The sequence below is a fragment of the Doryrhamphus excisus genome, chromosome 2, assembly GCF_030265055.1.
Source record: "Doryrhamphus excisus isolate RoL2022-K1 chromosome 2, RoL_Dexc_1.0, whole genome shotgun sequence".
Taxonomy (NCBI): domain Eukaryota; kingdom Metazoa; phylum Chordata; class Actinopteri; order Syngnathiformes; family Syngnathidae; genus Doryrhamphus; species Doryrhamphus excisus.
In genome coordinates, this window is record NC_080467.1 from 18796221 (window position 1) to 18918116 (window position 121896).

At 41.8% G+C, this 121896-nt stretch overlaps 2 protein-coding genes across 3 annotated transcripts; one reads left to right on the top strand and one right to left on the bottom strand.

The window, feature by feature from the left end:
- Positions 1 to 42424: 42424 nt before the first annotated feature.
- On the top strand, positions 42425 to 81147 carry grin3a (glutamate receptor, ionotropic, N-methyl-D-aspartate 3A). The gene is made up of 10 exons (XM_058064553.1): positions 42425 to 43620; positions 50461 to 51158; positions 62529 to 63198; positions 63373 to 63756; positions 64025 to 64170; positions 66343 to 66458; positions 67841 to 67992; positions 71817 to 71978; positions 72407 to 72474; positions 77864 to 81147. Exons 1-10 carry the CDS (start codon positions 42889 to 42891, stop codon positions 78444 to 78446), a joined length of 3711 nt encoding a protein of 1236 aa, XP_057920536.1. The 5' UTR covers positions 42425 to 42888; the 3' UTR covers positions 78447 to 81147.
- plppr1 (phospholipid phosphatase related 1) lies at positions 80579 to 120075 on the bottom strand. Of its 2 annotated transcripts, none has more exons than XM_058064559.1 (8): positions 119744 to 120070; positions 110108 to 110218; positions 101205 to 101393; positions 92958 to 93090; positions 88971 to 89221; positions 87934 to 88110; positions 84364 to 84495; positions 80579 to 83990 (listed from the first exon to the last, which is right to left on the bottom strand). In XM_058064559.1, exons 2-8 carry the CDS (start codon positions 110165 to 110167, stop codon positions 83958 to 83960), a joined length of 975 nt encoding a protein of 324 aa, XP_057920542.1. In that variant the 5' UTR covers positions 110168 to 110218; positions 119744 to 120070; the 3' UTR covers positions 80579 to 83957. The 2 variants fall into 2 exon arrangements, with proteins under 2 accessions (XP_057920542.1, XP_057920541.1); XM_058064558.1 differs by having other exon boundaries at positions 81123 to 81434; positions 119744 to 120075.
- Positions 120076 to 121896: the final 1821 nt, after the last annotated feature.

A 121896-nucleotide genomic window follows, 5' to 3' on the forward strand; every position in this document is an offset into this window, starting at 1 on the left:
GCACTCCTACCCAAGCTGAAAGCGACAGGCTGAAGCTGATTCCACTTTAGCGCTAAACTATTTAAATACATAACTTTATTGGTAATGGTAATGGTTTTATTTCATTTGAACATGCATCCGATTACAATTGAATGCATCACATAATCAGTTCCCAGTTCCACATGTCCAAAAGGAGTAGGAAGAAGCAAAGCTTATTAAATCCTACCCCTCCATCTGGTACTTTTACAATCAGTAACTGTTACATTTGTTCACTTCCTGCTTTACTAATATAGTTTAAGTTTTTTGAAATTATTATTATTTTTTTTTAATCACATACCGAAGTAGGAGGTGATATGAGCATCCAATGCCATAATGGGTACCATAGTGCGTGTCAATATAGTGATATATATAGCACATCATGACTGGTTCAAGACTCTTCATCCTTGTATTTAGCAAACATCAACTGCTTTCTTGAATTGGCTCATCGTTGTGCATTGTTTGATTTCCTTACTCAATCCATTCCATAGTTTGATTCCATATACTGAAATGCTATGGCTAGCATAACGTAGTCCTAGCATAGAAGTGTTTCAAATGTACTTCTTCCCTGAGATCATATTTCTCCTCTCTTGTAGACAAGTATTGGATGACATTTTTAGGTAGTTTGGTTGTTTTTAGCCTTATGCATTATTTTAGCTGTTTGAAGATGAACTATATCAGCAAGTTGAAGTATTTGTGATTTTAGAAATAAGGAGTTAGTATGTTCTCTGTCGGCGGCATTATGAATTATCCTTACTACCCTTTTTTGCAGTACATTTAGCGAGTGAAGATTGCTTTTATAGTTATTAGCCCATATATCCACACAATAAGTAATATATGGTAGAACCAGAGAGCAATAAAGAGTGTGGAGTGATTTCTGATTGAGAACAAATTTAGTTTTGTTCAATATTGAAATATTTCTGGCCACCTTATGTTGTATATTTGTAATATGAGTTTCCAGCTCATATTTTCATCTATTGTGATCCCCAGAAATGTACATATTTTCCTTCACTTTATTTTCCTTTATTAAGATATTTATTAAATGTCCGTTTAGATCCCGAGTGTGACATTTATTTGGCCAAATACCAACCGTTTACAATTTTGTTCCGACGAATTCGGCAAAATTTAAGCTAGCCAAAGTGAGCAACGCACTTATGGTTATTTTCACCTCCTAAGTTTTCTCATACAAAAAACCTAGTGATACGTAAATCACTGCCTTTACTTTGAAAACACGAAGCAAACCAACTCGCAATATAACCTGCTTGACACCGCCGTTTGGTCCATCCTGCTGCTCAGTGTTCAGCCGTTTTTTTTTTTTTTTACTACTCAACATTTCTGGCGAATGCAGTATGCATCCGGGAACTTCTGGCATACTTAAAAACCACATACTACCAGTGTAGACACACTGCATAATCAAAGAGTTAGTATGAGTAGTAGCTAAGTTTGCGGTTTCGAACACAGCCTGTATCTTTGATGAACAGCCTTAGAAGGCAGACGGTACCGCTAACTGCTCCTCATACACGAGTATTCATGCTTTGGTACTGTAACATCAGTGTCCGTGGGCAAGCGGCCGGCTGAAGCACCCGACAGATATGAGCAGCCGTGAGCGGTGAGCAGATAAGATGGCTGAGAGGCAGATCGAGAGACTGATGTGGAGCCGGACAGAAATGTAGTCAGTCAGTCAGAAGGGGAAGCAAACAGACAAGTGATGACTCTTTAGATTAGATGACATTCAAAGTGAACCTAGCGGAGGTCCAACCATCCTTAAAAGGACCCGTCTCAACTAGTGGTACTTCTGTACAGCAGAAGTGACAGGAAGTAAGCAGTAAAAATAGTGCAGAGACAATCAACGTAAGAAGGGGATGGAGGAAAAAAAGGATGTGTTTTGGGAATGTCAAGAGTTCTTTCTTTTTGTTATCTACTTCCATGACACAGTATGAGCAGTTGCCTGAGGTTCTATTAGGAATCCTGACCAAAAGCCAAGACGGACCATTGGGAATTAGGCTTCCTGGTATCTGTTACGCCTGAACAAATCAATTTATTTACATTAATTACGACAGACTGACGCGTAAATTCCTTTTTATAAGGTGACATTTCACTTCTATTCTCCATATGTTTTTCCCTAGGGGAAACTAAAACTAAATCCTACCCACAAAGTCTTTTTCTTGATATCTTTTGAAATGTATTAGCCAATGTAATTATGTCAGACTGCTTGATTTGTACTTTCCGTTCTTAATATCTTTAATATTCGTAATTTTCAACATAACAACTCAAGAGCCAGGATAATATTTGGCATGTGTGAGTCTTGAATGAGTCAAATCATACCTAAATTAGTTCATTTACTCAAAACTTAAAGCACAAAAAAAAGAGGACACTGTAGTGGTAGGTTACTCGGACATAATTCACCCTGGAACTATCGATAGGGGAGGTGTTGCCACCCGGAGGGGTGGGCGCGAGGGACTGGGGTTTTCCGTTTCCTGTTGTGGTTGAGAGACGGGGCTTTCATGTCTTTCATGTCTTACGTAGCAAAGAGTGCAAGTTAAAGCTGGGATAGGTTCCAGCACCCCCGCAACCCTCGTGAGGAAAAAGCGGTAGAAAATGAATGAATAAAGTTTTCTCCCAAATTCGACACTCCGCCTCAGAGTCCAGTTCTTCGGCGCTTCAACACTATTTTAAACACTGTCTTTCACCAGCCTGTTTGGCTGTAAAATTAACTTTATTGATAGCAACATTTGTAACATATGGTCATTAAATGACTTTCACTGACTCATTGAAGATATAAGCTTCACAGATTCGCTGGGGTTGAACAAGACCCAAATTATACTGACTCATGGCTACTCGACAACGACCCAAGTTTCATTGACTCACGGATTTCGATTGATGATTTGAGGTTCACTGACTCACCGGTGCGCGACAAAGACTTGACTTTCACTGACTCATGGCTGCTCTATGAAGGCTCGAGTTTCACTGAGACAAGAGTGCTCGACAAAGACCCAAGTTTCACTGACTCACAGGTTTTGATTGAAGATTTGACTCACCAGTGCTCAACAATGACTTGACTTGCACTGACTCATAGCTGCTTTATGAAGGCTCGAGTTTCACTGACACAAGGATTTCTGAGGCAGACTCATTCCTTGACTCACGGGTATTCAAGAAAGACTTGAGTTTCACCGATTCAAGGCTACTCTACGAATACGTGAGTTTTACTGACACATGGTAGAATTTCACTAACTCACAGGTATTTATTGAAGACTCTAGTTTCACTGACTCACAAGATCTTGGCTAAGACTCGAGCGCTGCTTGATGAAGACTTGAGTTTCACCGATTCACGGCTACTCTACAAATGTTCGAGTTTTACTGACACACAGTAAAATTTCACTAACTCACAGGTATTTATTGAAGACTCCAGTTTAACTGACTCACAAGTTCTTGGATAAGACTCGACCGGTACTCGATGAAGACTTGAGTTTCACTTTCATCATAATAGATGAAAATATGAGCTGGAAACCTCATATTACAAATATACAACATAAGGTGGCCAGAAATATTTCAGTATTGAACAAAGGGAAATTTGTTGTCAATCAGAAATCACTCCACACTCTTTATTGCTCTCTGGTTCTACCATATCTTACTTATTGTGTGGAAATATGGGCTAATAACTATAAAAGCAATCTTCACTCGCTAAATGTACTACAAAAAAGGTCAGTAAGGATAATTCATAATGCCGTCGACAGAGAACATACTAAGTCTTTATTTCTAAAATCAAAAATACTTCAACTTGCTGATATAGTTAATCTACAGCTAAAATAATGCATAAGGCTAAAAACAACCAATTACCTTAAAAATGTCATCCAATACTTAAGAGAGGAGAAATATGATCGCAGGGAAGAAGTACATTTGAAACACTTCTATGCTAGGGCTACGTTATGCTAGCCATAGCATTTCAGTATGTGGAATCAAACTATGGACTGGATTGAGTAAGGAAATCAAACAATGCACAACGATGAGCCAATTCAAGAAACAATACAAGCAGTTGATGTTTGCTAAATACAAGGATGAAGAGTCTTGAACCAGTCATGATGTGCTATATATATCACTATATTGACACGCACTATGGTACCCATTATGGCATTGGATGCTCATATCACCTCCTACTTTGGTATGAGGTGCATTATTTAAAAAAAAACACAAAAAAAAACATAAACTGTATAATGGAAAACAGGAAGTGAACAAATGTAACAGTTACTGATTGTAAAAGTACCAGATGGAGGGGTAGGATTTAATAAGCTTCGCTTCTTCCTACTCCTTTTGGACATGTGGAACTGTGAACTGATTATGGGATGCACTCAATTGTAATCTGATGCATGTCCAAATGAAATTAAACCATTACCATCAGGGCTCGACATTAAAAACAAAAATGACTTGCCCATGGGGAATCCTTAAGGTGAGAACTACTTGCCCGAACTTGCCCCATGTAAAATGAAAAGACTGCCATAATGATATCATATATCAATATATATAATAGATAATAGTACTGATGCATTGTATTTGGAGGAATGTCTGAAAATTTGTGGAGATGTATGTTAACATGGCAAGCCATGCTACCTTACACATGGTAGTAAGCAGTGATATTTATAAGTTGTGCACCACAATGAAACATTTGACACATTTGTGTACTAGTAAAGTGTTTTTAATCCAGAAAAAAATGCTCAATGGTCAAACAATAATTTGTGAAGCAAAGGTGAGAAAAATACACAGAGAAATTGAACCGCTAGATTTTGTAGCTTGTGCAAAATCAGCACTTGGTATTGGATCTAATGGGTGGTGTTTCATTGTGACCACTTCAAATTGTCACAGCAATGTGATTCACTCACCTGTGCCATCATTTGATTTGCTGCCGCTAATAAAATACTTGTTTAGGAGGCACTGGTTCATCACTTTTTGCTGTTTTCCTTCAGAAGTTGTTGAAGAATTAGACGATGTTTGCAGGGACACCATGATAGATGTTTTCCTAGTAAAACGATCGCTGATTGGTTGATCGCGAACAAGAACGGGTGTGGGTAAAACGCGGATTGTGGATTACGGACCGCGGTCTAAATACACGATTCTGATTGGTCCATTTCAAGATTTGCAAGGATTGCTTTGCAAATTACCACCAGAATTACGCAGTCGTGTTTTACCAACACCCAACAAGAACCGCTTTAAAAAAAAACTCTTGGTAGTATGACATGCCAAAGTGCACTTGCCCGACTGGAATATTAATGATTGGATTTACTTGCCCGAATTTTGTTTTAACTTGCCCCGGGCCATCGGTACAACGTTATTGTCGAGCCCTGACCATAACCATTACCATTACTCACTGGTACTGGACAAAGACTCAAGTTGAACTGACTCTCGGGTATTCAACAAATATTCGAGTTTCACTGATTCACAGGTACACAACAAAGATCCGAGTTTCACTGACAGATGCTCAACGAAAACAAACTTTTCACTGACTCACAGGTGCTCAATGATCGGGTACTGAACTTGTTGCGCATGGAAGATCGGGTTAAGACAAATTCCTGTCATTGGGTTTAAGGAGTAATGAGATTTTACCCATCAAAGAGTCTCAATATTTCCTTCATTCGCTCTTCCACACACACACACACACACACACACACACACACACACACACACACACACACAGACACACACTTTGAATGGACTATCTATATCAGCCAAGTAAAGCAAAACACGAACATGTTGAAAAGATTTCCAATGGATCCTCTAAGATAAAATTAATTAATTCATGAAATTAATTCATTTTGGAGTGCTGGTTAGTCCACCGATTGGTTCAGAATTTCAGCAACAATTTTTACCTCAGGAAGAATAAAATACAAATAATCCCCCAAAAAAGATTGGCTCGCAGACCTCACAGGGAGGAGACCCGAGGTCAATCCCACCCTTGGCCATCTCTGTGTGGAGTTTGCATGTTCTCCCCGTGCATGTGTGGGTTTTCTCCTCCCACATTCCAAAAACATGCTAGGTTAATTGGCGACTCCAAATTGTGAATGTGAGTGTGAATGGTTGTTTGTCTATATGTGCCTTGTGATTGGCTGGCCACCAGTCCAGGGTGTCCTCTCGCCCGAAGACAGCTAGGATAGGCTCCAGCACCCCAGCGACCCTCGTGAGGATAAACGGCAGAAAATGAATGAATGAATGAATAATCCAACAAAAAAAAGTAAACCATTGTTAACAGTGAATCATAAAATGATGCAATGAGACAAAGTTCCATCTCATTTTTAAATTCACAGGGTTCATAGTAATATGAGTGTAAAAAGGTAGACTTTGTTAAAAAGTGGCAGTGGGTATGACTGCTGTGTGCGTGAAGGTGTGTATTTACACAAACTCCTGCTATCTTAGACGTCGTGGTTTCAACCACAAACCCAAGCGGTGCGCTTTTGTGTTAATGTTGCTGCTGTTGTATATTTGTTTCACCGTGCCTTTTGGGGCAGAGGTCTGCTCAGAGGCCACAATGGCTTAAGTTACCCAGAAACTATGACCTCCTCAGTACAGTCTCAAAAGGCTCATTAAATCCACTGGCATTACATGCAGCTGGCAGAGCTGACAGGTTGGAAACTAATGAGGGGGGTCACGACCTTGTCGCAGCAATGTGAGAACTTCAGCTTCAGAATTGCAGCACCTGTGGGAACGCGATAGGGACTGCGGGGACCGTCTGTCATGTGTGTATCATATCCTCTCTGGTATGCTCAAGTCTGGCAGGTGAAAAGAAGGACTCAAACCTCCACGGAACATAACACAGGAGCTGGAAATGAAAGGAAGTGCGAGATAGAGGGCAATTATAAAGACATCACTTTGCTTTTGTACGCAATGTGCATGAAATAGCAGTGAGCGGAATCAGAATGCACGACAGTCGTACAGTAGAATGACTACCCTGGATCAGCCATTTCTCCCGTGAAGATATGAGGTCAGCTTTAGAAAACTGCTGCAGTCACATATTTTCATTCATTCATTTTCTACCGCTTATCCTCACGAGGGACGCGGGGGTGCTGGAGCCTATCCCAATTAATTCCATGGTTCCTTGCTTAGTGTCATTAATCCATTCCAGAAGTTCTGTACTATCATTGAATCAAAACAGTAGGAATCTAAGTAATCTGTCCCTGAAAGTAAAAATGCTAACACAAAACACATTGTATAGTTTTCCAATGATAGTTTTACATGCAGAACCATAACTACTTGTTTTGTGTCAACCACGGGTCATGTAATGTAGCCGACTTCCGGTTCCGGTTGCCATTTTGTTAGCTGGCTAATGGAATGCTAATAAAGAAGGATGTGATTAAAAAGTACATTAAGAACAGAGTTGTATTAACAAGAAGCCACATTTCAGGCTAATCGTAGAATACACGCAAACCGAGGCAAAATTGTGGCACACATTTTCAACATTTACCAAAAAACATGCTAACTCAGGTGGGACGCTAATGGAGGTTCTACTGTATTAGCAAGCTAATAGGCTGCTAAAGACGATTTGTATTAAAAATACATTCCAAATACAGCAGTGTGTTCATAATATGACTTGACACACACCCATATTTATTAATTTGTTCATTTTCTACCACTTATCTTCAAGATGGCGGGGATGCTGGAGCCAATCACAGGGCACATATAGACAAGCAACCATTCACACTCACATTCATACCTATGGACAATTTGGAGTCGCCAATTAACCTAGCATGTTTTTGGAATGTGGACCCGGAGAAAACCCACGCATGCACGGGGAGAACATGCAAACTCCAAACTCCAAGCTGTGTGCCTGCGCGCTAACCACTTTACTGCCGTGCAGCCGTCACATATTTTATTTTTTAAAAATGCAACCAATTTTGAAACCTTGTTTGTGTGAGATCACAGAAAACAAGTTCTATCAGCCTGTAAAAAATAATTACAAATAAAAATAATCCGACTGTAAGTTCCTTTGGGGAAACAAGTAGCCCAGACCATGTTGCCCCGTTGCTTCATCAGCAGAAATGTTCAAATTTGAAATGGCAAAAGTGACTTTTTGCTCCCCTCTTGAGCTTTTGCATTGCTGTCTTGGGCCGAGTGAGATGTCACTTTGATGACAACCACCATGTGACATTAGTACTGTGTCAAAAGACCGAAACCTCTCCCCACTTGCTGGAATAAGAAGATGACCTCCCCATCTACAGTCGGCATTTCCATTGATTGTAAAGACACAATTCAGCCTTACAATGGAATGGACATCTTGCCATTTATTCAGCATGTAGGAGGATTTAGTAGGGAAATAAATGTTCATGTTTTCCGACATAATAAGGTAGACTTAGTTGTTTTATCTTTGGTATCCTTGACCTCCTTCTTCAATTCTATTCCACTTTTCCTTACTTCCTAAGATCCTTATCACCCACAAGTCCTCTTCGGTAAGATATATCATTCATCCTCACTTTTAACCTCCTGGCTTTTCATTTTCTCACTTGTCCTAAATCCCATTTGGTGTTATCTAGAAAGTTTGAGTGTTGTTACCATCTTGTCCGAGCAGGGATTCTCATGTCCTAAAGGAGCATAAAACACTTACAGCCTTAGTGAGACAAAATATGGTATATGTCTCCATGCACTTATTGCACACACGTACAATAAATCATAGGATTTCACAGGTTTTGGAGTTTACATCAAATCAGCAAATGTTGCAGCAATCCTTACAAAGCAAACATGAGCAAAAACCGTGCCATAAAAGTTACACGCAAACACTTCATAGTTAACAGTGAATTTCTCTGCATCTTGATTTGTGTATTTGAACGACTGCCAAGTTGGCCCGCGCACTAAATTGGATTTCAAATTGTCACAGACGGTCCCAATCACATGGCCTTATCCATGACGGTGCAGATATTCTCTCTCAGCATTCCCGGGCTGAGTCACAATCTCCACTAATGGAATGGTTTAATCTGTTTCAAGAGCCACCTTAAAGATCCATTACGCATTTTCTTTCAGTATTAAAGTAAATCTAATGACATCCTGTATGGTGCTGATGGTAAACGCAGAGGAGTCACCTTGCACTCATCACCTCCATGTGGTTTCCAGCACCTGGACTGGTCGCCAGCCAATTGCAGGGCAATTTGGACTCACGGCCGGCTAGCAATATACCGTATTTTCCGGACTATAAGTTGCACTTTTTTTCATAGGTTGGCTGTTCCTGCGACTTATACTCCAGAGCGACTTATAAATGAAAAAAAAACTGTTTATGTTACATGAACACTGGACACCTTTTCTGTTCATTTCTGTTTATTTTTTGTGTAGCTGAATAACCATTGTGTTAGCATATCTTACATCTATTCAGCCTGTTCTCTATTATTTTATTGTTAGAACTTGCCTTCCTAGAGGACGTAATGTCTGTTTTGGTCAAGTAGTTTGTAAAATAAATTACCCGCAATAATTGCGACTTATGTATGTTTTTTTTTCTACCTAATTATGCATTTTTGGCCTGTGCGACTTGTACTCTGGAACGACTTATAGTCCAGAAGATACGGTATCTAAACAATGTGAGGAAGTGGGCGTTTTGGTAAATGTATCTATCTATAATTATTTATAATATAATATAATATAATATAAAATTCTATAATTTATCTACCTAAATAGATCTATAATTTAGCATTTCAAGTAAATTAGAAAAAAGGCTACCATGCTAACAGTTAGCATGCCAACACCGAGCAAGACAGCACTCTGTGCCAAACGCGCAAAGGCAGTTCTATAGTGTCCCTACATCATACCATGTCTTTTTTTAGATTTAGACATGATAAAATTAGCTAACATGCTAACAGTTAGCATGCCAGCACCTAGCAAGATAGCACCCTGTGCCAAATGTGCCAAGGCAGTTCTATAGTGATCATCATGCCATAGAACCAACACTCTTCGCTGTTGAGACAGATGGACAGCATAAACACGCTTGTCATCCAGTTTGTTTGGTAGACACGGAGGAAGAAAATAAACATGCATACACGTGTCAGTATATACAGACCGGCAAAATTAGAAAATATTTTTTTATCGTGCAGTTAATTTATTGATTGTCGCTGTTTGAACGTTATACGATATTCACATTACACACAAGCACTGTTACCATTTTCAATAATGCCAAAGTAGGGCACACATGCGGAATTTGAGCACACATCTCACAAGCCATAACTTGTATGAGTAGTTAATGTCTATGTAAACATAACTTAACTATAACTATAAACTTACGCACCAGGAAACAAGCGCTCTTATCTGTCTTATGTGTAATACTATATAAGTGGATAAAATGAATAGGTACAAGTGAATCATGCCTTCTGTAGAAAAGCCAAATCCCGAATTAAAAATCCCCCATTTGAGCTTTTAGTATGCCGAACACATTGTGGATCACTATCCAACTGCTTTGGCAGCCTCACTCCCTCCCTCACACCCAGCCTTTGATGCCAGCTGAGTGGGAGAAGGAGATGGGACATGAAGACATGGGGGGGGGGGATGGATCAATGCAGATGTTAAGTGTGAAGTACAGTCGACATGAGGTGTAGAAAGTATTTCATAAGTTTTCTTCCTGCTGGTCCACATGGATGAAAAAATAGTTGAAAGCTAGAATTGGTGCATTACTTTGCAGATGAGAGGTGCAAACAGTGATTCATTGCCGTGCAGCTTTTGGCCTTTGGAGGTGCTTTGGCTTTTATCTTATATCAACTTGAAAGTGCTATTGTTGCACAAGGGGAAGCGAATATTTCATGCTTGAACGAAGTGACAGAAATGTGACTTTTTTCACTTGATTTCAGGAAAGAATTAAATTTGGCTCCACTAGAATAAACAGGGATTATCTCCGTCATCTTCATGCTGTATGCTGTAATCAATTTGAAGCAATATTAAACAATAAAATAGGGATATTCCACTATTAGTGAGCAATGTTGGGATAAAAATACGATTTTGGAGGTTTCACCTTGGGATTGTAATAGAAGTACTGGTTATATGACTGAAGTCAATGCAACCCGGACTTCCTTATATGGGCATGCCCGGATTAGAGCAAACTGCAATTATCAATCAACTACAATTAATCAGTGTCCTAACTGTGTTTATTTTGTGTAGATAATTGGACCAAAAGAGCTCGGCAGATGTCCAGAAGTCATCTGGAGCGCCTGTGAGTGTGTACCCGGACGGAGGCTGGGGCTGCTGGAGTCAATTAAACAGAAATCCATAGAAACACTGCAGAAAGAGGTGCAGAATATGGAAGCTCTAGAAAGTTTTCTGTGTGGGTTATCGTGTGTAGCTACTCTACAGGAGTCCACGACTCACTAACAAAGGGCCGAAAATGGGCATAGTTGGTCCGCTTTAATGTTATATCACCTCGTACTTCAGTATGTGACAAAAAAAATAATAATAAAAATAATAATAATAATAATAATAATAATAAAATACAATGAAATAAAATAACAAATAAATAAAATCAAGTAAAAAATGTAAAAACTTAAATTAGGAAAGCAGGAAGTGAACAAATGTAACAGTTACTGATTGTAAAAGTACCAGATGGAGGGGTAGGATTTAATAAGCTTTGCTTCTTCCTACTCCTTTTGGACATGTGGAACTGGGAACTGATCATGTGATGCACTCAATTGTAACCTGATGCATGGTCAAATGAAATTAAACCATTACCATAAAACAGGATCGTTTTTCATGTATTCAAAAGCAGCGTGAAATTGATTCACAGATTACCCATCTGGATTACGACAGAGTAAATGACGAACTTGTTAAATGCACCGCGTAACATGGTGCGTGTCACAAAATGTCAGACGTAGTCTTTCACCATCTTATGTCGGCCTCAGGCTCTCCTACTTCCCACTCAGACTGTCCGCCACAGGATGGCAATTACAACTGTGTCGACATGCTCGCTCTGTAGTCTTTGCCAGGTTTTTTTCTGTTCTTGAGCATCTGTCTCTCACTCCCCCCTTGTCTCCCGCTATCAGTAGCGTTTCTGTCCTGCTCTATTTCCATCTACACCTCGACCTTCCTCTGTCTATCACCGCCGGATCCGTGCCTGAATCGACCTTCCTTTCAGGTTGGTCTGCCGTGTACTTTATCCTCAGTTGCTGTACACTTCCCCTCCTGTGAGTCCATTCTCAGACTGTAGAAGCCAAGCCGGGCTTGAAACCAGCTGCTCGGCTTCTACAGTCTGTGTGTGGTCTGTTTGGATTCCTTTTCACCATTTTTTCATCAAGAGCTGTGCTCTCGTCTCGCAGACACTCTCGGGAGGTCTGATTGCCAGGGCCAGCAGGATAGTCCAGTTGTACAGCTAGCTTTATGATGTGGAAACAGCCTAATTTCACACTATCATGTGAGGTTATGTTGGGATAATCCACAGATCCGTGCGGAATGTGTGCCACCGCTGTGTGTATGTGCTGTAATAAAGAGCCAAGTTAATTGGCAACATTCTGTTCATTGTCTGTCCTTATTGGGCAGTTCTATAAATGTGGTTGACAGTTAGATTTACAATAATTATTACAATAATTTAAGCCACAAATCATAGGCGAGGTGGCAGTAAGCCGTTGTGGCGAGCTCGAATGAGACAAGCCGAAAACATCATGTAACAAATACTACAGTTTTGCTAGTATTTGGACAATGTTTTTCTTATGTCGTCCCTTGTTATATTGTGCTTTGTATATTGCTCCCTCAGTATATCATGGTTTTACAAGAATAACTTTGTTATAATAACTTTGTGTTTGGTTGATTATGGGCTAGTATTAGTCAAAATATACTGAAAGACAAGTTATATCTACAAAGTAAAAAAAGGTTCTCCTCTCATTCTGTGTGGAAGTGGTAAGATTTTGCCTTATTTGTCCTTGTCCGTTTGAGATGCAAACAAAGAATAACAGGAGTGTAAAAGTAACTTTAGGGGTGTTATTTAATGTATACAGGGCTCTAATAATGTTAAATACCATATTTAGAACGTGATCGATATTGGGTATGAGTATTGGGTATTGAGTATGGAATTTATTAAAAACAGTGATTAAATGAACTTAATATAATACTAAATTATACCAACACTTTTGCAAAAGTCAATTGAGCATAGCAATAATTTAGCATCCATTAATTTTGTAATAATAAACGCACCAGTGGTTTTCCCAGTATCTCAACTCTGCGGGTCAGTCACCGACTGCGGCGACAGATTCCTGTATGCACGCTGCACAGTTACAATGCAGCATCCAGAAATGGAAGATTAACAGACCCCACTGGGCGCCTCTTCAATTTAAAATGTGTGGCTGTTTCCCGTCATGGAGGGATTAGGGCTGGACCTTGCTCAACGCTAGAGCGGGCACTGCTCATGCACACTGCATGTCAAAGGAGATGCCAGTTGCTGATCTGATTGGCTGCGAGCGATGTATGCAATCCTCTTCATTATATTACATGGATCATGTGATCATTTAGATCACAGCAAGGAGAAATTCACATAAGCACATCAAATACATGTTTAAGTCATCTCCATCTCTTGGGTTATGTCTATCATTAGAATTATTTATCGTTATAAATCATCATTAAATCATTTATGTTGCAGAGTTGACATTTTATTCAATTCTATCTTCTTCCTGTCCGTCATGTAATGACTTGGAAAATATTTACCCTAAGGCCAACCTTCATTTCCAACCTCTGGTACAGTCCAAACTGCTGACAGGGATCAGTGCACAGTGTTAGCTTTCAATGCTAAACTGACTTTAGGTAAGAGAAAGAGCCTTTTTGTTTATTTAATGCTGTTTGTGGCGTGAAGAAAGTCGAACACACACACAAAGGGTGCTGTTGAGAGACAAAAAACTAAAACAACAAACGACAAGATGTGTCGTCTTGCAGGGGAGAAAACACAAAGCAGTTTGGAGAACAAAGCGGCTGAAATGATGAGAACTACAAAACAAAACAAGGTAATGGGATACAATATGATTGCACACAGGTGGAAAGCAAAGCAGGAAGAAGGAAGCTGATTGGCTGGAAGTAACCTGACAGGAAAACAGATTGACTAAAGAATTAAAACAGGAAAACAATATGAGGAAAAAAACCTTCTCAGTTCCAGAACCTAAGCACTGTTATTTATCAGCACCTGCGCTGCCACTCCTGCTACAGAGTGAGCGATGTGCAGCTTGCCACTTGAAATGATGGCAAAATAAGGAGACGTCAATAGCGGGCAACTGCAGAGAAATGCTTTTTCATTGCTGGCTGTCGTAAGAGAAGTGTTCGCTCATGCATCTCGACTACCTCGCGGTGCGCCAGCGCCGTAAACACACACAATCAGATGGTGCATTCTCCGGTTAGCGTAGGGGTGGGCAAATATTTTGACTCGTGAGCCGCATTGAGTTAACTAAATTGTCCGGGGGGGGCCAGAACATATATTTAACACACACACACTATTTTATGCTTGTAATTTCCCTTGAATTATTTGTCTAATTTTATCTGTAAAAGTGTTATACTATCAGCTATATGCTCTCATGTCCCTTTTTTCAGGAGCACTTTAAGACCACATCAAACTATGGAATTTCATTTTACAGTTTTCTTGTTTTTTTTTTTTTTACTAAATAAGACATCGGACTCGCAAGTCATGTTGCCAGTTTGTATGTTAAAAGTTGAAGTGTCCCCGGGGCCATGGTTTGCCCACCCCTGGGTTAGCGTATGCATTAAATGCAGTTACAGTCATCCCACTGATAGACAGAATACGGAATACTGATGTTGTTCCACATTAGCATGACCAACAAAGCAACATTTCAGTGATAGAAATGTATCAGTGGCGGTCTTATTGTCTTATTTTGCAGTGATGACATTTTGGGGATTTTCCGTTTTGAGTCCCTTTGCTTTTGTCCTATTTTTGGTGATCACTGATATTCGCCAACTATAAAGGCATCGAAGGCATGGGAATATGAATTATTGAGAATTTAACTTGGAACCGGGCTTTTGTAAAGTTTATAAGATTTGAAATATGTCTGTTATAAAAACCGACATCATAAATGTCAAGATGAAATAAGTTTAGCTGTGAAAGTTCAATAATAAGATCGCTTTAATCAAATGAAGACTGTCTGAGACTATACCGTACGTACATCAACCCAACCTGTTCCGGCTGGATGCCTTCGTTCGCACTGAAGGTCGATTCCGATTTATTTTGTTCATGTGTGACCTGTCTTTGACTGTTGCCTTGTCAGCCTAAACCATGGGTGGCCGAACTTTTTGAATCCGAGGCCACATTGGGTAAAAGAAAAAAAAATCGTCCGTCTATATATAGGTGGTAAAAAATGACGCAGAAAGACCGCAGTGTCGTGGGCAGAGGCAGGTTCGAAAAGACCGAAAGCAAATTGGTGAGCCTTTTGGTTGCAGTGGAGATATCTACTCCAAGATATCTGCAAATAGCATGGTGTCATGCTACATGTGATAGCTTTGGACTTTGGGTTGTTTTTATCTGGGTTTCTCTCATTTTAGTTCCTGTTTGGCTCTTATTTTGGTGTTCCTATTTCCTGCTGTACACCTTATAGCAGTGGTGAGCAAACTACGGCCCGGGGCCACATCTGGCCCACCAAGTGTTTGAATACGGCCCGCCCGTTCTTTCCAAAGTATTTCATTTAAACTCAACATACAACCTAGCATCATGGCTTGAGCCAACCTTTTGATGGTTTTATCAATTTCGTTATATGATGTGGTCTGTTGTTTACAAAGCACTCCTGAAAAAAGGGACACGAGCATAATATTATTATTAATAATAATAATAATAATAATAATAATAATAATAATAATAATAATAATAATAATAATAATAATAATAATAATAATAATAATAATAATAAATATTTAAATATAAAATAATAAATAATAATCACAGATTGCATGACACTTTTACAGATACAATGGTAGACTGTTATGTGTAAAATATATAGTCAATTTTGTTAAATCAATGCGGCCTGCGAGTCAAAACGTTTGCTCACCCCTGCCTTATAGTGAGCACCTTTTCCTTCTGGAGCTCACCTGGTGCTGATGAGTAATTGTGGACTATTTAGTTCAGCTGGGCGCTGTTACCTGGTTCATGCTTGCTGCATGTTGGTTACCTTCTTTTGGATTTTACTCCACGGACCTGGGGCGGGCTTGCTTCCCTTTTTTTCTGCCCCGCTACATTCAGGAAATAATATTTTCTTTACTTGCAATTGGGTCCCATCTGATGCCACAACACCGCCATGCCACGCCGCGACGCATGGAAGCAGGGTCAAATTGGCAGCAAACGCCATATTGGAGAAGGACACACGGCGGAGGAGGTGAAAAAGAAATTGTTTGACCTCAAATCCAACACCCTCCGCCCCCTCCACAAATCTTTGTTTGGTCAAAATTTCCAAAATCCTTGCATTCTGACCTCGCCTTTCAATCCAGCCTAAAAGCAAAACGTGGCATTGATTTGATCTGAACCTTCAATTCTTTACCATGTCTTTAATAAGTATCTTAAAAGCCACTTCAGCTTTGACTGATGCTGTTTCTTTGTGTCTTTGACGATGTGCAAAGCAGGTCGTGTGGAAGTGATGCTGTCAAACTCATTTCTCAGTGGCAACTAACTGTACAGGAATCTCCACTGTTTTTTTTTAAGGATTCTTTTCAAAAAATGACAAACAGCGTTTCATTTATTTATACAGACATTTTTACAACAGCATCATTTTTATTTTTTTTTTAAACACAGTCGGTATAAATCCATCTCGGTGTGTATGCATGCGTTTTATTGTCGTAATAAAGTTTAGAGTGTTATTGATTTGGAGTCGGTCCTGACTCGCAGCTATCAGCTTCATCACCACGACGACTCGTATCGACCGCATTAATTCTGGCGGACAATAAAATTTAAACTGTTCAACTGATCACCACCACGCCAAGACTCAAAACTGATTGTTCTGCACTATTAGACTGGGGGGTGGCTGAGGTGGAGGGATGGGAGTGGGGCGCGCCATGGGGAACTGTGGGCCAATCAGATGTACTGTAACTACAACACAACAGAGAGTGGGCTTGAAGAAACTGGTAATAAAAGTGCATCCTTTGCACAGATGGGGGCGGGGGGTGACCCCTTATGGTAACCATACAATGCGTGTGCATGAAAGCAGACCAACATATGATGAGAGACACACAGGACATTAACTGTGATGCACGTCTTCATTAGCATTTAGATGAAGGTCATATTAACGGCAAGATAACAGTATCTGTTAGGAGGAACTTTGGAATAAAATTGGACATGTTATGGGGGGTAGAGGGGATTTGAACATATTATGTGCCTTCTTTTAATGGTTCAATTCATATGGAGACGGAGGGCAATGACAAAGGAATAAAAGACAAGGTTGAATTGCAGTTTTTATCCAGAATTCTGTTATGGTCATACGTCCATTTTAGATCACAGGGGAGATAAACTATTCTGTTTGGGACAAACAATTAGAGATTTGTAGTCCAAACGTTTGTCATACATCCAAAAAGTAAATGCCCAGATGTGACTTATTGTGAATAAAAAGAGAGATGTAACAGCTGGAATGAAATAAAATTGAGAACATTTTAAGACACCTGGCTCACCTCTCTATAATGAATCATAAACTTTTATTGGGATGGCCTCTTTAAACTTCTTCTGTGAAATTTATGAGGTAAGAAGATACTCATAGCTGCCGCCATTTGACATTCACCATTTTTTCTGAATGGGACTTTATGGGCATGTGTATTGTCAGCACACACTTTATGGTGCTATTTATTGTAAATGTTACAATGTTAAATGTGTGGATACTGCAAAACAATAAGGATTATCTTTGGATGCTCAGTCAGTCATGACTGAACGGTCCTGATCCTGCTCCCCCGGGGTTGGGTGGGTGATGTGGGGGTGGCTTTGGGTCCGCTGGGGTGTGGTGCCTTTTGCCTGGTTCAAGGGCTGGTTGTCTCCCAGTCCCCTGCTGCCTCTCCTTGATCTCTGCTGACGCAGTCCTGTGGTGGCTTTGTGGTAGCCCTAAGGGCATTTAGATGCAAAACACTACGTGCCCATTCACTTAGACTGGTTTAAATATATTAAATGCTATGATTATTAAAAACAATAGGGGAAAAATGGACAAGTGGTTAGCGTGCAGGCCTCACAGCTAGGAGACCCGAGTTCAATTCCACCCTCGGAAAAACCTGTTGTGCTCAGTGGTCATTGATCTTGGTAATATTTTGTAAAGAATCATTATTGGGGGCTGCACGGTGGTCGAGTGGTTAGCACGCAGGCCTCAGAGCTAGGACACCCAAGTTCAATCCCACCCTCGGCCATCTCTGTGTGGAGTTTGCATGTTATCCCCGTGCATGTGTGGGTTTTCTCCGGTTACTCCGGTTTCCTCCCACATTCCAAAAACATGCTAGGTTAATTGGCCACTCCAAATTGTCCATAGGTATGAATGTGAGTGTGAATGGTTGTTTGGCTGGCGAGCAGTCCAGGGTGTACCCCGCCTCTCGCTTGAAGACAGCTGGGATAGGCTCCAGCACCCCCCGCAACCCTCATGAGTACAAGCGGCAGAAAATGAATGAATGAATCGGGGTAAAAATGGTCCCGCCACAAGATTCATGCATGAATATAGCTTATTTGAGACGAGTCACAATCAGAGTGTTAATGAATGCATCCGATGTGCTGAGCAGATCGCATATGCCCTTGTCATCTCTCTCTGACTGAACATGATGAAGCTACAGGCAGCCCTAGACTGTGTGTGGGTGGGTGTGCATTGTGCATTACCGGAGGCTGACAATCACAAGGACTAAGATCACATTAGGCCCATAGTCATGCTGCCTGCTATGAGGGATGCACTGACAACTGACGGCAAATGACAAAAGTTGGAGCTGGTTTTTTTGCATTTTGTCAAAGTTTTCAGTGAGTTTGTAGTGAGGCATATTTAGCTAAATGGAAAAATGACAATGTCTATCAATTTGAAAGACGTCTGTTTCATTTATACAGTCATTACCCACAAACCCATGGACCCAAATATTCCAATTGCATTTGGTTTATTTGCTCAAACGAAAAGAATTGAACCTTTTGTATACACCTCATTCTGAAAGAAAAGTGCCAATCCGAATGAATATGAAATCGGATTCACGGGGGTGGAATATTCCTTTCCCCAATCTGATTAAGATATGTTTATCTTCTTCTGTTGTTTATTGGCGGTTGGCAAGCAGCTTTTGTGTGCATTACCGCCATCTGTGGAACAGAATCTAAACCCTTCTATACTTTATTCACAAGTCCAGGCTTATTAAAAAAGAAAATATATATCTATATAAAACATGTCCCGAGTTTAATTATAAAATATTAGCAAGATTGAATTTGATCTTTTCCTGTTTAAATTTATCCCGGGTGCGTTCTTTCAGGGCATGACGTAACACGCAGCTCCAGATGTTCTTCAGCTTTAAAAATGGAGGCCAGCAATCGGCACTGGACTGCTGCGGAAAGTTTGAAGTTTTTGATCCAAACTAAATTTCAAGACTGGACAAACGAAAAACTGGCCATACGGAGTTATTCCAACATGTGAAAGAAAAACTCTGAAATCAGTATCATGTGATGTTGATGTCTATGTTTTACTGGGCATGCCCCACTGACTATTCTGTTTAATTATAGTGCCGCATGTAGACAAGAGATTGGAATATTTCTTTCCATGTATACCATTGTTTTCGGAAAGGTCATTCGGAAAGAGAAAAACTCCTCATGTAAACGTGGCTAATGTTTACACTTGGGCTGGGAGCGAATTATGAAGCACCACTGACTAGATCCTCTGTCATCAGACGGACTTCATCTTTTCAAGTCCAATAACAATTTAACAACAAGTGACGCTAGAGTGGCACTCAAAGACCAACAGTGTTCCCATGTCTTTCATGAGTTCCCTGTTGCCATAACAACACATTGTCTCCACAAGGCCAGTCACATTTAGTGTATAACGGACTTATCCAGCAACTTGACATGTTTGTTAGACTGTTCAAAAGATGATAAAATACTTAACATATTAATAATAAAAATAATAATAAATTTTATTTGTATAGCGCTTTTCAAAATACTCAGACACTTTACAGAAAAATGGAGTTGAATAAAAACAAGTAAACAAAGTAAAAGATACGTTAAAACATGAGTGAAAGCGGGGCGGGGCACAGCAGTCAGATATAAAAAGTTAGACATTAAAAACAGATTTAAAAAGGTGGGTTTTTAGTTGTTTTTTGAAACTGGGAAGGTCAGGGCAAACACGGAGTGAGTGGGGCAAAGAGTTCCAGAGGGTGGGGGCAGCGATGGAGAAGGCTCTGTCACCCCAGGTTCGGAGCTTGGTCTTACAGGGGAGTGCCAGGAGGTTGGAGTCTGAGGAGCGAAGGGGACGCGGGGGATTGTGTGGATGGAGGAGGTCTGTGAGATATGGGGGGTCAGATTGTGGAGGGCTTTGTAAGTTATGAGAAGAACTTTGAAGTGAATGCTTTGGGGGACGGGAAGCCAGTGGAGGTTTTTAAGGACCGGGGTAATGTGTTCACGAGAGCGGGTGGAGGTGAGGAGGCGGGCAGCGGAGTTGTGAATATATTGTAGTTTGTTGAGGGTTTTGGAAGGTGTACCGTAGGGAATACTGTTGCAGTAGTCAATTCTGGTTGGGATGAATGCATGGATCAGGGATTCAGCGGCAGAGAATGTATGGACGAAGAAAGTGATGGACGGAGTCGGGCTATGTTCTTAAGATGGAAAATTGCAGTCCGGTTTAACTGTTTGATGTGGGGTTCAAATGAAAGGGTGGGGTCTAGGAGGATACCAAGGTTGTGGATGAGCGGGGATGCAGTGGGGTGGCACTGTCAAATTGAAGATGGAAGTTATGGGTGGGTGTTCTGATGTTTTTGGGACCGATGATGATAATATCTGTTTTGTCACTGTTAAGTTTAAGAAAATTTTGTTCCATCCAAGTTTTGATATCAGCTAAGTAGTTGGTGAGGGTGGAGTAGATGTTGGAGTTGATGGAGGTGGTGGAAATGTTGAATATCATCGGCATAGCTGTGGAAATTGAGGCCATGTCGATGGATGATTTTGCCAAGTTGATGGATATAGAGTATGAAGAGAAGAGGACCAAGCACCGAACCTTGGGGAACACCTTGAGGTAAAGGGGCTATGGAGGAGGAGCAGCTATTTATGTGCACAAACTGTTGACGGTTGGTGAGGTATGATTGGAGCCAGGACAGAGCAGAATCGGTGATATTGAGGCTGGTTTTGAGGCGGGACAGGAGGATAGAGTGGCTAATGGTGTCAAAGGCTGCGGTGAGGTCTAGGAGGATGAGGATGGTAAGATGGCCGGAGTCGGAGGAGAGAAGAAGATCATTGGTGATTTTAAGAAGAGCTGTTTCAGTGCTGTGTTTGGGACGAAAACCGGACTGGAAGGATTCAAACAGGCTGTTGGAGTTGGGGTGAGTTTGAAGTTGAGCAGCTATGACACGTTCAAGGATTTTGGATAGAAAGGGGAGGTTGGATATGGGATGGAAATTGGAGAGGTTATTGGGATCGAGACCAGACTTTTTGAGTGTCTTTTTAAAGATGGTGATGGAGTGGGAATCAGGTGTCAGGTGAACCCTGCCCTTCACCCAACTCACCTTTGACTGGGCATTAGCCAGATACCGATCTCAAGGTGTACCACGGTATGAAATGTTCCCAAGGTTATCATGGGTCAGAATCTCACACCATCAGTTCGACCCGTTGGTAGTATTTGATGTCATCCTACATAAACCAGAGCGTCGCCTAAGTCGGATGAACAAGCATCACTCTAATATTTTTTTCCACTTGTCATCAGATTGGCATTGGTAGAGCTCAGTGCTGAACTGAGTGCCATTGTAATTTCGTGGTTTTGTTTTGTCTGTGAGACACGAGTCTGCTTCTTCAATGAGACTCCCTACGGGGGAGGAAGTTCCAGCAAACTTTGGCTAAATATGAAAACAATGACTTGTGGTTTCTTGCTCGGAATACAAAATATTGGCATGCAAATCAAGTACTCGGTTGGTGCATGTTTATCAATTGTGGGCTCATGTTGTGTCATCAGCTAATTCTTCAACAGAAGATGATTCAGTGTGAACTAGTTGGTTGGCTAATGAAGTCAGTATTACAATGAAGTCCATTTGCATGCCGCTCACCATTACTGCCACAATGTTACGGAATTATGCAAATTCCTTGTAATTCTGACTTTCTGTTCCATTCTTATTGTGATTTGCTTCAACAGTATGGAGGTCAGCTCTATTGTTATGGTGCTGTATATAAATACACAGCCAATGCCTTGCAGTATTTTTGGAGAGTATAAGAGAGCATTGTTTAAAGGGGAACTATTATGCTTTTTCCATGTTTCTGACCTACAAATGTAATTACAGTGTTGTCTTTTGTGTTAAATGACGCCAAAGTTTCCGATTTTTTTGTACTTGTTTGATATGCCCACTACAGGTGTTACGTTGTAACATGGCATATTTAGTATACAAATGGTTTTCGACTTTTGATTTAATAGGTGCTTTTTTCCCCAGTGCTGAACAGTGTACGAAATCCAGCGAGTTAAACAGTAGTCGGCCATTAAAAGTCATTCATTGTCGTCTTCATCCTCCTCCTGGGAACTAAAACCTACTGAAGTTGCTTTCTTTCAGCGTCAACATTGAACAGCCTCATATTTTTTTATCACACACTTTGTCAGTCTCTCTCTTTCGTTTTCACTCTCTGTCACTTTCATCTTGGGGCAAATTAGCCCTTCAGCTTGAGCTGTCCTCTTCATCACGCAGTAGCAAAGCCTTTTGAAACCCTTTGATAGTGGCATTTGTGACACACTATAAACCTTGCAATCCTACCTATACTCATTAGCTCCAAAAATGAGATGTGAGATGCTATTTTTCATTTTTTTTCATTGGAATTCATCGTCTACGGTCCAAGCAGTCTAAACAGAAGCTGTAGTAATTGTACACTTGAACAAACCTCCTGAAGATTTGTCAGATTAAAACACAATCACTGCAAAATCCTTGCAATCCTACCTTCACTCATTAGCTCCAACAATGAGATGTGAGATGCTATTTTTTTTTTCCATCGGAATTCGTAGCCTACGGTCTAAGCAGTCTAAACAGAAGCTGTAGTAATTGTACACTTGAAGAAACCTACTTAAGATTTGTCAGATCAAAAGTCAATCACTGCAAAAATTCCGGTAAATGGCCCCTTTAATGTGAATATTTAGATCACAGAGAATGCCCCTCAACTCTCCAGCGTCACTCACTCAGGAAATCAAATTTCTGTACTAGAACACCAAACCTTCAAGCACAAATGTCAGCTAAGCACTTGAAAAATGAACCAAACAGCAGAAAATTAATTGTATTTACTCCCATTCTTGGCCTACCGGATGATGACCACAACCTGCAGAGTGTCCACGGAGTAGGTCTGTGCCTCTGTGAGATTATGTAGAGTGCAGATTACGTAAGCAAAGAAATAACATTAGCACCTGACCCATTGTGCAAATCCTGCTGAGGTTGCAGGTAAGATTGGGAAAGAGAGGGTGATGGAGACAGAAAGGGAAGCTTTTGCATGAAGACTTATTACAGGAAAGAAATGCAAAGACAACTAAGTTGAAGATGCAAAACCTTATCTTCGCAAATGTGTGCTCCAATATCAATAAAACTTTCTTACATGGATTTGAAGGTGGCTGGTCAAGAAAAGGCGGTTGAGTGGTTAGCGCGCAGGCCTCACGCTAGGAGACCCAAGTTCAATTCCACCCTCTGCCATCTCTGTGTGGAGTTTGCATGTTCTCCCGAAAAACATGCTAGGTTAATTAGCGACTCCAAATTGTCCATAGGTATGAATGTGAGTGTGAATGGTTGTTTGTCTATATGTGCCCTGTGATTGGCTGGCGACCAGTCCAGGGTGTACCCCGCCGCTCGCCCGAAGACAGCTGGGATAGGCTCCAGCACCCCCACGACCCTTGTGAGGATAAACGGTACAAAATGAATGAATAAATGAATGAATGGTCAAGAGAAATGCTGGATTAACACTCGAGGCGATGAGATGAACAGAAACACTTTCACGGCCCAATTCCTGAATCATTTACAGTGTGTAAACCATACAGGCGGCCCTGATTTCATGTGCGACTCGTGCACAACTACACCACTCTCAACGTTCAACTGCCGTGACCAATATGAAGGATAAAGACTGTGATCAACGATCTCTTTATGGCAGAAACAAAACCACTCGACAACAACCAACCTGTCCTCTCTGAATGTTCCTGCTGTACTTTTGCACCTGAGGCCACTTCCCTTTTCTCCACTAAACCACATACCCTTGCCGGCTGCATGCATGAGTGTATTTTCTCTTTAGTTGCAGGGAAATGACTAAAATCTCTGGTTTAAATTTGTCGTGTCCTTGCGGATCAGGCTAATGGCCACAAGCATGTGTGCATGCTTTGTGGGGGTTTTTTGTATGCCGTGTGTGTGTTGTTAAGCTCACCAGGGAAGCAGACAAAATGACACCTAAAATGATAAGCGGCAGTGACCTCCCTCCTCTCATCTTCCCCCCTCCAGCCTCTTTAACCTTCATGTCTGACCCGTGGGACACGTGCTTTGCTATGCCGTGCACTCCGCATATTGGTCGTGCACTTTCACATCTTCAGCTGCAGGGACAGCAGGTGGACAGGAGTGTGTTTAGACTCTGTGCTTGGGCTAGAGTTTTCACTCAAAGCCAAATATACTACTTTTTCCTTTTTTAAAGTTAAAATCAAACATTTACCAAGAATTACTTTGTCTTGAATGTGCCCTGTGATTGATTGGTGATCAGTCCATTATTGACCCTAACGAGGACAAGTGGTATAGAAAATCGATGACTAAACGACTGATGGCTTTGTCTTGGCGTATCTATTGTACATAGTATCTAAAGTTTATCTAGATACACTACATACAAAAATAGTATTTACTTTCACATGCCTTCTATTTCTCCTACTAATTTGAATTTTTACATACAGTGATATTTTCAATGCTAATCTTTACAATAATCCTATTTATTTGCATAATCCCCATAAAAGACATGAGTCATCTGTTTCAGTGTATTCCACTTTCAATATAACACAGCTTCTCATGAATCAAACAAAATATCAAAATATATGTGACTTTTATTCCTTCTGGTATCTCATATTGTCCAACACTTCATTGCCGATACCGATATCAACCACTCCCGATACATGAAGCAGCTTTTCCATTGAAGTGATTCTTCCTGAGGTGAGGTATTAGAAGTACTGAAGACACTCGCATAACCAGCACAAATCTCAACTCAAAACCTCCGACGTCACTTCCTGCCTTCCGCCCACTCACATTTATTGCAACACAGGCATGAGTCTTATTCAAATTTCTATCTGCTTCTGCCATCGCATTTTTGGTTCCCTCCACCCGTCAAGGCCTTTAACTTGTTGCGCTACGATCCAGCAGGAGGTGTCTGACTGTTCCGGCACCCCGAGAGTTCATCCCGATGGGTCCTTGAGCAGCAAACTGTACCCGCGAATTGTTTGCGCTGGTGGCAGTCTCTTGTTTGCATTTAGATGACATGGCAATATCACACTGCAATGAACTGTTTAAGATGTTTACAGCATATTTGCCACTGGGACTTCACTGCAGGCATAGCAATGAAAGCAGCCTCTCTGCTTTTGTGACCTTTTGGATGTTTTAGAAGAATATTAATTATCGCTGTCTTGACTGTTTAGGTCTGTATGTCGATACAGAGGAATCAATAAAGTTATACTGCTATGGGTGTAAATTTATAAAGGGTGACATAGACTTCACATTCTGGCAAAGATCTTGTATTTTTTACAGAATGATTGTTTTTTTTGGTTCTGGTTGTGACACTTTCTTGGTTTGGGTCTTTGGAGTAATTTTTTTCTTAATTCTACCAACTGGCATCTTTACTTCCCTGTCTACCCCAGCTGTCACTTATGTTCTAATCTAGCATCATCATCCATCCATCTTTTTCCGCTTATCGGAGGTCGTGTTGCGGAGGCTGCAGCCGACACACGGAAGCCAGACTCTGCCAGGCTATTTTATACAGCCACTCCCGGCGGATCCCAAGGTGCTCTTAGGCCAGTTGAGAGACATAATCTGTCTAAAGTGTCCTGGGTCTTTCCCAATGCCTCCTACCAGTCCTGAACATCTGCCCAGGGAAGCGTCCGGAAAGCATCCTGAACAGATACCCGAGTCACCTCATCCGGCTCCTCTCAATGTGAAGAAGCAGTGATTCTACTCAGTTTCTCCCGGATGACACCTTCTCTCACCTTATTTAAGCAACGCACCGGCCACCCTACGGAGAAAACTCTTTCGGCCGCTTGTATGCCCAATCTGGTCCTTTCCGTCACTACCCAAAGTTGGTGACCATAGGTCAGGGTAGGAACAAAGATTGACCAGTAATTGAGAGCTTTGCTTTGGGCTCAGCTCACTGTTCACCAACGGAACAGGATTAGCAGAGTCCGCATCACTGCATATGCGGCACCAATCCGACAGAATTGTAATCAGTTTCCTGGTTTTGAGTTGTCAGATCCTTGTGTTGGTGCCTCTGGGTCATTGTCACTTGAGGTACCTTATCCTGATACGTCTGGGCATTTCCATCATGGAAAATCTTTCTTTCTGGGGAATGTAAAACTGTACAAGCTATACCAAAGTCTTCTTTGTCACATCTATGTATTTTGTAATCAAAGGATGCATATTCCCACATTGTTATCCGACACTCCAGACGGGGATTTTTTTTTCCAAGCCAGGTAATACAGCATATGGGCATATCCATGGGCCAAGCAACACAATAAATATCCACTACAGACAGTTGGGTTGCTGATCCTATAGGCGAGGATCTTAAGGCTGTTGGGTATTTCAGATTCCTTCAGGACACAGGACACAGGATACGTTATAGACTTACCTAGGGTGCCTTGATTATCACCTGTGAAACAGGAGGACAGACATGTCTGGTTATCCTTGCTAAGACCAGAAGTACCCTGATCCACAGATACGATCCATCTCATGTGATAAATTCCAACATCGAAAGGGTTTTGTTCTGTGCATGAGGTACCTGAGGGTATCTTAGTATCTGCCTTCTATCTGCCGTAGCGCTATATTTGAAAATGCTAATCTGATGGATATGAACCCGTTTATACTAATCCTAGCAACCCAGCAAGAGAAAAGTCATTAGTAGGGCAAAGCCTTGCAAGCTCATCAAATGCGCCGTTTCCATGTCAGCCTCCACGTAATTGAAGTCCTCTGCCGTCACATGACAGACTTATGGCACCTCCTGGGAATGTGATGCCACTTATTAACTACACCCTGTGATTTGGTGCTGTGTAAACACCCTCTGGGGGGGGGGGGGGGAAGTGTGTGTACAAAGGAACATGGCAGATATTTCTTCACCTACATCCACAAAATAACATCAGAGAAGCAAAATGATGTATGTCTGGCACTCGCATGGTCTAACTTTTAAATGCCACATGATAGTCATCGCAGGCATGATTTTTTTGTGGGGGGAGGGAGAGGGTTGAAGCTGAAAGGTCACATAGTGGAAAAGGCTCAATAGGTCATCTAAGGTAACCCAACATAACTTCAACAGTTGGTCAAGCGTGAAGGTGAGATGCACTGTTTCGATCGCTGTTGGCTTGTTAGTCGGGTCATGGAAAAACTGTCCATATTGTCCCACAATAGCAAGAGCTAAAAATATGGTTGCCAACCATACAAATGGAGGAACGAGTTCGTCCATGTCCGGGTGAGACTGAAACAGTAACAATCTAGTTTTGGGATCAGGCATTCGGGATTATAAAATCATATACGTAACTCCGTATTTGGTATTAAATTAATTAATAACGGGCTGCAGGGCGGACGAGTGGTTAGCGCGCAGGCCTCACAGCTAGGAGACCCAAGTTCAATTCCACCCTCGGCCATCTCTGTGTGGAGTTTGCATGTTCTCCCCGTGCATGCGTGGGTTTTCTCCGGGTACTCCGATTTCCTCCCCCATTCCAAAAACATGCTAGGTTAATTGGTGACTCCAAATTGTCCATAGGTATGAATGTGAGTGTGAATGGTTGTTTGTCTATATGTGCCCTGTCATATGCTGGCGACCAGTCCGAAGACAGCTGGGATAGGCTCTAGCACCCCTCGTGAGAATAAGCGGTAGAAAATGAGTTAATAACATTTACTGATACAAAATGTATTTTACTGTTTTGTTCAAACGGTGTTAGTTGTGAAATGCATCCAGTGGCATCACTGATGTCACCTGACATTATTTTGAGACTACATGGATATCGGATGATATCGATATCTGAAATAAAAATGGGTGAATCAGATGTATCAACTTCAACACGATCTCTCCAATGGCAAGACACAGCAGTGCTGCTTCAAAGAAACCTGTGCAAATATATGACTTTACCTCGCTGTAACTGCCGATTTTTCCCCCAATAACTCATGTCACTTGGCCGCGTCCCAGGTGAGCGGTTCCGGCGTTCAGTCGGTGTCACATTTCACCACAAATGTCCTCTTGCATTTGTTGACATTGCGTGACAAAGACACAGAACGGAAACAAATGGCTTTTTTTGTTCCTATGGTGTTTACACTCGGATTATGCAAAAGTTGAATACCATTGAGGACAAAGTAAGAGAGGGGAAGCGGAATCTAAATGAGAGATGGGAGGAAAGAGAGCGAGGGGACGCAAAGATGAGAGACGCAAGAAAGCGGAGACGCTGAGAAAGAAGAACTAAGTGGAGAAGAGAGAAGGTTCTTGGCTGAGCTCGGCCCAAGACGACGTGCTGTCACCACGCATCACGGTGACAGACAGCAGACCTGCCACTTGGGGGGCGCGACAACAATGCATGCACATTCAGCACACACACGCACCAGCATACCATAAAAAGACACCTATGCAGCCATGTGGTCACAAAGACATGCAAATGACGAGTACCTGCGTTTTATCATAATTGGCCATACGCACCTTCACACACACACAAAACGCATCATTCACGTTTATGACCTCAACAGTAACAGGGACCAATGTCAACGGATTAAAGACATCCATTAAATAATGCACATATAAGATACAGCGTCTGATTACTCATGACAGACACTGCCTGTGCTCGGTCCTTTATGTGATGTGATCACATGACAGTCGAGTGTGTGTGTGTGTGTGTGTGTGTGTGTGCCATCTCTTTGTGTCTGATCATGATGACACGTCTGACGTGCATGTTCCAGTTTGCCCTCCAGGGACCCTGCAGCCAGTCAGACTTATCAAAGATCTGTGTGTGTGTTGGCCAATCCTGTTAGGACCCTAATCAAGTAATTAAAAAGCTTAATATAAAAAGATCCCTCGTTAAGGGGGATTGTCATCACTTCTTCACAGGACAAGCAGTAATTACTTGGAAAATTATCGGGACAACGTCATGATGTGAGAATTGAGGAAAAACTTAAATTAAATTTCTTAAACTAAAATATTGTCTGCGTGGTGGCTTCCATCATGGGTCATTGGACACTGTTTGCAACACCTTGTGTCGTTGTGTTTACCAGCCTGCAGTTCATCTTTATCTATTTGGCAAGAACATTATAATAATATAATAATAATACATTTTATTTGTATAGCGCTTTTCAAGATACTCAAAGACACTTTACAAAAGAATGAAGTTGAATAGAGCAAGTAAACAGAATAAAAGACACACCAGAATACAACATTCATTGGTTAGTACACAGTTAAAAAAGCGGGGCGGGGCACAGCAGTCAGATATAGAAGGTTAGACATTAAAAACAGATTTAAAGAGGTGGGTTTTGAGTTGTTTTTTGAAGGTGGGAAGGTCAGGGCAAGCACGGAGTGAGTGGGGCAAAGAGTTCCAGAGAGTGGGGGCAGCGATGGAGAAGGCTCTGTCTCCCCAGGTTCGGAGCTTGGTCTTACAGGGGAGTGCCAGGAGGTTTGAGTCTGAGGAGCGAAGGGGACGCGGGGAATTATGTGGATGGAGGAGGTCTGTGAGATATGGGGGGGTCAGATCGTGGAGGGCTTTGTAGGTGATGAGAAGAATTTTGAAGTGAATGCGTTGGGGGACGGGAAGCCAGTGGAGGTTTTGGAGGACAGGGGTAATGTGTTCATTAGTCAGCTTGTCAGTCACATATTTACTCATAACTGGAGTGTTCCCTTCCTGTTCAGCTTGGCGAAAAACTTTCCTTTACTAATGACGTCACATTTGCTCTTGCGTTGATGAGGTAGGCTAAACTTGAACAGCTTCAGTGGTAAGCAAACTATTTCTTACAAAGAATGGTGCATTTTGGAAATGTCAATTTCCAATTCAACCTCTCACCCAAAGACAGCTGGGATAGGCTCCAGCACCCCCGCGACCCTCGTATAAGTGGTAGAAAATGAATGAATGAATTTCCCATTCATTGGTCCGTTTTCACATGTCCTCTCCGCTACTCACCGCTCCTCGCCCTGCCTTCCTAACACCAATGGGACACAGCTGATGCTAAACAAGCCCAAACCCATCGGTGTCCACTTCAGGGTGTCACTGACCATTTTTCCACCCCCAACAACTCAAACAATTGAAGCCTGATGCGTGAAAACAGATTTTATAACAAACGTGACTCGCATGCAGAAGTGAGAGTAAATGAGCCGAGCCCGCTAGATGATTTTATGTGACCCATAAAAGCGTGGAAATAATGCATCTCAATAGGCACGTCATATTTCTTGCTAAATGTATCAGTTCTTTCAATTTTGACGGGGGTATTTGCGAACTTAAAGTGACCATTTTTACCCATCAAGTTGCCTTTTGAAATAAATTGCTGTATACATTACGGTAGTTGTATTCTTGGATACATGCTTATTATCTAGTCCATCAGTTTGATGGTAAACACAAATTGATTTACAAATAAGTGTGCTCCAACGACCAAACGCTTTCTCTCCATGCAATAGATTCTGTTTCCGAGTCTATAAAAGTAAAGTCCAGTGTTTCTGTGTGTCATAACATTGACAGGGTAAATGGAGACGGCTTCAGCACATCATAACAGATCAATAAAGAAATCACGCTCCTTTATGCATAATTATATGTCATCTGTGTGCATATTTCACAGATTACACCAGAAATTCCCAGTAGCATGCCAAATGCTGATGTTTTCAGCACATCATTTATGATATGATATGAATGTCCCGAATGTCTGTTTTTCATTCATCATCTGTATGTCGATGGATGGTTTTGTTCAGGTTAACAAAATGGTCACGGTCAAGGTTGGTGCTGTAAAAAACACTTTTGTCAAGGTTGCTTATGGACGGCTCACAGACCGGCCAAAGAGAAGCTCTTATTGATGTGAGAGGCTTTTGGAGGTGATTGACTCCCGAGTTGTTACTTATACATACGTCAGCGTCAGGCATGGAGGGGCCTTGACCAAGCTCAGCTGTGTTTGACGGCTCATGGTGCTGTGTCATTACTAGTCCTCAGATTTCAGTATATAATAGTCCTTCACATTTACAGGTTCCAAAACAATCCTTGAATGTGATGCCAAAGGTTGTGGTATAGTTAAGACATTCGGCAAGGAATTGTACCTTGTGTACGTGCTGAGGTGTCATTGTTGCCTTGTTAAGGGGAGAGTCAATTGTTGGTTCCATTATTCTTGACTTCTTGACATATCCCAGTGATGAAAATCCATGTCATAGATTCCATAGATTCTTTTGTATCTCCATTTAGACATCCGTCTGTTTGTCCGTCTGCATGCAAGGGGTACGACGGTTTCCTTCCATGTTCCAAAAATATGCATCCATGAATGGTTGTTTGTCTATATGCACCTGGAGATTGTGTACTGGGATAGGCTCCAGCATACCTCCTCAGGATCACATCACAAAATATTACTTGTAAATTTTCTATAGCAATTGGTTCGAAATCATTCATTCATTCATTTTCTGCCGCTTATCCTCACGAGGGTCGCAGGGGTGCTGGAGCCTATCCCAGCTGTCTTCCGGCAAGAGGCACGGTACACCCTGGACTGGTGGCCAGCCAATCACAGGGCACATATAGACAAACAACCGTTCACACTCACATTCATACCTATGGACAATTTGGAGTCGCCAATTAACCTAGCATGTTTTTGGAATGTGGGAGGAAACCGGAGTACCCGGAGAAAACCCACACAGAAATGGGATTGAACTCGGGTCTCCTAGCTGTGAGGTCTGCGCGCTAACCACTCGACCGCCGTGCAGCCCTGGTTCGAAATCATTAATAGCAATTCCACTGTATACAAACGGGTAACATCTGGAAGTAAAAAGAACACATATGTTAATTCGTCACTTGTTTTTTTTTTTAGTTTTAGCCTGACAGTCTGAAGTTTACCATACTTAAAAGTAAGCCTTACTATGCATTAATAGAAAATGGACGCAGTTTTGGGGTGACATGAAAAAGCTTTTTTAATGTTATTATTCATGAATGCCAGATACAAAAATAAGGTGCTCCCTCGCCTTTACAGACTAATAGCTTTGAAAAGATGGCAAAAGTAGTTTTCTGTGGAGCACATCCACCATCGCTTATCATATGATTTTATAACACTGTGGATGTTTACCTTTACAGAAATAAGTTTATAATGACCTTTACCCCATAGTGCATTGGGGGACACAACACATGTTTCTATCTTTAGTAAATAAATAAGACACAGGCTGTGCAAATATTGAACTATATTAAATAAAGCCGTAATGTTTCACCCTAGAGCCCATATGACTACAATATTACACTCAACAAAGTCTCTGCGAGCATATTTTTTCTGCAAGGAACATCTGCTCCACTGCAATTTGAAATTGTACCCACTCGAACCCCCATCACCCCTTAACAGTGTCTCCTGTGTGCGTGATAGAATTCCAGTGTCAGACAATCAACCTTGGTAGACCAGCACACTAGCAGGTGTCTGTGCCCTTCTCCTATTCCCTCCATTACTTAGCCAGGGTGCTGTTTCGTCTTATTCTTCCTTACCCGCAAAGGCAACAAGCGCCGTCCATCTTTATATTTAGCGTTCTCCGGCAGAATAATCTTAGCATCTGGAAACGAAGGAGAAGATGATTACCAGCACAGTGCTCCAATGATCAGTAAAATGATCCCACAGCAGCTCTCATAAACTTTTATTTCATTTCTTTCGCAAATTAGAAAATCTGGACTGCTAAAGTGTCCGTTGAGACTGCCTGACAAAACCCAACTGGGTATAGTACAGACTCCAAATGAGGACAGTGAATCAACTTTTTGTTTACTTTGTTTTGGACTTTGTACAACAATGCGTTACGTGAAGAACAATGGCAGGGAACCAAGCACAGATATGGTGCCACACTTGTACGTAGGCATTGTTACCTCATGTGCATACATCATATAATTTGGGGCTCTAATTTGGTGGCGCAGGGAGGCGCAGTGGTAATTTGGTCCAGCGCACCACTGTGGTAGACACCACAGGGAGGTGTCCACCTTTTCAGTTTGGCACAGTGACAATTCCTGACAAAACTGCACCAAAGGTGCGCTGAAAGCTCACCAGCTACGACCCGGTCTATGCTTGGCGCAGGCGAAGCGCACCCCACATAGTGGTAAATTGTCCGTTGGGAGCAACAAATGGTGGATAGCTTCATGAACAGATGGATAGGTTGGCTATTTTGTGGGTGTATCAATGAGTGGGTGGCTGATTGACGAGTAGGTAGTTCAATGAATGAATGGATGAGGACTAACGCCACAAGGAAAACACTCCACATCAAACAGAGCCAGGTAGAAGTTTCCCATCGTGAGATGCAAAGAATGAGATTCTTAAAGGGAAAGAACAATATCAGATGGTTATAGGTTATGCAGAAAACAGCCTGCATATTTTTGAAAAGGGCTGAGACAGCCAACTGGTGATCCAGAAATGCTGGAATGAGGATTCCAAAAAAAAAAGGAAACAGTGTATGTGATCATTTCAGGCCAGCTATCTCGACAGGGGAGCGTCCCTGCCGAGCCAGTAATCCTCTCCCTGTACAAAACAGAAAATAGAAATATCCTGAGAAATGAAGTATGTGCTGACTCCAGTGGCTCGTTGAAATCTAAGACTCTACATAGTCATCGGACAAGCCGACACTGCAGGTTTACAGTCCATTACTATTAGCTATTTTTATGTACACCTCTACAGAATCCTAGTAGTAAGTTGGTGTGTGTGATTGTGAGCTAATTGCATCCTAAGACAGGTTGTACTAATAGAGATCTTGGAGCAGCTTGATTATTCATTCATTCATTTTCTACCGCTTTTTCCTCACGAGGGTCGCGGGGGTGCTGGAGCCTATCCCAGCTGTCTTCGGGCGAGAGGCGGGGTACACCCTGGACTGGTCGCCAGCCAATCACAGGGCACATATAGACAAACAACCATTCCCACTCACATTCATACCTATGGACAATTTGGAGTCGTCAATTAACCTAGCATGTTTTTGGAATGTGGGAGGAAACCGGAGTACCCGGAGAAAACCCACGCATGCACGGGGAGAACATGCAAACTCCACACAGAGATGCCCGAGGGTGGAATTGAAGCCTGGTCTCCTAGCTGTGAGGTCTGCGCGCTAACCACTAGACCACCGTGCCGCCCCACCAGCTTGATTATATAACATTATATTTGGACATTTTGCCTCATCATTAGGAAGTCATATTAAATAGAGCCAGTATGTTAAGGTCATGTATTTCCATTTGCTGACCCGTCGAAGTGTTTTGTTTTGTGAATTGTCAGCCTTAGAGTTCAACCTCTCCATTGCATAGTATATTTGGAAGAAAGAAAAATCAAGAATATAAACTTTGGTGACCTGCAGGGATCTTCAACAGTGAATAAACAGCTTGCTGCTGCGTCACCAATATCTAATTCTGATGTGCAAGTGAAACCATAAATCAACAACATCCTGAAACGCCTTCTCTGCACTGAAATTCATCTTGGAATGGTGTGACACAAAATACAGGTATAAATGTATGCTGCACGGGGTGTGAGCGGGATACATTTTGTATTTAAATCATGGATATGATTTCCCTCAGGATCCACTTCACCCACCAATGCTATCCAAAGCAATGTAGGATTCAAACTCATGCTATGTAAACATTCATTCATTCATTTTCTACCGCTTATCCTCATGAGGGTCACGGGGGGTGCTGGAGCTTATTCCAGCTGTCTTGGGGCGAGAGGCAGGGTACACCCTGGACTGGTGGCCAGCCAATCCCAGGGCACATATAGACAAACAACCATTCACACTCACATTCATACCTATGGACAATTTGGAGTCGCCAATTAACCTAGCATGTTTTTGGAATGTGGGAGGAAACCGGAGAAAACCCACGCATGCACGGGGAGAACATGCAAACTCCACACAGAGATGGCTGAGAGTGGAATTGAACTGCGGTCTTGTGGCATTACAATGTTGTAATTTTATTTTAGTCGTTACATCGGGCACTCAAGCTCCTTGGCATCAGAGGGCTGCAAGAAAGAAGGGCCACCAAAAACATCAGCGAGGCGGCCGAAAAAGCCTCGAGGTGGCTGTGGATCAAGAGGAGAGACACATGGAGTAGCACGCTGCTTGGACACAAACCGGGGCCTGATCACCCCCGGTTGGGTCGCCTAGGTGAGGGTGTCTGAAGATCAAAGAACCGAAACACCCAATGACCCTAGGTCCTTCACTGAGGATGTGTCCAAGCCGCACCCTTGAGGTGTTTCATCAATCTTATAAAAAATAACATCATTTTAATAGCACAAAGTTGAAAAATTAAAGTCATTGTATTAAGAAAAAAACAACGAATACAGTTGTCATTTTTCGAGTATAACGTCAAAATAAAACGGGGATAAAGTCCTAATATCAAGACAAAAACATCAAAAAAGGTCTCTAATTTTACGAGAATTACGAGAACAAAAGTTGTAGTCTAACAACAAAAACAGTTGCAATTTTCTGAGAATAAAATTGTGAGACAAAATAATGTCGTTTTAAGTGCATATGGTGGTAATATTAAAGAACATGACTTTTATAAGTCATAATAATGTAAAAAACAAAAAAGTTGAGTTGGACGAATGGTTAACGAGCAGGCCTCACAGCTGGAAGACCTGAGTTCAGTTCCACCCTCGGCCAGCTCTGTAAAAGATAATCCACCACATTATTGTGCTGTACTGTCTGCCCTCCCTTGTGTAATGTGTACATTTACTTGTGTTTATCATATTTCTACAGACTATTTGTAAATATGCAAATATTGTTTTATGTTCTTTTTATTCCCTTTATCAGTTTTTTATTTTACAATATTTCATTCAAAATGCATTGCATTTTATTTATGAGTGTCATTATTAGCATTAGGGCAGTATGGCGTACCGAGTTGGTCTGTTGCCATCTCTGTGTACTGGTACTCTGGTTTCCTCCCACATTCCAAAAAACATGTGAGGTTAATTGGCGACTCCAAATTGTCCATAGGTATGAATGTGAGTGTGAATGGTTGTTTGTCTATATGTGCCCTGTTGGCTGGCCACCAGTCCAGGGTGTACCCCGCCTCTCGCCCGAAGACAGCTGGGATAGGCTCCAGCACCCCCTGCGACCCTACTTCTCCCTACTACTCCCAACCACTCTGCCATTTGCTAGATTCATCCAACACATCCTGCTGGTGTAAAAAGGGACTCGCTTTGTCAAATTTATTGATTATTTATTGCGGGTGTTTGCAAGGGGAAATGACCTTACACGGTGTTACACAAAGTGGCATTTTGAATGAGCCTGCAGTTGTTAAAAGTTAAATAAACAACTTTAAGTTATAGCAGAGGTACACTGACTTTTAAAGGGCACACAACAAACCACACATCATTGCTTGAAATGCTCCACTGTTGACATGCTCATTACCTCAAAACACACACACACACACACACACACACACACACAAAGTGTTAAAAATATCAAACATGTTGGTTGCTTTTACAGAGCTGCATTGCGTGAATAATCACCTCATTCAGGGCAAACTGCTCCCATCGATGACATTTTTAGATATGAGCTTTAATATTCTATATTGTACCTTCACCCATTCATCCATTGTCTGTACCTTTGTCCTCATTGGCGTCGAACTGGAGCCTATCTCAGTTGACTTTGTGCGACCGTGGACTAGTCACCAGCCAAGTACAGGGCACATGCTGTATAATGTATACTGTATGTAATGGTGGTTACTCTTTAAGGCGTCAGGGAGTGAGGTTTTTGCACCGCCGTACTAGCAGCCATTACATATAGACACACACTCGCATTCACAGGCTGCGGAAACAGGCTTGTATTGTAGGATTGTATTACTCTGAAGACCCAACATCACTTCCTGTCCCCTAGCAGGGACACATTGACAGCAACACACACGTATGAGTCTTATTCATGTCTTAAATGGCTTATTAACTTTTATTATGTCAACTATGTTGGGTAACACTAGTGTCAATGTGACTATAGGGATGCTATTTCATGTCTAAAGGGCTCTAATAATGCTAAAAAAACAGGTTTTCTATGCTCTAATTACAGTAATAGGCCATTTATAAATAAAAAATCCCAAAACTCCTTATGACGGTTCGGTCTGGAACCAATTAACCACTACAAACGAGCTATTGTCGTACAATGAAAATGTTATTCATTTTCACACCTGAAATAAAACAGCATCAAATCTAAACGTGTGATCAGAATGCAAAGTTTCCTAAACAAAGCAAACCAGTGAGGGGGATCAAGCAATTAAAAGTGAGTGTTTACTCATGGCTCAGCTGTTTCAAGGCTTCCATGCGGAGCAGAGTTAACCAAATAATAGACTTTGAAATGCTGCTAAATCTGCAACGACATGTATAACGCGTCATTTCATTCATGAGGCATGAAACTCAAATGTACCATTATTGAACTACCCAAGGGCAACACGGTGGAAATGTGGTAAGGCATGTCTGGGTTAGAATCTTGGCTAGGATCTCTGTGTGGCGTTTGCGTGTTTACAACCTGCAAGTTTGGTTAATTTGATGCTCTAGATGAGTGGGTCTTAATTGGTTTGTCTGCGGGACACACCATCACTATTTAATGAAAAATCGCGACCCAAATTAGGGAAAGTCAGCTCGACTAGCAAGCTCGACTAGCAAGCCTGCAGCTCACCCATCACTCAAAATGGATGAATGAGTGAACCACCCAAGAAATCAGTATTTGTTGGTTCATTTCTGTTGACCCATGCTGTTATGTCCAGACGTGCATCCCGTAAGCGCTCTGACCTTGAAGTTTATCATCATATGCACCTTCAAGTTTCATCTGGTCATGAGCCCTGACACCGGAGAGGGAAATGAGCCGTGGAAGAATTAGCGTGGCAGCTGTAAAGGTCAACAGAGTCACTATAAAGTAAAAGAGGACTCACGGGGAGACGGATGAGTGTTGGTGAGCAATCTGAGGCTTTGCTGGGACCAAAGTGAAAACTAATTCACTGTAACTCACTAAACATCTCATTTTCATGGCTGTTTGTACCTTTGAAACATTGCCTGTACAGTTAACAAAAGGTTGTATAACATTAGAAGTCATTATTTCTATAATAAATGTTTCCAAATTCAAACAAAGGTCTCCAGATGGCCTTTAGATTGCATTACAGGATGCAAGGAGAAGTTAAACACAATATACATAACCAAAAAAGGGATTGAGGACTAAACATGGGTTGTCATCTAGGGGTGCCAACTCAGTGCTAAATTAAAATGGGCGGTGATGGGATTAAAATGGGCTACGGCGAAGATAAAAAAAACAGGAAGTTTTAAAGGATTAACAAGGAAAACAAAGAGTTAAGCAGCAAAGAGATAACGCTGACACACTTTTTTGGCTTGAGGACAAAAAGGGCCGGCCCATATGAGAATGTTCCTGTGACTATTTCTGGTCATGTGATGGCGATGTGTTTGTGACGAGCCGGCGTTCTCAGATTTTCACTCTTGGGAAATCGTTTTCCTGAACGGATGATAAAATACCATGACCCAATAGATACAGGTGGCATAGATTAGGATTGTGCTGGGCCTGGTTGCATAACGTGTACGGCATTGTGGTTGTCATATACCATATGTAGCATTCCACTACAGCTTTTATCAACATTAGATCCCCTCAGACTTTGACTCGCCATTATTCTAGAACCGTCTCCGGAACTTTTCTGCTGCTCTACTGTCTAATTTCCAATTCCAGTTCTGCCCACCATAGTCCTGAAGCTGCCCGGTTGTCTCCAGATGGTCTTTATGTTGTCAGTGCCAACAATTTTTGGTTGCTTCCCTCTGCGGCCAAGAGAAACGTTGCCCTCGGGGCTGGCTTTGACAGGCTATGGTAAAAACATAAGCTCTTCCTCCAGCAACAACTGTCAAATCTGGACGGTTGCCAGCATTCCTGACACATCCCAGGTACCCGTTGACTCTTGACCTAGCTTAGCGTGGATACATCAGGGAGGGGAATTTGACTCCACTTCCTTGATCAACTTTAAGGCGACAGTACAGTATCCATTAATCATTCTTTTTCTGACAGGGTTAGAGGGGAACTGGACCATTTCCGAAGGTAGGGTCCACTCTGGACGGGTCACGAGTTGATCACATGACACATACAGACAAACAAGCATTCGTGGACAATTTGCAGGCATGTTTTTGAAACCGAACCTGCAGTAAAACCTCACAACCGCATTGAGGCAACTGATGGATGAAATGTTGGCTGCCTAACGTGCATTCCCTCCAATTACAGGACATTAGGGGTAACAACACAGACCCAAACGGACAGTGTGAAGAGTCAAAGTGTCATTCTTAGGGGGTTCTGGAAAGTTCAATTACATTTGTGTTGTGGTTCACCAACTTGACTGGCATCCATGCATCCAACACAGTTTCAGATCCTACTCTTTGGGTGTAATATTGCTTGCTGTCCCTAAATGTGGCCTGCAATTGACTGGCAGCTGGGATTGGCTCCAGCTTTGCGACCTTGAACATTCCTTTTTACTTGTTGTTTTATAAAAACATCCCCATCTTAAGATGGTCCTTTTTTTTGGATCACTTTCAGGACTGGTCATAAAAAATAAAGGTCTGCTGGAGCCCTGACATTGTATTAGATGTTGAGGTTATATGGTTTGAAAACCGCCTGCAGCGGGAACTTTATGCATGACATAACATGTCACTATCTCCACCAGATATGACAGACCATGTGACATTGGTGTCAAAATTGGGCTCTCCTTCTGCTTCACCTGATGATGTCCAAAAAGTCACCCTCAGCTCTGTTGTTCATTTGGGTTTGGATTTCTTCTTTTTTGAAATTCTCTAATTCATTTGTAAATAAATCATTCATTTCTTTACCCTTAGTCACCTCTTCCACACTCCAAGATACATCTTACTGTCGCTCCTTTCCCCTCCAGCCCCATCCTTTGAGGTCACACTGTATGAGATTGATCAGTCTCATTGATCCTTCAGCATCAACGCAGGCGTGCCTACCATTTCAAGTCAGAGCGTCCGTAATCATTAATTTAGATCAGGCCATTAACCAATCATTAATCTGGGTCGCTGTTTGAAATTCTGGGGCTCCTGATTAAGTCAAGGCTGACCTTTTTGACACGAGGGTTAGTGCTGGCGACATATTATCTGACTTTCTCATTTGGCAGCTTTATGATCTCATCGCCAGGCCACTGTCATGTTAATGACTTAGCAAAAATATCAGGCCGTTGTTTGCATTGTTTGTGTAATGGCGTTTTTACGAGTTTGCATGGTGTCTCCAAATTGTCCATAGGTATGAATGTGAGTGTGAATGGTTGTTTGTCTATATGTGTCCTGTGATTGGCTGGCGACCAGTCCAGGGTGTACCCCGCCTCTGACTCGAAGACAGCTGGGATAGGCTCCAGCATATCCCCTGATGTGGACAAACGGTGTAGAAAATGTTCTTGTTTTTTCTGTATTTATATACCAATGCCGGTGTTCGAGTGGTTAGCGTGCAGACCTCACAGCTAGGAGACCTGAGTTCAATTCCACCCTCGGCCATCATTGTGTGGAGTTTGCATAATTGGGGACTCCTCCCACATTCCAAAAACATGCTAGGTTAATTGGCGACTCCAAATTGAATGCATTTTTCTTGTAAACAAAAAATAAAAAAATTGTCCATAGGTATGAATGTGAGTGTGAATGGTTGTTTGTCTATATGTGCCCTGTGATTGGCTGCCCACCAGTCCAGCGTGTACCCCAAGACAGCTGCGATAGGCTCCAGCACCCCCCATGACCCTCGTGAGGATAAGCGGTAGAAAATGAATGAATGAATGAATGTATACCAACGCTTGGGAGCTGATTGGGGTTCAGACAAGGACGGACATCAGGGTTTAAGAGTTTATGGTCTAGGTTATGGCCGCAACAGGACATCGTCTACAGAGATGATTTATGACTTAATTAATTAATATGTTTTTGGAAAAAACGTGATCAAGTGAAGCTGCAAAACTCAAAACCCAAAGTGGTGATGAATTACTGTAAATCAAAGTGCAGCTAAGTGGCCCACAGTGTCGAGTTCAGGTATGGGCAGGCATACTGTACATTATGGATGACAGACACGGGTGCATTTTATAGATGACGAGGTCCCGAGGCCCATTGTTATGCCATTCAGCCCTCACCTCATGTTGCGCATCATAATGCACAGCATCATGTTGTAAGGATCCCTAGAAACCTGAAAGTTGAAAAGATCCCACTTCTTGCATTGCAAGCATACTGACAGGACATGTGACCCACTGAGCATTTACTGATTTCAGGCAAGACACTGACCGCTTTTTGGATGCCCCCCCCTATTATTATTACTATCATCATTATTCTTTTTCTGATTATTACTACTACTACTAGTAGTAGTAGTAGGCTAGTATTAGCCTGCTCATTGGCTTGCTTATTAGCCTACTTTGCCCTATTATATGAAATTTGTCAGAGATTTTTCTAGTAGGGGCTGCACGGCGGACGAGTGGTTAGCGCGCAGACCTCATAGCTTGGAGACCCGAGTTCAATCCCACCCTCGGCCATCTCTGTGTGGAGTTTGCATGTTCTCCCCGTGCATGTGTGGGTTTTCTCCAGGTACTCCGGTTTCCTTCCACATTCCAAAAACATGCTAGGTTAATTGGCGACTCCAAATTGAATGCATTTTTCTTGGAAACAAAAAATAAAAATCTATAAAAAAAAATTTTTAAATCAATAAAAAATATCAAATTATTTAGGCGGGCTTAAGAATATTTCAAGGGGGCTGAAACCTCCCTAAAATAGGCCTAATGACGCCATGGTGTGCATAGAAAAAGTTGTAAATATCTTAAGTTCATCTCATGAAAAATTGGAGCCAACAAAAAGTGTTGCGTTTGTATTTTATGGGGGGGGCATGATGGGGGGTAAAGCAAGTAGAGGGTTAAATCTTGCAAATACAGCCAACCCACTGCGCTCTTGTGCCGGCACCAGTGTCATACTTGTGTTGGACTCGAACCAGGCAACATGCACTGTGGAAAATTATCATTTGTTCATGTACATATTTTTAAATACCTGTTGAGGGTGCTGCTCCGTGGATGATAATTTTTCTTTTTCTTTCGACGCCACCGAGCCAAAAATGGGGTTTCCCTCTTTTTGGAATGTGTTTAATAATGCGCAGTGGACCCGTTGTGTCTTCTCCTCCTCCGGTGGAATATATGAATATGTCATCTGATCACACAACCTGTTCCAGGCTTGAATGATGTCCATCTTTTGAGATGAAAAACGGCACTTTGGGGGATATTTTCTTGCCTGTAAGCGGCTCCGGTCTGTTGTTAGAGTCTGCGAAGGAACGCACAAGTTTGTCCAAAACTGGACCAGGATCTGGACACAGAACCGGAGCTGGGTCCGGGGATGCAGCGGGTCTGAGCGGCTCACAAGGACCACACTCTGGGGGCCAAAGGAGGGGAGATGAGGATGAAGATGGGGCTGATGATGATGGTGAATGGCACCGGCTCTTCGCTGTGTTTACTTGTGTGCGCAATAGTCTTTCTCCCGCATGGCTCTTACTCGCACCCGCAGCCGTGTCAGGTTCTAAAACGGATCGGCCACACGGTTCGGGTCGGGGTTCTGCACGTGCAGCCTCGCTTGCTCCCGGACACCACCGGTCCGGATGTCTGGAATAACGCGGGGCGTCCAGCAGACACCAGAGATGGGCGAGTGCCGGTGGACAAACGGCTTCCAAAAAGTGTCGCTTCGGAGTTCGGCAGCCTCCGGAGCAGAGGTTCCGCTCACAGCCAGCGGGGTTCGAGCAGGGGCAAAATCAATGCAAGGCAAAGGGAAGAGAGCACGACGTGGGATACTCGTTTATTCTCACCCAGAGAATCCATCCTGCTCGCGTCGGAGGCTCTAAACCGAGCCGGGGTTCTTCCCTTCAATTTGTCCCTGGAGCTGGTCATGGCAGTTGGGTCGGGACTCGGCGAGCTCCCCGCCTTCTCCTTCTCCTCCCCGGGAAGCCCCGAGGACGAAGACCCGCTGTCTTTCGTGGAGAGCGTGTGTCACACCGTGGTCGTGCAGGGGGTGTCCGCCATGCTGTCGTTCCCACGGAACCGGGACGAGTTTGTTAAGTTGGAGTTCGTGTCTCAAGCGCTTCAGGTGCCGGTGGTCAGCGTTGTTCCGAGGGAGTTTAGGCGCCACAGTGAGGTAATAAAAGGTGTTGGTGTTTTGTTTTGTAACTATGTCTCCATCACATTTACACCACAAGGATAATACTTAAAAAAAACAGCAGTGCATCATACTGGGGAGAGGGGGGGCTGCATAAAATGTTGAACCATTCCATCAGGTCCTCACCACTTCAAGAGGAACTGAACTGTCCGTGGTTCTGAACCACACACACACATGTATCATGGGTTTCCTCTTCGCAGTTACACCAGCTTCACTTATCCTAGAAAGACTGAAAAGTCTCAGAAAACCTTGGCCCATTCACCCAGAAGATTATTTGAGAGTTCCTGATGTTAGTTTACAATCTCTGTGGCATTCAGTCCCAAAATGGGTTTCATGGGGTTGAGGTCAGAGCTCTCAGATTCTAATTCGTACTGTCTCTTGTATCAAACTCATCCAAGTTTGTCTTTATGTACCAGGGGACAGAAAAGCACCACCCCTGATTAATGTATTGATGTGGATGTGCTTGTATACACTCCTTATGGAGTACTGTATGTATAACCACACCACTTTCATGAAGCTATTCAGATGAAAACAGAAAATAAAAGCATACATGATAAAAATAGTAATTGTATAGAATTGACTGAATTAAATGTCTATAGGTTGTCATCAGACTTAAAAAATGATGTCATGCCATTAAAATACTTACTATCGCTCATTATTTAAGTCCTCCCAAAGAGGCAAACCTCTAGTGTGAAATATGGGGAATATTATCTCCCTACCAAGTGACTAATAAAGTCTTGCACATACGATTAGGTTATCTCTGCCTTATGGGGGAGTTGGGGAAAGACTGACTTTGAAACATCCTTCACTCTTGTATTAGAAGAGGGGGATAAGTACTATCATTTGCATTACACCAAGACTAGACTTCATGTCCAATGCATCGTGTGTAAATATGTAAACATGAGGTTTAGGACATTACACACACCATTACCATTTCCTAACTGAAGGCTTCTGGTGTGTGTGTGTTTGTGTCTGTTCCGCAAATTAGACAAGAAATGAAAAACTGGATGGATATACACTACCGCTCAAAAGTTTGGGATCACTTGGATTTTTTTTTGGCCAGATATGGCTTTTTCTTGGCAGACCTGCTATCAAGTCCAGCATCCTACTTATACGTACTCAAACTGACCCTGGTGTTTGACGGGTACCATTCCGTGCAGCTGCCAAGTGACGACCAGTGAGGGGTCTTTGTCTTAAACTACACACTCTCAGATATTTGTCTTCTTGCACAGTTGTGCATCGTTTTTCTGTCTTTGTTAGACCCAGTCTGTGCTGCTCTCTGAAGACATCATGGTAAGACATTTTTTTAGATGGGTCTTCTAATAATCTATTAGCCTTATAAAATGATGAAATTGGATAAGCAGCCATACCAGGAGATTGATGCAGAGGACTGACAGTTGTTGATATTTGGCCTCTATGCAAAAATGTAGATCATTCTTTGAAAATAATCTGATAAATTGTAATTGTTTGTGAAATTGATAAGACATTTTGTGAAATAGAAAAAAATTGTTTGTGAAATGCATGTTTTTCTTTGGAAAACAAAGAAATTGGCAAGTGATCCCAAACCTTTGAGCAGTAGTGTATGATCAGACGGTTGGTCAGTGAATTGATGTATGAAAGGATGGAGAGGTGGTGAATAGATGAATGATGGATGGGCACTGGATGGACGGATAGTGTACGTGCAGAGTGGGTGAATACAATGATAGATGGTAGGATTGATGACTTGAAGCACACAGAATAGGTGAATGGTGGTTTAATGCCCGGGGCTAGGTTTTGGTTGGCTAGTGGCGCAATATAGAAAGATGGGTAGAAGGACATTTGATGATACGGTAAACAGATGAATTGACTGATCCAGTTCAGAGACCGTTAATATGCTTGATATGTAAAATGCTGGACTGAGAAAAACAACTTGTGAAGTCAGTGAATAGCTAACAGAAGGACAATAGCTAAGGCTAAGCAACGTCCTAACCAAAAACCATGTCAGCCCTAAAAAGGCCTTAAAGATAGAACTAATACTGACTGTGACTACATTGGACAAGGAATACTCAGTGAACTGCACAAAGCAAGGAACAAACAGCAAAACGACTCAGCAGGAAATCCAATAGATAACTGAGGCTATATTCTCGGTAATACACATGACTTAAGGTCACACTAATTACCGTATTTTCTGTATAAGTATAAGTCGCACAAGGCCAAAAATGCATAATTTGGTAAGAAAAAAAAAAAAAAAAAAACATACATAAGTCGCACTGGAGTAGAAGTTGCATGTTTTGTGGGTAATTTATTTTACAAACTACTTGACCAAAACCGACATTACATCCTCTTGGAAGGCAAGTTCTAACAATAAAATAAAATAAAATAAAAGACTAGAGAACAGGCTGAATAGGTGTAAGATATGCTAACACAATGGTTATTTAGCTACACCAAAAATAAACATGAACAGAAAAGGTGTCCAGTGTTTATGTAACATAAACAGTTTTTTCATTTATAATTCGCTCTGGAGTATAAGTCGCAGGAACAGCCAACCTATGAAAAAAAGTGCGACTTATTGTCACACAAGTAACAGGTAAGACTCCTTGAGAAGGAAACACAAACAAAACCAGGAGCTAGAATAAGAAGTATTAAAATAAATAGCCGGGAACAATAATAATAAAATGAAAATGTGACTTTACAAACCCTCATTAACTTGAGGATTAAAAGGGAACCAATCAGGTCAGGCTTGTGTTTGTAGGATTGAGTTGTGTGTGTGTGTGTGTGTGTGTGTGTGTGTGTGGAGACTTGAGAGGAAAGGAAATAAATCCAGGGAAAAGTAGCTGGCACACAACATCTGGGTCAGACGGAAAGCCAGTCAGACATCAATTCTTTTGAGCTGTCAATATATCCGAAAATGACAGAGAGCCAGCTGACTCATAACTTTGAATAATGGTGGCCGGGTGGCATTCAAATTCAAAGGTTGATATGAAGCCAAACAACCGAGCCACGATTCTATATTATGCAATTGAGAAAGGATCAAGTGAGAGTAAAAAATAAACATGGAATGTTGTGATAGAAAGACACCAGTCTTAATCAATATTGACATGTTCAGCAACTAATCAGCAGATACGGAGACGATCAATCCAAATAATTCATAGCTTGATTTGCTGGCATCGGGTAACGACATTTTCTGCAGCGTGGTAAAACAGGCGGTGTTCCTCTCACGTCACTTCACGGCAGACGGATGTGTTGTGTGGAAACGGGTGGAAGAAAGCTCAGTGGCAACGCAGTGGGCATTTCTAGCTGAATCTCCAAATTAATATTTCTCTAAGAGGGCAGGTAGCTGCACTGAGGAGCCATCTTTTTTCCCCTGATTATATTCATGACATCAGCAGATTAATGCATGAGCAGAGAATATGTCGTCAAATCACCACATATTCTCTGACGTGGTCTAGTAGGTCCTGATATTTGTATCTTTATTCCAGTTAACTGTGCAGTCATCCGTTTCATACACACAGGAATGATTACACGCTTATGGAGTCACTAATGTGATTACAGCCTTTGGCATGGCAGCTCTGTGCTTTCCAGGTTGTCTCGAGTCGGTGAACTCTACATTAGCGTGGATCGGAATACAGTTGTCCCTCGTTTATAGCGCTTAGCTATCATCACCTTTAAACTCATATTGGAGGCTACTGGATTTCTGAAGTACTTTACACATAACAATCCACTGAGCTAACTAGTTAGCTTCCAATTCATTTATTCTAAATGTGAGAATGGGCTTGGATTGGGAAGGAAGAGAAAGTAAGAAGCTAAAAATGTACCACTTCCACACAGAATGAGAGGGCAACTTTTTTTTCACTTTGTCATGTCGGACTCTGTGTCCATGGCTGTATGTTAAGTAAGGCGATGTCTTTGACTAATAGGCTTTATTCAACTATGAATTAGCGAGGATCCTCATTAGAGTTGCAGAAGTATGCTGGAGCCTATCCCAGCTGTCCTTCGGTGAGAGGCGGGGTACACCCTGGCTGGTTCAGTGAGAATGTATGAATTAATATTAATTGTGATATATTGAGGTACGACTGTACTATATATTTCATATACAGTATATTTATTTGGAAATACAAATTGATAAATTAAACACCAATCCAAGATATTTACTGTACATCCATTAAATATACGTATATAAAAGAGCAAGTGTAAACAAAATATTGGGAAATATGCATCTGATAGATTACTATATATTTCTCAGCTGTGACAATGTTTTTTTTCCAATACAAAGACTGGAGATCTGTTTATTTCCCTTTTCAGTGTTGTGTTTATAAGCATGTGTGTGATGAGCAGCACGGCTGACACAACCAACTGGCGCCCTTGCACAATGTGCCAAATCGTCACTGGCTATGCTAAACAGCTTATTCATCTGTTGCTATGATGTCTTCTTTGGTGTTGTGGATGATGGGGCTCTTACGAGCAACAACAACACATTGTGGGAATTTTAGCATTTATGTTATTGATCTAACACATGGCATTGTGTGAAACGATGAAAAAAGCGACAACAGCCTGGCAACTGATTTTCATGCTGCTGTGGGATGGCCTTGACTTCTCCACAGAAAGTCTGGGTCTGCTCTCTGATAAATACCACTTGGTTTCAAAAGGCGTGGTAAAACGGCCCCTTTGTGGTGTCACAGAGGGGCGGACTTCCTTATATGGTTCATTGTTAGGAAGCACTTTGTGGGCATGCCTGGAGGTGGGCTGTGGGTGGAATAAATTAAAACAGACCGTTTTGGCAAGAAGCACAAATCCAAGGAAATACAGCGAGAATAATAAAATCATATAAAAAGTTTTCATTCATTCATTTTCTATCGTTTATCCTCACGAGGGTCATGGGGGTGCTGGAGCCTATCCCAGCTGTCAGGTGTACCAGCTGGTACACCCTGGACTGGTGGCCAGCCAATCACAGGGCACATATAGACAAACAACCATTCACACTCACATTCATACCTATGGACAATTTGGAGTCGCCAATTAACCTAGCATGTTTTGGGAATGTGGGAGAAAACCCACTCATGCATGGGGAGAACATGGCTGAGGGTGGAATTGAACTCGGGTCTCCTAGCTGTGGGCCTGCATGCTAACCACTCGACTCCCGTGAAGCCCTAAAAAGTTTTCTGTGCGGGTTATTGTGTGTAGCTGCTCTATAGGAGCCCACAGCTCAATACAAAGGGTCGTAAAATTGAGCATAATAGGTCCCCTTTAAGTGACATGGGCCAGCACTTCTTATTCTGAAGGCTCTGGGCGGATGACATCAACATGGCAACACATAGAAGCTGATTGGACATTAGTACAATTTATACAATTTCATGGATCAAATATTATTAAGGCTGCACGGCGGACGAGTGGTTAGCGTGCAGGCCACACAGCTAGGAGACCCGAGTTAGGTTGTACCCTCGGCCATCTCTGTGTGGCATTTGCATGTTCTCCCCGTGCATGCGTGGGTTTTCTCCGGGTACTCCGGTTTTCCTCCCACATTCCAAAAACATGCTAGGTTAATTGGCCACTCCAAATTGTCCATAGGTATGAATGTGAGTGTGAATGGTTGTTTGTCTATATGTGCCCTGTGATTGGCTGGCGACCAGTCCAGGGTGAACCCTGCCTCTCGCCAAAAGACAGCTGGGATAGGCTCCAGCACCCCCATGACCCTTGTGAAGATAAGCGATAGAAAATGAATGAATGAATGAATATTATTAATACATTTTTGTCATGAATGTAGGTCAGTGCTTGTGAGTGTTTAGGCCAGCAGAGAAGGCTTTGCTGGCCCTGACGACATGCTTTGTTTTCTCAGTGTTTGAGATGCCGCCCCACACGTCGACACCATCTCCACTCGTCGCAACAATCGTCATTATATTCCCATTGTCTTCTTCACATTCTGACCCCTACGATCCAACGTCTGCAAGCAACATCTGGACATATTGCTGAACAGAATGTTCTTCCACGTTTGTGTTTCATTGCAGACGTTACTGGAAGCTCCAAACAATAGTCAATAGCAACAGCAGAATAAGCTGTTTGGCGCAGCCTGTGAAGATTTGGCACATTTTAGCCACAGCAGACATATTCAGTTGTGCTGCACATCCCCGTGCAAATGGGAGTTTAATCGGAAAATAAACAGTATTTTTGGCCAAGAAGCATTGAAAATAATCTCCTCAACACACATTGCGATGATGACCATGGTTTCAGACGTATTTAGTATAAAGTGAGTGATAATTTAGTACTTTGTTTTTATGATTTGCCATAAATACATGGAGTGTAACTTGTGATGTGAATAATGATATTCATAGGAGCAGGTAAGTGGAGGTTGAAATCCATTCTTTTCACCACCGTGTCTGGTCTCAAAGAACAAATTGAATGTCGAGGGAGAAAGTAATTCCAATGCTCAATTCGTAAGCCATTTTTTATTTCCTCCTCCACTTCACCCCATCTGTTTTGGAAGCCCCATCTTCCACCCATCTTCCATCGTCCATACTGTAACGTCCCCCGTTTTACCATCCTATATTGCCTTCATCGACTGTAATTCAGTGTCATTTCTCCCCCAATATGTTTTTTCTCATCTCCTTGCCCCCTCGGAAATCCAAATGACCCCTTTGAACGTTTTATCTGCCTCATTACCATTTGTTTATCACTGCCATCGCCCTAATGTTACCATTTGCATTCATCACATCCAACCCTTATCTTTCCATCAATGTTCTTAATCCCGTAAAACTCACCTTTACCTCACCTGCCCCTCGCTGTTTGTATATCTTTTCCCTCCTCTTGCTAATTTATCTAAAAAGCGCACCCTTTCTTTTTCAACAGAATGCTCTTCATTTCCAAATGGCCATGCGGACGGTGGAGGCACCAGCGTCCCGTCTTCTCTACTCTTTGTTGATGATGAACGGATGGTGGGACATAAGTGTCCTTCTCTGCCAGGAATGGGACATAAGTGAATTTCTTTTCCTCATCAAGAATAACACCCGCTTCCACCTGGGTGCTCTCGTCAACCTGACAGCATCAACCTCAGCACTGCCTTCGTCGTCTTTACCAAACACAGGAGGAACGTTAACGTCGTCATCATTTTTCCACCATTTATCCTCATCTTCCGATTCAACCTCCTCCACTAAAATGGACCAGCAGCAGGCTCTCATGCGGCAGTTGGAGGCCCTGAGAGAACCTTCATCCACAATAGGAGTGGTGACGTTCGGGTGTGAGATTCGGGAGGTGCGGCGCTTGTGGACGCTGGTCACTCGGATGACTTTACCGGAATTCCACTGGATCTTGGGGGACAGCCAGAATGTGGCTGAGTTGAGAACAGAGGGGTTACCCCTTGGGCTGCTGGCTCACGGGGTCATGGCGTCTCCTTCCTTGGATCACTACGTCCATGACTCGTTGGAGCTGGTGGCACGGGCTGTGGGGAACGCAGCCCGAGAGAATCCAGGCCTGGCGCTTATTCCTGGAACTACCAATTGTATGGATATACAGCAGAGCAATGGAAGCTCAGGGGGATACTTGGCAAGGTAAGGAATTCCATCCATCCACATTGGGTTACTGCTTTGTTTACTCTGAAACATCAATGTGACGCTTCAGTCATGTCAGACAAGAATGGTTTCGCTCTTTTGTCGTTGGGATCCATTGGAGTAACGATGGCCGTTGAGTGTGATCCCCTTTGTTAACATTCCATTCAGATGGAATGATGGTCATGGACCCACCTGAAACCAAGATGCATGCGCTTGTTTTGTTCTTAGAGGCGAAGGGATGGAATCTTTTAGGAAGGAATGAAACTGACAGCATTTTTGGTGTGGCAGACCTCCCCGCCCATGTTCAGGGATGACTTCTCAACCTTAACATCTCTCACTGAATCATGTGAAAATGTCTTACTTATTGTCTTACTTACACTGCCGCTCAAAAGTTTGGGATCACTTGCAAATTTCTTGTCATGTTCATGCATTTCACAAACAATTTTTTCCATTTCACAAATTTTTTTTATCAGTTTTACAAACAATTAAAATTAATCAGATGATTTTCAAAGAACGATCTACATTTTTACATAGAGGCCAAATATCAACAACTGTCAGTCCTCTGTATCAATCTCCTGGTATGGCTGCGAATCCAAGTTCATCATTTTATGAGGCTAATAGATTATTAGAAAACCCATCTAAAAAAATCTCTTACCATGCTGTTAACTACTCCCTTCAGAGAGCAGCACAAACTGGGTCTAACAAGGACAGAAAAACGATGCACAACTGTGCAAGAAGACAAATATCTGAGAGTGTGTAGTTTAAGACAAAGACGCCTCACAGGTCGTCATCTGGAAGCTGTACTAAATAGTACCCGTTAAACACCATGGTCAGTATCAACAGTGAAGCGGCGACTTCAGGATGCTGGACTTCATGGCATGACTGCCAAGAAAAAGCCATATCTCAGACTGGCCAAAAAACTTACCAAGTGATCCCAAACATTTGAGCGGTCGTGTATATGAACAGAAAATTCTCACCAGAAAGAACAGATACCCCAGTTCTAAACTGGGCTAGTTGTTTAGTCAATGGTGACAATCACAATTTAAGTACCATTGATTGAACCCCCTGCTGTCGTTATCTTAGCTATTTTGCTTAACTAATTAGACTGGAGCACATTGCACTAAATCGCAGTATTTAGTGCCTGTCGGGGACATACTGTGGGCACACTAGGGCTGTTAAGACCTTTTTAAAAGCTCACTTTTGTTGAAGAAGACCCCGGTGAGTGCCAAGAGTACCCATTACACTCAGGGACAAGAGCTCTTCAATGGAGCCAAAAAAAGCCCGATACATTAGCTTTAGCTGTCACGGTGTCTGGTTTTAAAGCCAAGTGGAAGCAAATGCAGCAGCAACAAACTCGACTCTGCTGAGCTTGTTCCTGGGCAATGTTTCCATACTGATGTCTTGGTGGCTGTCACTCAATCGGGGCCAATTGCAAGTCTGCTCGGACCGTCTTCATTGGATCAATTTCTGGTCTGAATGTTCTGGTCCATCAACCAACCCAAATGTAACATGTAGTCACTTCAGTCGCTAGCTTTGGCTTTCCGTCACAGGCAATTAAACGGTACAACGTTAAACATAAAACATAACAATAAACAATAAACAATAAACAAACAAAACATAATTACACAGAATTTGATCAGCTTTAGCGTTTCCGTACTTGGCAGAGGTCGTCAGATGTTAATGGGTACATTTTAAATTGCTGGAAACGTGATTGGTCAAACAGGTCGAGGTGATGGCGAAACTAGTAATGGCACAGAAAAATGGTTGAACGCTTGGAACCATTAATCGAACTGAAGGAAGGTCAGGCCAAAGTCAATGAAAAGAGAGTGCAGAAGTACACATGGAACATTGTGGCAATGTGCTGATATACTCGTTGAATGATGATGTTTTTCTCACCATCTTCAAAGGCTCGTTCATTTCCACAGTCAAAGTACAGTAACTGCAGAAATATATTAAATCAGGCTTGTAATCTCCACCACTCCACTTGAAATCACTTTGATGAGAGGGTGAGTGTGATCACAAGCGTCTGCATTACAATAACCGTGTACCTTCCCTGCTGCGATTCCGCTTAAAACAACTGAATCAGCAGAGTGATCATCTCATGGAAGGAAGGTTGTAGTAAAATCACTCTGCTTGTACAAGCCTATGAATTATTGATTGCTCTCTGGATGATTTACATATCATTAGACAAAGAACAGGCAAACTCGAGAACTGTCCTCAATGACACCTGAGGACTTAATGTTGGAGTCAGAGCTCAGTTTAAACGGGAACAAAACGGGGATTTAGGTTGTAAGGGAATGAGCCAAACCGGAGTCCGGAGGCATGGTAGTTTGCTGAGACGTTGTTTATAGCCTGCACCTCAGCCTTATTTTCAATATTAATACAAACTTTTATCCTTACATTAAACATTTTTGCTCTTTCTTTATTTTTAAATTTATTTTTAAATTTTTTCATAGTATTATTAATTTTAAAATTATTATTAATTTTACTTTTTAAAAAATGGTTTGTTTCCCATATTTCACATTTTTTCCTTTTAAAGCTTTCAATTTCGATACTGCTTATCCTCACGAGGGCCGCGGGGGTGCTGGCGTGATTGCTGGACTGGTGGCCAGCCAATCACAGGGCACATATAGACAAACAACCATTCACACTCACATTCATACCTATGGACAATTTGGAGTCGCCAATTAACCTAGCATTATTATTATTATTATTATTTTGTTATTAGAAAGTGCTGAGGGACGATAAAAAACAGACAAAAAACAGCTGCTCTGCATGCGCTTTAAAATATTGTTTGTACTACTCGGGTGTTGGTGTGAAAGTCATGCATGTTACATTTGCCTTCCCGTTGATGACCATGAACTCATCAGCGGTATTAATGCTGGTTTAGCAGTTTCTTCTTGGCGGTATTACAACATTGGTTCAGTTTCGTTTGTGCTGTGCGATGCCGGATGGCCATGTCGTCAAAGTAAGTAGACTTGTGCTTAAATACCTTGAGGTACCCTTGTTTCATCAGTGAGAAGAGACGAGATTACTTCTTGTCTATCACTCTTGCAGTGTGGGGACCTTGTTTTCCTTCTGCATCACAGCGTCGAGGTATCAGGTGTTCCAGAGGGTGGATGAGCTGCCCTGAAGGGAACTGTTGGCATCACACCGGTGTTGAAAGGAAATACTATGTGACAGATGAGCAGCACAGATGCATTAGCTGCTCACAAAATGGAAAGAAAAAAAGCACGTAAGGATAAATATTCAGGTGTGTAACATCAGATAAGCAATGACGATTTGTTCCAGCGGCCAATTTGTTCTGATGCTAATAGTTGAACTAAGTCCGCAGTGTTGTTAAAATGCAGACATACCAATGAAGTAATGGTGGAAAGGATGGTGGAAACTCACAGTTGAAGTAAAGCAGGAGAAGAAGAACAAAATACAGGCTGATGTGCGTGGATTTAAAGTCGACAGTCATTAACAAACAAACTGATAGGCACTTGGATGTGGATGACTAAATCAAATAACGGGCTTGGCTCTGTAAGAGAGAGATAAAGGGAAAGATAAATCTCCGGATTAGGGTGATTTTCAGAATATTATACAGTCTCTAAAAAGTACATTTGCATGGAATACTGAAGAAGGGATGGCTTGGGGCTATTTTTTGACTCTTGGGGAATTTATCTGTTTTTTTACAGTATATAATCGCAGTAAAATAGCACGTCATGTGTCATTGATAGTAAAATCAGAAATAGGACAGGAATTACGTCCCCAATAGTCTGTGCCTTGTTGTGCTGTTTATTTGTTCAATAAAAAAAGTTTAAGATAAAATAATTAGGTAATGAAACATGCATATGGTATGTTTGACAATCAAAAATCGTATTGTATTGCATGTTACATAATAATCCGTTTGCTCTGTACTGTGGACCTGATGCCCAAAAAAAGAGTGACTGCTAAATAACCATCCATGGGGCCAAAGAAAGTTGTCAGTGCCAACAATTTGCTAAAGAAGTTGAGAAACACAATCAAATTAAAAAAAATAACTCATCACTTGGGGGGGGCTGCACGGAGTTTAATTCCACCCTCGCCCATCTCTGTGTGGAGTTTCCATGCAGGGTTAATTGGCGACTCCAAATTGTCCATAGGTATGAATGTGAGTGTGAATGGTTGTTTGTCTATATGTGCCCTGTGATTGGCTGGCGACCAGTCCAGGGTGTACCCCGCCTTACGCCCGAAGACAGCTGGGATAGGCTCCAGCACCCCCCGCGACCCTCGTGAGGAAAAGCGGTAGAAAATGAATGAATGAATGAAAATCTTAGGTTGGGCTAACATTCCAAATTTCATACTACTACTATTTATTTATTTTGAGTGCTATTTTTGATGCCCAACCAGAAGAAAACAGCCATTCTGGCCAGGTTCCAGGCACTATTTGCAGGCTGCTGGAAGTCCATATCTCCTGTAGCCTCTCTGGGCGTGCTCCAGGCGTCATAACTCACTGTTCAGGCTGAGCTCCACGCACCACGTCCAGGCTTTATGAAACCCCTTCCCCTGCTAAACTTGCCCACCTTCAATGCAGCCTCACTGGGCATGCTCCAGGCAGAACACCTCACTGCTCTGGCCTGCCTCCAGGCAACATTACCGACCTGCTGAAGGCTCCTTTTCCCACACTCCCCTACCTTTCATGGGCCCTCTCAGGGCGTGCATAATAGCCTCAAAACTCACACAGGGGGGTTGATTTCTGTGGGAAAAAGTGCTTATGTTTTATGAGCTTGAATGGGGACAGCCACAAAATCTCCAACAGGATAGTTGTGTTAAACTTCTTTCTATTTACCTCTCAGACCTTTTGGCTGAGCACCAAGTGCTGCGTCATTGGACGTTAATTCAGTTGGTCCTGTGGGAAGATTCATTCAAGGCACATCACTTAGCATTATGATGAAGAAATAGCCCGAAAGGGACACTGGAGTGTACGGCGAGCGAATACAGTAGCTGCAGCAGGAATGGCAACGAGTCTTTCATCTCGGCTCCAATTTGTGGACTTTACATTTATGACACAAAGATTTATCCGACAAAACATTCCATTTGAAGTCCAGAGGAGTATTAAGGCCACACTGGACAGAAATGAGAACAAAGGGTCTCATTCATGAACTGTTCTGAAGAACAAATTGGTTCTAAAGTCAGACAAAAGACAAGAATGTTGCATTCTGGGATGGAAAACTGCATCACAGCAGAGTAGAGTTGGAACGACAAACTACACAAACAGTCCCATCATAATGTGTTTGTGAGACACAGATAGTCCAGATTATTTTCTTTACTTTAAGTAGGACCAAATCTGTGGCGTTCTGAATTTATTTGTGGCAGGCCACCATAAATACATGACTATATGGGAAACGTTTGACGTATTTTGTCGTTTGGGAGCCCAAGACAGACCTAGTCTTTCATATTTATTTTGACAAAATCTGAGTATGTAGCCATGAAAAAATTCCTGAGCTAGAAAACGTCCTTAAAATCCTCCTGAGGGATTATTATTACCTAACAAGTTAATCGACACGGATGCACGGTGGTCGAGTGGTTAGCACAGATAACACAGCACAGCTAACACAGTCTCCTCACAGCTAGGAGACCTGAGTTCAATTCCGCCCTCGGCAATCTCTGTGTGGAGATTGCATGTCCTCCCTGTGCATGCGTGGGTTTTCTCCGGGTACTCCGGTTTCCTCCCACATTCCAAAAACATGCTAGGTTAATTGGCCACTCCAAATTATATATATATATATATATATATATATATATATATATATATATATATATATATATATATATATATATATATATATATATATATATATATATATATATATATATATATATATATATATATATATATATATATATATATATATATATATATATATATATATATATATATATATGTATATGTGCCCTGTGATTGGCTGGCCACCAGTCCAGTGTGTACCCCACCTCTTGCCCAAAGACAGCTGGGATAGGCTCCAGCACCCTCCGCGTGACCCTCGTGAGGATAAACGGTAGAAAATGAATGAATGATTCGAACACTAAGCGACATTGAATACTGCTTTCATACTCGTTTTGGTTTTGGTTTGTTATGACTGTGAAAAACGCCGACACCTTCGATCGGTAGGACATGGAATCGTCCATCGCATGAGAAAGGAGGGCAGCGGTTCAAATGCTTATGACAGATAATGCATTCTCACAGTAGTCTATATTGAAAAAAAAAATCAATGAAATCAGTTCTTATGAGACGTTTGGGGGCACCAGGAAAACAATTGCCTGTGTTTGTCAACACAATCATACTCTATATACATGCCACACATCACTGACAAATGACAGTTCATTGTTAAAATATTAATGAACAAGGTTTGTAAATGTATAGTCAGGTTGTCTGGTTAATAATAAATGAGTCCAGTCATAAATTCTATGTACTGCTGTTGTTGAATCATTTAGAAGCCTCCAACATGGAACTTCTTGTCCAAACATTAATGGTACTTATCAGCTATTGATGAAGTTTGTGTACTTTCAGTTTCCATGCATTCTGTCAAAGATGCAAAACTCCACATTATATTCTTATCATACGTCATACAGTACATCGATACATTGGTAGAGTTCCTTGTTGTTCCTTTATTATATCCGCTTTCTGTACAGTACTTCCAGAGATGTACATATATGTGACACATCACAATACTTTTGCATTTTTCCTTGTACTTAAAGGGGATGACGAGTGATAAATGAAACATGTATGTACTGTATATGATTGATTTATCCTTGGGTTTGCGGGAAGAAGCTGTAGCATATACATTATTCATACATGGTGCTGGAGCCTATCCCAGCTGTCTTCAGGTGACAGGCGGGGTACACCCTGGACTGGTTGCCAGCCAATCACAGGGCACATATGGACAACCATTCACACTCACATTCATACCTATGGACAATTTGGAGTCGCTAATTAACCTAGCATGTTTTTGGAATGTGGGAAGAAACCGGAGTACCCGGAGAAAACCCACGCATGCACGGGGGAGAACATGCAAACTCTACACAGAGATGGCCGAGGGTGGGGTTGGGGATTGAACTCCGGTCTCCTTGCTGTGAGGTCTGCATGCTAACCACTCGACCGCCGTGCAGCCCCATGTTGATAATATTTTTAAATATTATTGATTGAAGTCAACCACATGAAACCTTTAGTTCACTTCCAAGGGATGATAATGTAGTTTGTATTACAGTAAGGATATATCTTAGCTGGGTGACTCCGCTTTATTGATCACCACGATATCATTATAGTGGCATCATCATTTTTCCTGTGTTGTTTGCTAACCTTTCTAGCGGGTCTCTTTGTCACAGTTGCATCAGTCGAGGTTTGTGAGTGATAGGATGGTGCTTGTCGCTGCCATCTTTCTACACACAGGAAAGGCCAGCAACGCCAGCTTTTTTTTCTGTTCATATTTTCACATTATTCTTTAAACAACTGCTGATTTTTCAGATTTTTACTATTGTTGTTGTAGTATTCTTGTTAAAATAAATGTTTAGAATGTGCAACGTGCCAATCATTGCCAATAATGATACCCTTGTTATCAAAGAAAGTTGGGTAAGTGACAAACCAAACAGCTGCCGAGAGCAGGCGTTAATTAAAAATGATCAAGATCGGAGGATATAAAAGTAAAAGATCTCACAGAGGCGGTATTCCTGTGTGAGCACACAGATGTAGCGATAAAGTACAGCAGCAAACATCTGGATAAACAGATTAGGTATCGCTATGAGACGAATGTCAGCAGGTTATCTGTATTTGGTGTTTTACCTAACAGAGACAATCTCTTTTTTTTATAGCAATCCATTCACTGAGACATTTAGTACCCTCGGTGTGCCAGCTAGCTGAGTTACAAAGATAGAAAATCCTACATAATAAATGTTCCCTCTGCGGCTTGTATTGAACATGACTGTGTAAGTAAAACACTTCCCTGTTTGCTCTGGGGGTGTAAGATTGTTTTAAAGCCGCCATAAAAGCAGCTGCGCTTCCTTACTTGTGTATCTTCTGGCATCAGGAACACAGAGCTGACATGGCAGCCAATGAGGTCACACTGGTGTGAAATAGATTTGATTCACCCAGCTGTCACTCTCCAGCTTAAAATACCGGCTTCAGTTCATCGTTTTCAACGCCATCAGTCTTCCATTTATGAATCACATAGGAAATAATAAAAATGGCACTTTTATGTGGCGTGCAGGAGACGTTGACAGCAGCGACCCTGAAAAGAAAGTTACACTTTATTATTACTTGCAAACTTCTCTTGAGTTAAGTAGTATTTTTAGGACAACACATCCCCCAGCGATGGACATTAAAACCAGCGTCCATGCAAAGGGTGAAATGAAGTAGAAGAATATATTTGTACTAAAATTCCATGAGCGGGGGCATTTACACAAAAAAGAAATTGGGTTTACGACATGGAACATCACCAAATGTTTGGATTTCATGAACTGCTGTAATGTGAATTACCAGGAACAGATTGCGCCTCGGAATATTCTCAATATTCTCCGGTTCATTGTATTCTCAGGGCATGCCATCCATCACAACTGGACTGTTCCGGTTGTCTTAGAAGATGTTTCACCACTCATCCCAGTTGGCTTCATCACTCCATGCTCAAATAAGTGGGACACACACCAGTCAGACTAGATAGGACAGCTCTAGCCTAGTTGTAGGACAAAGACTAGGTGGGACACACACCAGTCAGACTAGATAGGGCAGCTCTAGTCTAGTTTAAGGTCAAAAACTAGGTGGGACACACACCAGTCAGACTCGATAGGACAGCTCTCGTCTGGTTCTGACACATAGACGAGGTGGGACACACAGCAGTCAAACTAGAAAGGACAGCTGTAGTCTAATTTAAGCAATTGGACTAGGTGGGACACACCAGTCGGACTAGATAGGGCAGCTGTAGTCTAGTTTAAGGTCAAATACGGGGTGGGACACACACCAGTCAGACTAGATAGGACAGGTCTAGTTTAGTTTAAGGTCAAAGACGAGGTGGGACACACACCAGTCACACTAGATAGGCCAGCTCTAGTCTAGTTTAAGATCAAAAACTAGGTGGGACACACACAGGTCAGACTAGATAGGACAGCTCTAGTCTAGTTTAAGGTCAAAAACCAGGTGGGACACACACCAGTCACACTAGATAGGGCAGCTCTAGTCTAGTTTAAGGTCAAAAACTAGGTGGGACACACACCGGTCAGACTAGATAGGACAGCTCTCGTCTGGTTCTGGCACATAGACAAGGTGGGACACACAGCAGTCAAACTAGAAAGGACAGCTGTAGTCTAATTTAAGCAATTGGACTAGGTGGGACACACCAGTCGGACTAGATAGGGCAGCTGTAGTCTAGTTTAAGGTCAGATACGGGGTGGGACACACACCAGTCAGACTAGATAGGACAGGTCTAGTCTAGTTTAAGGTCAAAGATGAGGTGGGACACACACCAGTCACACTAGATAGGACAGCTCTACTCTAGTTTAAGCTCAAAGACTAGATGGGACACACACCAGTCACACTAGATAGGCCAGCTCTAGTCTAGTTTAAGATCAAAGACTAGGTGGAACACATCAGTCAGACTAGATAGGACAGCTCTTGTCTGAACAGGAACAGCTTGCTAGCTCTACAATGACTTTGTGGACCCAACCCCCACTTGGTGGAGCCCAGGAAGAATCATGAGTATCTTTTAGAAAGTAAGTTTTTGAAAAATTTATTAAAATTTATTTTTCCATCATGGCCAAGTATCGCAGTCTCGTGGGAAACACCAATGCCCAGCATTCTCACTTTGTCTTCTCTCCAAACTTCAGTGTAGATGTTGACCTTCACGACTGACACTCTCCTCAAAGATTAAGCTAAATAAAAAGAATAAAGAAGCTGGTGGGGAGTGAAACATCATGGCAGATAATATAGAAAAAAGTTCCCATCCTTTCATCCTCAACTTCTGATGAGTGCATCTCGTAGGTGTGAACCAGCCTTTAGAGAATGGATGACTGCTTTTCTTCTCACCTCCATCACTGCGATCTTTCCACCCCAGTGGAGAAGGATGTGTTTGTGTATGCTGCCATTCTCATGCTAAGGTGAAATGTGAAATCATCGCATTTGAGTCCTTGTGTCGTCAAGTTATTGGCCAAGTGGCGATTCGACTCAGGAGACATCCTTGTTATGTCGGCTAATGTGATGGAAAACATGACTGAGAGGGGCTGCGTTTGTGTGCGTGTCTCCTCTGGTTCCTGACACTCTTGGACAGCCAGTAGCATGGATCACTGAGAGGCATGGCGTGAGCATGGACCCGTGCTCTGTCTGATGTTGTAACACTCACTCACTCTCACACACACACACACACACTAAGGTCACTGAGATCCCACACCTCTGCTCCGCGGCAGGAAAATGGTATTATACTCTATGAAAAATAATAATAAAATAACAGAAGTTATCCATTCACTTGTAGAAAAAAACAGTGAATTCTCCTCATTCGGTGTGGAAGTGGTAAGGTTCAAGAAGAAATTTGTTTTTCCACAATTCCATTTGTCACACTATTATTTCATAATTAACTGGAAATGGTGCCCATTGCTGAAACCTTTTTAATATGTTGCCTTGACTTCGGCTGCATTGAAATTTGCATAACCATTTTTATATCTTGTATATCTGTAATGTGTGATAGCGAAGGCTAACTGGATAACACGGCGTAGTTATTTTTTGGCTGATTCCGGTTATGTACACAACTATTGAGGAATTATGTGTAATGTTGCCATATTGAATTGAATTGTTCATTCATTCATTTTCAACCGCTTACGCTCACAAGGGTCGTGGGGGTGCTGGATCCTATCCCAGTTGTCTTGAGGCGAGAGGCGGGGTACACCCTGGACTAGTCGCCAGCCAATCACAGGGCACATATAGACAAACAACCATTCCCACTCACATTCATACCTATGGACAATTTGGAGTCACCAATTAACCTAGCATGTTTTTGGAATGTGGGAGGAAACCGGAGTACCCGGAGAAAACCCACGCATGCACGGGGAGAACATGCAAACTCCACACAGAGATGGCAGAGGGTGGGGTTGAACTCAGGTCTCCGAGCTGTGAGGTCTGAGCGCTAACCACTCGGCCGCCACTCAGCCCGGCAAATGGTATTATACTCTATGAAAAAAATAAATAAATAACAGAAGTTATCTATTCACTTGTAGAAAAATAAAGTCAATTCAAAGTTGACTTGTGCAAAACAATGTAGTGTACTAGATACTGTATAAGCAGAAAAGAAAATAAACATGTACTACGGGTTGTTTACTTGTATAATTTAAGTTAAAGCCCTAATCATATTTCCTTCTCCTGTATTTCAGATTTCTTTCCAATGCGTCTTTTGAGGGCCAAAGCGGCTTCATATCGAGAGATCGTCAGAGCCAGAATGTCCTCTCAGAGGCCCATCACTACATCTGGTCCCTCCAGCTGGACCCCCTTGGCCAGCCAACCTGGACGAGGCTTGGACGTTGGCGCAGGGGGAAGGTTCTGATGGACCAGGGGGCCTGGCCGAGCCACCAGGGCTCTGGAGGGGGAGGTGACTGGCGCCGACCCACAAGGCTCCATTTACGCGTGGTGACCCTGGTTGAGCACCCGTTTGTTTTCACCCGGGAGGTGGATGGGGACGGTCTGTGTCCTGCTGGCCAGCTGTGCCTCGACCCGCTCTCCAATGACTCATCGGTTTTAGAGGGACTTTTTCAGAACCTCGCCGGGCCAAACGGCTCCATACCCACCGACTCAAAGAAATGCTGCTATGGTTACTGTATTGACTTACTGGAGAAGCTGGCCGAGGATATGGGATTCACCTTTGACCTCTACATTGTTGGAGACGGGAAGTATGGAGGCTTTAAAAACGGTCGATGGACGGGATTGGTCGGCGACCTTCTCAGTGGTGCTGCTCACTTGGCCGTGACGTCCTTTAGCATTAATTCAGCAAGAAGCCAAGTCATTGACTTCACCTCACCCTTCTTCTCTACCAGCCTGGGAATTCTGGTGAGTTATCGTCTTTGGTTTTCCTTTTTTTTCGTTCTATCCCCTTTTGTCATTGACCTGACCTCATCTTTCGCTGGTCAGAAGTGGTCGATACGTTTTACTTTTACCTTTACAATAAAATTGCGCAGGCAGTTTATAAACAGAAAGAAAATTTGAACATGGTCCCGTTTTCAGGTCCGTACCCGTGACACCGCAGCTCCCATCGGTGCCTTCATGTGGCCTCTCCACTGGTCCATGTGGCTGGGCATCTTTGTCTCGCTCCACGTCACCGCCATCTTTCTCACGCTGTACGAGTGGCACAGTCCCTTCGGTATGACGCCACGCGGACGGAACCGAGATCGGGTCTTCTCCTTCTCCTCGGCTCTCAACGTGTGCTACGCTATTCTTTTTGGGAGAACCGTTGCCATCAAGCCTCCCAAGTGCTGGACAGGTCGTCTGCTGATGAACCTTTGGGCAATCTTCTGCCTCTTCTGCCTGTCAACCTACACTGCTAATCTGGCGGCTGTCATGGTTGGAGAGAAGACCTACGAGCAGCTGTCAGGGATCCATGACCCAAAGGTAGCAGCATCACGCAGAAAATAAATAACAGTACAACTTGATATTATCATAGTAGGCAGATATTTATTAGTTATGGTCAATTGTGCACACATTTATTAGTCTGTTGTATTGTGCCATGTGTTTACTCCTCACTGCTAAACAGCAGTACTTTAATAATCTAGAAAGCAATACATAACCATAGAAAATCAATAAGAGACGTAAGCTGGGAAATGAGTGATATTAAAGCTCTTGGATGATACTTTAAACGTCTACTCCGTCTTTCTTGCAGTTGCACCATCCCTCTCAGGGATTCCGATTTGCTACGGTGAGAGAAAGCAGCGCTGAGGACTACGTCAAAAAGAGTTTTCCTGAGATGCACGAGTACATGCGGCGATACAACGTCCCGGCGACGCCAGACGGCATACACAACCTCAAGTAATTCCATTTTATGCATCCTCCACAAATAGAAGCCACTTTCAGGTATGCAAACATGACTTTTTGTCATGACCATAAACCTTTGCTTTATTGTTTTTGGGAATAAAACATAATTGCCAAGGTGAGCACATGTGAAAGAAAAGAAGAATACTGCTGTCATTTCCTACCGTGAGTCTTCCTTCGCATTCAGCTCTCACACCGATCCCCCCCCAGTCTACCCCGCCATCGCTGTCAACCTAAGCTGCTTCGTCATTCCACCGGCGTCCTCACTGAGCAAAGCAAAAATAAAGTGAGAAATGGCAGCTGGGATACAAACAGACGTTGGAGAGAATACCATTTAAATGGATGAAACAAGATTTGATTTTTTTTTCAGCTGAGCCTCTAAAATGCTGATTAGAGGGTTCAAGGAAAATGTCAACCTTAGGAAATTACAGCTCAGGAACAAGAACTGTGCATCTTAAGGATTCACACCCCATAGGTCCACACATTCTTATCAGTCACGTAATATATTAATAACATTGCGGTGTTGCTATAGGGAATTCATTCTACAGACTCAATTCTACGCTGATAGAAGAAACCCGCCATGTTAATAATCATAGCTGCAGTGTTATAACTGCAGTAATGTATGGCTATTCTTACATTATCATCTCAATAATGACGCTAAAACAGAGCAGTTACATTTAGTTTTTAGTTAACCTGCCTGTGTGTCAAATGTAAAGATGTCACATTCCGATTATGTGTAAAGCGTAAAAAGAAGTGGCGCCTCCCCATTATGTAAATGTGTGGATGCAATCCGATCCGTCTGCTTCCTTGTTTGTCTTGTGTGTGTGTGTGTGTGTGTGTGTGTGTGCTGGGGGGTTAAAACACCCTGTTAACAAGAAGTAAACATGTCCTGAATATTTCCCCATCCCATCTCTTTTGGATTCCCAACACATCCCTCAACTTGCACGTCTCATTGTCAATGAGCAGCAGCTCCAATCGGAGTCCCTCCCTGATGACCGGGCATCTCACCGACCTCTCAGCGGGAGACAGACGCCCCGCGGAAGGAACTGAGCATTGCAAAGGGTTGGAACTTACATAACCACCAATGAATTGAAAGCTAAGCCTTTTGGCTGACGTTGCTCACCGATACCGGTTTGCACATGTGATAGCATGGCCGTGGACACGGGATGCCGTGATTGGACGGACAGGAATGGAGGAGAGCTGTACCAGATGGTTTTATATCAAGTCTGGTCATTAAAAGGCAGCAATGTGTGGCAAACAGTGAATAATTTGCATAGTGATCTTACTATGTGCTGTACCTTCTACAAGTATCGCATGTTATTATGAATGTACCTGTTACTACATGGTCACAGAATGTTTTTATAGATGTAGAATGCACAGAAAAGAGAAGGACGTGTTTGTCTCACATGAGCATTGTGGCTGATTGAATGAATGAATGAATTTTTAAAAGTCAAGTTTTCCTTGAAGAAAGTGAGTGAGGAAGAACCTTACCACTTCCACACTGAATGAGAGGAGAACCTTTATTTGATTCGATTTTGGCATGTCAGGCTGCACGGCCGTCGAGTGGTTAGCGCACAGATCTCACTGCAAGGAGACTCAAGTTCAAATCCACCCTCGGCCATCTCTGTGTGGAGTTCTCCCCGTGCATGCGCGGGTTTTCTCTGGGTACTCCGGTTTCTTCCCACATTCCAAAAAAATGCTAGGTTAATTGGCGACTCAATTGTCAAACAATTGTCCATAGGTATGAATGTGAGTGTGAATGGTTGTTTGTCTATACGTCCCCTGTGATTGGCTCGTGACCAGTCCAGGGTGTACCCCGTCTCTCACCTGAAGACAGCTGGGATAGGCTCCAGCAACCCCCGCGACCCTCGTGAGGATAAGCGGTAGAAAATGAATGAATGAATGAATTTTTGGCTCAATCTCCATGCAATGTGAATCACAAGATGCTAAAAATCTAAAACCTTTTAGGTAAAAGATTTTTCTTCAGTCAGTCATTGCGGGTGCAACTTATTTTGCAGAACCATTTTGCTCTGATCAACCAATCAGGACAGGTGGTCTGCCTATTTGCCAATGTTTTTGGCCATAACTGTATACGTAGATTAGGCTGATTTGGTTGTATTCCATACAGACTTGGCTTTAACACCGGAATTTGTTGCCTTATGTTTGAAGGGCCGATCCCCAGAAGCTGGATGCTTTCATCATGGACAAAGCTCTGCTAGACTATGAGGTCTCCATAGATGCAGACTGCAAGACACTAACGGTTGGAAAACCATTTGCTATAGAAGGTAAGGTAACACTATTAGCTTTCATTCAACATATTCATTAGAGAAATACAGTTACTGTGGACTTTTGAGGAATTTTTTTCAAGTCAGCAGTCTTATTCCGGCCCGAACAAATGTCTCTTTTTAAGTATCAATTTCAATTTTTCAAAGGTGTCACTGTATGAGTGTCCAGGCACCTCTGTGAATATCAATCAGTCAGAATTTAACAGTCTTAATCTTCTGTCTTTCAAAAGCTTACACTCCTCGCAGTGTCCTGTTAATCCCTGGCCCATTTAGAGAGCGTCATTCACCCACAGTGAAATTGTTCCCGTGATGGTTCACGTCCATTACGGGCCTCAGTAGTGCCACATACCTGCGCTGCTTTTAATTACTTAATGCAGCCTCAAGCTGTCAGACTTCAAAATCACATAGTTCCTTTTTTGAGCCAGACAGGATGTTTTTCTAATCTTTTCAAGGGAAAAAACATTGAGTTAACTGGACGTCCATCCATTTTCCTCCGCAGTCTCAGTCGGGAGGTCCATACTTCCCGGTCCCCAGCCCCTTCCTGAGACATAGTTATCGGTACTGTATCGGTTCAAATGTGAAAGGTAAATCAAATCAAATCAAATCAACTTTATTTGTAGAGCACTTTTCCTGCAAGGAGATGCAACACAAAGTGCTTTCCAGAATTAAAACAATTACCACAATTAAAAAGGAAAACAATGAAGAAAAAAGAAAGCCCCTCCTTCCCACCCTCCATACTAGACCCACACACACACACACACACACCCATCCACCCACACACACACGCAAGCACACAATCACCCACAGTAGGGAGACATGGCATGGTACTGAGGAACAAGGAAACGCCACCTTTGGGGCCGTCCACACTGGGAGAAGCTGCAGGCCGTGCCATCGGAGGACCAGCACCCGGGCCCTCCGACTCCGTTAGACGGGCGGACCCCCACATTAAAGGGAGGAACCCCCCAGCCGGCCGTGTCGAAGGGACCCAAGGATGGCACCCCCTCAGCATACCGAAACAGCCCCCAGTGTGGAGGACCCCCCTGAGGAAACACTGGAGTTAGAGCTAAAGACTAAGACCATAAAATAGGACTAAAAGATAAAACATAACACTGGAGTTACAAACTGAAGATTAAGAGCATAAAATAGGACTAACAAGATAAAAACAGGTACCCATCCTAAGTGACGTCACATGTAAACTGGCCAAAGCCAAAGAGTCCAGTGAGTGCAGGCCATAGTGGGACATGATGGGGAGGTGGCATCATAGGTTCCAGCCCCGGTGAAGTGATTGTATCATTGTGCGTGATATCACTCTCATTTTAATCTGTGACTGTTATCACTGAATGCCCTTTTTGTCCTGACTGTATGTATGTGTTCATCAACAGGTTACGGGATCGGGCTACCTCAGAACTCTCCGCTCACCTCCAACTTCTCTGAGCTTGTTAGTCAATACAAGTCGGACGGCTTCATGGACATGCTGCATGATAAATGGTACAAAGTCGTGCCCTGCGGGAAGCGCAGCTTTGCTGTGACCGAGGTAAGAAGACATCACCTTCACCAGTAGAAGCGTTTTAAATAAGACTTACTGTTGACATAATTTGTTGATTTATATGTCGGTGGTGTTTTGTTTCTGTTGGCGCTCTGTGAATTGGGACAGTCTGTCCCTGCGACCTGCCTTAAAGCTAAAGTAATTGCTTTCCTTCCAAATTTCCATCCAAATTTCTGCATGCTTGTTTTAATGGCAGACATGAATAATGGATTACTACTATGTGCAATCAACCAATGCATATCACACTAATGTATTAGTAGGTGCAGGATGGATATCTGGTGGCTTCCTTTCTAATTGGATTCATTCATTCATTCATTTTCTACTGCTTATCTTCATGAGGGTAGCAGGGGGTGTGCTGCAGCCTATCCCAGCTGTCTTCCGGCGAGAGGTGGGGTACATCCTGGACTGGTCGCCAGCCAATCACAGGGCACATATAGACAAACAACCATTCACACTCACATTCATACCTATGGACAATTTGGAGTGGCCAATTAACCTAGCATGTTTTTGGAATGTGGGAGGAAACCGGAGTACCCGGAGAAAACCCACACAGAGATGGCCGAGGGTGGGATTGAACTCGGGTCTCCTAGCTGTGAGGTCTGTGCGCTAACCACTGGACTGCCGTGATTAGAAGGTTATTAATATGATTTCCAGTCACAGTCAAAACAACAGCTTTTTATCATCAATATTGCTGTACAATAAAAGTCTTTGTACGAGTATAATAACGTCTATCTAATTCTAAGTCCCCCCCCCCCAGCAGTTCATCAGGCTGTACATCCATAACTTTTGTCCTTAACAGTCAAATCGGCCTCTGAGGTCCATCCAGGAACTGTTCCTGCCTCGGAGAAGTTAGCGCTTTTAACGGCCATCTGTGATTTGGGATCTCGTAAAGTGTCTCCTTGCTCAGAATGGGCTGCCCAACCTTATTTTGTACTGTGGATTGGAGACCTGTTGGAACTAATTGTCCCCCGCTGTCCACAAAGGTGCCATTACGGCTTTAATTGTTGCGTTCATTTTATATGGGTTGAGATGAAGCATAACCCACGTGCTTTTAGTCATTCTATCAGAAGTAAAGGGCAGGATATGGATTGGAACAGAACATCTCACAATCACAATGTTTTTCAAAAATAGTTGCGACATATTAGAAGAAAAGTACCAACATAAATAAATGTTTGCATTTGTCCAATGAAGTGTGCTATAATTGTATTATCTGTATGATTCCAATCGTTTTGACAAGTTTCTTCAGTTTCTTAGAAAGCACATTACATTCATGATGTAAGGCTGTCAGCACTTGGTGGACTAATAGAGTCCCTTGCTGCAGCAAGAGTCTGGTAGAGATGGTGTCAGTAGTTGCGGACATTCAAATGGCTCCAGGTATACATTTCATTTTGATGCATCACACCCCACCCAGTTATGACTGCAAGCATTTAGCGCAATGCCATTCAATTTTACACTCCATATCTGTCAGAGGCCCGGCAGAAATGACTAGCAATGACATGTGGGGGGGGGGGGGGGGGGGGGGGGGGGCAAGATATATGTATAGTATGCTTGGCAAAATGAAACTCTAGCAACATGATTTAACTGAACCGTACTCGTGTTTCATTGGAAAAAAACACCCTCGTTATTACGCTGAAATCCTCGTCATTTCAGCCGTTACTGTCAAAACTCTTACAGGACAGCATGGACAGGAGATTCATGTGACACAAGCGGGAAAATCCTGACTCTGCCGCCACGTTTTTGACATGCTCAGCATTTTTCCAGCGTTACAACAAAGAACTGATAGATCTGCTTCAGAGATGAGGCCAATCTTTCTGCAGCCTCAGAGAGGTTGACTTGAATTAATACAATTAGTCATATTATTGCATGAAACGGTCATTGAATGCGACTTAATACAATGAAACGATCCACTCTCAAATAATTGTCAGGATGACTTGCATTAGATTACAAAAAATCCACAAAAAACTTTACAAACATAGCGTGAGTGTACCTAATTTTTAAAAATCTCATTACCATCTAGCTCTCAGAATGTTCCTAGTATTCAGACAATTTCCTCCCAGCTTTTGGAATAATTGGCTCTACCTGAAAAGTCATTACAGCCAGCTTAGGGAACACTATGCAGCCAATCACCAATTTAATCCATCATGTATTTATTTCCGACGTCACTTGATAATACAGCCATTGCGACCACATGGAGAACTGCTCAATGCACGGCCGTAAGAAAGATTCATACGAGGATGAGCGCGAGCAAGTGCGCCATTAAGAAAAGTGCAACATTTGTTGATTGCTACTCTGCACTCGTGAGTGACACATTCGAGCTCGAAAACTGGGAGATGAATGCTGTAGTTTTGCCTGTTTTAAAAAAAAAAGTGGTTACAATCATTGAAATATAGTTTGTAGATTTCCATCATTGCAGAAAGCATAAGTTGAACTTGACCAAAGAGTTCATGTTAAAAACTTTCATCTTAGTCATCCAGGTCATGGTAATGCACCAAGGTTTGAATAGACTGTTTTTCACCTGGAAGAGTGGCTGTTCCTGATCAAAAAGACATATGTTAGGGAACATCTCTCCCCAAAAGACTGTTTTTCAACAGGAAGATGAACTATTTCCAATCAAAAAGACATATGTTAGGGACCATCTCTCTCCAAAAAACAGTTTTTCAGCAGGAAGAGTGGCTATTCCTGATGAAAAAGACATATGTTAGGGACCATCTGTCCCCAAAAGACTGTTTTTCACCAGGAAGAGTGACCATTCCTGATCAAAAAGACATGCTAGGGAACATCTGTCCCCAAAAGACAGCAGGAAGAGTGGCTATTTCCAAACAAAAAGATAGATGTTAAAGAACATCTCCTGCCCAAAGACTTCCCTTTTCAATGGGAAGATTGGCCCTTACCAATGAAAAAGACAAATGTCAGGGACCATCTCTTTTTAAATCCGTTACAAGAGACAGATGTTAGGTAACATCTCTGTCCCAAAGATTGTCTCTTTCAACGAAAAAAGTGGCCACTAACAATCGGTAGGGCAGCAACCTACGACGAGAAGCCCAGTTTCCCTCTCCCTGGCTGCTTTGTTTAGCTAGTCCTGGCGGACCGTGAGGTGTTCGAGTGGTATCCAACCAAATGCCTGACTCTCCCCATCTGGCCACCCTATGGAGGAAACTCATTTAGGCTGTTTGTACCCATGATCTTGTCCTTTCGGTCACTACTAAAGCTCATGACCGACCATAGGTTAGGGTAGGAACTGTAAGAATCGAGTTTTGCCTTTTGGCTAGGTTCACCACAGCTTCACCACTACAGACTGCAGATGCCGCAAAGATCTCCGTTTGATCTCACGTTCCATCCTTCCCTCACTGTCACCAGTATTTTCCATCCCACTTTATGTCTTTTCCTGCCATTGCTGCAGCACATTTATATTCCAACTGTTGAGGCTAGCCTCTCAAGTAAAAAAAGACAAGTCAGAGGGGAAGAAAAGTCATTGGGCAGCGTGACATTGTGCGTGTTCCCGGGCATCCCAGCAGCAACACTGCAACGTGTGCTGCAATTGCCAAGAGGGACGTCCTTCACCTCTTTGCCACTCTCGGTCCAAAAACAGCTCATAGTGCTTGTATTACATGACACCCTGTATGACGTGGTCATGCAGAGTGAATGTACCAGTGTACTCAGTACTACGCCCTGCGGGACGCCTTGCTAGGTGGTCTGTGAGCATTTGACAGTAATGAAAATTTTCAGATTTTTGTGATATCAAACTGTTGATCTTTTCTATGGCTGTCTCTCTCTCTCTCTCTCTCTCTCTCTCTCTCTCTCTCTCTCTCCAGACACTACAGATGGGAATAAAGCATTTCTCCGGTCTCTTTGTGATGCTGTGTGTGGGTGTGGCCTTATCTCTGCTGACCACCATAGCGGAACACATCGTGTACAAGCTGGTCATCCCCAGAGTCAAGGAGCCACGCTTAAAATACTGGCTGCACACCAGCCAGGTATACTGCACCCCCCATCCCCCCTCACATATCGTAGCATCCAAATGCATAATTCTATAAAATATGCGGTACTATCGGAACATTTAACTTACATGTTTTTTTTTCGTACAGTCATCCAAACAAATTTAAACAAATGAGTCAGCATTATGTGTACACTCCCATCAAACTGTAACAAATTAATGGAGGAGCGGTTCGACCAATCTGTGCATTAGATATGATCATATTTTTGACAAAGTGAATTATCCCGTTCAGTTTCAACCATTCATCATTTAGATTTATTTTAGTGTTGTTTTATATTCTCTTTAAAATGTGTTTTGTGTTCATACCTGTGGGTGTTCGATTTTCATATATCAAATGTAGTTTTTTACGGATTTAGTGCCTTCATAATTGTCGCTAACAGTCTTATCTATTTGACTGCTGTTCTCCAGAGATTACACCGAGCCCTCAACTCTGTCTTTGCTGATGACAAGCTGCAGACTGTCACCACCGTCAAAAGGTACTCTTCTTTTATTTACAATGTATATTGGAATTGTACTTGAATGTACTAATTATTTGTAGAGTGTTGGGGATATCAGTACATTAGGCAGGAAGCCATTTTCCTCAAACCTTCAGGATTGGACGGCTGAGATATTATTAGGCTGAGAATAAGTGACACCAATTAACATCCAAGTGGCAGTTAAGGGACCCATTTTAATGGGGAGCTCAATAGAAGTCATTCTGTTGGAAGCTAATTATCAGCAAGGAAAATTGAGAGTAATAATCTCCGGTTGACATCACATAATGTTGTTTAGCGCATCTGTTGAAATATTTTACTGCTCGCTTGTTCTCTAGCTGGTCTTTGCCTTGTCCAAAAAAAAAAAATCGTACGAAAATAATCTTATGCCCCCCCCCACGCACACACACACACATTTACAGCATGAGTCATATTTATGTCTTAAATGTCTACTATACGAGTGTAAATGTGAATATAGGGGTGCTATTTTATGTCTAGAAGGCTCTAATACAATATTAGGGTGGTGGTGGGTCCCACAGCAAAACCCGTTGAGAACCACTGTCCTAGAATAGTCATGATGCCATGTGGGGTATTTCCTCATGATTCAGTATCTTACCTTATCACATACTACAGTGTTAATTGTCCCTGTACCCTAGAAACCGCCCATGAATGATACGGGAAAAGGCCCAAATGATACTGTGTCAAAGCCCAGGGCAGTGATACTGATAAAATATAGAGTTTAACCATGTCCAGTGTCAGCCCCCGTAGCTGTCCACTCAGAGCGCGCTGCTCTGTAATCGTGCCCATGAAACAACCAATCAGAGAACAGCGCACGAGCGTTTTTTTTGCTGCCGTCTGTGCTCTGTCAACATGTCAGCGGTTGACACTCCCGGCGAAAGACAAATAGGGAAAATAGCAAACAGAATATTAGTGGAACGTATTAAACAGAGTATTAATGGAACATTTTATCACCATTAATGAGGAGGACACTCTTGAAATGATGGAAAAAACTAAAAATGCAAATACAAGTCGGAAAACCAAGGGCGACTGCAACTGCAAGAACGAACGAAGACTGGTAGAAAGTATTCCCCCGCCTGAGTTAGACAAATACGTGTCTATGTTTATTGTAACGTCGTTGTCGACGCTATGGAAAGGACACGACTGTGATCGCTAACAAGCTTTTATTACACAACAATACTGGCTACTGTCGGCCGTAACCACGCCGTTGCAACCACCGCCAGCAACGCAACAGTGCTTCCTCAACACGACACGCCCCCACCCCTGGTGCATTCACAGTCACCCAGAACAGTCAGACACTCAAGAGCACAACATGTCAACATGAACACGTCAGGGTCGCTACATTATTTTATCAATCAGAAAATAAAATGGGGATGAATATGTCAGGTTCAAACTCCTGTGACACTTGTAAAAACACTTAAATACAAAAATACAGAAGAGACAGACAACAATATTCAAAGTTTCTCGCAGCGAGGAGAGTGAAACCACATACCCAGTGACATGCCGCTCCACTCTGAATATGCAGTTCACACTCCTCTCCTTTTATTCTCTTTCGGGGGTCCCTACTACATGGTCGTGCAACTCTAAGGGGGGGTGGAGAAGACAGTTGCACAAGCTGTATTTGTTTGTCTATGTGTGTGTGTGTATGTGAGAGCAATTACTTTTAATGTTTTATGAGTTCTTATCTTGACCCATTCTTGCAGGATTAACATGAGCATCTGCAGAGTCACTGTTGGTGCATCCAGGCACCTCCAGGACCTGGGGGTCACTGGGGGTCTCTGATCAGGGTCACGGGAACATTCCTTCTTCAGCACATTCAAACACTTTCTATTGTCTAAGCAAATGGATATAAGGGTGATAACTAACAAAATAATACCTGTATCTACATTTTATTCTAACAGAATACGAGCCTGATTCTCTCAAATCAAAATTCAACTCTCTGGCACGTTACATGATGGAAAAACGAAAGTACGTGATAATGAGCTCATGATTAAATAGTATGTGATAATAAGATCATCACATGGTTTGTCTGGTATCAGGCCCAGTATCATGATACTGACACTTGGGGGCATGATACCTGGCCTGATACCAGACAAACCATGTGATAACCTCTAAAGATAAACATGATTCGAACGTAGTTTTACACTTCCAAGAGGAGGTGCTTTTGTTTTGCTCTTTCTGTGCTGCTGTTCCAAATTTGTCCCGGCTTAGTTCTATTGCAAGCCTGGAGGACACTCCAAATCAAGAGGAATGTCTGAGTAATGAGGATAGATGACTCCGCCTGCATAGTTCTGCCCATTCAATCAGGCCCTTCTGCAACGTGCTCTTCCAATTGAAATGATAACCGCCAACCTGTCAGTGTCTGACAGAAGTGATGTGTTTTGTTCCCAGTGACTAAAATAAAGACTTTCAATTACATCACTGGGGCTATGAAATGTAAATATTGTTGAAAACTTGCATTTGGCCTTTTCACCATAAAAGCTTTTAGCCATTATAGCTACAGGGCTGATGATGTGCTGTGCAAGCATTTCTGTTTCATCAGCATGATCAAATTAGGAGGTATTATGAAACAAAAGAGCCTTCGGGGCATAAAGTGTATTGGCGTTAGCAACCAAAATGTGGGCACAGAACTATACGTCTGAGAGAACAATTTCAATTATGCAGTCACTGACACGCCATTAAAGGGGACCTATTATGCTTTTTCCACTTTTCTGACTTATAAATGTAGTTAGAATGTCGTATTCTCTTGTTAAACGATGCCAAAGTTTCAGATAATGAGCTTTGCGCGTTTGGAAGTGAGCCATAAAAAACGTTTGGGATGGCTCAAAACGCTCCGTTTCCAAAGGCGTGGTCAAACTGCCCCTTTGTGATGTCACAGAGGGGAGGATTTCCTTATATGGGTGTGGCTCTAAGGCAGTAAAGCTTTCTGCTCTCCCTCAAGCTCTGCTCCTCTGTTGACTTGATAGCTATTTCTCGTACGGAAGTTCCTGGTTTCCTACCAGCAAAAGAAATGCATTTTAATCTGTCAACGGCATTTTCACATTCATCATCTTGGAACAGATGGGATGTTTTGTCCAGCGGAGCCGACAGGATGTGTTTTTTGTTGAAGAAGAGAACCTCTTTGCTCACTTATTTATAATGTATGTGAGGGTTCAAAGTGTGCAATGTCTTCCACATGGGTCAGATTCTATCTTCCGCATTTCTATCTAACGCGTAGATTTACAACAAGCTGCAAAAACATGTGTAAAACCTCAGAACAAGGGTGACATTAATATTTATGAACATCACAAATGAATGAATGAATATTTAGAGTCGGACAAACTGTCAACTCTTGTTGGAAATAATATGGTAAAAACCCCACCCACTAAGTCTGAGGGGGAAAAACCTTGGGATGACCAACTCTGAGCCCTTGTAAAACTAAATTAATTATTGCAGTTTAAATGATTAATGGAAATATAGGCGTGCATACGGGCTCCAGGCCTCGTGTTATATGGAATATTAAACCACCCACGTCCATTTGTCTTTTTGTAAGATAATCCTTCTCACAACACAATTACTTTAGAGGCAAGTGATGGATAACTTGTGTAACATAAACTGCAAAAAACACAGTCATAAATTCATAGAATGAATTAAAAAGCCATTGTTAAGATGACTTCCAAAGACAAATAGGGAACCAAAGGCTGATTTATATAACTGTTTACTTTGAATGAATCTGCTGACCACAACCAGGGGCGTCACTTGGTTCTGAGGACGGTTGGGCTTAGCACCCCTGGAGATGCACAGGATATGAAAGAATGTAGTAAAAGACATTCAAAACAAATAACGGACAAGAACCGGGATATAACTTTCCCATATAACTTTTGGACAGATTTAGTAGATACTCTCTAGTAGAGATTGTTTTAGGCCACCATTAAATTTACAGGGGGGTCTGAAGCCCGCCTAAAATAGGCCTAATGACGCCACTGACCACAACTACAAGCCGCTTATAGTGTCAAACTACACTATTTATTTTGGATTTTGCTGTGTTGTATATTAGTTGTTTTAAATGTTTTATATTAGTCAAACAATGACTTGTAGGACCGGTGGTGTGGCAGATAACACCACTGTTAAAATCCAAAAGTGTATTGTTGCATGTGGAGTATAAAAATGCTGAGCGAGCCCGGATCGTGTTGGTTTTGAATCAAGAGAGCAAGTGGTGACGATGGAAGTGACTGAGACGAAGAGGAGTCACTGTTGTGGCATCTTCAGTCACAAAGAATATTCAACCAGCTCACACGTAATTCCTCTCAGTCACATTTCAGGCCTGAAAAATTATTATTAAGTTATATGTCTCTTTTTTATTTCATTGGCTCTTTTCTGCATTTGCAGCTTCCAGTGCCGCTGTTAACATTTACTGTATCCTTTGTCACTCTCAATCTCAGCCCTTAGGCTTTGGGAAGATGATGCCATAATAACATAAAAATCCCATTTTATTTTTATGGGCTTCCATAAGCTGTTTATGCACGTTACCTAATCCTTTCCTGAAATATATTGACCCCAAAGGGACACTCCCCTTTTATGTTGTTAGTAGAGATGTCAGAGTGAAGGCGGGATTGCAATGCTGGAAAAGCAAACGGGGATCTGTCCAGCAACAATTCTTTATGTTGCAAATCAGGTCAATTTTCAGGTTTGTTGGTATGAGCCATCACCAATGGTTGGCCAGCAATCCAGTACTGTGCAGTACTGTGCAGTACTGTGCATCAATTAATCAAGGGGTCATTATCCACTTCCTGTTTCTCTAATGAGGCTAGTAACAGTCTAAGATTAATTATTATTAGGAGTCGTACCATATGTTGGAAACAAGTCCCCGTAGGTGGGACCATAAGTCTTTAATCCCAAGTCTCGAGTCAAGTCTCAACTAAACAGGTGCAAGTCCCTGTCAAGTCTTGAGTCAAGACAAGTCGAGTCAGGTCTCAAATCATAAGCTTAATATTTATCAGTCCAATAAGATATTAAAGACGTAAATGGACTCATGCTTGTGTAAGGGACCTGAGTAGAGTTTTAGCTTGGCATGGGTTACGGTGCTCAAGTCTGGTGCTTGTGTCTCACTCAACATTATATGTATATATATAATATATACATATACAGTGACCATGTAGAATATGTCTTATATTTGTATTGTAGTTCATTTAGCCAGTCTTATTATTATTTTAAACGTCAAATTTGCTCGGATATGCCTATTTTTGGATGGACGGATGGATGAAAAAATGCAATATTTGAAGTGCAAAGAGCAAAGGTGAATTGTAGTTCTTTGTAGTCCCTTTTTTTTCTGGGCACCGACTTTGTCTGTTTGAACAATGATGCCTTACATTTCCTTCTTTACCTGCATCTCCAGGTGCAATGAAGGAAACAACCAGTCGGCAACCTGGAATCCGTCTGAATCATCTCTCTGCAACAGGCGTAGGGTTCTTCCAAAAGAGACACAGAACGACTTGGAACGGCCATGCTCCCAGGATCTACCGCTACCGACACCAACGTCTGCTCTTCCTCTTCATCATTCTCTTCCTTTACTGGAGAAACATCTCCCCATAGTGACCACCTCGAACGGACGCTCCAACTTGTTAGGTCGTGTGTGTAACCAAGGATTGGGGCAAGGGCATGGGAGCGCTGTACTGGGCGTGGCCCCAGGCCAGTGTCGGGGTTTGGGTGTGGGGGACTGCGGCCCTGGCCTGGGTGTGGGTCAGAGCTCACTTGTGCAGGAATTGTCAGAACTGGAGAGCCAAATCACTGTGATAAAGCAGCAGCTGCAGTCGGCCATAAGGAGGAAGCGAGAGCTAGAACAGTACCAATCGGAGAACCAACAAACAAAGCAGACTGCACTTAGTCAGGCTACTACGCACCAGTCTAACCAGTTCCCACAGTACACACAGTCCCACCAGCAGACTAACCAACACCCAAACACACTCCCGGAGTTCTGAAACGTTTCCCGTGCTTTATCCAGGGAAGCCTTCCTACATGTTTTGTCTTTTCCAAAACCTCGCAATGGTTCTGGAAGAGGATGACCCAGCTGGAACATTCATAGATTCTGAAGGAGAATGTTGGACTCTTGGATGGATATGTTGGATATTCTGGAAGGATTTCCAGACATGTGAATGCAATAGACAGGAAGTACGACTGGACACATTTCCTAACCAAGCACCGAGTCAGCCCCTCCTTGCTTGTTGCAGTTACTGGTGAGCTGGACCATTCTGTCACCTCTTTCCCACCTTTCATTATCTTCCTTTCCTTTCATCCCTTCTCTCTCTCACTCCTCCCTCCCGCTCTCTAAGCTTGCCTCGAAAAGGGAACAGATTTGCTTTGCAGTGATGATAAGCCTGATCCTAGATATGAACACCCGTTGGTATTTAAGCCTAATGGGCTGAATCACCTGAGTCTGAGTTACGGCTCCTTGAGAATATCAATGACCTGAGCTTGAACCCAGCCTGTTAAGTCTCGGTATCCCATTGGTCTTGATGAAACCTTGTCTTTCAGGGGGACGGGGTGGGGGGTTTACTGTCATGAGAATCAGTCAATTTTACCAATTTTTTTTCCAATGATCTGATGCTTTGATGCTTGGTTGGTGACCGTGAAAGAACTTTGGGAAGACGTCCGCATATTCATGAAGAACATCTGTTTGGTAGTTTGTGGTAAATTATTGAATAAGTTGTTATTTTACGGATCACTTGTCCTGCACTTCAGTGATGCACACTTTGTTTCTTCAAGAAATCTGCACCTATAACACTAGAATTGGAGTTTGACTCCAGGATCACAGGAAATGGCTTCTTGGGCTTTTTTTCCATGAAGTACTATTTTACTGTTGGTTAAACAATACCCCCACCAATCTGCACACAGAGCACCCTGACACAAATGAAACCATCCCTCTGTGATGAGACCCGTTTTCTGTTCAAGTTTTGAGTTCTGTCATTAAAATCATTTCTCTTGTTCCCACTTACGACGATTTCAACATTATTTCCCCTGCAGTTTGCTCGCATTGTTGACCTTTGCACTTACAACACAGCCAACAACTCATCAGTCGATAAGTGTCCGGCTCCTGTAACATTTCTTTTCAAAGATTTCCTTTCACGGTGGCACTGATGTTAACTGACAGCTACACACGCCCTTCCGTCTAAAAACTCCATTATAATTTAAACCAAGACCTGCGGCTACATAGCCGACCCCCACGCTACAGCCAACCTTGAACTGAAATTTGGCTGTTGTGCTATCCCTCACTTCTATCGCTTGGAGAGAGCAATACAGACAAGGAGGCAGAAAAGCCAAGGACTGCGACACACACACACACACACACACACGCACACACTATCTGTTTCGCCAGTGTGTCTGCAGGGCAAGCAAAGGCTGTCACCATTGAAATGAACACCTGACAGAGCAGAAGGGCGAGCGCACTGGCACAGCAGCCAGCTTTTTTTCTGTGTGGATCTTTGTGCTGACGTGCGCGTCACTACAGTTGATAAGGCCTTGACGGGATGACTTAACCAAAAAGAAAACAAAAGTGCCAGGTTTTGGCAGATCTTGTTCTAATCCCCTGTCTGAGCAGCGTCGATTGAAGAAGAAAGTACCATTGGTGCATGAGAAGAATAAAATCTCTTTGTCCAATTCCTCACACCTCCCTGCAAATTGTCATAATACCAAACACCATTAGCAATTCCATTTTAGGGTGTGAATTCATCAACACATGCCCCTGGGTGCCATCTTTGACCCTTAGGATCTGCACAATCAGTAGAAAGTACCGTCTTTAGTACATGCATCATCACCCTTCGTCTAAACAAGCAATCAAATCAATGAGCTGCAACATCCAATGCAATCATTACGACCTGGCCCTTTGAAACATGGGAAGTTCATTTGGATCTGACATCCGAATGAAATCATTTACTCCGGAAGAGACTTCACGTCAGCTCTGACCGCTGTCTCTCCTCCAATCTGCATGACTGCATCATGACAGGGAAAAAATTCAGCTCACTCCTCTGGCTGCTGTCAATCAAAATCAAGGACTGCCCTGCAACATAGACCCCCCCCCCCCAAAAAAAACAGTGAAGCTCAGCTTCTATGGAAGTGGATTTTTTCACCCGTTTACCCAATCAGGGTCTTATTTTCTTGCTGTGAGCTTCCATGACCTGACGCTAAAGTGTCAATAGCGCTCCCGTTTATTTCCAATAGCATCCGCGGGTCTGCCGAGGGAAGAGAGATCTCATCAGAGTCTTTCATCTGTGGTTCATTGGTTTGTTTGTAAAACAGACCTTTTTGGCAATACAAGGAAATACAGCTGGAATAGGTGCAGATTCTGGAAGATCTTTCTATTGTGTGTAACTGCTCTATAGGAGTCCACAACTCAATACAAAAGGCCAAAAATGAGCATAATAGATCACCTTTAAAGAAAAACAACACATGTTCTTTCGGGCTGGTAGATAACCATTCAACAAATAAAAAAGACTCTTTAACTCCAAATTGGAATAACTGGAGGTTTAGCTGTACAGTATATTATACAATCACATGCAGAAACATTTCAGACTAATCCAGCTTTAAATTTCATAGAATTTGTGTTTTGTTTTGAAAATGCGACAGAAGACAATTGGAAGTAAAATTACTTTTGTCTGTAGACTTGAAATATTATTTTTATGTTTGTTATTGAATGCCTTAAAAAAAGACGAACACACAAAGGGTTGCTACAGACGATTTAATTTGAGAACAAACCAAGAAAATAAAATATATGCAGCATTTTAAATGAAACTGTTTTTTTTTTAAACTCATCATAAAAGACATATAATCACAAATGTTTAAAGAGTATAATTCAAATCATGAATATTTATAAAACATCTTGACTTCTCTCTTCATGCTGGGCGTTTTTCTTCCAATAGGAAATGGAGTCACAACATTGCATCACAATCCACTGGTGGGTGGGGGAGGGAGACCTCAAGGAGGAAAGGTGAAGCGCTTGTTAGCCTGGTTTACGTTTGGAAATAAAAACAAAAACACAGGGCTAGCCAGGCCTTTTTAGACAGACATTGGGTTCATTGTGATTGGGAAGATGATTTTCCCTTTTAAGCGTTGCCCCATTTGCTAGAATCATGCATTTTTGTAATGAAAAGCAGTTTTTTGTGTGCGAAACTTATTTCCCACGATATTTCACGCGATTGCTCCTCCGCATGTGATAGTGGTTGTCTCCCATCCTGAAGGTTGCTGGTTCAGTTTTGGCTGGTCCCCCTACCTACCTGGCCCATAGTTTGGGATTAGAAGGGTCTGTCAACAACCCTCATTTCAATCCAATACTTCGATGAAAGTGTGTGCTTTTCATGTTAGGGTGATCAACAAAACCATGACAGTTCCAGGTTGTGTTGTGTGGTTTTTCCTTGAACTGTTGAAGCTCCTGGCTGATTTTATTGACAACTTTAATCCTCCAATCCACCAGATTTGGCACCAGATTTTGCAGGGCTGCACGGCGGGCGAGTGGTGGGGTCTAACAGCTAGGAGACCCGAGTTCAATCCCATTCTCGGCCATCTCTGTGTGGAGTTTGCATGCTATGTGTGACAAACGAAAGTGTGGAAAACACACATTTCTTGAACCTTACCACTTCCACACCGAATGAGAGGAGAATTCACTTTATTTTTCTACAAGTGAATGGATAACTTCTCCTAGGTCTGACACATGGCCTCCTTTTGGTTGGGCATGGCCGGAACACCTCGCCAGGGTGGTGTCCAGGAGGCATCTTGACTGGATTCCCAAGCCACCTCAACTGGCCCTTCTCAATGTGAGCTCCTCTCGGGTGACAGAGACCTCTTAGGGTGAGTTTGGCCATCCTAAGGTAGAAGCTCATTTCGGCTGCATACATTCGCAATCTTATTCCTTCTATCACGACACGAACCTCATATCCGTAGATTTGTAGATTAAGGTGGAAACATAAATCGACCAGTAAGACCCTGAGATTCCTCCACCTGGGACATCGTATGATTCGAGTTTCATCAAAAATTTGACCCTGATTTTCATACACTGTCTCGTTTTTTTTTGTGCGATATAGCATGTAACTAATCCGTTGGCGCTGTACTGGATCATTCTGCCATATCCAGTGCCCAAACAAAGCGTTGCTGACTCATGTGTCTGCATTTTTTATTGATTTGACTTTATTGCCCAGCCATTGGGCCAAAGAAAGTTGCGAGTGCCAGCACTTTGATCAAAAAGGTGAGCAACGCGATAGAATTCCATCTCACCAGGATGTCCCATCCATAATTGTTCATATATTTGAGTGTGGGGGCTGCTCGGCGGACGAGTGGTTAGCACGCAGGCCTCACAGCTAGGAGACCCGAGTTCAATTCCACCCTCGGCCATCTCTGTGTGGAGTTTGCATGCGTGGGTTTTCTCCGGGTACTCCGGTTTCCTCCCACATTCCAAAAACATGCTAGGTTAATTGGCCACTCCAAATTGTCCATAGGTATGAATGTGAGTGTAAATGGTTGTTTGTCTATATGTGCCCTGTGATTGGCTGGCCACCAGTCCAGGGTGTACGCTGCCCTGGGATAGGCTCCAGCAACCACCCCCCCCCCACCCTCGTGTGGATAAGCGGTAGAAAATGAATGAATGAATATTTAAGTCTCTATCATGTTCCTGACAAATGGGGCGACATTCAGAAGGGAATAGTAGCCTTGTATGTCAGAGTAGTAGTAATGTTGCTTCTATGGATTGAGTGTTGTGGCACAGGCTAGCCCAGCAGATCATCTCTGAAGAGAATTTCCCGGAAAGAAAACCAAGAATCAGGACACATACATGTGGCTGATCCAGCACTCCATGTGTCCCCACTATGATACCAAAACATATCCAAGTTTACAGCAGGCAAACAGGTCCAAAAAGGATCGTAATAGTAACAGATTAACAAAAATCTTTACAAAATATGACCCGACACGGTCAATTCATACACAGCCATCATAAAAAGAACAATTCTATCTGGGATTTTTTTTTTCTGTACAAATGACAAACATCACAGAATGACAACATCAAAATTGCTAATTTTACATAGCAAATTTTCAGACTTGGGGGGGAGTGGGAGTTGAGACAAGGTGATCGGAGGAAAGTCACCTGACAGGATGTGATGTAACACACATGTGTGCAGGTGAAACACGGTCAGGGTAGGATAACAGCAATCGCTTATACAAAATGTGCAAAACACCATCCTCCAACGAAAAACACAACACCTCCCATGTTGCAATGACTTGTAGGAATATGAGGAAACAATCTGTGCTTGTTTTGGAATACGTAACCCCGACGTGAACCATCACAAACATGGTGGAGTTTGTCCCCGCCGGGTTGGGGGAGGGGGGTGAACTAGACAGATATATCAGTGTTTGATTTTTGTTAAGCAATCGAAGCCACGCCACATGCGTCCTTATCATTGTGTCTGGAAGTGCTGTGGAGACGCAAACGTGACCCGGTGCTGCCCCCTTAGTCATGTGACCTCCGTCATTGATGCCGAGTGGTTCTGAAAATGGACGTGGGAGGAGGGAGAGAGGATGGAGAAAGATTATTGGGACAAGAGAGGGAGAATGGAAGGGGGGGTGAAGGGGTAAGGGGGGTGAATGCAAAGAGGAAAACATCAAACAAGTGTTAGGAGTGCTCCGCCTGAGCTGCTGTTAGTGTTTCATTAGGGAGACACGGACAAGGTGCATGCATATGCTCATGCCCGTGCGTTGTTGATGAGTCATTTGTAAAGAAAGAAAGAAAAGCACTCTCTGTAAATGATGACAAATTGCCGTGGATTTCAGTGAATTAAGCGTCCACCAATAGAGCCTGAAAGCCTGGAGGGAAGGCGGCCAATTAATGAAAACAATAGATTGTGTGTTTTTCCAAGCTACCTGTGCGCTGAGGGTCTCCAGAGGACTCTCCACACGAGGGAAAGTCATCAGGGGGAGGCCGCGGTAATCTTCGCTCTTCTGTTTGGTTGTCGCACCGTGGACGCCTTTGAAGTTGTTCACAACGCAAACGCCCTGCAGTGTTGGGACACACACGTAAATGGATCGTCACACCAGGGCAGATTTTCTACAAAAAATACGCACCAGGCAGCCTCATATGTTACACTTAAGCAGTACAGTTAAACCCCGGTTTTGGTATAATTCAGTCAATGTCGTCCTATATTGCATGCAACAAACTGTATTATTCCACTAAATCAAGTAACCCCGGAAAAGCACCTACGACTGCTAAATAAATTACAATTATTCTCTGCAAAATGAATTTTGTATTCATATTTTTTGGGGTGTTTGTCAAATGTAATAGATTTGTTACATTGTGAAAACATCTTATTTAGGAGACACTAAGCAGTGCTTGGGCTGCACGGCGAGCGAGTGGTTGGCACGCAGGCCTCACAGCTAGAAGACCCGAGTTCAATTCCACCCTGTGCGGAGTTTGCACCGAGACCCCGTGCATGCGTGGGTTTTCTCCGGGTACTCCGGTTTCCTCCCACATTCCAAAAACATGCTAGGTTAATTGCCGACTCCAAATTGTCCATAGCTATGAATGTGAGTGTGAATGGTTGTTTGTCTATATGTGCCCTGTGATTGGCTGGCGACCAGTCCAGGGTGTACCCCGCCTCTGGGATAGGCTCCAGCAACCCTCGTGAGGATATTCGGTAGAAATTGAATGAATGAATGAACAAGCAGTGCTCATGACTGTTAAGGCCAAGGACTCCATTTCAACTGACATTTCAACATGACTTTGGACTTGACTTGATCTGTCTGTCATGACTTGAGACTTGACTTGGACTTACACGTCTTTGAGACTTGCCCCCACCTCTTACAAAAATGACTTGACAGAATCACATAGTCTGGCGGTGTGAATCCAAATGCTAAGTTTGCCTTTAATATTCATCCTGACGGTCACTTTTGTTGACAGATTACATCTACACCCGCAGAAAAAAAAACTAAACTCATTTTCGGTAAAGCATTCACTTTGTTGTTTAGATAGTGAAAGACAATATCTTCTTCCCATTGGTGTTTCCTGTCATCCAGCCTCAAAGAGATTGCTTGTTTGGCAGTAGCATAGAAAATCCCATTAAACATCTAGCGACACTGCAGACTAGAAGATAGGAGATTTTTGTCGCCTGCATTGAAACTAACCAGGATGGACTCTTATCTTCTAGAACTTTGGCTACCAAAAATAAACTTGAATGACTGGAGAAACACGACTTTGAACAAAACTCAAAGCAATGCAGGATTGTAACATTGTAACAGGATTGTATGTGAACAGTATGTTTCCCCAAAAGTGTTTCAAAGCCTGTTAAGAAAATGGTACAGACGCCGAAAGCAGTTCCCATCCAAGGTATGTTTTACTATTAACATCAGTTCCTTTACCGACTGTCATTTCCTAGCTCTACATGAAGTACATTGAACACGTTCACTGATTTATTCTCCCATTAATCAAACTTGTGTCTTCTTAACATCAGCCTTTAGCTCCATGAAATGCTTAATAGGAGCGCTCGCTGGCTGGCAGTGAAGCGGCAATCTTTTCTACGTCTGAAGCGGTTGATTGGATGACTCAATTCACTCCTGTGTTGCGAGAGCCCGGATCGTAGAGGAATTTAACCCGGATTGCCTTTAAGAAGCCGTCCGTCAGACTTCATCCGTCATCAGAAGACAAGGCAAGCGATGAGCTCCATCTGAACCGCTGGTCCCACGTGGAGGTAAGAAGCAGTCCTCCTCAGTTCAAGGTCGCTAGTTGATAAGCTAGAAATAAGAAGGTTTCAAACTGCTCTTTTTGGTGTTCATCTTCCCCCTGAAATCACTGACTCGATGTACGTTCATTTTTATAGGTCAGTCATGAAAAGCTTATATTCTTGACCGGTCTCAAGGACCCCCCCAACCCTCCCCCCCATATAAACTCACAAAACTTACTCACAAAAAGAGACTCCAAACTACTGCACATTGTGGGCTGGTGACGTTAAAGAGACCTTTAACACATGTGACATTACACATGTGACATTTGGGACGTACCAAATCCCAGATTGATGGTGCATTTCAATCTTGTGAGTGTGCATGGTGTGTTGCAAAGCAAGGCAATCAAACAGCTTATTTTCTGCATCAGTGAAGATAGTGCTCCAACATGTCTATCGATGTTCTTACACCATTAATCTGTCTGCATGGATACATATTTGCATGATAATATCTAACATTAGCCACGTTTACATGAGGAGTTTTTCTCTTTCCGAATGACTTTTCCGAAAACACTGGTATACATGGAAAGGAATATTCCAATCTTTTGTCTACATGCGCCGCTATTATCAAACAGAATAGTCAATGGGGCATGCCCAGTAGAACATAAACATCAACATCACGTGACACCGACTGGAATAATTCCGTATTGCCAGTTTTTTGTTCGTCCAATCTTGAAATTAGTTAGGATCAAAAACACACAAACCGATTGCTCGTCTCCATTTTTAAAACTGAAGAACGTCTGGAGCTGCGTGTTACGTCATATCTGAGCATGCGCTGAAAGAACGCACCCGGGATAAATTATAAAATTTCAATCTTGCTAATATTTTATAATTAAACTCAGGAAATGTTGTATATAGATATATTTTCTTTTTTAATACTGGACTTGTGACTAAAGTATAGAAGGGTTTAGATTCTGTTCCACAGATGGTGGTAATGCACACGAAAGCTGCTTGCCAACCGCCAATAAACAACAGAAGAAGAAAAACACGGCAAAGGAGAACAACTTTGAGCGGGTACAAGATACCTCGATTGGATTGGGGAAAGGAATATTCCACCCCCGGGAATACGATTGGCATCGGATTGGCACTTCTCATTCGGAATGAGGTGTATACAAAGGTTACATTCTTTCCGTTTCAGCAAATAAATCAAATGCAATTGGAATATTTGGGTCCATGTATACGTGGCTAATGTAAAAAAACTAGCATATCCCTTCTACCTTTCACATCCTGGTCTTAGTCTGTTAACATGCATGTCCCCCCTTGACTGATAAAGTCATGAGTTACACATCAGCGGCTAAAATTCCATGTTAATTAACTTGAAGTGTAGACGTTTATTGACAGCAGGCCAAAGCAACGTCCCCCATGAGGCAAATCAGCCTGATCGTCTTTGCAGGATCTTCCTGACAGACAGCCCGACTAACAGACATGTGCGGGTTAAAACCTTGGCAAAGGGAGCAATCTAATCCCCCTGATTAAAATGATGCTGCCTGCCAGGAGGACTTCCTTTCCAATATACTATAACGTCACTCTTCCCTGGAGGACTCCTTCCTGTCGTAGCATGACGCCCCTTAGACTGCCACCTTGCTTCTTTGTCAGCAGGGGTTCCACCTTCACCGAAAACAACTGACGTGCTTTCAGTACAACATAGACGGAAATTGTAATTTGGTTCAATGGCCCAAAAAAACGGCTACAAATCTCCTACATCTTGTGTTGTTCTCACCAGAAAGAGTGCGACCGCCGATCCCAGTATAAATCCAGCCACGACGTCTGAACAGTGGTTTCGGTACTCTGAGACCCGGTTGAGTCCTGTAAGGAAGGCTGAACACAGAGTCCCCAGACACAGTACGGGTTTGGCAAGGCGGCTGGACTTGGTCTTGATGGTACTGGTAATGTACATCTGGAAAAGGAGCATATTTAATATATTTGGTCATGAATGTGCTGTATATTATTATTCTTAAGTGGAAATACTAAATGTTACCATGTGAGTCTGTTATGTCTTATTAATGTAAGATGCCTTATTTTCTTTTATTATAGTTCCTATTTTGGGTAATACAAGTATAAAAGGAGACTGTAGGGGTGTTACTTCATGTCTGGAGGGCTCTAATCATGTTAAAAAAACATATTTAGAAGGTCCTAGGTTCTAGCTGCAAAATATTGTATTTATGAATAAGGAGTCTTACTTTGTGCCTATAAACAAATCATAATAATGGATATAATATCACAAGACTCATAATTAAAAAGTAAAACTTCAAGGGTTGAAATGTTAATATGTTAACAGGTGAGTCTGTTATGTCGTATGTCTATGTATGTTTTTCTATGTTCTAGCTACAAAATATTAAATTTATGAATAAGGAATCTTACTTTGTGCCCATAAACAAATAATAATATCACAATAGTCATAATTAAAATGTAAAAAATCAAGGGTTGAAATGTTAACATGTGAGTCTGTTGTGTCTTATTAATGTAAGATGCCTTATTTTCTGGTATTATAGCTACTATTTTGGGTAATACAAGTATAAAAGGAGACTATAGGGGTGTTACTTCATGTCTGGAGGGCTCTAATAATGTTAAAAAAACATATTTAGTTTTTCTATGTTCCAGCGGCAAAATATTGTATTATGAATAAGGAATCTTACTTTGTGCCTATAAACAAATAATAATAATTTATTTAATATCACAATAGTCATAATTAAAATGTAAAAAAATCAAGGGTTGACATGTTTTTAGCATCCATACCAAACAATAGTACAGTCTCACCGTCAGGTAAACAGCAGAATAAACACTCAGCGAGGCGTCTTTGGACGGGAAAGATCGACGGGCGTTCTCCACAACGATGGGGTTTCCGGTGCAGATGTTGCCGTTGACGATAAACTGGTGGTTCAAACGACACTCTGTGCCCGTGTAGTTGGGTTTGCACACCGACAGGAAGTAGGGCGACAGACCTCCTGTGACCACCTGGCCGGCGTTGACAAAGATGTCTGTGGCAAACAGGCCGAATGCGAACACGCCTGCAGACACAGATAGTGTAGGCCATGTGAATAAAAGCATCGCACCGCATTAGATAATCACACTGAATGTGCGCCTTGACTTTTAGTGTAAAATTGGCCTATGTGCGCCGTGCCGTCGCCAAAATCATCATTTACACTGGAGAAACCGCCACTATTTCAACACCTTTATTTAATTAAAGTAATAACCGAGATGATATACACTCAAATAAATGTAGTTTACACCACCGGCTGTGGCGTAGTGATGTAACATCAAGCCTGCATCCCGCTGATGAAAGCCTTTTCATTTGCAGTTATTACACACTGAACAAGCAAAGGCAACATTTGCGGAAAAATAAATAAATGCTTATTAGTTCACAGCTAATAAAATCCAAACAAGTGTGGCACATTCTCAATAAAGTCTTCAACAGGCAAGGAAAAGAGTGGAATTTGATTATAAAGTTTGTGGCTAAGTTTAATACTGACTGCTGACGTTCATCAAAAAGGACTCATTTTTGCTCCTTTTTTGTCTGCAGGATGGTTACAAATCGAAAACAATAAGGCGCTAAGGTATACAAAGCTATTGCATTTCCCAGTAGATAGCAAGAAGAAACATTCTTTGGAGGTCTTTGTTTGACGATATCTTTATGATGTATCACTTCTTCTTTTTGCATTTTGAACATCTACTGAGACGCCTCTTATAAGATCCAACAGTACAGAATGTATTTTTTTTTTCACTTTTGCGACTGCCTTGGAAATTTAGACCTGGTGTATAGTCACTCCCTTACTGATGCATCACAATCCAACAGGACCTTATTAACCCAGTTGCCTACCTCACTCCCGGTGCAACGAAAAGTAGCACATGTGGAACACACGTGTAACTGTACCACACGGACTATGCGGGTATCCAAATGCTAATGAATACATGCTAACTCACATGCAAAACAATACAAATGTATAACCCGCAAGGCATGCTGGGTAACCTCCTATTGGGAAACTGTGCATGTGTGCATTTTGGGTTATAAAGTAGTATTAAATGGTATTGTTCTGAATGCGTACTAGTGTGTAAGAGTCGATTTTCATACCCGCGTTCCATGTGTGTTTCTTGTTGTTATTTTTATTGTTGCACTGTGAGTGAGAGAGGCGTTTGGTTTGACAACCTAACTAGACATTTTTATGGCCGTCTTAATTACTTGTAGTTTTCTTTTTTTTTTTGCATGAGAGGCAAAAAGAGTTGACGACACAACTCTCCACTAATGGATTTCACTTCAGAGCCATTTTTAGCCATAAAAACGGCCACAAGGTGGCAGAAGTGCATTTGAGTACAAAATCAGGAAGAAGGAAGTGAGAGAGCGTGGAGGAGAGTAGAGGCTAATTTTACCACAAGTACATAATTCATGGTGTTCGTAGTTCATATTTTTCAATCGATGATTTCTTATTTGGCGGCACAGTGGAAAAGTGGTTAGCACCCGAGTTCAATCCCACCCTTGGCCATCTCTGTGGAGTTTGCATGTTCTCCCCGTGCATGCGTGGGTTTTCTCCGGGTACTCCGGTTTCCTCCCACATTCCAAAAACATGCTAGGTTAATTGGCCACTCCAAATTGTCCATAGGTATGAATGTGAGTGTGAATGGTTGTTTGTCTATATGTGCCCTGTGATTGGCTGGGTCCAGGGTGTACCCCGCCCTGGGATAGGCTCCAGCACCCCTTGTGAGGATAAGCGGTAGAAAATGAATGAATGATATATACTGTAGTTATTTAGATATTTGAGCTGTCACAGAAGCAAAAAAAAAATAAAAGTGAAAGTTATGCTTGAAATATATCTTTAAAAAAAAGTTGAGCTCTCTCTTTTATAGTCAGGAATTGATATTTTCCTGAAACCTCCCTATGTTCTACTGCTGAAACTGATGAAAGATGGGAGTCTTCATATTTCTTTTGGTTTATGTAGCCATAGCCAACAAATAGCCCGTGTGCCTTGAAAGATCAGTCAAAATCATCAAAAATGGCCCAGATTGAATGAGTTAATCCAGAATACCCTGTAACCTTCCGTAATTGATAAGTCATCATAACAACCCTACGATGAAAGAAATGACAACAGCGGACGGAAACAACAAGCCTGGCACACAAATGCATGCTAAATATGCGTGTTTGCACTGACACCTTCAGCTCAGTCGATCTGACCGGCGTCTGCATTCCTTTCCCTGTGAAATATGACTGCTGATTATCTGAGCTGCCTCGCTATGAAATAACTCTGCTTTGTATTCTCATGCGGTGCGGGTGGCTTGTGATGATGATGCAGAGATGTAATTGTGTTTACCGGAAGATTTACTGGCAGCTTAAAAAGTTCTAGTCAGTGTTTTTATGAATGAAAGGGAACACGTATATGAATTGAAAGTGCTGTATTGTTTTGTTTTTAATGCCAAAAAATCAGCCCAGGTGGCTCCCAAAGTGAAACTTTTGCTGCTGGAGTTCGACTGTGGAAAAAAAAGGACTCAATTTAAATCCATTCATGGTAGCAGTGGGTGGCTTGTTAGTGCTTTAAGAAAAGTAGACGAGCAAGTGACTGACTTTCTAATTTGCTTGTGTGGCAAAGCTTCCTTACTGTAGGAATGAAAATTGATTAAGGCAAGTTAATTTATGGAGCTCATTTTAGACGCAAGAGGAATCTGATTAGCATTAAATGAGTACATGTGCAAAATAGCTGGAAAAAAAACACATTAAAAATGCAGTACAATAAAGTGTAGTAAAGCAATGACGTGCTACCTTTGGCAATAAATTGCTGCATCAAGAGTCCGTACATCAGTATGACTTAACTACTTAATTAGCTGTATGGAAGCAACACATCCCCACATCCAGTAAGTGTTGCCATGGGAATTGTAATATGAAAGGTTAAGTACTGTACACCCTTCATGCTGGAACTGGATTTTTTACTGTTGAAAAAACACTAACTCCTTCAATACCGGCCATTTTAGATTATTTGGACTGATCTTTTCAGAATATTGTGTTCTATGATTATAACAACCAAAAGAAAGATTAGACGTTGAAGGATGTTTCTATCTATTTCTGTTCTTTAATTAGTAGTAGAAAGTATGTACGTTTCAGGAAAATAGCAGTTCCTGACTATAAAAGTCAGAAAACAAGCTTTCGCTTAGAAACATTTTTGGTTTTGCTTTTATGACAGCTCAAATATCGAAAGAAATTTACCATCGCAGAAAAGGGCTTGTTGGACAATGTCGGCATATTGGTTTTCGGCAAAAAAAAGCCGATATCGGACATCCCTATTAAAAAGACACTAAACAACAATAAAATGCTAATTTAAGAAGATTTGCATTGGGGAGTATTTGGAAGCACAAAAATGTCTAAATGCTGTAAATGATATGGTCATTCGGTGTCAGTAATGTTACATGGATGAGACAATAGCTACTGTAGGAAGTACTGCACAGAAACAAGAAGTAAAAAAATGCTAACGTGCAAGTCTATATTATGTCTTATTTTCTCTTATAATGTCTACTATATTGGTTATTACGAGTGTAAAGGTGACTATAGGGGTGTTATTTTATGTCTAACAGACTCTAATAATGTAAAAATGCAGGTTTTGTATGCAAATATTCCATTTATAAAAAAGGAAACCTGGTTTACAGGAATGGACTGACCACGTTTGGGCCTGGAACCAATGAAGTGAGATGAGCAAGGGATCACTGTACAACATTCTAAACATACAGTACGCAACATAAGTCTGAAAAGTTTCTTTCTTTTGTTACCTATGAATCGTATGATGCGGCGGATAAGCGGGTTGAGGTAACAACAGTCGCCGGTTACGATGGTCTTCTCCTGGGCGAGGAGCGATTCCCTCGTAGATTTCATGGCATACATGGACACCTCCCCGACGAAAATCTAGATGCACACACAAAGAAAAGATGATGTTGTTAGAATGTAGAAGAGATAACGCTGTTTCTTAACGCAGCCTTTCGTCAGCTCCATTTTGGTGGTGACATTTCATTACCTCTGATGGAAAAACTGCTGCTGGACACGCTAAATGGAATTCCTATAGTGAGGCTGGATGCAATTGTGTGTGTGTGTGTGGGTGTGTGTGTGTGGGGCGGGGGTGTTGTTTAGAAGAGATGCTGCTGTGACCCTCACAATGTCCTTCACCAATGTTCCCAAGGAGTGTGTTTGTTTGTTACCATGATTACAGAGAAAAAACCTCAAATTGTGGCGGCCGGATTTTGTCTGCTTAACTATCAGCCATGTTTCAGAGGATACCGAGTATTGTTTATTCAAGTTGGCAGGAAGACTGCCAACTGATGCTGATTATGTTTTCATATATAAATACCTCCTTTATTTCTTTTCAACCCAATTCTCAGGTCCAAACTCATTCATTCATTCATTTTCTACCGCTTATCCTCACGAGGGTCGCAGGGGTGCTGGAGCCTATCCCAGCTGTCTTCGGGTGAGAGACGGGGTGCACCCTGGACTGGTGGCCAGCCAATCACAGGGCACATATAGACAAACAACCATTCACACTCACATTCATACCTATGGACAATTTGGAGTCGCTAATTAACCTAGCATGTTTTTTTTGGAATGTGGGAGGAAACCGGAGTACCCGGAGAAAACCCACGCAAAGTCCACACAGAGATGACCGAGGGAGGAATTGAACTCGGGTCTCCTAGCTGTGAGGCCTGCGCACTAACCACTCATCCACCGTGCAGCCATATTTTTTATCATTACAGTATAAAAAAAACTGTTTACGACCTTGTATCAGAGCCCTCTAGCCATGAAATAACACCCCTATAGTCACCGTTACTCTCCTACCAGCCAATATAGTAGACATTAGCCAGCCAATCACAGGGCACATATAGACAAACAACCATTCACACTCACATTCATACCTATGGACAATTTGTAGTCGCCAATTAACCTAGCATGTTTTTGGAATGTGGGAGGAAATCTGACAAAAACACGGGGAGAACATGTAAACTCCACACAGAGATGTCCGAGGGTGGAATTGAACTAGGGTCTCCTAGCTGTGAGGTCTGTGCGCTAACCACTTGTTCGCCTTGCAGCCGGTAGGTCCAAAAAATATTTCCACTAAAAATATATAGGGCTTGAAAAAGTCCAATATTTGGTTGTCGATCAGACATCGATCACATATACTGAATTTGAATGGGCAGTTTTTTTCCCCCAACTGACTGGCTGCTGGGTCAATCCTCAATTGTCCATTCATCAAACCTTGATGAATGGACAAGTTCAATACCTGTTGGTGGAAATCCATTTTACATTTGACATTACATGGTGAGATGGCTCAGGTTGTAGAGTGGGTGTCTACCAACCTGATTGTTCGATCCTCAGTCAAGTAATATTCAAGTCAAGGATATTCTAGAATAGTTCAGCATTCCGGCTGCACGGCGAGTGGTTAGCACCCAGGCCTCACAACTAGGAGACCCGAGTTCAATTCCACCCTCGGCCATCTCTGTGTGGATCTCATGTTCTCCCCGTGTTTTTCTCCGATTTCCTCCCACATTCCGAAAACATGCTAGGTTAATTAGCCACTCCAAATTGTCCATAGGTATGAATGTGAGTGTGAATGGTTGTTTGTCTATATGTGCCCTGTGATTGGCTGGCGACCAGTCTAGGGTGTACCCCGCCTTACGTCCGAAGACAGCTGGGATAGGCTCCAGCACCCCCCGCGACCCTTGTGAGGAAAAGCGGTAGAAAATGAATGAATGAATGAATGAATGAGTTCAGCATTCCGGCTGCACGGCGAGTGGTTAGCACCCAGGCCTCACAACTAGGAGACCCGAGTTCAATTCCACCCTCGGCCATCTCGGTGTGGATCTCATGTTCTCCCCGTGTTTTTCTCCGATTTCCTCCCACATTCCAAAAACATGCTAGGTTAATTAGCCACTCCAAATTGTCCATAGGTATGAATGTGAGTGTGAATGGTTGTTTGTCTACTATATGTGCCTTGATATTGGCTGTCCACTGGTCCAGGGTGTACCCCGCCTCTCACCCGCAGACAGCCAGCTGGGATAGGCTCCATCACCCCCTTGTGACTATAAGCGGTAGAAAATGAATGAATGTCAGCATTCCCATGCAACTTGTAGGGAAATTGCTTCATCTACTTGAGTCTTTGAAAGGAAAAAAAGGTACAAGAAGACAGATGAAAACCCCACAATACGGTTGTGACTGTTTGAAGGCTTCAAAGAGGTTTGAATCATGTCTACATTCATCAGCATGAAGGAGGATTAATCGGCATTTATCAAAGGTTTTTTAAACTGGCTGATTCCTGGCGTCTTGACGTACACCAACCCTCTGAAAATTATGAAACACACCATGACAGACCTGGATACACCTAAAAGGGAATTCATTCAATGGAGAATAGAGGCTAATGATTTTTATTAGCGTAGGAACTCAAATTGTGTCCCAATCAAGTGATTTTGTAACTCTACAAAAAGAATACAGAGGAGCCTAAATCTTCCTGGTCAATGCATCTTAATAACGCTGACATCGCCATCGCAGTAATTAATGGAAGCGCGGGACCGCCATACCCTTGAAAGTCCATAAAATGCATCACCTGTGACATTAAAATGACAGATTGCAACTGCCCACCATATTCAGGCTTAGCCTTTTTATGCATATCACCTTATTCACACGCTAGGCACGACACCTTGATCGCAGGAAAACCATCATTCATAAATGTTGCATCACGTTCCATCCCAAGTAGGCTCTTTATGAGCAGCACATCTACACACTTACAGACATTTGATAGGATTCTCTTTGTTATCTGATTGGGTGTTGTGAAAAATAATCATCATAGGAATCTGCATTCCCAAAATAGAAGTGATGTGTAATTGAAAATAATATCATCACAGAATGGAACAACATCCATTTACTATCACAGCTGGTGAAACCAATCAGATGATTTTTTCTTTCGTATTTATGCAGAAGCATTTTGCTCAATTTTGCCATCGAACCAGATCAAGCTCAAACTGTGAAACAAATATTTGTCTCCCCCGAAGAAAGACAAGAAGAGCTGTGGACAGAATTATGTTATGCAACATTTGTCATTTTACATTCATTCATTCATTCATTTTCTACCGCTTATCCTCACGAGGGTCGCGGGGGTTGCTGGAGCCTATCCCAGCTGTCTTCAGGCGAGAGACGGGGTACACCCTGGACTGGTGGCCAGCCAATCACAGGGCACATATAGACAAACAACCATTCACACTCACATTCATACCTATGGACAATTTGGAGTCGCCAATTAACCTACTATGTTTTTGGGAGAACATGCAAACTCCACACAGAGATGGCCGAGGATGTATTGAACTCGGGTCTCCTAGCTGTAAGGCAGAGGTAGGGAACCTATGGCTCGGGAGCCAGGTAGGGCTCTTTTGATGACTGTATCTGGCTCTCAAGCATTTCTTACCACAATAAAAATGTATTTTTGCTAACATTTTAAAGTAAACATCACGGAAATGATATAAATAATATTCAAAATCAACAACTTTCTTATGCATTTTAATCCGTCCATTTATTTTCTACTGCAATACGGCCGACCATATCTATCTTTCCTGATGATATTTTCCAGGTCAAACACCAAAACTTGATTATTACTGGGTAATGCGGTAGTCTACCTCGGTCATTGAGATGTCAACATGTAAATATAAACTTTCCTCCTTTAGTCAAATAGTCACCTAGCTAAAGCTGCAGAACCAAGCCTTCTGACGAAGATGGCCAAAAGAATGAAATACATGTACGGAGTATGGTGCAAAACCATGCAGCAGCAGAAGTTGTATTAATGGCAACAAGTATTAGATTTATTATTAGACACTGCGCTGCTCACAAAAGTGTGCTGGCCACACCCCATTGGTGTGGGGTAGTGTGCCTGGTCTACGTAATTAGAGCCCATTATATCTAAAACTGTTGGTCTTACATAAAAATGCACACATTTCATTGCATTCAATGTTTAGAAAAATGTATATGGCTCTCACAGATACACATTTTAAAATATCTGGCCTTCATGGCTCTCGTAGCCAAAAAGGTTCCCAACCCCTGCTGTAAGGCCTGCGTGCTAACCACTCCTTCTCCGTGCAGCCTGTCATCTTACAGTAAACATATACATTGTCAGATGTTATTATTACACCTTTACATTGACTCACACTCACGCAACACAATCAGAGAGTTGCGCAACACTTACAAATAGTCCCATTGTCCTCACTCACACAAGCTTAGCTTTCACCTCACTAAACTTTCAGTTTAGCTCCAAATGTGAAAATTGTACATAGTTTATGGTGTTATATTTTGAAATGAACAAAAACATTTCACGCAGGCCACACAGCTAGGAGACCCGGGTTCGATTCTCAGCTCGGGCATCTCTGTGTGGAGTTTGCATGTTCTCCCCGTGCATGCGTGGCTTTTCTCCGGGTACTCCGGTTTCCTCCCACATTCCAAAAACATGCTAGGTTAATTGGCGACTCCAAATTGTCCATAGGTATGAATGTGAGTGTGAATGGTTGTTTGTCTATACTGCCCTGTGATTGGCTGGCCACCAGTCAGCTGGGGTAGGATCTAGCATAGTGAGGATAAGTGGCATAGAAAATGGATGTTGGTATAGTTGATGTTAGTATTGTTTCTATTATGAGAGCTGTTCTCCCTGTTTTAGTCGGGAACTGATATTTTCCTGAAATGTTCTACTGCTGATTACTAAAGAATGAAAAAAGGTATATGGTGTGTTTTTTTCTGATGAAAGACAGGAGTCTAATCTTTCTTTTGGTAGGTTCCATGTTTATATAGCCATACAACACAATACTGTGTGTGCCTTGAAAGATCAGTCAGTCAAAAATCGTCTGAAACTTTCGTTTGAAAAACGTCTGGGATTGCGATGTTGGCACAAAATACATTGCGTACCTTCTTTGTGTGATTTGCTGCGTGAACACGCCGCTTCTTCCCCTCAAACAAGATCCTGCTGAGCCCATCCTGCATAAATTACAGGCTGTTTGCTAATTGGCTAACATCCCGGGCCTGCCGTCGTTAATTCCGATCTGCCGTTTGCTTGGTTTATGACGCATGAAGAGAGGAGCAAAATGCCGAGTCAACTGTAACACCTGACAAGGCACTCTCACAGGGCGCAATTAGGAAGTTGGGAAAATACACACGTGTAAAAAGGGGGGTAAAACAGGAAGTGTTGAAGCTCAACTGCTGACATGGCACTCCTCACCGAGGTGAAGCGTGATCAGGGACAAGCAGCCGAAAGGATTTTGAAGGCAATAAATGGATTTATGTCAATGTTTACATGTAAAATGAAAATCCTGAGAGAGAGGAGATAAATATAGCATGCGCCTGTGTGGACTAGACGCTCTATCGGCGTGGAAGGCAACGAACGAGCACTCGCCGCAAATCTGGCGCAGCTCCGGACCAATCACAGCCGTCCTATGAATGTGTGTCTAGCTTTGGAATGAAGCGAACAACAAATGACAATACGAGAACATGATTCAGAGCATTTTAGAACGGTTGTACAAAATATATTTTGTGTATTTTTTTTTGGGGGGGGGGGGGGGCGACCATAAAGACCTTTTATGACAACAGTATTCCTTAACACAACCGAAAAGTCCACTTCTAAAAGTAAAATGAATGAACGCCAGAAAACAGGCCGGTTAGAATGTAAAGCGACACAGAAACCAAAGCAAAGCCAACGTGCAACAACACCGACACCTGGTGGACGAATCTTGCCACTACTGTTGAAGACACCCTGAAGCGCCTGATTTGTTCTGGTCATGTTGTATGATTAAATTCAACCCGCCGCATTCATATGAAAATGAAAAAGGCTGGAATGAGGAATTGAGTTTATCTATGCAAATATGAAAATCCTTCACGTGTATATGAACATATTATATATTATAAATTTTCCTCTATGCGTGTCTAATTCATTATCTCATTGCTTGTCTATTACATTCCATTACTTCCTGTTTTGGTTTTGACCAGCGATGTGGTCGGATGGGAAATGCCAATCCAAATAGAGAGTTAAAAATGATCATATTTTCGGTAAAATTATTCTACATACTCACTTATATGAAGTAAGATAGCTGTCAAAAAGGTGTGTGCATGATTTTAACCATTTGTATGTTAACGCTTTTCAACTCGTACCCACAAACTTTAATTCGTGCTCATAGAAGAGAGTTGTATTCACAAGAATACAACTTTTCAACTCGTACCCACAAACTTTAATTCGTGCTCATAGAAGAGACGTCGTAGTCGTAGAAATTAGAGTTGTATTCACAAGACTTTGCACTCACAGCTTTTAGATTCATACTCACATGAAAAAAATCCTAACCCGCACAATTTCTCAGATTCATGTATATGACAGCAGAATTTTGTGTACAACAATTTCATTGACATACAAATGTTTAAGATTACGAATACGAATGGTTAAAATCATGCACACACCTTTTTGACAGCTATCTTACTCCATACACTTAGACCTTCCCCGGGACCTTCTGCTACAGTTACACATTACCGCAGTTTGTGTAGTATTGCTTATACAGTATTGCAGTTTTCCCATTTAAACAGTAAAGATAACACTGGCAGAACAGCACCCCCACCTGGCGATAAAGAGGAACGTCAGGCATGCAGTGATGGAGTTGAATTGTTGTACATTATGGCATGTTTTGATTGTACAGAGGCAGAAATTATCATACAAATACAATAATACGCAAATTATTATTAGTATTAGTATTATTATTATTAGTATTTTTTAATTAGTATTTTGCTTCCTGGTTTCTGCTTTGATTTTTGAGACCGCTTAATTGCGTGGTTGGGTCGTAAATATATTTTAGGAGTAATGTGTTTTAAGTTTTAAAGGAGCTTTAACAGTGTCATTTTACCTTTCTGGCACACATACTGTATCAAGCAATTGTAGACCTGGTGGTATACGCTTGTAGCCTGCAAATAAACAGTACTTTATTTTACAGTAAACACTATTTATGGCATATTAGGGTCTTGTGTTCAGTGTCTGAGGTTGCTGGACAAATTGCTATACCTTATTTCTGCTGGAGGTGTTTGTCAATAACAAAACTGCAGAGACTATGTGGCATTTATTAGGGGTAAGGCATTCATTATGACTTTTTTGTACATATTATCTATTTTCTCGGTATTCTATGACAATTAAATAATGATAAAAAATTTTTGGCATGTATTAAGGTAAGGCATTCATTCTGACCTTTTTTGTAATTTTAGAATCATAGCAAAAAATACTGTCTATTTTCTAGGTATTTTTGCCAATTAATATAATGATGATTAAAGAAAATATAATAAGAAAACTGCAAAGACTATCTGCCATTTATTAGGTGTAAGGCATTCATTCTGACTTTTTTTTTTACATACTATCTATTTTCTAGGTATTCTATGGCAATTAAATAATGATAGACTATTTGGCATGTATTAGGGGTAAGGCATTCGTTTCTGACTTTTTTTAAATTTTTAAATAATAGCAAAAAATATTGTCTATTTTCTAGGTATTCTTGCCATTTAAAGGAATGATGATTAAAGAAAATATAATAACAAAAATTCAGAGACTATTCAGCATTTATTTGGGGTAAGGTTTGTTCTGACATTTTTGTAACTTTTTCATTTTCTTTATATTTTAAATTCTAATTATTTTTGTAATTTGATTTAAATTTGATTAATTGGTCATAGTTGTTTTGCAATTACAAATAATGATTAAATAATAAAATAAAATAATATATAAAATATAAATAAAAAAATAAAAATGTTTTTTAAAACATATGCTATAAAGTTAGTTTTTTTAACACAAAATGCAGATACTAATAATGAATATTTTTTTTAAATTCAAGCTTTGTCTTTAAATATAATTTTTTTTACAAACTTAACAAAATACTTTAAAATATCAAAGTGGCCTCCCAGTATCAATACATTCAATATGAGCAGTCATATATGCACAGAATAAATGCCTGTAAAAGAGTAACAATGACTTCAATGTGACTTACAATAGCAGTTGGAGCAGCAGCCACCACACAGTACAAGATGAGGGGGGGTACGAAGCTGGATTCTTCCGTCCCGGGGTACGGCTTCATCAGCTCAGCATCATTACAGAAGAATCCCTGCACGTGCACGCTGAAAAGGTCCGTGCACTCCATGTAGTAGGCCAGCAGCACCGTGCCGGACATGATGACGAGCTGGAAGAAGAACATGTCGGAGGTGGAACTTTAGGAGTCTTTCATCATTCACTGTTTTTTAAAAAAAAAAAAGTTCATCTCACAAGACCAGATCTTTTCCTGGTCTTTCCTCTGCTCAGCCGCGCTCCTCTAGCAGATTTTAACACACAACAAGCCAATAAATCCTCAGAAATCATCTCTCTCTCGCTCTCTTTCTCAAGCTAACTCACCAGCAGCATCACTTACCACCACCTCTCCTCCTCCCCCTGCACCCCCTCATCCTTTTCATCCCTCCAACGTCAAGCTTTTGTCTCTGTTCTTTTTCCCTTTCCAGAATCAGCTGCAGGCAACCCAGCTTCTTTTTTTAAAGTATGGTATCTAAAGTGCATGATGCGGAGAATCTCTCTTTTTGTTATTTTTATTTTTTTTGTGCATTTTTTATAATTCAGCCGCTAATGTGCTGAAATAGCAGTGGCAATCTGCTACGCTGTTATATCAAAGGAGGCTGAAATCAAAGGATTTGGTTCCAAAAAGGGGGCGGGTACAATATAAATATACGTGGTGGGAGATATCTTAGTCACACTGTAATACAGCCAAGTATATCATAAGGCTTGCACGTAAACATGCAAAGCTTTTTAGAAATATGAACATATTGGCTCCTCCGCCATGTTTCTAAATACCTACATAAGTGTACTGGAGCATTCATCAACCAGGCACCGCCTCCACATTTCAAACTGGCCAATCGTGAAATGAGAAATTCACCCAGAAGAAGCCATCACAGGAAGTGGCATTGGCACTTGGTGGGTGGCTCACAGAAGTGCTTGAAATCACTCCAAACAATAAAACTTCATTCATATGAAACACAACAAAGGTAAGACAAGATTCATCATCAATCTTCAAAGTTTAATGTAGACTTATTGACAGATGTTGTTCTCTGCCTGTTTCTGACATTTGTCCACTGAAGTGCCTGTGGTTTGAATTCTCTTTAAGTTGGTGTTGTTGAGCTTTCAGCTGACGTTTGTGGCAATACCGAGCTGTCCCGTGGTCAAATATGGCAGATGATCTAACTCAGGGGTGCTCATTAAGTCGATCGCGATCGCGGAGGTGGTACTGGTCGATCGCGGCGTGACATTAAAAAAATATCATCCTAGCATCAATGCCGTCACTTGATTGATATACAGGGGAGCCATTCAGATGACAACCTTCGGGTGACCAATCAAATCAAACAACGTCTCTAAGTGCAGCAGAACTTACGATATCAGCCTATCATCCATCCCTGTTACTTGATTGACATACAGGACAACCAGTCAGATGACAACTGAATTTTGACCTTTAGGTCACCGCTCATGCGTAAACAACGATGCAAAGTGCTAAGCTAGTCGGCGAATTGCGAGATTTTAAGCCCTCGCTAAAGTTTATGGTCACTAAAATGAGTGAAGGAGCTGGACCAAGTAAAAAGGCAAAAACTGGACCAAGTAAAAAGGCAAAAAACATATCACTTCCATACGGATATGGAATATTATACGGATATTGTGATACGGATATTATCCATGACTGATAAACATTTGGAAGTGTGCTTGAGGCTGGCTATCAGCAGCTACTGTCCGGACTATGCATCCCTGGCTGATTCAATTCAGTGCAAGTCATCAAAGTAAACTCAGGTAATTACAAAAAATGTTAATAGTTAATTATGTGTGTTTTGCAATATTGGCTCATTTGGTTATGTAAGGTACATCAACATACATTGTACGTACAAATAATCCTCAATACATTTGAAAATAAATAGATGTTTTGCATTTTTGTAGTGGGTAGATCATTTTGACTCGGTCATTTCAAAAGTAGCTCGCATGCTGAAAAAGTGTGAGCACCCCTGATCTAACTAAACAAACTAAAATACTCATGCAAAGCAGATAAAGAGTTGTAATTGTGAATTCGGTACTGTATTCTCCGTTGGCCACTAGGCGTCGCTGTTCGGTGAGACAGGAACCATACACCTCACTCAGGGAACACATTTACTGTAACACACTGCCCCAGCAGGAGTTTTATTTATGTCTTAAATGGGTTATTTACACGTCTTCTGTCAACTATATTGAGTGTAAACGACAAAGCTATATTTTGATATATTATTATCGTATTTGTGCAATAATGGTTTGAAAATTATAGCATGTTTTGCATATTCAAGTCAGCCACTGCAATACTGGTTTGTAACGGCGGGTGTCGCCAAATCCATTCAGGTATCATTTCAGGTTTAACATGACAAAACGTCATCAATAGTTCAACTTGATAATCCTTACAAAACCTCCCAAATTTGATTTCTTAAACATATATCGAAATCCAAATTAAGAATATTTACTGATGCAGGCCATACTTGTTAAGCATCATTACATTTCCCAAATTCTACATTTGTATTGGAGGCATATGAACTTGTTATGGCTAGTTAATCAAACTGCTGTGTAATGTTTTAGTATTTGTCATGGTGTCTGAAGCAGACTGAACAAAATAACCAGCAGGGTGCAGGTTGCAAGAAGACTGCAAGAAGGAATGATTGTTGGCACATGTACAGTTTCCCACAGATGGCCATGCTGATACAGTACGTGTGTGTGTGTGTGTGTGTGTGTGTGTGTGTGTCGCACAAAATTACCGTCAATACGGCCATGGATGTTGGCTTCTGCATTACTTTCGTTATTCATCTTGACTATATAACCAAGTCATACAATTCTGCACTACGGTACAGTATATGCAAACATACCATTGTCACATGTAGGTCACTGTACCAAAATAATCAGTGTTGTCGCACCACTGAAGCGCGACTAACTGAGGACTCTTTGTGTTGCTTGTTTCCACTCCACATCAGCACACAACACTGTGTTACCTTCCTTTTCTTCACTAAATATGTTGCTGGTTGTGTCGCCGCACAATGTCACACCATATGCACAGCAGTCACAACTCTTGTGTCCTCATCCACAAACACAAGGTGTATCCTTGAAAACGGTACTGCTTGGTGGGTACCTGCATTATTGTACCAAAATACCTTCAGCCAGGGGTGTATTAAGTGTGCCGTTGGGGCCAATTGTGAGCAAATTGAACAAAAAAACAGCAACAATGGGGAAAAATAAACAAAAGGCTATGTCCCACATGATAGAGGGAAAAAGCTATCCTCCCTTTCCGTGTGGAAGTGGTAAGTTTTGGGCTTCTTAAGTTGAGAAGAAATAAGTTCAAGCGTAACTGGTTAGCTTGCAAGCTCAAGTCCCTGCAGAGTTGTGCAATTTAATATAAACAGTGAATAATAGAAGCGTAAATGTGACGATAGCCGTGTTATTTCATGCTTAAAGGGCTCTAGTCATGTTAAAAACCATGCGTAGAGAGTCATAAACAGGTTTTCTATGTTTTAAGTATGAAAATATTCCATTTATTAACATTGACTCCGATATCAATTCATTTGCTACGGTTGGGTCAAGAGGGTGCAAATAAAATATGCACTACAGCTGCAGTTTAGGGGATGTAAAATCCCATACGTCATCTTAACCGGTTTCTAAAAGCTAAATTAAACAGTATCCAAAGCTTAAAAACCAGCCTAGAATTTCAATGCATGAAACCCCAGCATGTTTATTATCATGAGCATGATCACATTAATGCTGACCTTCATCCTACTTAAGTATGCAAATGGACTACAGCAGGCCTAGGGCGTATTTACAGCATCAATTATAATATATATATATATATATATATATATATATATATATATATATATATATATATATATATATATATATATATATATATATATATATATATATATATATATATATATATATATATATATATATATGATGATTTATTTATTTATTTATTTTCTCCATTGCTGCTAGGCGTAGGCTCATAATGAGATGAATGTCAGTGTACAGGAAGCGGAGTCTACCCCGGACACTCCTGATCAGTGGGTCATTTAGAATTGAACTCATTTGCATGTTTTTAGTCTACACTGATGACCTTTCAATAAAAAAATTCCATCTCATGCCATATATGCATTCATGAATGGCGGTCTACCACAGATTTGGACCGCCACAGATATATTTGCCGTTATTCTATAAGAACACGTTTCAAGATGATTTAATAATGAAGGAGACAACTCAATCCAGCCTGGACAGACACCTTCTGGAGAGAATGTCTGAGGAGGGGGTGGGAGAGGACAGAGAATATGAATGTCAGGCTCACATGCCTAGACACACAAGGTTATTTAAATTAGGTGATAAGCATTTGGAGGACGTTTTTGCAGGAAACCACATATGCGAGGGTAGGGGTGATTTCCTCCCCCTGTGAGGGCCAGAGACGGCAGAGGGCAGAGTCACATGTCTAGACGCCCCAGGCTATTTGAATTTCCTGGTCTTAGTGGACACTTTAGGAGTCTCTAACATGAAATCACATATAGCTCCTCTCAACGAGCAGTGGGTGCTGCTTTGGGACCCAATCTAAAAGCACTCACAAGCGGCTCCGTCTTGCTTTTAACAATAAAAAATACACAAAAGAAGTGACAGAAGAAAGCTCAACTGTATTTCTAAATAGATTTATTAATTTCTACATAATGCAACCACCCTGCCACAAATAGATGGCAGTCCAATAGGTACAAAGTTACTGCAGCAAGACACTACCCGCCTGGTGCAGCCATCTACCGGTACTGCACTTCATATTTCTAGTTGAAAAATACTGTTCCTTGCAAGTTGCTGTGTTTATATGCAGACCACAATCTTTCCACCAGAGGCCTGCGCTCGACTGCGCTGCCAAATGTAATCAGCATACGAAATGCATGACCTGCTGTAAGAACCAAACCTAAAGTAGAAATGGTGGCGTAACTTTCCGAGCTCACCAAACAATATAACAGCTCCTCGACTTGAATTATTGATCGGTTGTAATGCGGTTTTAGAGCTAACTGGAGAGAATTGACTGGGAGGGAAATAATCATTAGTGTTTATTATGGTCAGGGTCATGACTGGGCTTGAGTCTACACCACGGAGCGGCCAGCAGTCAATCATAAACACACCGCCATTCACACCGGCACCGTCACTTATCTGTGTTAGTCCACAGATAAACCTTTTTTCTGCAGTCCCCCGGGTGGTCACGTTGAGCGCAGCCAACAGTGAGTCACACCTCCCTCCCGGAGGACAGATTTAATTTTGGGAGAAATAAAAGATGAGAACATGATTGATGGCTTTGCATCACAGAGGCTGCATGCATCCCGGAAGAGATGACTGATAAGGAACGGAACTATCCCCGAGTCTTTTCTAGCCAATAGATTGTCTCTGTCTCTGTTATAAAGGGCCTGCTGCTGCTATTTTAGGGGCTTTGTTAGGACTTTCAGCACAGAACCTGAATTTTTATTCGGCCTAAAACTGCACCAAAAGTGCTATCATCTGTTGTGGAGTTGCAGCATCACCTCTTTGTACACTTCCTCCTTTTAATTAGTGACCCCCTCTTCCTTCCACCTCACTTCATTACACCTTTATCATTCTCCTTATCTCCTCTCATCACACCTCCCTCGTGATTCCGGCTGAACAGCTGTTTTTTTTAAAGAGTTTCAATGATTAAGAAAAAAAACAATGCTTCAGAGGTTGATGATGCGAAGGAAGTGACAAATGGCCACGAGCTGTCAACACTGCCTCTGGGGTTCAACTTCACAGGCCAGCTGCTCTGCTTGGAATAGAGAGGGGTTTCTGTGTCTAAAAACATCCCGATGTGTCGTCGTGTAGCTTGGGTGAGCAAAATAAACCCAGATGCGGCGATACATGGGGGGATACGACTGGGATAGATAGATAGATAGATAGATAGATAGATAGATAGATAGATAGATAGATAGATAGATAGATAGATAGATAGATAGATAGATAGATAGATAGATAGATAGATAGATAGATAGATAGATAGATAGATAGATAGATAGATAGATAGATAGATAGATAGATAGATAGATAGATAGATAGATAGATAGATAGATAGATAGATAGATAGATAGATAGATAGATAGATAGATAGATAGATAGATAGATAGATAGATAGATAGATAGATAGATAGATAGATAGATAGATAGATAGATAGATAGATAGACTCCCTTTATTGTCATTGCACAAAACACAGTAGTGAAATTGCCAACGAAATGTCGTTGCCTGGTCAGTCCTGGTCAGAGCATCGATGATAATAAAGTGATGATAAAGAATCTTGAAGATGCCCTCTGCTCTGTCTGACTATTTGTCCACCTTGAGCAGAAATAAGTCCATCCCGCTTATGTCGACAACCCATCTAAGTCAGGGGTGTCCAAACTTTTTCCGGAAAAATTAAAGGATGCAAGGATCACTTTGATATCTGCAAAATATACACAACTTTTTTATTTTTATAATAGATATAATTTTTCTGCTAATTTTATTATTACATATACTAAAATAAAAAAATATTCTCATTTAGTCTCATAAAATCTCATAAAACGTAACTTTTTTTCACTTAATATTTAGTTTTTATTCTCCTAAAATCCCTGCTGATTTTTCCTTTTGGCTGCTGTTGTTGGTTGTTTTTTTTGTTTTCTTGTTAAATGAAATTATACTTTTAGAATGGCTGCAAATGGCCCCCGAACCCTGCGTTTTTTGACACCCAACTCCTCAAGTCCCAGCTCCACTGTGTTGTGTAAAAAGTCTCAACATAAAATGCAAGACCCAAAGGGTCGTTCCATGAAAGTGGACCTGTGTTGTACTCTTAACTTCATCATTGTTTTATACAAGACAAAAATGACTTTTAAGAATTTATCAGAGCAAGAACCCTCGTTGTTTTGATGCCGTGGGTCATGCATCCGTTCAATAACTCCAGCGACTCTTATTCCTTACTACACTTTTAACGTTTGTATGAATATTAGCGTCTACACTTGAAATCATTTGCAGCTTAGTCAGAGGATGCTGTCACTTATTGACCCCACTCTCATTAAACACGCTAATGATACAAATTACATGATTAGCTGATGAAGTTCTCATACTAAACTCGAGCCAAGATGCTAGAAAACTGCTAAATATGCACAAAGGCCATTTTATAGAAGCAGCAGTGTTTTTTTTGTTTTTTTTAAGTCAACGCCAGCTGGAGAGCTGTCACACTTAGAGCTGTCACACTTAGTAAATCTGAATTGACAGTAATGGGAATTTCATGGAATCTTTTATACAATGATCAAGGTGACTATTTCAAAGCTGTGTTTGTGCCCGTTTTTATTTGGTTCCTTCCGAACTTTGTGGGAATTTTGGTGAAGGTCCACGACTGTGCTTGGATGAGTTGGACAAACATAAGAACCCTGACCTAAACCCATCCAATACTTTTGGGATGAGCTAAACTGGAGATAGTGACCCAAGATAGTCCAACTCCAGTAACGTCTGACTTCTTCTGGATCTTCCCAGAAGAATGAAAACTGGTAGTTGCAGAGGGGAGAGCAACACTATGGCCGCAATGGATTCAGTCTGAGCCCGGGGGAACATTCTCTGACACTGTCCCTGCTCATCCTAAACCTCTACTGTACAGTGTTCCCTCATTTATGGCGGGAGATAACTATTATTATTATATGTTTTGAGGCTGCAAAACACATTTATCTCGTATTTACATATTCAAAAAACTTCAAACCTCAGTTTGAATTTTAACAATCAACCTACAAGGTTGGATACAAGAAATTATTAAATGGCTCTCGTGTATTACAGCGTATACAGCGCAGTGTATACAGTACAGTGTATGCAGTGCAGTGTATACAGCGTTTTTGTATCCTTGTTAAAACAGAATGCTGCAGTAATGCTGCTTCGAAGAAAGCAATTTGTTTTTTTTGTTATTGACCATAATACTGTTTTGTTGATCAGCTTTTATAGTACATTGTAGTTGTCTCCAATTGTACAATCCCACAGCGACTAATCAATCCTGTCAATTTCTCCTCTTCTCTTAACGTCAAGTATGGCGCAGTGATGGGATCGATTAAATGACACGTCTTTATTTTCACTTTGTGAGTTCTTTTTTGTTGTCTTCCTATTGTTTTCTATTATGAGAGGTGGTGGTTATCAAATACACGAGAACCCCGTTCCTAAAAGGAGAAATAATTTTCAGAGCATAAAAATGATATATATGTTCATTACTTGGATTATATTTATCGGAAAAACAGAATCTCATCAAAATACTCACAGCGCTGGGCACATTTTCACCCCCTTTAGTTGCTTTCTCAGGAGTGTGAGGCAATGCCGAGGTGTCATGTGATGTGTTGTGTTACATAACGCGTGCAAACGGCATGAGCTCTGCTCGACATGCAAGGTGCCGCCTTGTGAACAGGAAAAGAAATCAAAATTCACAAGAAGGGCCGCATTAAGTATCACGTCAAGAGTGTCGGAAAGCCAGAGGTCAGTTGAGAAGATCCCTGAGCTAAAATAGACAAACTACGCTCATTCAGGGAAGCAACATCAAATGTTTTTTTTTTGGGGGGGGGGCAGAAAGAAGAAGCAGGGAGTCCTGAGACATCCCCCCTGATTAAAGACCTTCCGCTAACAAGGTAATTAAATATGAAGGAAGGCACACACACACACACACATTTAGCCTTCCACTCATCCCAACACTTCACGCTCCAGTTAGCCGTTAACAAGTTACCGCACAAGGTCATTTTGCTCGTGTTTAAACTTCCTCTCACACACCTCACGTGCACCACAATAAAAACCACAGCCAACACGTGCACACGACTCACCTCTACGAAGATGAAACACGGGATGATGGAGTAACTGCGCAGGATGTGGTTGGACGCCATCTTGCCTCCCCGTCCGGAGACTTCCCCTCTTAGGATTCACGGCGTCTCACTCTGTCAAAGACATCATCACCAACATCACATGTCAGAGCTCATTTTATGATCAAGTCGGATATGCGCCAAAGATGGCCTCACCGCCAACATAGTAGTGGTAGTAGTGCGCAAAGCTACCTTTCATATCGCCCGCAGCTTGAAAGCGTTGACAAATATTGTAGATGCTTACATTGCAGAGACGTCTGGTAGGGGCAAAGACTCAGTCAGGACAACCGCCTTGCCTGTTGCAGGGCTCCCCCAACTATTTTTAAGTGTAACAGATGGCGGTAAACGCTGCATTGTGGCCCAATGCATGGTTAGCGACGGTTTACGTCACACAGGCATGCACACATTATGTGTGGAGGCAATATGTCAAAACGTGTAATAACATCAGGAGGGGCTGATAAAATAGCACTTTAGCACTTTTCAATTACTTGAACACTTTAGCACACAAGCACTTTGTCTCCTCAAGTCAAGTGCACGTTTTTCCTCCTTCTTTACCTCATCCAATACCAAAGTGGCAGTTATATTGATGATGATATTTCAGCAAAACATTTTTTGTGTCAAAGGGGAAGTTATACTTGAAATGTATATTTTCTCCCTTTTTTAGTTGGGAACTGATATTTTCCTGAAACTTACATATGTTCTACTGCTGATTAACAAAGAACGGAAAAAGGTAGAAACAGAGTTTCTAGAGTCTAATCCCTCTGTTGTTAGGTTCCACCTTTTTATAGCCATAGGACACAATATTCTGTGTGCATTGAAAGATGAGTGGCAGATACTGAAGGGTTTGCGATGGCTGGGATTGAATGAGTTCTAATTAAATGGTATTATTATTAGTGTACTTAACATGGACCAATTAGCCCCTGGCTATAATCTTGATTATTCATGTTGAATAATTGAATCTATAAATCTACAGGCTAAAAGCTTACAAAACTGATTAGTGTTGCAATATCACATCTTGAAATCAACGTTGATCATTTTAGGGGAGGGGCGTCCAAAGTGTAGTTCAGCCTCGGCCCATGGCACATTCTTAAAAATATTATTCATTCATTTATTCTCAACCGCTTATCCTCAGGAGAGTCGCGAGGGTGCTGGAGCCTATCCCAGCTATCTTCCGGCGAGAGACGGGGTACACCCTGGACTGGCCGCCAGCCAGTCACAGGGCACATATAGACAAACAACCATTCACACTCACATTCATACCTATGGACAATTTGGAGTCGCCAATTAACCTAGCATGCACAAGAAGAACATGCAACTCCACAGGGTGGAATCGAACTCGGGTCTCCTAGCTGTGTGGCCTGCGTGCTAACCACTCGTCCAAAAATATGATTTACTAAAGTAATTTTTGAAGAACATCATTTCAGTAGAATGAAGTTCAAACATGTAAGAGACTTAAAAAAAATATTCTGAAAAACAAAACATCAAATAAAGTTGCAATTTTTGGAAAAGTAGATTGCGGAAAAAAAAAATTGGGAGTGAAAATGTTTTGGGAATTAAGAAATGAAAACAAGTCAGAAAATAATTTAAGAATGATGGATACTATGATAGATAGTGTGACTCTTTCCTAAGGGAAAATGTCTCTGTACACACATTTTGTTGTAAAATGACAACATATTGCTGCTTAGCAGCGCATTATCGTGTCTATTAAATGAGATAAGAAGGCAGGGATGACCTTGAAAACCACAAGAGGCCTCCTCGAACATCTGTCCGCTCACATTTGAGCTGCTTATCCTCGCTCTCAGTGGTACAAAAGAACAAACAGAGCAGCTCAAATATCCTTTCAGCTGAGCTAATTTCCTTCTGGGGAATCTCAAAAGCTCCCAGGGACAGCTGGGAAATGTCGTCTCTCTGTTTGGCCTGAGGTCAGCCTCCGTGGTTACCTCTCACCACTAAGGTAATGGCTTCCCTCCCATGCCATCACCCTAAAAAAAGAACTGAAGTCCACTAGCGGGGGAGGACTTTGTCGCTGTAGCAAACTGGCATAGTAAGGGATCCAAATAGACCGAGGTGTTCTCTCGTAGCATGAGGCAAGAGTCAAATTTACATCACGCATCAATAACATCAATGTCTTTACATTATTGACTATTATCATTATTAATAATATGTGTCGTACATAGGTGCAACCTCAAAGCCACGCACATGTGTAGCCGAGTCATAGAAAAACTGTAATTTTTTTTTACGTTTTTGTATGCCCCAGTTTCCGTATGATACGATTTTTTGTTTATTGTCTCGATTTTAGTACAATATTGCAAGTAACAAATTAGTCCTGTGTCGATCCACAAAATCAAGTGCCCAAATAAAGCACCCTATGCATTTCTGACTCACTGTCAATGTATTTTTCATTGAGCGTGTCTGGAAAAACAACCCGCCACGGGGACAAAGAAAGTTGTGAGTGCCAGCAATTTGCATCGTTTGCATGTAAAACTGTAATTACTCTTTCTTTTTGTTGATATTTTTTTGGTGTAGAATGGATTAATTGGATAAAAATTGCCTTGGTTTTCATTTCTTGCATCAAATCAATAACAAAAACAAAGGTACCACTGTATTAAACATCCATTTTTGTAAAGGAAATCAATAGAAAGATTAAAATGAGGAGAGAATTGTAAACACGCGATGGCAAGCCGTTGTGTATAAAAGATAATCAAGATGAGACAACTTTGTTGTGTATCCTTAAAGGACTTCTTTGTGCTCTGTTGCCATATAGAAAATTCAATTAACTTGACCTTCGGGGGAGGGTGGGAGGGTAAATAGGGGGATGGGGCGCCCCCTGAATATAATAGTAGGGGTATATTCTCAGTTATCCCAGTTAGGTTATTGTTAACCTACTTTGGAAGAAATAGAGTTCCTACAGTGATCGGGGTATTGCCAAATCGATTTAAACAGCATCAGACTGAAAACAACAATTTGTTCAATTACATTGCCACCACTACAAAACCCAAACGGTAAAGGTGTCAAGTCACAGGTCTGCAAACAACACACAACTGAAAGTGTTCTACAAATTGAGTCATTAGACGCAGACGAGGCAGTGAAGATGATGAGGCTTAATCAGTCCTTAAGTGCCTGTCCCATCTCATTGCAACGTTCCATCCGCACCCATCAAGCTGACACTGGATGGCGGCAACCTGACCGTCACGCTCACATCTGTCTGGAGGCCTCATTCACCAAACACACAGGACACAAACGTCTGCTGATGTCAGCGTAGCAAACACCAGCGGTTACAAAACATGACAATGTGACGACTTGAAGTCGTTTGTCGTGTGGCGGCGCGGAGCTTCCCGATCAAGAGCGCTTCAGCTGTAACCGAGCGATGGTTTTCCACACCATCTCCCATTTCACTAAAACAGCAAGCGTCCTCCTCAAATGACATGTAAATTGAATTGCTTGCTGCAAATCCTCAAAAAATGCTGCAGCTAGACATTCATTGGATTCGTCTCAGCGCACTTCAACTGCGGAATCAGCCTCTAGTGGCTTAGTGTCTCTTCATATAATGGTGGGTAGGTAGCGGGTAGAGTCGGAGTGTCTCTACCGTGGGAGGGATAAATGTTTTCCTAAGTTAAGTCAAATTGAGTTGCAATATACAGATATTTTTGTGTCCTCACCTCACAAAGATTTTTCGTTTTATTAAATATATATATTTATTGATAGTGATATTGCTTTTTTGTGGTTAGCATGTTGGCCACACAATCAGGATATCGGGAAGACTGATGTGAGTGTAAATGGTTGTCTATATGCATCGCCCTAAGACAGCTGGGATAGGCTCCAGCATACCCACGACCCTCATCAGGATAAGTGGCATAGAACATGAATGGATGGATGGATGTCACATTTGCTTTGGCAGTCCTTGAACGCAACATGGTTGCGTGCTGCAGAGCAAAAGTGACATTTTAACAGCACGGCGACTGTGGCAGCTGCCACAGCTTAATAAATTCATTTGTTCAGCAATCCTCCTACATTATCATGCATTAGTGTTGAGTACCTCTCTATTTTATACTTCCACGTGCATTTAATACGTGTGTGAGGTGTATTTATAATAATACAAATAATGGATTTGATTTTTATAGCACATGATTCGCACCTACGGCCCCTCCGACTACCTCCAAACATTTATACGCCAGTGCGGGCAGCAGGGGAGGCAAGGCGGGTCTTGCCCAAAAGCACAATGGCAGTGACTGGGTGGAGGGAGCGACTCCCAATTTGTGCCAATTAGTTATCCATTCATTCATTTTCTACCACTTATCGTCACGAGTGTCGTGGGGGTGCTGGAGCATTTACCAGCTTTCTTTCGGGCGAGAAGCGGGGTACACCCTGGACTAGTCGCCAGCCAATCACAGGGCACATATAGACAAACAACCATTCACACTCACATCCATACCTATGGACAATTTGGAGTCGCCAATTAACCGAGCATGTTTTTGGAATGTGGGAGGAAACCGGAGTACCCGGAGAAAACCCATGCGCATGCATAGGGAGAACATGTAGAGATGGCCGAGGGTGGAATCGAACTCGGGTCTCCTAGCTGTGAGGCATGCGTGCTAACCACTCGTGCAGCCCCAATTAGTTATTACTACTACATTACATAATATGGGTATAAAGGTGACTATAGGGGTGTTATTTCATATCTACAAAGCTCTAATGTTAAAAAAATAAATTTTAGAAGGTCAGAAACAGGTTTTCTATGCTTTAACTATGAAAGTACTCTATGATTAATTTAATATTGAGTCCTACTTTGCGGGAATTCACTTATTGCGGTCAAATCTGGAACCATTGGACTGCTATTTCTAAAATGTGTGTACTTTTTACAACAAATGCAACCATTTGTATGGTTTTTATGTGAAATCATGCAGAGAATATTAAAAACTGTGCTTGGGCTGGAGGTGTGTGACATATTATTCAAATCAGGGAATTTACAGGGGGGTCTTTAATTATTGTGAATGAATTTATCTTACACACAAGAGCAGCCTTCCAGTGCTGATGAGGTCACAAAGTGGACCAATTGAACTTCTTGACATGATGTCTTCTTTTCTTCGACTAACCTCCGGACATCACAAGGATTAAAACCAAGAGGCATTTTTCGTCCGACTGCCAGAGCAGACAGAGCAGAAAGGTGATCAGACAGCCTCCCCCCCAGGCAAGCTCATCAAACCTGAAGCCTTGAGACTTGTCACGTTTCATCACTTTCGTCCTCTCGGCTCAGCCAAGCTGTGACGACTTTGTCAAAACGTCGCTGCCTCCCTGTCAGAGCCGGCGAAGAACTAGCTGTAAAATATTGAGCGTGGAAATATCTGATTGAACGCCTTCTCTTCTCTCGCTGACGTCCTCTCCCAGTGAAGATAAACTGCTACAACGGCAGAGTCTCTCGCAGACACCAGTCGTTGATGTTGCTAAAGTGGATACAATTCATTTATTCCATTATTCTCACGCTGCCTTATAAATGTTATTTATTCTCCAGGCTTTACATTCAAAGTGAAAATCATAAAACGGGAGAGAAATGTCCACAAGTCATATTCCATTCCTCATTTGCACTTCACACACTCTAATGCAGACAGAACTGTCCCATGGCTGCCTCTCTTGCCAATGGAGCATCTTTGCTGCTAAAAATAGCATGTTTCATTCCTCCCTTGTGTCGCTCTCTTAGGGCTGAATCATGTTTGAGGTTTAGGCTGTTTCTCACGTCACAAGGCAAAATAAAAGTTTGCTAACTAACATGCCTTCACAGTAGATCAGCACACCATGCGTCAATGTGGGCTGTTTCGGCCGAGATTCCAAAGTAAACACTATCAAATACCAAACTCTACCATTACATAGAATTATGTTTTGTACAAAATGCTGCAACGTGATCTATTCTCTCCAGCTCAAGTCCAACTAGCATTAAATATCTGTAATCCAGGTTGGGGCATAATATTCAATTAACATTGACGCATCAAGGGCACCCGCTTTGCAAAATTAAATATCCTTACTTGAGTGAGGAGCTTAACCTTGGAGAAAGCGAACAAAAGCCCCTTGACTCGCGGTGAATATCATCTGCCTTATTAGCACTCAATCTGGCCGACCTATCAAGACAGCATTGTGGGATTATACCGCACATTAACTTTTGAACTAATTGATCATGAGACTCGCTCGAGGAGTAGTTACAACGCGATGCGTCGCAGGAGAATAGCCGCACTCGTGTCAATTGCTTAACTGTCACGACCATCATTAAGGATGGAGATGGCATGCCAAAACAACATCAGCAAACTCGACTATCTTCTCCGTCAGGGTGCATGACATGTTCACAGGATACAAAGTGCTAGCAGTTAGCCTCGTGAGGCAACATAGGCACAGAAGCGGTGGTTTCTGAGGTGTGCTTTTTGCGCGTTCACAGACAGTGTTGCTCGCTATATTGCAAAAGAAATACATTCAATACGGCATACATTTTATGCCATATAAATGTGACGTTTGAATTTTGAATTGTTCTATGCATGTAAAACAATAAAAATGCATTTTTCTGCTTTCTGGAACGGATTAATTGAATTAACTTGAATTTAATAGTAATGTGTTCTGAAATGTTTCTATATCACAGAATATATCATGACATATATTGTTATTGTAAGAGGCTGCAATGTATATCACAATATGGATTCTCTATCCCTATTGTGTGGGTGTGAAAGCAAGATTGTAAAGTGCTTTGCATAGCATTTCAGGAGACATAAAGGCACCACATGAAAAATGCATTGCAACATTGTCTAACAGGTGCAGTAAAGTGGTCATAAATAATGTTGCCCACAATCTCAAATCGAATGCATCACAAAAAAAATCGAACAATACTTTTGATTTAGGATGCTTTGTGAACCAGTGAAGTGAAGGCACATATGATAATTTAATAGTCCAACTGAGGGACAAAGCTATAAATATTGATGTTCGGCTGGATAGTAGTCAATCAAAAGTTGCAAAAGTGGCGTAACTCGGAAAGGCTGGAGGTTATAGTTTTGCATGCCAACAAATATCACTGGTAAACAGCTGGAAGCTGGAAGTAGATTTGCATAATGTGTAATAAAAATATTTAAAGTGGGCAAAATGCATTTCCTCAAGCACTGCAAGTACAGTTATTTATGTATTTCCCCCATTTTGAAAGGCCTCCGTAGGGGCAGATTATCAGATTAATTACTATTTACCCTGGAACCTCACTAAATTATATTTAGGTAGATCTATAGTTAAAATCCGCCAATCAAGCCCTCAGCTACAGTACTTGACAGCTCAACAACAACACAACGAACCTAATGTACATTTGGACACGGGTTCCGTCGGCTGTGTTGACTTTTTGTTATTAAGGGACAAAAAAAAATCTAAATCCCCTGTTAAAACATAACCGAGATGAATTGATTTTCTACCCGTCTGGGAAAGGTTATAAAACCATTTCTAAAGCTTTAGGACTCCAGCAAACCACAGTGAGAGCCATTATCAACAAAAGGCGAAAACACGGAACTGTGGCGAACCTTTCCAGGAGTTGCCGGCCAACCCAAATTACCCCAAGAGCGCAGCGACAACTCATTCAAAGAGGTTGCAAAAGACCCCACAACAACATCATAAGAACTGATTGAACTGGTGATTCTCATTGGCCTTAGTTAAGGTCAGTGTTGGGTAACCTCTGGACAAAGCACCGAGATCTTGCATGAACTGCACGACTGTAATAATAATAATAAGGTCTGATGTTGTTACTGGAATTGGGCATTTATTGTTGGACTAGTCAAACCATGCATATGATGAGTGTTAATTATTAGGCTGCAGTGATTATTACTTGCGTTTAAGATGAAATATACCTCTGAGCTCTGTCCATAGACCAACATTGACATTCTGGCTCATTATAAATGGAAGTTTGGGCTGTAAAGCTTGGCTAAAGATTTTGGCAAGCTTCAAAACAAGCAAATAATCCACAATAAAAGCATGAAATCTATCAAGCTTGAAAAGCTCGAGCCAGCCACACAGTACTATTTGCTGACTTCCTTTTCCTCTCAGAAAACCAATAAAAAGTGGGGGGGTCCATTCACCACAAGAGCAGTCCTTATCTCACCTTAGGGCCCATCACTCCCCTGAGGGATCACAGTGACAGATCTATTACCCAATCAGTGAACCCCCCTCCTCCCTGCCCCAAAAACTGCCCACCCCCACACACACATGTCTAGAGGTAATCAAATACCTGCTATCACTAAATCATTTGTGTGAGTGTGATGTAGTGTGTGTGTGTCTGTGAGTGTGATCAATAACCAGTCTCTAGCGTAGGAGTCCAGGATGCTTTACACATCACATGTGAGGTCAGAGGTCACGCCTTCCTGCAGTGAGCGTCTGGCCTTTTATAGCAACACAATCTGAAGTAAACATGCGGAATATTTTTGCTAATATTAGATGGATTAAAGCCATTATACATGAATACACTTACTGTATCTATGTACTGTGCCCCCTCCCACCCCTGACCCCTGGCACTGGCCCCTGCCGCCCTGCGCTTTCGTGCCCCGTCCCATCACTTCTACACTGCTGTATTTCCCCGACTTTATGGATTATTTCCAGCGTCTTTTCCTGCCATATGTCCTTGTAGCAGCGCACCGAATCCATGACCCCCTCCAGCCTTGATTTTCCTTCATGATCAGTATTGGTGGGTATGTGTCCTCTTTCTGAACTTTTGATGACGTACTCTTGGTTGCTTGTATTGCTTGATGAAAATGAGCTCCAATATGTTTATGATTGTGGTTATTGTTTGCAGCGATATACAATACTGCGACATGTTTATAATATTTACAAGTACAAACACTAAAGAATGAACAGCTCTCTTACCGCCACCCAATGCTGTTATTTTGCACCACACCAATGTTTAAATGTGATATTCTAGGTTTCCTGCCCCCTGATCCTGCAGCAGTGCCATTTTTTAAAAAAACACAAGAGGTGCACATGTGCATCAATTTTAAGAGAAGATGGCATTCCTGCACATTGCAATCATTGCATTGTTATGAAAATGCAAACGAGGGTGATGCCCTGAATGAATTCCAAGGTTACAGCTCATGGATTCATCTTAACAAGCATGAGATTTCATGCTGCTTGAGAAGGGGTAGTCAGCCTTTTAGTGTTGGGGGGTGAGGGGGGTGCACATTTGTTTTAGCATACATTTGCTGTGCAAGAAAGGGGATACATTTGCACCAAATCCCTGTGAGGGGATGCGCACACAGGGGCGTATAAAATCACAAATAATGCTAATGTTGAGGGCGTGTTTGGCCACGCATGCACGGCCGCTGTTGCTGGTGGAGAGACAGGTGTCTGCCTCCTAAACACCAGCTTCCATTCTTTGCAATCATTTCAACACCATTTACCGAACACCGTCTACTTCCTGGGCCTCAAGCCGGTTGCATGCATTGCGTTTTTTTATTGAAATGAGAGCATAACTTGCCTCAGAAGCAGACAATAGCACCACATCAACCCTTGTGTGTGTGTGTGTGTGTGTGCTGATTTCTCCCCCACAGCACGCACGGCATCTCACACACACACACTCACTCAGAGGCACACTCACACACTTACCGCGATGGGATGGAGCAATATTCCAGAAAAAAGGCGAATCCATGAACGAAAAGGATGAAAAGGTGAGAGGCGCAGTCTTGCTACTACTACTACTACAATTCCACGGGCGGCTCTGCGTGGATATGAGGGGCATCACGCGGCGTGGATGAGGACGGATACTGTGCTTCGTCGGAGGGCGGGGACAAGACGCGTAGTCGACTCCAGTGGAGCGTGTTTAACTGGCTGGAGGGACCTTGTGTTCCGTGCAAGCGGGCTGTTCGTATTCCCAGCCAGGCTGCCCTTTACGGCACCCGGGACGTACGGGAGTCGTTTTCTTTTTTCTTTTTTTTTTTCAATTCATCTGTGTCAAGTCTTTCTGCGCACATGGAAACCCAATGAAGACGCACGGTTGAAGTACTCGTTTTCGGCACACGGTGGCAGCAGGGGCGTGGGGAGACGCTTGAAACGGCGCTTACTCTACGGTAGTTGCGCTTCCATGAGACAATCCATGGTGGTGATGGTAAACTCCATTCCTTTCACTGACTTGACTTCTAATGAGTCACAAAGAGAAGTGAACCGGGTTTTCTTCAGCCCAAAACCCTGCATGTGTGTAACGAGTTCCCGCTCGGTACTCGATTCACCCGTCACAGTGCAAGCACAGACACAGGAACAACATATTCACCAAAGTGTCTGATATCATTTATCCCCAATACATCAATGTATTATTAACTAATGAATAAGACAGTGTCTGATATCATTTATCCCCAATTCATTCATGTATTAACTAATGAATAAGACAGTGTCTGATATCATTTATCCTGACTGCATTCATTATTTAGTAAATACTACAGTGCCTGATATTATTTATCCTGAATACGTTCTTTTATTGCTATTTAATGAATACATTCATCATTCATCCTTGATTAATTCATTCATCATTATTTAATAAATGCAACAGTGTCTGATATCACTTATCCTAAATACATTTATTTGTCAATATTGAATACAACAGTGTCTGATATCATTTATCCTAAATACAGTCATTTATCATTATATAATGATCACTCCAGTGTTTAATATCAATGATCCTAAATTAATTCATTAATTCATCATTATTTAATAAATGCAACAATGTCTGATATCATTTATCCTGAATACATTCATATATTATTATTTAAGGAATGCCACAGTGCCTGATATGATTTATCCTGAATACATTCATATATTATTATTTAATGAATGCCACAGTGCCTGATATCATTTATCCTGAATACATTAATATATTATTATTTAAGGAATGCCACAGTGCCTGATATCATTTATCCTGAATACATTCATATATTATTATTTAATGAATGCCACAGTGCCTGATATCATTTATCCTGAATACATTCATATATTATTATTTAATGAATGCCACAGTGCCTGATATCATTTATCCTGAATACATTCATATATTATTATTTAAGGAATGCCACAGTGCCTGATATCATTTATCCTGAATACATTCATATATTATTATTTAATGAATGCCACAGTGCCTGATATCATTTATTCTGAATACATTCATATATTATTATTTAAGGAATGCCACAGTGCCTGATATCATTTATCCTGAATACATTAATATATTATTATTTAAGGAATGCCACAGTGCCTGATATCATTTATCCTGAATACATTCATATATTATTATTTAAGGAATGCCATAGTGCCTGATATCATTTATCCTGAATACATTCATATATTATTATTTAAGGAATGCCACAGTGTCAATATTCAATTATTACTACAGTGTCTGATATCATCCATCCCATCCATTTTCAATTGCGCTTATCCTCACGATGACCGCGGGTATGCTGGAGCCTATCCCAGCTGATCTGATACTATTTATACTGACTCACAAATGCGATCCAGAGTGTATTCTACAATAAACTCCGCCTTTACTGAAATGTACTTTTCAAAAGCGACGTTGGCATGTAACCTCCCTGAATCCAGTTTTTCATTTATTTAAAGCGATGTGTTATGTTTCTTTTCAAAGTATACACAAACAAAAATCAATACAGCGGCATACTATGATGCAATCTGATGATTCACTTCTTCATGAAAAATTGTGACTGTGTGAATGGGGCTGTAATAATAATATCCAAAGTGGGGCAGAGAGACACATGGCC

Coding starts and splice junctions, on each gene's coding strand:
- grin3a (XM_058064553.1), top strand. CDS start 42,889: ATGAGGATGAAGATGGGGCTGATGATGATGGTGAATGGCACCGGCTCT. Junction 63,199..63,372: donor CTACCAGCCTGGGAATTCTG/GTGAGTTATCGT, acceptor TCCCGTTTTCAG/GTCCGTACCCGTGACACCGC. Junction 71,979..72,406: donor ACTGGCTGCACACCAGCCAG/GTATACTGCACC, acceptor GCTGTTCTCCAG/AGATTACACCGAGCCCTCAA.
- plppr1 (XM_058064558.1), bottom strand. CDS start 110,167: ATGGCGTCCAACCACATCCTGCGCAGTTACTCCATCATCCCGTGTTTC. Junction 93,091..101,204: donor CTGCTGCTCCAACTGCTATT/GTAAGTCACATT, acceptor GTGTGCATCTAG/ATTTTCGTCGGGGAGGTGTC. Junction 89,222..92,957: donor CCGCATCATACGATTCATAG/GTAACAAAAGAA, acceptor CTGTGTCTGCAG/GCGTGTTCGCATTCGGCCTG.